Consider the following 135,592-nt stretch of genomic DNA (forward strand, 5'->3'; position numbering starts at 1 on the left):
GGCACAAACTGCACTAAGTACCTTTACCTTCTTGTCATTACTGCAATATCATTGAGATCTTTGCATCTTGCCTTGGAGGATGGTGCTTTGAAAGTTAAGGGTCATGCATATTTTTGGTTTCTGACTTGATGATTCAACCCTCTGCTTGCTTTGATTACTTTATAAATCCTGCCAAGTGCTAACTTCACCATGCTAATAAACAACTGGAAGATACTGGGTTGCATGCTTGTTTCTTTTCTTCAGAATGTCTCTTTTTCATTGGTCAACACAAGCATGTGATGCAAAATCTTCCAGTTGCTTGTTAGCAAGAAGGGATGGCAAAGTTAGCTAATTCCTGCACTTTAGGAAACAGATTATAGCTGGGATTGTCAGCACTGAAATGTGAATGATGTCATAAGTGAGCATGGGATGTGGGGAGCTAAGAGTAAATTATCTCACAAAGAATAGAATGATCTTATGTAGTAATAAGTCCCCTTTCTTTATCTTTTGCCAAGATATTGTCCCAATTTGAAATGAGATCCAAGTGCATTTTCCCTCTAACAAAGGCTTTCTTTTACTGGAGCAAAAGATAAGGTGCTTATGTCATTTCTGAAGTTCATAAAAGTAGAAACCAAGTTTCTGTGTGTGTGTGTGTGTGTGTGTGTGTGCATGTGTGTGTGTGTGTGTGTGTGTGTATGCTTGCCAAACACTGAGCATTTAAAGCAAACATTGACTACTATGGCCACTATATTACTTATGGATCTTGGATGCCATTGAAAGATTGCATGCCCTCATATATTGTTATATATAGGATATATAAATGTATGCCCTCATATATTATATACAGGATATATAACTGCGTACCCTCATATATTGTTATATATAAGATATATAACTGTGTACCCTCATATATTGCTGGTGGGAATGTAATATGTCACCTGCCACCATTTTGGAAAATGCAATTCTTCATAAAGTTAAAGATAGAGTTACCATATGATCCAGAAATTTCATTCTGGGGTGTATCCCCAAAGAATTGAAAATATGTCCACACAAAAACTTGTACATACATGTTCATAGCAGCATTGCTCCTAATAGCAAAAAAAGTAGAAACAACCCAAATATACATCTATTGATGAGTATATAAGCAAAATGTAGTATATTGATGTAATGAATATCATCCAGCCATAAAAAAGAATAAAGCCCTGATACCTGAAGGTGCTTATTACCTACAACAATATGGTTGAATTTTGAAAACATTATGCCAAGTGGAAGAAGCCAGACACAAAAGGCTGCATAATGTATGATTCTATTTATACGAAATGTTCAGAATAGGCAAATCCATAAAGATAGGAAGTGGATTAGTGGTTGCAGGGACTGAGGAGAGGAGAATAGGGAGTGACCATGAATGAGTGATGGCTTTCTTTTGGAATGATGGAAATGTTCTGGAAATAGTGGTGATGGTTGCAAAACTCTGTGAATATACTAAAAACCATTGAATTGTATACTTTGCAAGGGTGAATGTCATGGCATGTGAGTTATATTTCATTACAAAAGTAACACACTTTAGCTAGCTTAAGAACAAAACTGAATCTTGAAAGATATTGGTGACTCACTGAAACTCCAGGAGGGCTAGAGTGTCAGGTTTGTAGGCTATGTGGCTAGGTACACCAGCCTGATTACCTTGTGGGAGGTTCCACTGCCATGGCCCTTAGCACATGTCTGGCAGCTTGTACTCTCATTACTGAGCATAGGTTGCTGCTAGGTCCCCAGTCCCTGCTGCCTCCGAAACAGTGCCTCTTTACCATCCTGGATTCCACAGGCACATCTCATTGGCTGAGCACAGACCACCGGCCTCTACCTTGGCTGAAAGGGAGATTGTAAAAGAGAATTTCTAACCTCTTACTTAGGGGAGGGGTGTGGGGAGGCAGAATTCCCAGGGTGGAAAGTTCCTTAAATATTAGAAGTTTTTTAAAGGTGCCAAAAAGTCAAAGAGCATGACAAAATTCCAGTAGAGGTGTCTTCCCACTTTAAGATTGTATAACATCGAGTTTGATGGTACTTATTTTATTGAGAATAATTGGTGGGAATGCTTACTTAAATTAATGGAAAGCTGAGTTACTCAAGAGAACTTTGGGAAACAAAATGGAAAAAGGAACAATGTGGGTGAACCAAGCAAGAGCTATTCCTTTTTTCATTTACTTATTCAACAAATAGCTGTATGTTTATGTTGGGCAGAGTGCTAAGCACAGGAGCTGTAGGTACAACTGAAGAGGGCCAGCTCCCTGAACACTTTAGGCTACGTGGACAGACAAGTATAATGTAGTGTGACAAGCAAAGTAATTGGATATGAACAGGAATACAGAAGAAGCATAACTATTAGAATAAAACCCCACCTTCCTCTTTTATTAACAAATGGAGCTTTCTCTAAGTCACAGGGAAAGCAAGGGCCCTTTATGGTTAGCTGGAAAATGCACTCCTGTCCTCCAATCATCATCAGATTTACAGGGCAATAAATCAATCCTGGCAGAAGCTGGCTACATCAACCTTGTCACCTTTGCTCAGTGTTCCTCAAGGACTACTGAGGGATAGACAGCAAATAAAGGGACACGGCTATGAGGTGAGTACTTTTCTCCATGCACATGGTGGCTTTAAATAAGTAGTGTTCTTTTTTTCTTTTAAATGTCCCTGTCTTTGCTAAATGATCTGGACAACTCACACTTTTCTTCTGGACCTTATATTTTCTTCCTTTTCCAGAGACTATGAGGAGTGGGGATGAGATAGTGCATGGAGTAACAGGCTGACTGGGCAGGAGAAGTGTGTATGTATGTGTGTGTAACAGATGCGGAGGGTCGAATGCAAGACGTTCCTTTCTCACTGGGAGAAAACAAGGAAAGAATTAACAGATAGGATACTTCTGGAAGCTAGCTGAAAGTGATGGATTGGGAAGACAGTAGAGGCATCTCTTTGTGGAGAGGGAAATGGTAGATGATCATTAAGGTCTTTAATAATAGCCTGGATTTTAATTATCCTAAAATTGTGTTTGATAAAGAAAAGTGGCTGAGTAGGCAGGGTTTCTAAGTAGGAGAGACTTTCTACCTTTATGAATCCCCATCTACCTGCTCTCTGCCAGAATGCCAATAGTTCCTGTGGCAGGAAAATGCCTGGGGCTGTCCGCAGAGTCTTCTGAACTTCCTGAGCCACGGGTGTTGAGCCTGCTTCCCCCTCCTTGCTCCCCCCAGGAGGATTCAGGAGCTTTGGAAGAAGTAGCTGCTTTGGGTTTGTAGAGGCTGGGAAGGAAAATCTCATGGAGAGACACAATGCTTGGAGAAGGGAAACTGAGTGACAGATAGCATGTTTGCTGTGGTAGTGAGTCCTGGGCTGTATGTATAAGTAACGAAGTCAGGTATGGCAAGCATATGGGGTTGGTCCCTCAGACTTCTTTCACTGCCTGAAATTCTACATTAGAGATCCAGCCTCTAGATATGTAAGCTCTGAGGTCTAGGAGACATTGTGGAGAGAGCGTGAATACTCAAAGACTAGTTTAAGAAGCAGAGCCTCAGTGTTTGCCTCAGTCATACCACTAACCATGGTTAGGCAAAATCCCTTAACATTGACATAAAATGTGAATCATAATGCCTGCCTGGTCAACTTTGATGTAGGGGTGTCATAGGAATATAATATTATATATTATCTATCTATCTATCTATCATCTATCTATCTATCTATCTTACGGGGATTAGAGTAAACCTTTGACTAATTTAGAGGAGAGACACCTGATAGATTTAGGCTAATAGGAAAGAATAGTGAATATACTCCAACTTCAATTCCAAACCCCAATCATAACTCTGCCCTCCCTTGGCAAATTATCTGTAGATCCTTGCTCTTTACCCCTATTTCAAAATTAAGGTGCGTTTTTACTCGGCTTATTACACATTAAACAAAAGCCTGCCTCAATTAAAAAGTGAAACTATACGCATATGGAAATGCTTATAGAAATGGTCATGGCATTGGGCCAGGGCTGAGAAGAGCAGGAGTGCAGGGAAATGCAAAGTTAAAGGAGAGGCAAAGTAAGAAAAAAAGAAAATTCTTTATTTACATGGGTTTACAGATTATTACTACACAGTTGTTTGCTTGGTACAGCTGGAACATAAGGGAGAGAAGAGGCAGGCCACACAGGCATAGGAGATGATAACAAAGCTGAAGAGTTTGCATTTTATTTGGAGAACCACTGAGGACCTGAGTATAGGAAAACCAAATAACCTTGTTCGTGCAGTAGAAAGATTAATCCATCTGCCAATTGGAAGCAGGGAGCCAGTGGGGAAGTTGTGGTCACAGTTCAGGCCAAAAATAATGGCCTGACTAAAGCATTTCCAGTAGGGATGGAGAAGAAGATACAGATCTGAAATATATTGGGGAAGGAGTCTGACTGAACTGGTGACTGGCTGTGAGAAATGCAAAGAAGAGAGAAGTCAAAAAAGTTATGTAGATTTTTTTAAAAATTGTGATTCTCTTCCTCAAGATATTAATTATTGAGGAGAGGCCAATTGGGCAGAATTGGTGGAAGTTAGGACTGGGGTGTGGGGAGCGGTGAACACATGTTCAAATGTGTTAAATTTGGTTAAGTGTGTGGGACATCCAGGTGAGATTATCTAATAGGCAGTTGCACATATAAATCTGAATCTCTGGGCTAGAAATAAAGATTGCATTGTCCTCGGGTGTTATATGAAGTCATATGAGTGGTGGAGTTTGCTAAAAGAGAGAGGATGGTGGACCTATGTTGAAAATATAGGGAATATCAATATCTTAATGAAATGGAACTAAAAGAAAATTGGAGGAGCCAGAAAAGTAGGTGAAAACCAAGATTAAATGATAATCAAGGAATCCAAACATGGAGAAATTTAAAGAGGAAGGAGTGGTTGATAGTGCTGGGTGATTAAGAGAGTGCCCATTGTATTCAGCAGCTAAATCACTGGTGACCTTGGCAGGGGGAGTTTCAGTGGAATGCAAGAAAACAGAAGCCATGCCAGTAATAAGAAGGAAGGTAATGCAGACAGTGTGCCATTCTCTTTTTGGAAAGCTGGCTGTAAGAGGAAAAAGAAAGTTATAATGGTACCTAGAGAAAGACCCAGAATAATCACCAGAGTTTAGGGTGACTTGGGATATTACTTTTGAGGGGAAAGAGCACATTCAGAGGGAAAGGTTGATAATGCAAGGAAGAGGAAGGATAATTGGTGGAAGAAGGTTTTTGAGAAATTCAAAGTGTGTGAGATCTACAGAATAGATACAAGGGCTATCCTTAGACAAGAGGAGGGAAAACTCTTCAGTTGAGAAGGGGGGAAAAAAGTAAGAGTTTACCCAGATACAGATAAATTTCATAGAAATGCTTGGGTTGAGAAGCAGGTATATGGAATAGTTTCTGCAAAATAGTTGTTTCATTTGTGACGTTGGAGATGGTATTGGCTGAGAGTAACAGCATAGGTGACAAAGGTTGGGGCTTGAAAACAAGGATCAATGTTTGAAATTTCTCCTGTGAAAAATGAGAGAAGGTGGCAAGGTTGTCAGTCAGCTTTAAGGCCCAGTATATTTGTCAGATTATGAACCCAGTGGCATCTACGTTGGGCTGAGTGCATAAACTCAGAAGGCAGAAGTTTGGATCAATGGTTTCATTATATAGATTCAGTTAGCAGATGAGGGAGCAAGGAAGATGAGAGTAATAATAGCTGCCGCAGACTACATCAGGGAATGATAACAGCCAGGAGGCCAGGAGGGGCTGAGAGATTAAGAGGGAGTGGAACAGAACAGAAGCCTCAGTGTGGTCCAAGAATAAACAATGCAATAAGAGGGTAAAAGAGGATGGGCTTCTGCCCAGTAAGTAGGAAGTAGAGGCTTAGAGTTCAGAAATGGAACAATTCTGGAGGGTGATAAGTTCCAGGAAGTAGCCAATGTGCAGCCATGGTGGGAAGAGTGCTGAAGATGGTGGAAAGTTGGTCAAGGAATGACATGGTGAGGGCCGTCATGGGGTTGTGAGACATATGTATAATGTGAGATTTGCTATAATTAGAGCATAAGCTTGGGAGTACCTCCAGAATCTGACTTCTGGAGATAAAGAAATACACCTCCAAATAGCCAAAATGCCCACCTATTGGTAGGCAAGCCAGGACAAGAATGAATGTCCTTTGGTTCCCAGTTCACTACACACTCCAGTACACCAAATATTTTAAAACTTGGGTCTATGTATGCATGACTGGCAAGGTTACAGTGAGCCACCAAATTTATATGGGTTTGTGTGCTGTGACCACGCAAGCAAGCATTGTGCTGGAGATCAGGATTGGGTTCATTTTTGTTATCAGAGACTTAACAGGATTAGTCATTTCTAAATAATTAAACATCTTGCCATCATGGCATGAGAATTGGAATAAGAAGATAGGATTCAGGTTTTGTTACTTTTTCCCTCCCTGAGTGTACCCTCCACTCTACTGCCCAGGGTGGGTATGAGGATCAAAGTGGCATCTAAAAGGGCTTTGTGAGGCACCTCAACACCTTATCTCTCTCCTGTACTCTATTCCACTCCTCCCTCTCTACTTTCAGTTCTTTGTGTCCGAAATATTCTTTCCTTGGACAATACTCAACCCTCTGCAGACAAAAAAGGCAAAGGCTCTAGAGGTGTTAGATGCACAGACTAGAGTTAATTGTAAACACTGTGATGAGTGGAAACCAATATTCTCTGGATTATGTAAGGAGGAATGCTTGTAATCAAGTCATCTTGCACATGAATTCAAATTATAATCATGATGCCTGTCCTTTTGGATGGATGGAGCTTTGTGGTTTGCTTAAATCCCATTATCTGTGTCCATCTAGATGGCAAGGAAACTCAGTATATTGGAAGTCCTTCTGATCATCTTCTTCCTGACTGTACTGGCCTTAGACATCTTCTTGATGTTTTTTGTGTTGGAGAAAACTGAAGGTAAGGAGGATGCTTGTGGTTTTGGGTTTGGAAGGATTACATTCCTTCGCTCTTCAGCATGGCACCACATTGCATCACTCAAAATCCACATCCACCAATTTCAATCTTCAAAAGACATGTTTTCTTTTTCTACAACAAAACCTTGAATGCCAGTGACATTCAGGGTCTCCCAAGTCCCATTTGATGAAGTATTAACAAGAAGCAAAATTAGGCTTATCGGATGTCTGCCCTTCAATCCAGTCATGAAGTAGTAGAGCCTTCAAGGAGAAAGAACAGTTGAGGTAACAGTGCCCAATCCCACTACATTATGAAAAAGGAAATTAGGTTGCAGCAAGTTGATTAACTTGGCTCAAATATATCAATTACAATTAGCCTCCAGCCCATATTCTGATTGAAATAGCTATGATTTCTTCATCAATATCTTCGAAACTGTTCTCTTTCACACAGAAGCATCCAATAGAATGCTTTCTCCTCCATGCACATGAAACTCTAAATAATAAAATAATAGTGTGTAATATAAAAATCTATCCCCAATTTAAACAGAATTTGAGGTTTATTTTGCTTGCTAAAGCTCACGTTATACATGCAGATTAAGTGTGCATTGAAAAGAAATTGTGCTGATAGCAGAACCCTACCTACTCAATCTCTCTTCACCATTCTCCACAGTAAACATTAGGGTGCTTTCTAGGAACAATTATGTCTTTGAAAGAGGATCTGAAAACCATTGATATAAGCTATTTTCAGCCTATTACTATTTTTTCCCTATTAAACTTTGGGTAACAAGTCCCATGAGAGTATTGTCCAACATACATGAATAAGTAGTTTCTTTTAGTCAACATAAAACTAGATCTTCACGGGGCGCCTGGGTGGCTCAGTTGGTTAAGCATCTGCCTTGGGCTCAGGTCATGATCTCAGGGTCCTTGGACTGAGCCCCGCATCAGGCTCTCTGCTCAGCCGGGAGCCTGCTTCTCCCTCTCCCTCTGCCCCGCCCCCTTCTTGTGATCTCTCTCTCTCTCTCTCTCTGTGTCAAATAAATAAATAAAATCTTTAAGAAAAAAACCTAGATCTTCACACCTACATTTAGCTGAAACCACACTCTAATTCATGCAGAGTAGTCAATTCCACTTATACCTGTTCTACATATTGCGCTTCTTTCAAGATGCTTTTTGAAGATATGCTTCCATGAGTTGAAAAGGAGGGTTTATTTATTTATTTATTTATTTATTTATTTATTTATTTATTTTTATTGTGGTAAGAACAGTTAACATGAGGTCTACTCTCTTAATAGATTCTGAAGTGTACATCAGGCATGATTATTCATAGGCACAATGTTGTACATCAGATCTGTAGAACTTACTCATCTTGCATAACTGAAATTTTACATGCTGATTAGCAACACCCCATTTCCCCTCCCCCCCGGCCCTGGCAACTATCATTCTAGTCTTTTCATCTGTGAATTTGACTATTTTAAATACTTCATATAAATGGAATCATGCAGCATCCACCCTTCTGTAACCAGCTTATTTCACTTAGCAGGTTCATCCATGTTGTTGTAAATGACCAGATTTCCTTCCTTATCTTACACAGCTGAATAATATTCTGTTATATGTATACATACCACATTTTCTTTATCCATTCATTGGTTGATGGACGCCTGGGTCGTTTTCACATCTTGGTTATTTGTGGATAGCACTGAAATCAACATGAGAATGCTAGTATCTCTTTGAGGTTTTGATTTCAATTCTTTGAATTCTTTGAATACATATCCAGCAGTGGGATTGTTGGATCATATGATGGTTCTATTTTTAATTTTTTGAGGAAATAATATTTCCTCTGTACTGTTTTCCATAGTGGCTGCACCAATTTGCATCATTCCCACCATTAGTATACAAAGGTTCTAATTGTTCCACATTCTCACTAACACTTATCTTTTTTTTTTTTTTTAATAATAGCCATCCTAAGATGTGAGGTGATATCTAGTTGGGGTTTTGATTTAAACTTCCCTGATGATTAGTGACATTGAGCTTCTTTTCTGTCGGCCATTTGTGTGTCTCTAGAGAAAAGCTTATGGAAGTCTTTTGCCCATTTTTTAATCAGATTCTTTTTGTTTGTTTTTACTATTGTGTTGTAGGCATTCCTTATATATTTTAGAATTTTGCCCATTTTCAGATAAATGGTTTGCAAATATTTTCTCCCGTCCTTTATGTTACCTTTTCATTCTGTTGATGGTTTCCTTTGCTGTGCAGAAGCTTTTTAGTCTGATGTAGTCCCGTTTGCCCATTTTTGCTTTTGTTGTGTGTGGTTTTGGTATCATATCCATGAAGTCCTTGCCAAGACCAATTTCATGAAGTGTTTCTCACATGTCTTTTTCTAGGAGTTTCATGGTTTCTTTCTCTTTTTTTTAAGATTTTATTTATTTATTTGACAGAGAGAGAGAAAGAGCACAAGCAGGGGGAGAAGAAGGCAGAGGGGGAAGCAGGCTCCCCACAGAGCTAGGAGCCCAATGCGGGACTCGATCCCAGGACCCCAGGATCATGACCCGAGCCAAAGGCAGACGCTTAGCCGACTGAGCCACCCAGGCGTCCCAAGGAGTTTCACAGTTTCAAGGGTCTTACATTTAAGTCTTTGATCCAATTTTAAAATAAATTTTTATTTAAGTATATATACAAACAAGTATAGAGCCATAAAGGTAGGAGAGTTGTTTTGAGGTCTTTTTTGAACAGAAACAAAGGTACTAAAGGGCACCTATTAGGCCCACAGTAACTGTTGACTCAAGCTTCAAATGGAATTCTGGGTGTTGACTGGCTCAGGGAACCTGCTAAACCAGATCCTACTTCTGATGTTACATTGGAGGGTGGCAGGGGTGGGGTTGGGGTTCACAAAGGTGACAAAAGCTAAAGTAAAAATAGCCAATGTTGAATGAAGGTCTTTATTCAAATGGGGACAATAATATTGTCCCAGTTTACCTCATAGATGGCTGAAAATGAGTGGGGGAAAAAGAAAAAACAAACAAAAAACAAATGTGTGGGGTACAGGATAACCACATGTAAAAAAATAATTCTGGATCCCTACCTGATATTACATATGACAGTTAGCTCAAAATGGATCAAAACTTGAAATGTAAGAGTCAAACCTATAAAATTCTAAGAAGAAAACATAGTTATAAATATTTTGACCTTGGGTTAGGCAACAGTGTCTTAGATATAACACTGAAACCATAACAACCAAGGAAAAGATAGGCAAATTTTACTTAAAAAAATTATGCTTTAAAGGACACCGTCAAGGAAGTGAAAAGACAGTCCACTGGATGGGAAAACATATTTGCGGGTGATATCTGATTCTTGTATCCAGCATATATAAAGAAATCTTACAATTCAAAACAAAAAAGAAAAATAATCCAGTTTTTAAAGTGAGCAAAGGATTTGAACAGACATTTCTTCATAGAAGATCTACAAATGGCCAATATGTCATGAAAAGGTGTTCAGTATCAGTTTTGGGGAAATGCAAAGCAAAATCATATGCCTTCACACCCACTAAAATGTCTATCTTGAAAAAGACAGACAAAAACAGTTGTTGAGGATGTGGAGAAATTGGAACCCTCACACACTGCTGGTGGGTATGTAAAATTGTGCAGTCCCTTTGGGAAAGAGTTTGGCAGTTCCCCAAAAACTTAAAGATAGAATTAACTGTATTACTTAGCAATTCTATTGCCAGATACATAACCAAGAGAATTCACAACATATGTTCACACAAAAACCTGTATGTGAATGTTCATTGTAGAATTCTGTGCAATAGTCAAAAAGTGGGAACAACCCAAATGTACATCAACTTTGGAACGGATTTTTTAAAGGGTTATATATGCATAATGTGGTTATGATTCACCCATAAAAAGGAATGAAGTACTTGTTACATGCTGCAACATGGATGAGCCTTGAGAACATTATGCCGAGTGAAAGAAGCCAGACACCAAAGACCACATAGTTTATGATTCCATTTATATGAAATATTCAGGATAGGCAAATCCACGGAGACAGAAAGCAGATTAGCATTTGCCAGAGACTGGGAGAAGAGGGGGATGGGGAGTGACCACTAATGGGTACATGCTTTCTTTTCGGGGGCACGAAAATGTTCTGGAATTAGAGAGTGGTGATTGGTTGCACAACTTTGTAAAATACTGAAAGCCATTGAATTGTACACTTTAAAAAGGTGAATTTTATGGCATGGCATGTGAATTATATCTCAATAAAAACCAACACCGAACAAAAGGCAGATGTATTTAGCATTTGTATGTACATGTAGATATTGGCTGCTAGTAATCATTGACTGGAGAATTGGCTGAAAGTCTATAACTTTCCCTGCATCCTTTCTGGAATTGTGATTGCGCTACAAATGTCCAACTTTTCCCTTTAATTCCTATGCAGAGACTGCATTTGTTCCAGAGTGCCCAGAGATCCCCGAATCAGAGAGGATAGACTGTGCTCCAGGCCAGGTGGTGACAGAGGTCAGAGAAGTGGGCTCCCTGCTATCGGTCTGCTGGGTTTCATTTAAAAGAAAGGAGTATATGAAGTGGCACGAGGGTGGTGGTGGCGGGGATTGGGGGCCTCTGATTCGTTTGGAGTCATTTCTTTCTTGCCTTATTAAAATAATCAGCAACCCTTTGGAAGTGGGGGAAGCAGGATGGGGTAAAGGGAAGAGGAGGAGGGACTCCGCGAGTGTTGGCTCATGGGGTCTCAAGTCCAAAGTCGAGGGGGGGAATTCCCAGCATTGCTAAATGTGTCATAAATGTGATTCCAAGGCTCGCCATGGGAAGGTGAAATGTTTGTGGGCTAGGCCATTTATTCCTCAAGAACAGAGGCCATCAAGCACATATGGAGGACTAGATCAGTCACTTGTAGAACTCCAGTGACTTGTTATAACAAGAGCCTTCTAAAATCAGTGTCAAACAGATCACTAAATTCCATTCCTGAAAGCACTCTTACCCTACATGTTAACTAACTAGAGTTTAAATAAAAACTTGCAACAAACAAACAAAAAACCAAGAAACCAAAAATAAAATCATGTATCGGCAACGGATTCTCCGAAATGAACGTGTGCTAAAGAGCGTAGATTTTCCCCCTGAGTAGCCATCACAAGAATATCAACTATTTGAACACTGCTTAATTTTAACTTATGACTTTATCAGAAAGGAGGTATGTATTTGGATTTTATTCCTTTCTCCCATATTCTACATTCTATATCCCATAATATCTTATTGGGATATTAATTAGGACTGCATTGAATTTTAGATTATATTTAAGAAATACTGATATCTCAATAATTTTGAATCTTCCAACTCTAAAAACATAGGAGGTCTCTCCATTTCAACTCTTTTTCATGTATGTATATTTCTCAACTGGGTTTTATGTTTCTCTTTCTCTTTACACATATATAATATGCATTTTATTACCTATGCATTATGAGGGTTTTTTTTCTCTAGATCTTTCATATACTTGGTTTCTATTGTATATACAATCCATTATATTTTCTAACTGATGCTTCTTTTATTACTGATTATTCTATATTTATTTATTTTATATTATATTTATATATTTATGTTATATTACATCATAACATATTAATTATATAATTGGCCAACTGAAATTTCCTATTGTTTCTAAATGGTTTCTGTAGTTCTTCTTGAGTTATTAAGTACACAGTTCTATTCTAGGCAAATAATGATACATAAGAATGGAATTTCCAGTTCATAGGATATATACATGTTTATCTTTCAGTGATATTGCAAAATAGTTTTTCAAAGTGTTTGTACCAATTTACACTCCCTGTAGCAATATATAAGAGCAATTACTCAGCATCCTAACCTACTTGTGGTGTTTTCTCCTTTTTCTTTGTTTTTTTTTCATGTAATTTTAACTTAAAAATTTTTAATATTGAAGCATACTTGACACTATGTTATATTAGTTTCAGTTGTACAACTTAGTGATTCAACATTTCTGTACATTACGCAATACTCACCATGATAAGTATAGCTACCATCTGTTACCATACAACATTATTACAATATTATTGACTGTATTCCCTATGCTGTGTACATCTCACATGACTAATGAAGTTAAACACCTTTTCATATTACTTCTTGGCTACATGGTTAATCATATTTGTGAAGTGCCTTTTCAATTTTTTAACCGTTTTTTTTCTGTTGGGCTGTTCATATTTTTCTTACTGCTTTGTAATAAACATTTATATATTCTGCATACAGATCTTTTATCAGATATATAAATTTTAAGTATCTTCTCTTACTCTGTGATTTCACTTTTAACCCAATAGTGACTTTTGATGAAAAGTAGTTCTTAATTTTAATAAAATCCACTTTAAGAGTTTTAATATCGTTTTTGTATTCTATTTAAAAATTCTTGCTTACTCCAAGGTTAGAAAAGTATATTCCTATATATTCCTCTAAAAGCATTGTTTTATTTTTCAGATTTAGATTTTTAATCAAGTTAGATTTGATTTTTGTGTATGGTATCAGGTAGAAGTCCAGAACATTTTTTTTTCCTTGAATCTTTAGTAGATCCATCACCACTTATTGAAATTACCATCTTTTTCCCTCTTCATTGTAGTGGCACCTTTACTGTAAATTATATGTCTTTGTATGTGAGGACCTATTTCCGGAATATCTATTTTGTTCCACTGTTAGTCTGTTCTTTTGTCAAGACCACACTGCCTTAATTAGTATAGCTTTATAAAAGGTCATGATATGTGGTTGTGTAAGTCCTCCATATCATTCTTCTTTCTCTTCAAGTTTGCCTAGCTTATTCTTGACCGTTTAGGTTTCTAAATACATATTAGAATCAGTCTCTCAGTTTCCCCAAAAAAATCTACCAGAAATTTTACTCTGTTCACCTAAAATGTACAGATTAATTTTGGAAGAATTTCCATATTTACAAGAGTGAATATTCTAATCCATGATCATGATATATTTCTTTATTTATTGAGACTTAATTTTGAAGTTTTTGGTGTAGAGGTCTGAAATTTTCCCAAATTTTTTCTATTTGGTATTTGATTTTATTTAAATATTTTTAAATTTTAATTTTCTGTTTAAGCTGTTGTTGGCATATTGATTTAAAATTGATGTTTTGAATATTGATCTTGGAACCGGAAATGTTCTTAAATTTATTTATTAATTATTCTAGTTTGTTTATAGGCACTTTTGGATTTTCCTTAGACCTGCAACTAATGACCATTTAAATTTTTTTCCAATGTGCCTTTCTTCTTCTTTGTCTTGTAACACTAAGGATCGTTTTTCCTTCTAATTTTTTCAATATTGTTTGAGATATTTCATCTAAAAGGCAATATGCAACTATAGTAAGTTTCAGAGAATGGAACTTTCTGGAGACTGATTTTTAACTAAACACAAGAAATAACCTTGCAGTAAAATATTAACTATGAAGGTGGAATTTCAGATTTTGGAAGAAATTGGCTACACGTCATTCACAGAACTCTCAGAGGCACTACTGAAAAAATCTTTATATCAAATGGAAGTTTGGTTAGATAATTTCCAAGCAATTCTCAAATTCTATAAGTTAGTAATGTGAGTGGAAAATAGCATAAAATTCTATTTAAAAGGTAACTGGAGAATACTCGTTGGGAAAGTTTGGGGTTAGGGGGAAAATAGAGATAGGGAGACTTGTCATGAGTCAACCACTGTAGTCCAGGCAACAGTTTATGAGGGTCTCTGTTCTTGTCTTTGGTGGCAGTGGAAATGGAAAAGAAGAAGGAGATGTATCTACATCAAAGATTTGACCTTCGGTGTCTGTAACACTGGGAATGGCTTAAAATTGAAGTAGGCATGTTACGGCAGACTGCCTTCAAAAATACTATATTTACCTGAATGTATTAGATTTCTTGTCTTACTGCTTTTTATAGAGGTCTACAGACCTTGGAACAATTTATGGCAGTGAAACTAACCTTCTGGACTTTGCCAACCTCAGTTTCAGAGGTAGCAGAGCCACTGAATATCGGCTTCGGACTTAGGAGTATCAGTTATTGAGAGGTTATCCAGAACCTGCAAACTCTTTCTCCACTGATCCCTTCCAGCATTTTTTGTGGTTATCTGGAGAGGATGAAGCAGGAATATCAGCTGTATATATGGAGAATTAATAAGTACACTTAAGAATATTTTACGCCAGGGCGCCTGGGTGGCTCAGTTGGTTAAGCGACTGCCTTCGGCTCAGGTCAGGATCCTGGAGTCCCCGGATCGAGTCCTGCATCAGGCTCCCTGCTCAGCGGGGAGTCTGCTTCTCCCTCCGCCCCTCCCTCCTCTCATGTGCTCTCTCTCTCATTCTCTCTCTCTCAAATAAATAAAATCTTTTTTAAAAAAAGAATATTTTACGCCATACCTATAAAACAGGAAGTTCTAAAATGCATATTTTCGTGTCATATATGTGCACTGAAATTTAGCATGTTGGGAACATGGCATTTCAAGTCAATAGTGGAAACAATGTCTAACTAATGGTGGTGTCTGTCTCACCTACTAAGCTTGCCGGCAGCACTGTATCATGTGAACTTAGATGAATACTTGAAACAGAGGAGATGCTTATTTCATGTTTTAAACTGATAACTGTAGATACTTGATTCTTTTCTCTGTCATTAATTACTGGTAAATACTGCTTTTACTCATAAATCCTTCATGTGGTTTTTCTGGGTTTATTTCGGTCTTTTCTAATTACGTGGATTGTATATTGAGTTGTTCATCATGTATAACATTACTCTCTCTATTTGATTCCCCCTTCCCTCACTTGTGTCCTCTTTTCACCCCTTTTGGAATCTTCTAATTGAGTATTATTGTCTGGCCCCACTGGTCACTTTGCCTACCCTTTCTCCCATACTTTCCGTGTCTTTGTCCTTGTGTTCTGAGAAAATCCTAAATTTGATTTTTTAAAAAAATTCTTCTTGTCTTGACATTGTTCTCTTTCCTTTTTGTTACTCAGTCCAAATATTAAGGAGTATTAAATCTTGTTGTTCAATATCTTAACTTTCAATATACTTTGTTGCTTTTCTTCTAATGGAAGCAACAGTTATATGCCTCTCTCTAAAGATAATAATTATATTTATTTAAAAGGTTTGTAACTTTTTTTCTATTAATTGTTTCCTGCAATTTCCTTCTTCTGTTTATTAAGTCTGGTGCCTGTCATAGTGTTGGTTTCTCTCATGTTTGGTGGTTCTTGACTGTCATCTTTGTGTTTAATTATCTATGACTGCCTGTCCTATTTACCTTGGTTTGCACTGAGTATTTAGGAGGGAAGAAAAGGGCTGCTGAAGGGAATGTGGGTACTTGTCTGGGGGTGAGGGGCCTGGTTTATTAGCTGGTGCATTGCCATGTCTTCTGGTTCCCAGCATCTTTCCTAACTTCCTTAGCCTATGAACAAATACTTCAGGATGCCCACCAATTAGTCAGAGATTACCAATAGCTATAAGGAATGTCACATTGGGCAGCTAAATGTTCATACTGAAGCTTCCCAATTAATCATCCAAAACTATGCCCCAGGTGCTCTTCCAATTCTCCACATTGACTTGGCTTGGAGCAGTTCTTTTTTCCCTCTTGTGTTTTAGGTCATGAATATTTTTTTCCCTAGAGTTCATAAAGTCTATTTCTTGTGTTTCAGTCATTTCATACCATTTCTGCCATATTGCATTATAGTTGGCTGCTTTGTAATGGTTTTGTATTTTTTCTTTTTTTTTTTTAAAGATTTTATTTACTTATTTGACAGAGAAAGAGATAGCGAGAGCAGGAACACAAACAGGGGGAGTGGGTGAGGGAGAAGCAGGCTCCCCATGGATCAGGGATCCCGATGCGGGACTCAATCCCAGGACCCTGGGATCATGACCTGAGCCGAAGGCAGACGCTTAATGACTGAGCCACCCAGGCGCCCGGTTTTGTACTTTTTTCTTAATGATACTTCTGTCACTTCATGTAAATTTAGTTGGGTGGAGAGGTGGATGCCTATGTTTGTTTCAACAGTTTGATTCAATTTGCGATCTATTTTAGTTCTTTATTATAACAAAACAATTTTTATGTAAACGAATATTAAAGTTGTAGGAAAATACATCTCACCAAAAAATAATCATTATTTATTTATTTTTTTAAGAGTTTGTATTTATTTATTTATTTTTTAAAATTTTTTTATTCTTATGTTAATCACCATACATTACATCATTAGTTTTCGATGTAGTGTTCCATGATTCATTGTTTGTGCATAACACCCAGTGCTCCACGCAGAATGGGCCCTCTTTAATACCCATCACCAGGCTAACCCATTCCCCCACCCCCCTCCCCTCTAGAACCCTCAGTTTCTTTTTCAGAGTCCATCGTCTCTCATGGTTCGTCTCCCCCTCTGACTTACTCCCCTTCATTCTTCCCTTCCTGCTATCTTCTTCTTCTTCTTCTTTTTTTCTTAACATATATTGCATTATTTGTTTCAGAAGTACAGATCTGTGATTCAACAGTCTTGCACAATTCACAGCGCTCACCATAGCACATACCCTCCCCAATGTCTATCACCCAGCCACCCCATCCCTCCCACCCCCCACCACTCCAGCAACACTCAGTTTGTTTCCTGAGATTAAGAATTCCTCATATCAGTGAGGTCATATGATACATGTCTTTCTCTGATTGACTTACTTCACTCAGCATAACACCCTCTAGTTCCATCCACGTCATTGCAAATGGCAAGATCTCATTCCTTTTCATGGCTATCACACATATTCCATGGTGTATATATACCACATCTTCTTTATCCATTCATCTGTCGATGGACATCTTGGCTCTTTCCACAGTTTGGCTGTTGTGGACGTTGCTGCTATAAACATCGGGGTGCACCTACCCCTTCAGATCCCTACATTTGTATCTTTGGGGTAAATACCCAGTAGTGCAATTGCTGGATCCTATGGTAGCTCTATTTTCAACTGTTTGAGGAACCTCCATACTGTTTTCCAGAGTGGCTGCACCAGCTTGCATTCCCACCAACAGTGTAAGAGGGCTCCCCTTTCTCCACATCCCCGCCGACATCTGTCGTTTCCTGACTTGTTAATTTAAGCCATTCTGACGGGTGTGAGGTGGTATCTCATTGAGGTTTTGATTTGGATTTCCCTGATGCCGAGGGATGTTGAGCACATTTTCATGTGTCTGTTGGCCATTTGGATGTCTTCTTTGGAAAAATGTCTGTTCATGTCTTCTGCCCATTTCTTGATTGGATTATTTGTTCTTTGGGTGTTGAGTTTGATAAGTTCTTTATAGATTTTGGATACTAGCCCTTTATCTGATATGTCATTTGCAAATATCTTCTCCCATTCTGTCGGTTGTCTTTTGGTTTTGTGGACTGTTTCTTTTGCTGTGCAAAAGCTTTTTATCTTGATGAATCCCAATAGTTCATTTTTGCCCTGGCTTCCCTTGCCTTTGGCAATGTTTCTAGGAGAAGTTGCTGTGGCTGAGGTTGAAGAGGTTGCTACCTGTGTTCTCCTTTAGGATTTTGGTGGACTCCTGTCTCACGTTTAGGTCTTTCAACCATTTGGAGTCTATTTTTGTGTGTGGTGTAAGGAAATGGTCCAGTTTCATTCTTCTGCATGTGGCTGTCCAATTTTCCCAACAGCATTTGTTGAAGAGATGGTCTTTTTTCCATTGGACATTCATAGAGTTGAGGGTCCATTTCTGGGCTCTCTATTCTGTTCCATTGATCTATGTGTCTCTTTTTGTGCCGGTACCATACTGTCTTGATGATGACAGCTTTGTAATAGAGCTGGAAGTCCGGAATTGTGATGCCACCAGCTTTGCTTTTCTTTTTCAAGATTCCTCTGGCTATTCGGGGTCTCTTCTGGTTCCATACAAATTTTAGGATTATTTGTTCCATTTCTTTGAAAAAGGTGGATGGTATTTTGATGGGGATTGCACTGAATGTGTAGATTGCTCTAGGTAGCACTGACATCTTCACAATGTTTGTTCTTCCAATCCATGAGCATGGAACGTTTTTCCATTTCTTTGTGTCTTCTTCAATTTCTTTCCTGAGTATTTCATAGTTTTCTGAGTACAGATCCTTTGCCTCTTTGGTTAGATTGATTCCTAGGTATCTTATGGTTTTGGGTGCAATTGTAAATGGGATCGACTCTTTAATTTGTTTCTCTTCTGTCTTGTTGTTGGTGTATAGGAATGCCACTGATTTCTGTGCATTGATTTTATATCCTGCCACTTTACTGAATTCCTGTATGAGTTCTAGCAGTTTTGGGCTGAAGTCTTTTGGGTTTTCCACATACAGTATCATATCATCTGCAAAGAGTGAGAGTTTGACTTCCTCTTTGCCGATTTGGATGCCTTTGATTTCTTTTTGTTGTCTGATTGCTGTGTCTAGGACTTCTAATACTATGTTGAATAGCAGTGGTGACAGTGGACATCCCTGCCGCGTTCTTGACCTTAGGGGAAAAGCTCTCAGTTTTTCCCCATTGAGAATGATATTCGCTGTAGGTTTTTCATAGATGGCTTTTATGATATTGAGGTATGTACCCTCTATCCCTATACTCTGAAGAGTTTTGATCAAGAAAGGATGCTATACTTTGTCAAATGCTTTTTCTGCATCTATTGAGAGGATCATATGATTTTTGTTTTTCTTTTGTTAATGTATTGTATCACGTTGATTGATTTGCGGATGTTGAACCAGCCTTGCAGCCCAGGGATAAATCCCACTTGGTTATGGTGAATAATCCTTTTAATGTACTGTTGGATCTTATTGGGTAGTATTTTGGTGAGAATTTTTGCATCCATGTTCATCAAGGATATTGGTCTGTGATTCTCCTTTTTGATGCGGTCTTTGTCTGGTTTTGGGATCGAGGTAATGCTGGCCTCATAAAATGAATTTGGAAGTTTTCCTTCCATTTCTATTTTTTGGAACAGTTTCAGGAGAATAGGTATTAATTCTTCTTTAAATGTGTGATAGAATTCCCCTGGGAAGCCATCTGGCCCTGGGCTTTTGTTTGTTGGGAGATTTTTGATGACTGCTTCAATTTCCTTAGTGGTTATAGGACTGTTCAGGTTTTCTATTTCCTCCTGGTTCAGTTTTGGTAGTTGATACATCTCTAGGAATGCACCCATTTCCTCCAGGTTATCTAATTTGCTGGCATAGAGTTGCTCATAATATGTTCTTATAATTGTTTGTATTTCTTTGGTGTTGGTTGTGATCTCTCCTCTTTCATTCATGATTTTGTTGATTTGGGTCATTTCTCTTTTCTTTTGGATCAGTCTGGCCAGGGGTTTATCAATCTTTTAATTCTTTCAAAGAACCAGCTCCTAGTTTTGTTGATCTGTTCTACTGTTCTTTTGGTTTCTAGTTCATTGATCTCTGCTCTGATCTTTATTATTTCTCTTCTCCTGCTGGGTTTAGGCTTGATTTGCTGTTCTTTCTCCAGCTCCTTTAGGTGTAGGGTTAGGTTGTGTATTTGAGACCTTTCTTGTTGCTTGCGAAAGGCTTGTATTGCTATATACTTTCCTCTCAGGACTGCCTTTGCTGTATCCCAAAGATTTTGAACAGTTGTGTTTTCATTTTCATTGGTTTCCATGAATTTTTTTAATTCTTCTTTAATTTCCTTGTTGACCCATTCATTCTTTAGTAGGATGCTCTTTAGCCTCCATGTATTTGAGTGCTTTCCGACTTTCCTCTTGTGGTTGAGTTCTAGTTTCAAAGCATTGTTGTCTGAAATAGGCATGGAATAATCCCAGTCTTTTGGTGCTGGTTGAGACCTGATTTGTGACCTAGGATGTGATCTATTCTGGAGAATGTTCCATGGGCACTAGAGAAGAATGTGTATTCCGTTGCCTTGGGATGGAATGTTCTGAATATGTCTGTGAAGTCCATTTGGTCCAGTGTGTCATTTAAAGTCTTTATTTCCTTGTTGATCTTTTGCTTAGATGATCTGTCCATTTCAGTCAGGGGGGTGTTAAAGTCCCCCACTATTATTGTATTGTTGTCAATGTGTTTCTTTGCTTTTGTTATTAATTGCCTTATATAATTGGCTGCTCCCATTTAGGGGCATAGATATTTACAATTGTTAGATCTTCTTGTTGGATGGACCCTTTAATAGGATATAGTATCCTTCCTCATCTCTTATTACAGTCTTTGTTTTAAAATCTAATTTGTCTGATATAAGGATTGCCAGCCCAGCTTTCTTTTGGTGTCCATTAGCATGGTAAATGGTTTTCCACCCCCTTACTTTCAATCTGAGGGTGTCTTTGGGTCTAAAATGAGTCTCTTACAGACAGCATATTGATGGGTCTTGTTTTTTAATCCAATCTATAGCCTATGTCTTTTGATTGGGGCATTGAGCCCATTTACATTCAGGGTAAGTATTGAAAGGTATGAATTTAGTGCCATTGTATTGCCTGTAAGGTGACTGTTACTGTATATTGTCTGTGTTCCTTTCTGATCTCTGCTGCTTTTAGGCTCTCTGTTTGCTTAGAGGACCCCTTTCAATATTTCTTGGAGGGCTGGTTTCGTGTTTACAAATTCCTTTAGTTTTTGTGTGTCCTGGAAGGTTTTTATTTTCCTTCTATTTTCAATGACAGCCTAGCTGGATCTGGTGTTCTTGGCTGCATATTTTTCTCGTTTAGTGCTCTGAAGTTATCATGCCAGTCCTTTCTGGCCTGCCAGGTCTCTGTGGATAGGTCTGTTCCCAATCTAATGTTTCTACCATTGTAGGTTACATATCTCTTCTCCCGAGCTGCTTTCAGGATTTTCTCTTTGTCTCTGAGACTCGTAAGTTTTACTATTAGATGTCGGGGTGTTGACCTATTTTTATTGATTTTGGGAGGGGTTCTCTGTGCCTCCTGGATTTTGATGCCTGTTTCCTTCCCCACATTAGGGAAGTTCTCTGCTAGTATTTGCTCCAATATACCTTCTGCCCCTGTCTCTCTTCTTCTTCTTCTTCTGGGATCCCAATTATTCTAATGTTGTTTTGTCTTATCGTATCGCTTATCTCTCGAATTCTGCCTTCATGATCCTGTAGTTGTTTCTCTTTTTCTCAGCCTCTTTATTTTCCATCATGGGTCTTCTATATCGCTGATTCTCTCTTCTGCCTCATTTATCCTAGCAGTTAGTGCCCCCATTTTTTATTGTACCTCATTAATAGCCTTTTTGATTTTGACTTGGTTAGATTTTAGTTCTTTTATTTCTCCAGAAAGGGTTTCTCTAAGAACTTCCACGCTTTTTTCAAGCCCAGCTAGTATCTTTAAAGTCATGATTCTGAAATCTAGGTCCGACATCATACTAATGTCCATACTGAGTAGGTCCCTGGCAGATGGTACTACCTCTTGTTCTTTTTGATGAGGTTATTTTTATCGTCTTGTCATATTGTCCAGAGGAGAATAGATGAATGAGAGAACAAAATGCTAACAGGTTAACAACGTCCCCAGCAAATATACTTTATACAAATCAGAAAAGACCTGAAACCAGGGGAAAAGAAAGGGAAAGAAAGAAAAAAGAAAGAGAAAAAAAAAGAAAGAAAAAGTAAAAGATAAAAACAAACAAAAACAGAACAAAACAAACAAAAACAGTATATGATCAAATATGATCAGGCTAGTGCATAGGTCAGTGCCACACACTAGATTTTGGGCATTTTTTGGTCTGTTAGAAAAAAGTGCCTCCTACAGTTTTAAAGGAAGAAAGACATATATGTACAAAATAAGGGTTGATACAATGAAGGGATGGCAGATGACTGTAAAGATGAAAATTATAAAAGATTTTATATAAGGAATTGATAAGAGAAGAAGTTGTTTGAAAAAAGAAAGAAGATGATTTAAACAAAAGATAGAAAAGTAAAAAAAAGGAGAGAATGTGATCAGGCAGGAGACTAGAACAAAGCCATACACTAGTGATTTAGGGTATACTTTGATCTGTTAGAAGAAACTGTATCTCAAAATTTTAAAGAGAGAACAACTTATATATATATATATATATATATATATATATATATATATATATATATATGCCAAAAATAAGGGTATCTACTATGAAGGTATAAAATATGACTCTCAAAATGAAAAATAAAAAATGTTTTTTTAAAAAAGGGATTGATAAGATGTTGGTTGAAAAGGGAAAAAGAAAAATTAAAAAAAACAGTTAAAAAATTAACTTTGAAAAACTAATGAATCATGGTAAAAAAGCCATGGATTCTATGTGCAGTATTCCCCTAGTGCTGGAGTTCTCTCGTTCTCCTTGATCGGTAAACTTGGTCTTGGCTTGCTGGCTGTTCGTGCTGATCTTCTGGGGGAGGGGCCTATTGCCGTGGTTCCCAAATGTCTTTGCCGGAGGCGGAATTGCCCCGCCCTTGTCGTCGGGCTAAGCAATCTGCTCGGGTTTGCTCTCGGGAGCTTTTGTTCCCTGAAAGCTCTCGGTACAGCTTTGGAGGACCAGGGTGAAAATGGTGGCCTCCCAATCTCCGCCCAGAGGAGCTGAGAACTCACGGCCCCACTCCTCAGTGCGCCCCCAGAGAAAAGCAGTCACTCCCGTCTCCCCGGTCTCCGGCCGGACTCCGTGCTCACCCGGCCTGTGACCGAGCGTTTCTATGTCTGGTACCCGACCCCGTGTGGAGTCTCCAAACCCAGCAGATCCCCGAGATGCGTTCCCGCGCCTCTCCTTCCGGGGGAGGAAGGGGAGTCTCCCCGGCTCTGCCGCTTGTTGGGTCCCTGCTGGAGGAGCAGTGGCCCGACTGGGCCGCGGATCACGGTTTATGGCCACCCTGAGCTGAGAGCCCGCGCCTTGGCTCCGTCTCTCCAACCAGCTTCCCTGCTCTGATACCTGGGAGCTCTGCTGCACTCAGGCACCCCCGGTCTTTCTGTGACCCCGAGGGTCCTGAGACCACTGTCCCGCGAGGGCCCACCCCCCGCTTGGCCACTGGAGCGACGTCCCTCCGCGGAGCCGACTTCTAAAAGTTCCGATTTTGTGCTCCGCGGCTCTAGCACTTGCCAGAAGTGGCAGAGGCCCCCTCCCCCGCCGTCTATCCTCCCGAATATCGCCTCAGATTCATTTCTCCGCACGTCCTACCTTCCAGTAAGTGGTCGCTTTTCTGTTCAGAGAGTTGTTGCTACTCTCTTCTTTGATCTCCTGTTGAGTTCGTAGGTGTTCAGAATGGTTTGATCCCTATTCAGTGGAATTCCTGAGACCAGACGAAATCCAGGTCTCCTACTCCTGCACCATCTTGGTCTGACCCCCAAAATAATCATTTTTTAAAGCTTTTATTTATTTATTTGTCAGAGAGAGAGAGCACAAGCAGGGGGAGTGGCAAAGGGAGAGGGAGAAGCCAGCTCCCCATTGAGCAGGGAGTGTGGATGGGGCTTGATCCCAGGACCTCGGAATCACAACCTGAGCTGAAGGCAGATGCTTAACTGACTGAGTCACCCAGGCACCCCAAATAATAATCATTGAAAAAATCCATAATCAAACCACTCTGAGAAGCCACATGTGGTCTATTTTTACCTTATAGACAGTGTGAATTTGTTTATGTCACCCTCTGTCCCATTTCTATCTTAATTTTTTCCCATTTCCTTTCTTTTCTTTTCTTACATTTTAGAAATGCATTTCTTTATGCCATATTGTTAGTCATTTCCATGACTGTTCCTCATGAGAAAGTCTAAATTGGTTGGCCCGACATCTAGCTTACTCATGGTATGAATATTGTGTCCCTCCCGTGTGTTTCTGTCAGTGTTCTTGGCACAATGAACTTGTGGTTTTTATGAATCTACCATGTATTGCTGCTTTCTCTGCTCTCCTGTTCCCCTACCTAACCCCTGCCGGTGCACTAGGAATGGGCTTACCTTTCACCTACCTGGAAGTGCTCCCCGCCCTGCTTGCAGCCTTCTAGACTGCATGCCATGGCTTGCGTGTGCGTTCCTTTAGCCCCTGGGCACTCTCTGCGTGAGCACTCCTCTCATACTGAAATTGCATGTACTACTAGACTGTAACGAAAGTTTGCTAAAGGCAAGAACTGTGTCTTATTTATCTATATCATTAGTTTCTTGTCGGGGAGATAATAAATGCATTTTGGATAGCTATATAAATGTGAGAATAAAAGAAGAATAAGTGACTGCATGTAAATAGGACCTATCTTAAAATCTTCTTGGAATAAAATTGGTTATAAATACATAGACAGAACTTTCTTTCCTTCATTTCATATCATGTCACTCTGTGCCATTGTTACAGGATGTCTGCAGCCAGCAACATAAGTGCTGCTGGAAACCGGCACCCGATACTAATGTCCCTTGGTGCTTCTTCCCCAGGAACTGGGGCTATGAAGTCCCCAGTGGCAAGAATCATACAAGGACAGGTGAGCATTATCCTGATGAGCACCCAGGGAATCACTCTTTACGACTCAGATAAGCTAACTGCAAAATAAAATCTAAAAGCTTCCTTCCCCTTCCCCCATTTTCCTCCCACCACCTCTAGGGTTTACAGCCCAGTTGAAAAAGTTGCCGTTCCCATCTCTGTTTGGATACGATGTCAAGAATGCCCTCTTCACAGCTGAATATCAGACATCCAATCGTTTTCATTTTAAGGTTGGTTTGGTAGTTACCACTGAATACATCTCTGGGGAAAGCAGTGCCCCCACACTGGATTCGGATCATTCACTTTTAAGGCACTGCATAGAGGTGTGGAGGCAGAAGGTGCCTCTCTGTTCCTCTCTGCAGGAATCTCCCAAGGGGATGTGTGGGCTGTGTTGTGTTTTGGGGCATACACGTGATTGGGTGATTTTTTTCCTCACAACTCAGGAAACACAGGATTAAGAATTAGAAGCTATTTTCTTTGGGGGCTGAGAGTGAAGCTTCTTTGTAGCTCTACAAGGAAGTGGTTTCATCTGGAGTTGGTCTTTCTCTTTCTCTTCTGACAGATCAATGATAGTGAAAACAAACGCTATGAAGTCCCCTCTGAAATTATTAACCTGTCTAATAGGACTACTAGAACCTCCAATTTGAACTATCACATAGAGGTCATTGATAAGCCCTTCAGCATCAAGATAATGAGGACAAGCAACAGAAGAGTCTTGTGAGCTTTTCAACACCCTTTGTGTATCTTTGAATATACAGTCTCAATATCATTCAGTCTGCCTTACTGGGGGTGGACGATGAGATAAGTATGACCTGGGAAAATGTTTGGACCTTAGAAAATGTCAAAGTTTTTACTGTAAATCATTAACACTTGCTAACCTGTCATGACTGCAGAGCACAGCATGCTAAAATATAATGTGCTGGTGTGCTAAGTTAGAGAAATGCACTTGTAGTTAATGTCTTTCATGAGAGAGGAAATTTTATTATTTTGGATGACCATTCACTTTGGAACTCAACTTCACTGTTTATCATTCCAAATTTTAATGTCCCGAGAAACTTGCCGTGAAGAACCTAACAATGGCCTGAGCTTAAACATAAATTGTATGGGAGGAAGTACAGGGATTAATGTCGGTAAAACCTATTTTCAAGTTCTGGCACCAGCAAGTCACCGGTCGGCTTTGGGATGTTAGGCAAAGCATCTCACATCCACCTCAGTTCCCACACCTATAGAAAGGGAATCAGAATATCCACTGTCGCTCTGTGAATGGAGCTATATTCATGAAGCATCCAGAGCAGGTCCCGGCATGAAGCAGATGCCCAGCAAGTGTAAGGTCCCATCTGCTCTCTTCCCCCAGTCATCCAACTTGAGTTTCTGGTGTCATGTCTCCTCTAGAATGAAAGCATCAGAGACACCCTAGAAGGGTGTCTCCTCCTTCCAAGGTAGTACGAACGTGGATGAGAACACCCGAAAAAACTGTTCTCAAAGTGAACAGGGAGAGTAGCGGACAGGGTCCTGGCAGAGAGAGCTGTTTGGTGACTCTCACTCTTACCCCACGGCCCAGACTGGACACGAGCATCGGGCCCCTGCAGTTTGCCCAGCAGTACCTGCAGCTGTCCTTCCGACTTCCCAGCACTGCTGTGTACGGGCTGGGGGAGCACGTGCACCAGCAGTACCGCCACAACATGAGCTGGAAGACCTGGCCCATCTTCACGCGCGATGCCGCCCCCACCAAGGTGAGTTTCCCTCCCCCCTACCTAGGGCTCACGGTAAGGAAACCCTTCTCTCCTTTAGGGAAGTGACCTAGAGTCAAGCAACCTACAGATTTATAGCCATATCTTATTTTGCCCAAGTTAGATCCATCTGTGCTGGAGGATACTTGTTCTTGAGGTTTATCAACTCACAGTAATATATCCACTTTTTTGGTTTTGTTTTATTATTTTTTTTATTGAGGTATTGCTGACATACATTATATTAGTTTCAGGTGTACAACATCATGATTCTATACTTGTCTGTATTGTGAAACAATCACCACAATAAGTCAAATTAACATTTGTCACCACACTAGGTACAGGATTATTTTTTTCCTTGTGATGAGAACTTTTTTTTAAATTCAGTTAATTAACATATTATTAGTTTCAGAGGTAACGGTCAGTGATTCGTCAGTAACATATCAATTTTTTTTTAATTTTTTTATTGTTATGTTAATCACCATATATTACATCATTAGTTTTTGGTGCAGTGTTCCATGATTCATTGTTTGTTCATAACACCCAGTGCTCCATGCAGAACGTGCCCTCCTCAATACCCATCACCAGGCTAACCCATCCCCCTACCCCCCTCCCCTCTAGAACCCTCAGTTTGTTTTTCAGAGTCCATCATCTCTCATGGTTCGTCTCCCCCTCTGACATACTCCCCTTTTCTTCCTCTCCTGTTATCTTCTTCTTTTTCTTTTTTCTTAAAATATGTTGCGTTATTTGTTTCAGAAGTACAGAACTGTGATTCAACAGTCTTGCACAATTCACAGCGCTCACCGTAGCACATACCCTCCCCAATGTCTATCACCCAGCCACCCCATCCCTCCCACCCCCAACCACTCCAGTAACACTCAGTTTCTTTCCTGAGATTAAGAATTCCTCATATCAGTGAGGTCATGTGATACATGTCTTTCTCTGATTGACTTATTTCACTCAGCATAACACCCTCCAGTTCCATCCACGTCGTTGCAAATGGCAAGATCTCATTCCTTTTGATGGCTGCATAATATTCCATTGTGTATATATACCACATCTTCTTTATCCATTCATCTGTCGATGGGCATCTTGGCTCTTTCCACAGTTTGGCTATGGTGGACATTGCTGCTATAAACATTGGGGTACACGTACCCCTTCGGGTCCCTACATTTGTATCTTTGTGGTAAATACCCAGTAGTGCAATTGCTGGATCAAACGGTAGCTCTAATTTCAACTGTTTGAGGAACCTCCATACTGTTTTCCAGAGGGGTTGCACCAGCTTGCATTCCCACCAACAGTGTAGGAGGGTTCCCCTTTCTCCACATCCCCGCCAACATCTGTCATTCCCTGACTTGTTAATTTTAGCCATTCTGACGGGTGTGAGGTGGTATCTCATGGAGGTTTTGATTTGGATTTCCCTGATGCCGAGCGATGTTGAGCACTTTTTCATGTGCCTGTTGGCCATTTGGATGTCTTCTTTGGAGAAATGTCTGTTCATGTCTTCTGCCCATTTCTTGATTGGATTATTTGTTCTTTGGGTGTTGAGTTTGATAAGTTCTTTATAGATTTTGGATACTAGCCCTTTATCTGATATGTCATTTGCAAATATTTTCTCCCATTCTGTCGGTTGTCTTTTGGTTTTGTGGACTGTTTCTTTTGCTGTGCAGAAGCTTTTTATCTTGATGAAATCCCAATAGTTCATTTTTGCCCTGGCTTCCCGTGCCTTTGGCGATGTTTCTAGGAAGAAGTTGCTGCGGCTAAGGTCGAAAAGGTTGCTACCTGTGTTCTCCTTTAGGATTTGAATGGACTCCTGTCTCACGTGTAGGTCTTTCAACCATTTGGAGTCTATTTTTGTGTGTGGTGTAAGGAAATGGTCCAGTTTCATTCTTCTGCATGTGGCTGTCCAATTTTCCCAACACCATTTGTTGAAGAGACTGTCTCTTTTCCATTGGACATTCTTTCCTGCTTTGTCAAAGATAAGTTGACCATAGAGTTGAGGGTCCATTTCTGGGCTCTCGATTCTGTTCCATTGATCGATCTGTCTGTTTTTGTGCCAGTACCATACTGTCTTGATGATGACAGCTTTGTAATAGAGCTGGAAGTCCGGAATTGTGATGCCGCCAGCTTTGCTTTTCTTTTTCAGTATTCCTCTGGCTATTCTGGGTCTCTTCTGGTTCCATACAAATTTTAGGATTATTTGTTCCATTTCTTTGAAAAAAGTGGATGGTATTTTGATGGGGATTGCATTGAATGTGTAGATTGCTCTAGGTAGCATTGACATCTTCACAATGTTGATTCTCCCAATCCATGAGCATGGAACGTTTTTCCATTTCTTTGTGTCTTCTTCAATTTCTTTCATGAGTATTTTATAGTTTTCTGAGTACAGATCCTTTGCCTCTTTGGTTAGATTGATTCCTAGGTATCTAATGGTTTTGGGTGCAATTGTAAATGGGATCGACTCCTTGATTTGTCTCTCTTCTGTCTTGTTGTTGGTGTATAGGAATGCCACTGATTTCTGTGCATTGATTTTATATCCTGCTACTTTACTGAATTCCTGTATGAGTTCTAGCAGTTTTGGGGTGGAGTCTTTTGGGTTTTCCACATACAGTATCATATCATCTGCAAAGAGTGAGAGTTTGACTTCCTCTTTGCCGATTTGGATGCCTTTGATTTCTTTTTGTTGTCTGATTGCTGTGGCTAGGACTTCTAATACTATGTTGAATAGCAGTGGTGAGAGTGGACATCCCTGCCGCGTTCCTGACCTTAGGGGAAAAGCTCTCAGCCTTTCCCCATTGAGAATGATATTCGCTGTAGGTTTTTCATAGATGGCTTTTATGATATTGAGGTATGTACCCTCTATCCCTATACTCTGAAGAGTTTTGATCAAGAAAGGATGCTGTACTTTGTCAAATGCTTTTTCTGCATCTATTGAGAGGATCATATGATTCTTGTTCTTTCTTTTGTTAATGTATTGTATCACGTTGATTGATTTGCGGATGTTGAACCAGCCTTGCAGCCCAGGGATAAACCCCACTTGGTCGTGGTGAATAATCCTTTTAATGTACTGTTGGATCCTATTGGCTAGTATTTTGGTGAGAATTTTTGCATCCATGTTCATCAAGGATATTGGTCTGTAATTCTCTTTTTTGATGGGGTCTTTGTCTGGATTTGGGATCAAGGTAATGCTGGCCTCATAAAATGAGTTTGGAAGTTTCCCTTCCATTTCTATTTTTTGGAACAGTTTCAGGAGAATAGGTATTAATTCTTCTTGAAATGTCTGATAGAATTCCCCTGGGAAGCCATCTGGCCCTGGGCTTTTGTTTCTTGGGAGATTTTTGATGACTGTTTCAATTTCCTTAGTGGTTATAGGTCTGTTCAGGTTTTCTATTTCTTCCTGGTTCAATTTTGGTAGTTGATACATCTCTAGGAATGCACCCATTTCTTCCAGGTTATCTAATTTGCTGGCATAGAGTTGCTCATAATATGTTCTTATAATTGTTTGTATTTCTTTGGTGTTGGTTGTGATCTCTCCTCTGTCATTCATGATTTTGTTGATTTGGGTCATTTCTCTTTTCTTTTGGATCAGTCTGGCCAGGGGTTTATCAATCTTGTTAATTCTTTCAAAGAACCAGCTCCTAGTTTCGTTGATCTGTTCTACTGTTCTTTTGGTTTCTAGTTCATTGATTTCTGCTCTGATCTTTATGATTTCTCTTCTCCTGCTGGGTTTAGGCTTTATTTGCTGTTCTTTCTCCAGCTCCTTTAGGTGTAGGGTTAGGTTGTGTATTGGAGACCTTTCTTGTTTCTTGAGAAAGGCTTGTATTGCTATATACTTTCCTCTCAGGACTGCCTTTGCTGTATCCCAAAGATTTTGAACAGTTGTGTTTTCATTTTCATTGGTTTCCATGAATTTTTTTAATTCTTCTTTAATTTCTTGGTTGACCCATTCATTCTTTAGTAGGATGCTCTTTAGCCTCCATGTATTTGAGTTCTTTCCGACTTTCCTCTTGTGGTTGAGTTCTAGTTTCAAAGCATTGTGGTCTGAAAATATGCAGGGAATGATCCCAATCTTTTGGTACCGATTGAGACCTGATTTGTGACCTAGGATGTGATCAATTCTGGAGAATGTTCCATGGGCACTAGAGAAGAATGTGTATTCCTTTGCTTTGGGATGGAATGTTCTGAATATGTCTGTGAAGTCCATTTGGTCCAGTGTGTCATTTAAAGTCTTTATTTCCTTGTTGATCTTTTGCTTAGATGATCTGTCCATTTCAGTCAGAGGGGTGTTAAAGTCCCCCACTATTATTGTATTGTTGTCAATGTGTTTCTTTGCTTTTGTTATTAATTGCCTTATATAATTGGCTGCTCCCATGTTCGGGCATAGATATTTACAATTGTTAGATCTTCTTGTTGGATAGACCCTTTAAGTAGGATATAGTGTCCTTCCTCATCTCTTATTACAGTCTTTGTTTTAAAATCTAGTTTGTCTGATATAAGGATTGCCACCCCAGCTTTCTTTTGGTGTCCATTAGCATGGTAAATGGTTTTCCACCCCCTCACTTTCAATGTGGGGGTGTCTTTGGGTCTAAAATGAGTCTCTTGCAGACAGCATATTGATGGGTCTTGTTTTTTAATCCAATCTGATAGCCTGTGTCTTTTGATTGGGGCATTTAGCCCATTTACATTCAGGGTAACTATTGAAAGGTATGAATTTAGTGCCATTGTATTACCTGTAAGGTGACTGTTAACTGTCTGTTGCCTGTGTTCGTTTCTGCTCTTTGCTGCTTTTAGGTTCTCTCTTTGCTTAGAGGACCCCTCTCAATATTTTTTGGAGGGCTGGTTTCGTGTTTGCAAATTCCTTTAGTTTTTGTTTGTTCTGGAAGCTTTTTATCTCTCCTTCTATTTTCAATGATAGCCTAGCTGGATATAGTATTCTTGGCTGCATATTTTTCTCGTTTAGTGCTCTGAAGATATCTTGCCAGTCCTTTCTGGCCTGCCAGGTCTCTGTGGATAGGTCTGTTGCCAATCTAATGTTTCTACCATTGTAGGTTACATATCTCTTCTCCCAAGCTGCTTTCAGGATTTTCTCTTTGTCTCTGAGACTCGTAAGTTTTACTATTAGATGTCGGGGTGTTGACCTATTATTATTGATTTTGAGAGGGGTTCTCTGTGCCTCCTGGATTTTAATGCCTGTTTCCTTCCTCACATTAGGGAAGTTCTCTGCTATAATTTGTTCCAATATACCTTCTGCCCCTCTCTCTCTCTCTTCTTCTTCTGGGATCCCAATTATTCTAATGTTGTTTCGTCTTATCATATCACTTATCTCTCGAATTCTGCCCTCGTGATCCTGTAGTTGTTTCTCTCTCTTTTTCTCAGCCTCTTTATTTTCCATCATTTGGTCTTCTATATCGCTGATTCTCTCTTCTGCCTCATTTATCCTAGCATTTAGTGCCCCCATTTTTGATTGCACCTCATCAATAGCCTTTTTGATTTCGATTTGGTTAGATTTTAGTTCTTTTATTTCTCCAGAAAGGGTTTCTCTAATAACTTCCACGCTTTTTTCAAGCCCAGCTAGTATCTTTAAAGTCATGATTCTGAACTCTAGGTCCGACATCGTACTAATGTCCGTATTGAGTAGGTCCCTGGCTGACGGTACTACCTCTTGTTCTTTTGCTGAGGTGATTTCTTTCGTCTTGTCATTTTGTCCAGAGGAGAATAGATGAATGAGAGAACAAAATGCTAACAGGTTTACAACGTCCCCAGCTAATATACTGTATACAAATCAGAAAAGACCTGAAACCAGGGGAAAAGAAAGGGAAAGAAAGAAAAAAGAAAGAGAAAAAGAAAAAAAAAGATAAAAACAAAAACAAAACAATACAAAAAAGGCAGAATATGATCAAATATGATCAGGCTAGTGCATAGATCAGTGCCACACACTAGATTTTGGGCGTATTTTGGTCTGTTAGAAAAAAGTGCCTCCTAAAATTTTAAAGGAAGAAAGACATATATGTACAAAATAAGGGTTGATACAATGAAGGGATGGAAGATGACTGTAAAGATGAAAATTATAAAAGATTTTATAAAAGGACTTGGTAAGATAAGTTGTTTGAAAAAAGAAGGAAGATTTAAGAAAAAAAAAAAAGGAAAAAGGGAGAGAATGTGATCAGGCAGGAGACTAGAACAAAACCATACACTAGTGATTTAGGGTATATTTTGATCTGTTAGAAGAAACTGTACCTCAAAATTTTAAAGAGAGAACAACTTACATATATATGCCAGAAATAAGGGTAACTACTATGAAGGGATAAAATATGACTCTAAAAATGAAAAATAAATTTTTTTTTTTAAAAAGGGATTTATAAGATGTTGGTTGAAAAATGGAAAAAGAAAAATAAAAAAAAACAGTCAACAAAAATTAACTTTGATGAAATAATGAATCATGGTAAAAAAAAAAAAAAATAAAGCCATGAATCTATGTGCAGTATTCCCCTAGCGCTGGAGTTCTCCTATTCTCCTTGATCGATCAACTTGGTCTTGGCTTGCTGGCTGTTTGTGTTGATCTTCTGGGGGAGGGGCCTGTTGCTGTGGTTTCCAATTGTCTTTGCCGGAGGCGGAATTGCCCCGCCCTTGTCGGTCCGGGCTAAGGAAGCTGCTCCGGTTTGCTCTCAGGAGCTTTTGTTCCCTGCAAGCTCTCGGTACAGTTTGGAGGACCAGGGCAGAAATGGTGGCCTCCCAATCTCCACTCGGAGGAGCTGAGAACTCGGGGCCCCGCTCCTCAGTGTGCCCCCAGAGAAAAGCAGTCACTCCCGTGTCCCCGGTCTCCGGCCGCACTCCGTGCTCACCCGGCCTGTGACCGAGCGTTTCTATCTCTGGCACCCGACCCCGCGCGGAGTCTCCAAACCCAGCAGATCCCTGCAGTGCGTTCCTGCACCGCTCCTCCCCGGGAAGGAAGGGGAGTCTCCCTGGATCTGCTGCTTGTTGGGTCCCTGCTGGAGGAGCAGTGGCCCGACTGGGCCTCAGATCACAGTTTATGGCAACCCCGAGCTGAGAGCCCGCGCCTCGGCTCCGTCTCTGCAGCCGGCTTCCCTGCTCTGATTCCTGGGAGCTCTGGCGCATTCAGGCACCCCCGGTCTTCCTGTGACCCCGAGGGTCCTGAGACCACACTGTCCCAGGAGGATTCCACCCCCCGCTTAGCCACTGCAGCGACGTCCCTCAGCGGAGCCAACTTCTAAAAGGTCCGATTTTGTGCTCCGCGGCTCTAGCACTTGCCAGAAGCGGCCGGCGGAGGCCCCCTCCCCCGCCGTCCATCCTCCCGAATATCGCCTCGGATTCACTTCTCCGCACGCCCTACCTTCCAGTAAGTGGTCGCTTCTCTGTTCAGAGAGTTGTTGCTACTCTCCTGTTCGATCTCCTGTTGAGTTCGTAGGTGTTCAGAATGGTTTGATCCCTATTCAGCTGAATTCCTGAGACCAGACGAAATCTAGGTCTCCTACTCCTCCGCCATCTTGCTCCGCCTCCAGTAACATATCAATTTTTAAAAACATCCCACTTTGAAAGGAAAACATAATTTAATGACTGTATGATAGTCTAATATATATTAGAAAATCCTTCTGCAAAATATGTTTGTCTTTAATAATTGGGTAGTATCTAGGGGAGAGCTTCAGCAGGAGCTACCCCCAGTAGAACTCTGAAGACTAAAAAAAAATTCCTCTTTTGGCAGTTTTAGTATTATTCTAGGGCTCTGCTACTTGAAGTATGTTCTGGAGAAAGCAGTGTTGGCATCACTTGGGAGGTTGTTAGAAATGCAGGATCTCAAGTCAGAGCCCAGACCTATGGAACCATATCTGCATTTTAATAAGATCTACAAGTGAACCACACGCATATTCAAGTGGGCAAAGAGCTGGTCTAGAGCAGTGCCTCTCAACTTACCCGTAGTGAAGGATCAGTTCCTTTCTTTCTCTCTGTTATTTTTTTTTTTAATCCTGGGGAAATGAAATAAAATTACTCAAAGACATAAATTATAAGCTCAAATTTTAAATTGAACAGCTTTAAAATTACTCTTTTAGATTGCTATAAAGTTTCTAAACTCTTTCTCTTGTTTTTTGTACTTTCCTTGCTGATTTACAGCAAAGGATGGTGGGGAGGTACCAGTCCACGGACAATACTTTGAGTAGCATTGCTTTGTAGAGCAGGTCTTGAAGCCTCCAGTGTGCTGATGATGTTTCCCAAATCTGTGATGTATGTTGCAAGGGAAGGATGGGACTGAAGTTTTGCAATTCGTATTCCACAGGAGATGAACAAATCAAGTAGCACATTAACTGGCCCACCCACCAATGTCTGATGCAATGAAGGGGACACACTTACTGAACCAGAGTAAAGCAATAGCCAGCACATTCACTAGAGTGCTTGCTCAAGGCCCTTGACAAACATGGAACATAAGCATCATACTAAGCTTGGCTCTCTAGAGCTGAAAAAGCCTTAAGTTATGTAGTCACAGATTAGATAAAGGTCTTATCTATCTTCCTTCTTTCCTTCCTTCCTTTCTCCCCACTCCTTTCTTCCTGTCTTCTGACCCTCTCTTTCTCTCACTTTTTCACTCACAGTAATACACATTATCTCTTTTTATGTCAGGGCTCATCACAGCCCTGTGGCAGGTTCAGTATCTTTTTTTAAATTTTAAAGTTATTTACTATCTAAGTATTATATATTAATTATAGAAAAATTAGAAAATACAGCTAGGCGTAAAGAAGAAATACAAAATTTCTCATAATAACGTTATCTTCTGCTAACATTTTGTCATATGTCTTTGCAGGTATTTTCCAAATTTTAAAAAACAACTTGACTGGGATATAATTTATATACTATACAATTCATCTGTTTTAAATGTACAATTCAGTGATTGCTTAGCACATTACTGAGTTGTGCAGCTATTATCATAATCCAGTTTTAGAAGATTTTCAACTAGGATCCCTCATACTTTTATAGACATAATCCCCATTCCCACCCCGGTGCCCACCTTAGCCCTGGGCAATCACCATTCTGCTTTCTGTCTATATAGATTTGACTTTTCTGGGTACTTCATATAAATAGAATCATGCAATATTTGGTTTCTTTTGTAGCCGTTTCTTTCACTTAGTATCATATTTATGAGGTTTATTCCTGTTGTAGCATGGATCAGTTTTTCATTTCTTATTATTACTAATAGTATTCCATTGTATGTATTTTGTTTATCCATTTATCAGTTGATATTACCAATTCAATACCTTTTTGATATAATACTAAACCACGTCAGGTGTTGACCAAGTACATGTTGTATGTGGCGTTTGACTTTATTCTAGGGTAAATAAAAACATTTTCAACATGTACTACTATAATTTGTTATCATTTTTCTTGACAGGACATGATTAATCTGTATGGAGCTCATACATTCTTCCTGTGCCTTGAAGACACCAGCGGCTCCTCTTTTGGTGTTTTTCTGTTGAACAGTAATGCCATGGGTAGGAAACATCTTTTTATCTCAACAGGAATATGTTTGGGGATGTGGCTTTTATAAAACCAACTTTCATGGCGAGATCACTATTTAACAGAATGTGTATTTAACCTACAACGCTTCTATATGGGAACCCAAAAGTAGGGTGACCTGTTACAAATCTAGTTCATGCTGAAAGCTATTTCCATTGAAAACTTCTTTCGGGTTCTCTTTTGATGCAGTGTTTTCCATAATATTCTGTAGGTAATAAGATGCATTGACAGAGAGGTCCCAAAGATACCTGTAGATTTCAACATGTAAACCAGACTGTCTGTAGGCAACAAGGCTGTGTTCTGTGTTTCTCATAGCTCATTCCTTCCCTACTCCAGAATCTTCTCCCTCAAGCTTCTGGACTAACAGTGCTTTAATAAGAGCTTGTTTTTATTTTTATTTGTAAATTGTAATTAAACTCATCTAATAAAGGTTTTTAAAACTTTTCCGTTACTTTAAATCATTCACAAATTCCAGACATTTGTATTGTTATATAGCCAGATTAAAATAGAACTGGTTCTCAGGGGCGCCTGGGTGGCTCAGTCGTTAAGCGTCTGCCTTCGGCTCGGGTCATGATCCCGGGGTCCTGGGATCGAGCCCCGCGTCGGGCTCCCTGCTCCGCGGGAAGCCTGCTTCTCCCTCTCCCGCTCCCCCTGCTTGTGTTCCCTCTCTCACTGTCTCTCTCTGTCAAATAAATAAAATAAAATCTTGAAAAAAATAGAATTGGTTCTTAATTGAATTAAAATAAAAAATAAAATTATAATAAGAAAAAAATAGAATTGGTTCTGCTTTCTCTTAAAAAATCAATTCTTCCTTAGTGTTTTACTCATTTATTATTATAAATGTCAGCAATCTAAAGAAAAGAATGTTTTGTGTGGTTTTCATCTCTTGCAAAATGAGACTGAGATTGTTTTGGATAGCTCAGGTATTCATATTCTAGAGAAAAGTATATTTGCAACCACAAAATTCTAATTCTAATTCTAATCCTTTCAGAGGTCACCCTGCAGCCTGCTCCTGCCATCACTTACCGCACGATTGGGGGCATCCTTGACTTTTATGTATTCCTGGGAAATACTCCAGAACAAGTGATTCAGGAATACCTGGAGGTATGGGCTTTGCTTGAACAGAGTTATAAATGGAAATGGAAACAGTGTTTTCTGTATCAGACACGGTGCTCAAAACAGTAGTTTTTAAATGCTTAGACATGTCTATATTTATTTTTTCAGCTCATTGGACGACCATTGCTTCCTCCCTACTGGAGTCTTGGGTTCCAGCTTAGTCGCAGGAACTATGGTGGCATCAATGGATTGAAGGAGGTTGTGAACCGAAATCTTGTAGCTGGGATCCCTTATGTAAGTTGGAACTTCTCTTAACCTGTGTAAGGCACCATGTCCTATCTTTTAGTTTTTGCATCTAATTCAACGTATTAGGAAGAAATACAGAGAGAGATAGGTGGATAGATGATAGATACGTACATACATATGTAGACAAACAGGCACACCTAGTGTCAGAAATTTGCATATGCTAAATTACCCGTGTCGTCATGGAAACAGCAGTTTGTGGAGTTGGATGGATATGGTTTTGAATTTTAGCTTCACTTGTTCCTGGCTCTCTCAGTGTTGGGCTGGTTAATTAGCACCTCTGAGTCTTCGTTTCTCCCTTTATAAAATGAGAATGTAAGGCTTCCCTTGGTGGACTGGTAGTGAGGAATGCCTTACACCACGCACGAACAGCAGGCAGCCCATTGGATGAGCTCCATCAAAGTTAGCTGTCATGTTATGAAAGAAAGCAGCACGTGCGGTGATATGGTTAACAAGAGCTGATGATTGTAAAAATGACTCACAGTAAGTGAATTTCTCCTAGCGACCTTGAACCCTCCTTCCAGACCTAGCACACTCTAATTTTGAAAGTTCAGTGGCTGCCAAGTATTTATGATGTTCAATGTCCACTGGTAAATAGATAATTATTAAGTGTAGACTACTTGATTAAGTTCCTCCAGGAGATGTAGAATGCCTTTAATGAAGTTACCAAACAGTTTATTTGGGGCTAGATCTTTGGAACTGTGTCGCAAGCATATATTTGGTTGGCATGCGAAGGAAGAATGTGCAAGTGGAAAGGACTGTGGCCTGATCTCAGGACTTAACAATGCCCTCCCAGGGCAGCAAGGAGAGCAGGCAGGGAGATGAATTTTTCCTGTGAGAAAACATGCCTGCTGTGGTGTTTTGGTGTCTAGAGGAAACTGATCATGTGTTTCATTAAAATGCTCCCTATTCTGATACCTGCAAGCTCTCAATTCCAGGAGGAATCAGGCCACATCTTGCCACATGGTTATTATTTTATAAGGTGCTTTCACAACCATGGTTAAACGTCATTTATTGGTATTTTGTAAATGCGATAATGGAAACACACTGCATAGTTAATAACTTTTCTAAGGTCACTACAGCTAGCTAAATGGCAGGACCAGGATTCAAAAATAGCTCTTTTGACTCCATGTGGTATTGGTTAAATCTATGCCCGTACCTCTGATGCAAAGGGCTTTTCTGAGGTGTTGCTGATTCAGGAACAAATGAGCTTTCCCTCCACGGATTGGATCTTTCCCACCATGTGCAAGTGGAGGCACTGGGTATTGACTGACTGCCCAGTGTTAGAACAGATGTGCTGCATTGGCACCAGGCCACCAGCCACATTTTCCTGCAGGCCTGGAAGCTAGAACTTTCTACGACACATGAGGAACACTAACTATGCGAGGAACACATTCTTAGAAGATCTTCAGATGTCCTTGAAGTTGTGGCAGTTTGGGAAAAAAAAGCAGCTGGATTCAAAGGGCCTATCACAAAAGCTGCAGTCAGCCCCACCCACCCCTGCGTATGACCTTGGGAAATGTCACTCAAACCCTTCACGTTTCAACCTTCTCACTAAGAATAACACCTGCTCCTCACAGATTGGTATGCAAACACTAAAATAAACTATGTATGAGACTTTGGTGAATTAAAGCTCTGCCCCTTTGTTGTTTATCTTTGTGAGTTATTATTCTAGAAGTTTTATAGAGCAAGAAGACTGTTTTCTCCTCTTATGATATAGTCTACCTTAATGTTTAGGGTCCAAGTTAGCACATGGTTACAACATTACTAATATACTCACCCAAACAGACATTTAAAGAGCACCTGTTTTATGTCAAGCATCCAGGCTCTCAAGTTGCAGGGATGGGGACATCTGGGTGGCTCCGTTGGTTAAGCATCTGCCTTCGGCTCAGGTCATGATCCCAGAGTTCAAGGACCGAGTCTCGCATCAGGCTCCTTGCTCAGTGGGGAGCCTGTTTCTCCTGCTGCCTGCCGCTCTCCCTGCTTGTGCTCTCTCTCTCTCTCTCTCTCTGACAAATAAATAAATAAAATATTTAAAAACTAGTTGCAGGGATGAACAAGGCACAGTCCCTACCCTCAAGTTCCTCCCAAAGCCTCATGACATGCATCGGTCAGGACAAAGACATAAAACTGCAACCTGAGAGAGCCTGCATCTTTCAGAAGGGCCTTATTTATTTCTAGGAGGTAGCCAAGCCCTGGAAGTTCAAGAATCATTAAGAAATATGGCTTCAGGGGCGTCTGGTTGGCTCAGTCAGTTAAGCATCTGCCTTCAGCTCAGGTCCTGATCTCAGGGTCCTGGGGTCAAGTCCCACATCCGGCTCCCTGCTCAGTGGGGAGTCTGCTTTTCCTTCTCCCTCTGCCTCTCCCCTCTGCTCGCACTCTCTCTCTCTCTCTCAAATAAATGAATAGAATCTTGAAAGAAAGAAAGAAAGAGAAAGAAAGGAAAGAAAGAAAGAAAGAAAGAAAGAAAGAAAGAAAGAAAGAAAGAAAGAAGAAAGAAAGAAAGAAAGAAAGAAAGAAAGAAAGAAAGAAAGAAAGAAAGAAAGAAAGAAAGAAGAAAGAGAGAAAGAGAGAAAAAGAAAGAAAGAAAGAAAGAAAGAAAGAAAGAAAGGAAGGAAGGAAGGAAGGAAGGAAGGAAGGAAGGAAGGAAGGAAGGAAGGAAGGAAGGAAGGAAGAAAGAAAGAAAGAAAGAAAGAAAGAAAGAAAGAAAGAAAGGAAGGAAGGAAGGAAGGAAGGAAGGAAGGAAGGAAGGAAGAAAGAAAGAAAAATATGGCTTCAGTTTTAGTGAGCAAGAACCAGAGCTATGATACTTTCTGTCAGCACGGTGATATTTCCTAGGTTCCAGAGCTATGATACTTTCTGTCAGCACGGTGATATTTCCTAGGTTCTAACTGGCTGGCACTATCTTTCAGGATGTCCAGTACTCTGACATAGACTACATGGATGGAAATAAGGATTTCACCATTGATCAACAAGCCTTCCCTGATCTCTCAAATTTTACCAACGACTTACATAAGCAAGGACTGAAATATGTAATCATTATGGTATGTTCAAACAAGTCTGGTGCCTCGTTTTCCCTTTCAATGTGCAAAAGAAATTGACAAAAATAATATTTGTTATATTTTTTTATTAGAATCCTGGCATCTTAAATGACTCTGACTATCAGCCCTATATGAATGGAAGGAAAAAGAGAGTATGGATCTTGAGGGACAATGGCTTTGCCGTTGGGCAGGTAATTTTGCAAGGAAATCAATAAATTACAGTAATTTGGGGAAGTTTGTACTTTTATTATGAAAGTGAGTAGAAGCACGTTGTAGTATCATCACTGTTTTCATGCTTTAGAGGCTTCCTTTATTATTATTTTTAAAACAGTAGATATAATAGTAAAATGATTAAAATTCTGAAGGATTTTTAAAATTGAAATATATTTGACATATGACATTGTGTAAATTTAAGGTTTACAGCATGTTGATTTGATACATTTATATATTGCAAATTGTGGGGAGAGCACTTCTACCGTATCACATAATTATCATTTCTTTTTTTGTGGTGGGAAAAATTAATACCTAGTCTCTAAAAAGCTAGCCCCTGACCTTCTACAGGTACTACAGATATTTGAGAGGCAATGTATTATAAGAAGAAAATTCATTTATTCTTAAAGGCCCCCTGCCTCTCAATTTCTTTCTCTTTTCCAAGACAATACATTCAGCTACAATAATGTAGTAGGATGATCACAGTCTAATGTGAAACCTGTCTCAGCTAATGCACTTTTATTTTACATGAGACTTAACAGAGCCCAGCCTTTTTTCAGGCATTGGAGTAGGCTGATTAGAAGCCTATTTCCGGAGTACTTTACGTCAAATCATGGAGGCAACTTTCTATTCCAGTTACATATAGGGCCAGCCCTAGCTGACTAGATTATGTGAGGTTTACTAAAACTGATACTTAATCTGAGAGTTTATGTGGCTGCAAGTTGTGTTGCTCCTAGGCGGTTTACTTTTCCAAACCTGTCTTTTCAGGGTTATCAATGCCCCCTTAATCTCCCTTTAACTGCTCACTTAATTCCTATCATTGACTTTGTTTACAATACTTAATTCTATTTACTTTCTTTTTCATTGAGTCTAAACTTCTATGAAATAGTAGTTTCCTTCCTTCCCCAAACCAATGCTTTGGTTTTATTGTTTTGTTTGAAGTGAATTTCTATAATATCAGACCGATATTCATATGTAAGTACAAAATCAGAGCCCGTGGTCACATATACATGATTTTGATTATCTAAAAAGTAGGTTATCCAGACCTGTGAGTCATTTCAGTAGTACCCATGTTTGAGTGGTGTACAACTGGTAATTTGCATATAATTACAAGAATTTAATTAGTTGCCTCCATTGACCAAGAAATACCTTGACCAATCACAAACATTTGATCTGAGATGTTGGCAGAGGTAGTAGTTTTGGAGGTGGGTGGAGGTTTATTATAAAGGTATTTGGGTGGTGCCTGGGTGGCTCAGGTGTTCAAGCGTTCGACTTAGGTCATGATCTCAGGGTTGTGAGATTGAGGCCTATGTCGGAGTCTGCGCTTAAGATTCTCTCCCTCTCCTCTCCCTCTGCCTCTCCTCCCACCCCCACTCAGACTCTCTCTCTTTCTAAAATAAACAAACAAATAAATTAATAAAAATAAAGATATTTGGTTGGAATGAAGTTTGCGGGGCCTACTCTAGGTAGAGTGTTGCTACAGGTGACTTCTTTACCACATTGCCTATTTCCCGAGTCCAAAATTACCTCTAGTTATTATTTGGTGCCCTGTCACCTAACACAGGAGACCGGGAGTTCAACCCATTTAAACTGAGAATTTTCAGCTCCCATCTTGAGTTTTAAGAAGTCTCTGCATATTCATATTATATGTATCTTATAATATATAAATAAATATTAACATAAAATATATGAAATATATAACACATAATATATCTTAACATATGTAAGATATACATTAATTATACTGCCTGAGCATAAGGTCCTAAATGACAACCTATGAGTTTGTTGGGAAAATGAACAAGAATGTAAGCACAAAAGCTTGTATCCTATCAACTCAGAGTTTTCAATAATTTGGCTGTAATTTCTATCTTTGCACTATTTCTGGAAAATGTTAAAAGCTACATCGGTAGGAAGAGATTAGGAAGAGAAGAGAGGATAAGAAATACTGGACCTGAGTAAGAAGCACAAAATTCATCTCACCATTTAAAACAGGTTGTTTCTCTACCAAACCAAATGTATCATTTATAAACATCATTCTTCAAAGCAGGTTTAAATGACCTTTAATTAACACATTAAGTGAATCCAGTCATTCTCTCCTAAAATCTTACCCAGTTAGAGGGATGAGTGTTTTTAGACTGTTCTCCCAGCTGGTCTGACATCATAAAATTTTGTTATTGTGTTTTCATAGAAAGAAGACATCTGATGGCTTCTCATGTATTTATGGCTGTTTTTCCTTTCCTTTTTTCTTCTTTTGGTTCCTTGCATCTAGTTTACTATTTAGTTTGATGGGAAGTTTTGATTCTGAAATGGTAAGATGTCTGGGGCTCCTGGTGGCAGAAGCAATAGCGGCAATGAGCGTGTCTGTGGTCCCCAGGCACACCCACTGCCACCGCCTTCTTCTTTGTTCCCTAGGGATATCCCGGATGGACGGTCTTTCCTGATTATAGTAATCCAACTTGCACTCAGTGGTGGACAGAGCAGTTCAGTGAATTTCATAAAACTCTCGAGTTTGATGGAGTGTGGATTGTAAGTTGTTATGCCAGAATCAAACTTCTTTTGGAAATGGATAGTCCAAGATTTGAGAATGAGCTTTGACCCTGATCTGTAACAAAATAGTTTTCTTGACATAGTGGTATTTAGTATCCTTTTACTTAATGCGGAGCTTATATGCAGGAAAATAGACCCCCTCAAGACCCCAGATTTTAATTCTGGATCTGCTACCAACTGATTATTTCTTTTTTGAGAAAGTCCTTTAGTTTCCCATGGCCTCAGCTTCTTCTTCCCTTAACTGTCTTTCAACTTAAAAACACTGTTTTATGAGAGGTTGTTGCACCGATCCATTAAAATTTAAAGTTAATCAGAGAATGATTTAATGAACCCCTTTCATTTTTTAGGTGGGGATAGCAGGTGGAGATATTTCTTTGAAATTTGGAAAATTATCTGTTAGCAAGATTAGGCATCACCTATTTTTAATCCATTTTAAAGAGACAGATTTGGTCTCCATTATATCTTCTTGTCCCTCACTGAGTGGAATAAAAAACAGGAGGAAAGTATAAAACAGAAATATCCCTCTGTCTTAGGTTCTTTCGAACAGCACTGAAACATTAACAGCAAAAATAAAACTCACATTATTCATAAGGTAAGAATTAGCTTTTGGAACGGTATCGTTTAATTAGCTAATGGAAATCAATGTATAAAAGGTAAAATGTGCTTGATACCATTTTGGGTTGGAGGGCACCTTAGACACAACCCAATCCGAAAGATGAAACAGAGATCAAGAAAATTTAGGAAGATTACTCAAGATCCCAAAGTCAGTTAGTAAGAGGCCCCAAATGTGGGGCTTCCAGTTGAGTAAACCTTGCCAGAAGACTAACCCTGCATCGGTAACACTTCCCTTTGTGCGTCTTGTGTCTTTGAAGGAAATGGATGAAGTATCCAGCTTTCTCCAAGGTTCTGATTGCGGGTGTGAATGGAACACGTTCAACTTTCCTCCTTTCACTCCCCGTAAGTTGTCTGGAGATACACTTAGAGCAAGCTCAACAGCACTCCGCGTGGCTGAGAACAGTCTCAGTGCAAGGGGCCTGCGGGCACCCTGGCCGCTCCCCTACCCGAGGCCTTGCTGTGCCCACGGGCTCTGGCCACCTTCTGGCCGCCGGAACCCGAGGGCAAGTGTGTGGTGGACGCACGCCTCCCTCAAGGGGCTCTGCGTCCTCCCATTCTCTTCGTGGTCTCCAAACCCCTCAGACAAATGGTTCAGTTTTCAACTTTGTGAGAATACCATAATATTTTAAGGTAGAAACTACCTTCCATTGAAGGAACTCTGTAATTTTGTGAACTTTTTTTTTTTAGCTCATCAGCCACAATTTAAAGCATCCGTGGTTCCTTTTAGATCCTTCTTATTTTTAAATCTCATTCTTAGTCAGATTTTCCAGTCCTGATTTTGAAAGTATGTATGTGTGTGAAACAGTATCAAATAGATTATGCTGTGGATTAACACAATAAAAATTTATTTTTTGCTCGTATACTGCAGCATGAGATGTGTGGCTCTCATCCAAGCAGTGGCTCAGGGATCTAGTTACTTCCATTGCTTGGTTCTCCCATCTCAGAATCCTTTGTTTCCAGCTTCCTGGGTGAAGGAGAGGGACAGTAGAGAAGTTTTATTGGCAGGCCTAGAAGTGGGGCGTATACAATTTGCTCGCATTTCTTTGCTCAGAGTCCAGTCAGTTATTCTCAGTTCAACCTCCAGCGGAAGTGTGAAATATAATCTTAACTCTCCCAGGAAGAGAACACAGCCTTGGTGAGGATCTGACTAGTCTCTGCCAGTTGATTCTGGTTTGTCCACTTCACTTGCACCCTGGACTATGGATGACCTGTTTCTTTAGCTCCTTTTGGTCACTGAAGGAGTGGAGAACTTTTTTAGGAGGAATCTTGGCTTCAAACCATTTAACCTCTTGCAAAATCTGCTGTTTGCTTGTCTGCTTATTCCTCATTCTTCTCTGCTCAGTCTATGACCTCCCCCCATTTTTTTTTCCACTGCAGATCAGTTTATTATGTTTCTCTTTTAATCTCTTAATCTTCTTAGCGAGAACTAAGTTTTTGTTTTTTGTTTTTTCTATAGAAAACTGCAATCTCATCCCCTTCTGCCTGCTTCTGGCAAGCACCTCACTCCCCAGCTCCCAACATTTTTGTCGGCCTACCTGTGACAAGCCACTACCTCATAGCTGCTCTGCTTCTCACCTTTTCAGGATTGGACAGTACACATTAGTGTGATAAAGACTTACATAAATTACCTTTGACCCTGGGACAATTTTAGTGTTTTTTTTTCTTATCATTGAGGTGGTTGTGAGTCTCATTCCACAAACCGAGCTGTGCCAAAAATATAAATTTCATGTTTTATCATTCAACTTAATTTCTGATTAAGTTGGGCTGGTGAGATTCTTTTTTTTTTTTAAATATTTTATTTATTTATTTGACATAGAGAGAGAGAGAAAGAGTGAGCACAAGCAGGGGGAGTGGCAGGCAGAGGCAGAGGGAGAAGCAGGATCCCCACAGAGAAGGGGGAGCCCGATGCGGGACTCGATCCCAGGACCCCGGGATCATGACCTGAGCCGAAGGCAGTCGCTTAACCAACTGAGCCACCCAGGCGCCCTGGGCTGGTGAGATTCTGTTGGGCTAGTGGGAAAAAGTCAATGTCAGGGTTTCCTGGTTCCATTACTTTCTGGAACTGTGCTTCATACTGAGGCCCTATGTCCGTGGCAAGGCCTCATGAAGGAGAGCTGATATGGCGCCCCGCCCCATTATTGGTTCATAAGAAGAAAAGGAAAGAACGAGATTCTAGGCTACAAAGCAGAAAATGTTGAGCATTTTTGGCATGAAAAGGGAAAATAACAGTCAGACAATGGTGATTCTAGAAGCAGGATCTGAGTTCTTCTTCATGAAACCACCCAAATGTCATATCTCATTTCTTAAAAAAAAGCATAACGGGTTGAATGCTTATAATGGAAGAATGAAAGTACATCTTTTCCACTGCCCCTCATCTCTGTTCCTTACACACTCAATTCTTCTTGATCAGATATGTGTAGAGAAATGTGGTGCTTTATTTACATTTCATCTCAGGCCAACTTCCCATTGCTCTCCACTCATTTTCCAGTTGTCTCCACTCAGCGCCATGTTTTATGAGCTCTGAGGGAATACACCTTAATTTTAATGATCTATCTCAGAGAGGGGCTTAGTGTGGGTCCCAGGTAGGATGTAGCATTTAGGATAGAGTTTAAAACTGGAAAGGATTTTGTCAGGTGGAGATTGGGTAGGAAGGTGCAGTCACCGGGAAGGGAATAACTGGGTGGTTATTTTGTTAGAGCTGATTGATTGGGAAGTGCGTCACTAATGGCTATTTCCCCACAGGAATTCTGGACCGCTTGCTTTTTGCAAGAACCCTCTGCATGGATGTAGAATTTCAGTGGGGCTTTCACTATGATGTCCATAACTTGTATGGCTACTCCATGGCAAAAGCAACACACTTGTAAGCACTTGGTTTTTGCCCTAATTCCCTTCTGGGGGTGGTGGGAGGCGGAGGGTTTTCTGTATCTTCCATAAGTATGTTTTTCAAATATATTTTGTGGTTCTAAGGATGTACAACTCAGATCTTAGAGGATACTTAAGAGCTCTTCTCATAGAGCCCCTTGGTGCCTGTGTGAGATTAGTTTTGATTGGCTTGTGACTAAGGGACTTCATTAAATACTGGTAGGCAGTAATGTGTGAGGTATTTAGAGCCCTGAGTTGGAAGCCAGCCCTCGCTTAGGTCCTGTTACCAAACCACACTAGGGTTGCCTGATTTGGCAAATAAAAATATAGGACCCAGTTAAATTTGTAGTGTACACACTTATACTAAAAACGATCCATTGTTTAGATGAAGTTCAAGTTTGCCTGAGTATCCTTTGTCTACCTGGCAGGGCTACCCACACCACACCCTCCTGGCTTCTCTCCCCACTGCCTTCCCCAGGCTCCCTCTCAGTTCTCCTGTCTGCAAACATATGCTTATCTTTCAAGCCTCTTTTCAGATGTTTCTAGAAACCTTCCTGTCAGTTCTAGGAAAAGATTATTTCCCTTTTTTGTGTTACCTTTGTTTGTATTACAATATGCTCAATATGCAAAAATCTTGTATGATAACATTTAGATAATCCCCCCTTTTTTCTCTTGCTGGACTGCAAGTTTTTTGAGGGAAAAGTCACCCCTGTAACTTTAGCGTGAGGAATAGTGTATGTACCTGTGTTGAATAGCTGCCTGGCCTGAGGAAGAGACATCAGGAAGGGCCTGCAGGGGGCCTCGTGAATCAGAGGCAGCAACTGCCCCTGTTTTGTTCTCCAGGACCGTTTTGCCCTCCTGACTTTGTATTATGTGAGATTGCCCAGGTGAGAGAGAGAGTCCTCGTCCAATAAATGCAAAAGTTTTGATCTCCATAAAAGGAGCTTCAAGAAGAAGGACACACATTTCTGATTTTGTTGTCCTCTCTTTTATGACCTCTGTCTCTCTCACTCTTCCTTTCCTGGGAAATAAGCTAGAAGAATAAAGCTCAGTTACCTCATCTTTGAAATGAGAGGCTTGGATTAATGTTTCCCACAGTTCCTTCTTGTTCTGATCTATTTTGACTCTAAGATGCTTCTATCTAAGAACAGAAGGTGGGAGGGAGAGTGGCTACATGCCTGGGGTGAGAAAGGATGGGCAGGAAGAGGGAAAGAGAGTTGTAAATTGCTTCATTGCTAGTGTCACCGTGTAATAAAAGTGCTGTAAGATTGTGCGGGGGTGGTTAATATATTCTAATAGCTATGATTAATAGTTAAAAGATAACTATGAGGGAGAAGGTTAAGTGCCCTTCTGAGTTCTCTGGATCAGGCAGAATGACCTAAGTCCCCCGAGAACAGTGGGGATAAGTGGAAATTGGCTTTTGGATAGGAGGCAGAGTGGTGAAAAAACAATTAAGATGTTTTTTGTTCAGTGGGATCTGAGCATCAGCAGCATTTAAGCCATAGATCTGATGAGTATTTGGCTCAGCCTTCCTGGAAGTATCGTTTGGGGGCAGTGGTTACTGGTCTACCCCAAGAAGGAACTTCTCCCTCCAAGCTGAAAGTGGAAAGACCAGATCCCTTCAGAGATCGGGACAGATGATAAGCCTGCCAGAACTGAGGGACAGAAAAGAGAAACTTGAGGACCTCTGAATAAGATTGTTCCTCTGCTCTGGAAAACACAGACTTAACTAAGCTGTGGTATCATAAAGGTCTGCCTCTAGATAAACCTTTAACCTCAGATAACTTTATCCCCGTTTCAGTTTCACTCTGTACAACCTGAATGTGTTTCTTTCATGGTGGATGATTACAGAGTGCCATAAACCCTCTAGCCAGTGCTAACAAAGGCAAAGCACCTGCTTGTCAAGATCAAAGTAGACATGAGGGTAGGAGGTGAAGAGGGAGTGTTCTTCTCTATGGTACCTTTCTTTTTTGGTCATTAAATCGTCAAAATGGAGGACTTCACTCTTTTAAACCCATATTCTATTTCAGAATTTTCTCCCTTTTGCCATTATAAATCATTTTGCATTTATAGACTTGCCATAAGGTAGTACTCAGGAATATGAAGTTGGGGCGCATTGGTGGCTGGGACAGTGTCTGTGAGGAACTGCCCAGGGCCTGGTGATACACTTGTCTCAGACCCTGTACTGAAAGGGAAAATAGAAGGGTTCGCAGCGATTGTGGTTCAGGTATTACCATACCATAGTTGTGATTTTGTTCATTTTCAGATTGCTAAAGGAAGGTATGAACTGCTTAGCATGGAAGGAGGAGGGAGGGAGAGGCATTTCAGGAAAGTGCCTATGCAAAAGAGTATTCAGAATAAAAGCTAGGAAAATAACTTACATCTCACATCTCTTACATCTCATGTTGTTACCCCACCTCATGTTCCCCTCCATCCTGAAGTAATTATCTTTCTGAATTCCATGTTTTCAAAACCTTTTGCTTTCTCTTTTATAGAGTCTTATTTGATATATGATATTTTGTATGTAGTACAATGAAAATAATATTTTATATTTTAATTGCATTTGACTTTATAAAGAGCATCATAGGTCATCTTTTGAGACTTATTCATTAAAGTTAATATTATTTTGCATAAATTAAGATTTCCTAACATTGGGAATTGCTAATAATAAATTCTGAAGCTTTAGAGGAACCCAGCTGCCTAGAACCCAGCCGGTGTACCAACTGTTCTTATAGGGCCAGCAGAGGCTGAGTTCCAACCTGAGCTGGTGCTGTGTTAAACAGGATTGATTATAAAGGGGCAGCAAGACATGGAAACAAGGGACATTGGAAAAGCTTTGTCTAGAGGGAGAAGATGGGGTCAAGAACTCAAGACATGGCTCCAATGTATTGTTGGCCGAAAGGGCCGGAACACAACTGATCCAACAAGAGAAAGAGCATAATCAAGAGGACGGGAGTGTAGAGACATTTCTTGGGGGACTGGACTGTAGATGTTTGGACCGTCATATATGAAGTCTGAAGCCTTATTCAGAAATGGGAAAGAAGTTCTTAAAAATGCTAAACTGGGTGATGGGCATTGAGAACATGATGTAATGAGCACTGGGTGTTTTATGCAACTGATGAATAACTAAACTCTACAATCTGAAACTAATGATACACTATATATTAATTAATTGAGTTTAAATAAAATAATAAAAAAATGCTAAACTAGTTTGCTCACCTAGTTTATGAAGCCATGTTGTTTTTTTCTGTTTGGTTGGAACGCCCATTACCCCTCTTGGGTACAGGTGAGTCCTAGACATTCACAGCTCACTTCACGTTCAATTTATTGTATTCCTTTTCAGGGCCATGGAGAATATCTTCCCCAATAAAAGTAGCTTCATCTTATCCCGCTCTACTTTTGCTGGATCTGGCAAATATGCTGCACATTGGTTGGGGGAAAATTCGGCCACATGGGATGACCTCCGATGGTCCATCCCTAGTATCCTTGAGTTCAGCCTATTTGGTATCCCCATGGTGAGTTTTACTCTCAATCAAGGAACCTTAACCTTTTTCCTTTGGCATTATTTCCTTTGCTAGTCTTTGAGGTGTTAAAAACCAAGGGGCATTTATGTCTCCCTGTGGTATGTATTAGAAAATCCATTTTTATATGTGGCATGGACTGTCTTTTGAAGATAGAATGGTAAAATTTTATCATTGGGTAGTCATCCATGGAATCTTTGAAGTTAGCACAGCGACACCGTAAGTAAAATATGTTAGCATCACAGAAAATTCCATTAACAAAGCATCAGTGAATAGCAAAGTATGAAATTGGGAATTGAACATTGAAATGAGTTCTTGCCAGCTGATTCATCATGTACATTTGCTAATTTCTTACATTTGGCTGGGGGCTGACTCTGAAAGCCTGGGACCTCTGTAAGCATGGAATGGTGGAAGTAAGATTTTTTCCCCCTTACTACACAGGTATCCAGTCAATGCTTTCCCCACTATCACTGACCACTGTGTTTGTATTATGTGCTAATTCTCCAGGTAGGTGCCAACATCTGTGGTTACACAGAAAATGTCACAGAGGAGCTCTGCACTAGATGGATGCAGCTTGGAGCATTTTATCCACTATCAAGGAATCACAATGGGCCTGGATTCAGGGTAAGGTCCCCAAGAAAAGCAATAGAAACTTCTTGAATTCTCTAATCTACTTGTCCTCAAAAAGGATTGAAAAAAAAAATCCTACAAGTTGGCCATTAGAGCAGACGGAGAATAGATAAATTTTGGGCCATAGACCTAAAGAGCAGAGTATTGGGATAAGGGTGCATGGCAAGTATGTACATATTGAATGATTTTATTGTATTTTATATTGATTTATATTGATTTTCTTAATTCATCAATGAAGGTGAGAAGGGTTGTTAGACTTTCTATGGTGCTGCTGTCACTTACTTCTGTTACCGCCTGTATAAGATGGGACAGTTGGAGTCCACTGGTATTTTACCTCAAACAGTAAAGGGAAACCACCTCTGGATATGGAAGGGGCAAGGTGGGATGGTTTAGGGAGTGGCAGACCAGTGATCTGAAGATTTTTTTTTCCCCTATTGATAATCAGTGAGGCTCACAGGGAGAGGATCAAAAGCATTTAGCATTGGCCTGCTTCCTATCCTCTCTCCCTGTTCCTCTCCCCACTCCTGCGTTGAAAAGTGATTTAATCCAAACCCCCAGGTGCTAAGAATAGAATGCTTTTAAGGAGCTCGCTCAGCCAGTTTGCCCTGCCCTCTGTCACCTGTGACCTATGCCATCTGGCCCCAGCGGCTGGACCTCTCATGACCCCACCTCTGACTTCAGCAGCCAAGTATGAATGCAAAGAAAGAGCAAAGCCCAGAGAAGGGAGTCTCTGGCCTGACGCTGCCGCCGGGCTCCTTGCTGGGTTAGGATGGAGCTCCTAACTTTTCCCAGCTGAAGGGATGACCTTTCGTTATCTTTTCCCAATCCTGCTCATCCTGTAGCATAAAAGAAATGCACTATTAAACAGAATAGTGTTTTTAGAAGGAGAGATTGAGTGTGTTTTTGTGCAGGAGCCAAATTTATTTCAGTTAAAATAGGAAACCGTGTTTGTTACAACATTCTATCTTTCCATGAATGATTTGCGAGACCCTGCCCTCCTCACTACTTTTCACTCTTTTGTCCTTTCCTATCCAAAATCATGGTTTTGATGGGTGAGTATATAGAAGTGGGCTCAGAGCCCCTCTTAAGGAGATGTCTGGGACAATAGCAGGAGCAAGTAATAAGGAACGTCCTTTATTTTAATGAAGTAATCTGCACTTGAAGTGTTTCAAAATTGAGTAGGTTAGCTCTTAATGGGCTCAACAGGGTAACTTACTGATGATCATTTTAGCTGCCATTCTTGACTTTGTCTCTAACTTGGGAAAGATTCACAGCCAAATCATCAAAGTATTTTAGCCCCAGACCGTCCTAGCCATTTGCGATCTGGAGAGATTTATTTCTGAACTTCTAAGCAGGTGGCTGGGAGCGGGTTTGGCAGGTTGCCTTTCTCTTGAGATGGCCTGGAAGGAGTTAGCTAAGAGCACTCAGATCACTTAGGCTGCTCAGTTACAGTGCTTGTTTTCCGGTCCCTCCGCGAGGGCTATACAATAGAATGATAGTGAGAGCCACACATCAAATTTAAAGGTAAATTTAAAAAGTAAAAAAAACACAGAAACAATCATTTTAAATATATTTTGTGTAACTCAGTATGTCCATAACATCATCATTTCAACCTGTTTGATACAAAATATGATCAATGAGATATCTTGTATTTTTTTTTAAGTCTTCAAAATTCAAGTGCATTTTACGCTTACAGCAGATCTCAGTTTGGATGCTAAATTCTCAGCAGCTGGAGTGCAATAAACCAAAACAATAAAGTTATATTTAATGGAAAAATCTTTTATTTAAAAATATTTTATTTTTAGTTTTCATTTTATTTAAAAAATAGTTCTTTAAAAATATTCAGTTTTTAGGATTATATTGAAATTAACTAAAGTCAAGTAAAATTAAAAGTTCAGTTCCTCAGTCTTACTAACTACATCTCAAGCGTTCAAAAGCTCCCCGTGGTGTGTGGCCACCATAGTGGACAGTGCAGCTCTACACATTCTTGGCTGGAGACCCGAGTGATGAAGGATGTGGAGTGTTATTTTCATTGGTGTCTGGCCTCAGGGTTTTCATGAGCCCTACACTGGGGGCGTAGAGTGGTCTCCTGGAGTAGACCGCTCTACTTTCTATTCCTTTTGAAGGGAGGAAATGAGCATCTTTAGGAACAAAAGAAAGGAATAAGTTTAAGTAATTTTCTCTGAAATTCAGTCCCAGTAATAGAGTACAGGATGACAGATCTCAGTATGACATACATTATCTTTCACATCTTACAAATTACAAGGAAAATGAACAAAATGAGCCCCATCATTAATGGAAAAGTTCTGTTTCTGGGTCCTAAGAAAATTAGATTTCCCTTCTAAAGGGTTCTTTCTTTGCTCTTGGATAAAGTCATTATTTTTTTTTGCATGTTGTATATTGAAGAAAAAATAGAGGTCACTGTCTTTGGGGTAGAGAAAAGAAAACAAATACCGATGGTGAAAACATTACAGACAAAACTAGATGTAAATTTTAAAATTGCAAATTCATAAAATTGCATGGAAAGGAAAAGACGGAGTATAGATTATGGTGGTAGGCAATGCAGCCTAAGGCAGTGGGTTTCAAATTCAGAATCTTTTTACCGGTTGTACAACTTACTGCTATTATTATTATTAGCCAAATGAAGTATTATGAGAAGCCTCAATATATAACAAATTAGATCAGCTAAGAAGGGAGCCGGGGTCACTGTAGCCCCTTTATCTCCATGGCAACCTCCTGGGCTTTTTTTTTTTTTTAATTGATTTATTTATTTTTGAGAGAGGACAGGTGTGGGGAAGCGTGTGTGAGAGGGGCAGAGGAAGAAGGAGAGAGAATCCCAAGCAGTCTCTGCACTGAGTGCAGAGCCCAACTCGGGGCTTGATCTCATGACCCTGAGAGCATGACCAGAGCCCATACCAAAAGTCGGATGTTTAACCGACTGCACCGCCCAGGCGCCCCACTCTGTGGACTTCTCTATCACCCTTGAGGTTATCATAGACTGGGATCAGAAGACACATGTCAAATTTAAACTCTGTCACCTGCTTGCAGTTTACATTGGGAGAGTCATGTAATTTTTGATACTGTTTTTTCATCTATAAAATCAAGAAACCATACCAAGATCCTTTTAGTTTTGGAAATGCTTTGATATCTTCCAAGTTGGAGAACAAGCTACTTTCATCTGAGAAAGCTTCTTATCATAAGGGAACACACTTTTAAAACGCTATGGAAATATCTCATATTTGTTTCATTTTCTTCTAGGACCAGGATCCTGCCGCCTTTGGTAAACACTCTCTGTTGGTGAATTCTTCCAGATACTATCTGAACATCCGATACACCTTGCTGCCCTACCTCTACACCCTTTTCTACCGAGCTCACACACGGGGGGACACCGTAGCGAGACCCCTGGTCCATGAGTGAGTTTCCTGACCCACAAAGAATCCCTTTAGGTTGTTCATTTCACTTGCCTTGTTAGTAGTAACAAGGTTAGTGTGGATCTTGTTGCCACCTAATGTGCTTGCCTTGTACTGGAGGCTTCATCCGCCTTCTCTGTTTTTCAGGTTCTACCAGGACCCAGCTACTTGGGATGTGCACGAGCAGTTCTTATGGGGGCCTGGACTCCTCATCACACCTGTTTTATATGAGGTGTGTTTCTAATCTGGACAATGGGGTAGAATATCTCACTTGTTCTCGTGGCTCTATAGCTGAATAAGCTGAGTCTGGAGTATCTATGGCTGCATTTGAATATGAATATGAATATAAATATAAATATGGGGCGCCTGCGTGGCTCAGTCACTAAATGTCTGCCTTCAGCTCAGGTCATGATCCCAGGGTCCTGGGATCAAGCCCCACATCGGGCTCCCTACTCAGTGGGGAGCCTGCTTCTCCCTCTGCCCCTCACCCTGCTCATGCTTTCTATCTCTTTCTCTCTCTCTCTCTCTCTCTCTCTCAAATAAATAAATAAATAAATAAAATCTTTTAAAAAATATAAATATGAATGAGAGAGAGAGAGAGATCATGAAAGTTTGGAAATTAGAGAAGTAGTAATTTTTGGTCCCACTGCCCCACCAAGCAAAACAATTTCTGTTTTGCAAAATTACCTTAAAACTTGTTTTCTTAAGCATATGATCATAGACTGAGAGGCTTTAAATGCCTTGTGAGTTTGGGCTGGCTATCTCTCTGTGCTTCCTTTTGACCAGAGGACATGGGCTCTTGGGGTGGGGCTGGGAAAAGAGAAGAGGTAAGAGAGGAGTGGGGAGGGAGGTCTGGGCAAGGGGGAGGGCGTTACTCTGGAGACCAGATATGAAGGACCACATGTGCCCTCCCCAAGGGCGAGTGGAGAAGGGTGGAGAGGGATTGCGATGCGGCTGATCACTTCATCAACATGGGGCATCGCCAGTGTACTCACGTCGAAGTCCCATCTCTTGGCAGCTGCTGCGAGCAGCAGTGCGCCTGCTGCAAGGCTCTCCTTAGAGGCCTGGCTGTTTCAGTCTCCTCCCACCTGTCAGATTACACAAGTAGCCCGGTGAACGAACCTTCTCTGCTCTTAGAAAGTTCGGGAGCCTCGAAACTTAATTCCTAGGCACAGCTGTGCTTTGGGTAAACTGCCCAACTTTTCTGAGTATCTGTATTTATACCTGTAGAATGGGATGGTCCTAACCACCTCTCAGGATTGTTCAGCTGAGCACGTGCAACCACACAGGAGGTGCTGTGGAAACTGTAAGGGGCATGCTGATGTTGTTCAATATTGGTGTTTCCCTAGAGTGTGGACCGAGTGAAAGCATACATACCGGACGCCATCTGGTACGACTATGAGACAGTAAGTAAGGCAGCCCTGCTTGGGTCAGAGACCAGCCTCTAGCAGAGGGCAATTCTAAGGCAGGAGTCCTGGGAGCTTGGGGTAGGATAATAGCGCAACGTTTTATATTTGGTTGATAGAGGGTACTTTTCTGTAAGGAAGGCCTTTCTAGGTGTACTATGAAATAATTTGCATAACTGGGATAGGTTTAGGGGAATTTTCATTGTATCAGCCTGGCTACTGTGCAGCTATGAGGACTAGTTATTGGCCTTAGTCTGGGATACCCTAGTGAATGAAAGCCCAGTTGTGGAAGAATCACCACACGGTGTAATTCAAAGAAATAGGCAGGTTGGAGTCTCAGATCTGCTATCTATTTCGATTATGCCTTGGGCAACCCTTCGCTTTTGGGGGTCCCTGCTTTTCTTTCTTTCTTTTTTTTTTTCAAGTTTTTATTTAAATTCCAGTTAGTTACAATATAGTATGTTAGTTTCGGGAGTAGAATTTAGGGATTCATCACTTACGTACAACACCCGGTGCTCATCACAAGTGCCCTCCTTAATGCCCAACGCCCATTTAACCCATTCCCCCACCATCTCCCCTCCAGCAACTCTTAGTGTGTTCTCTGTGGTTAAGAGTCTGTTTTATGGTTTGCCTCTCTCTTTTTTACCCCTATGTTCATCTGTTTTGTTTCTTAAATTCCACATATGGGTGAAATCATACAGCATTTGTCTTGCTCTGACGGACATATTTTAAATGAGGCAACTGAACTAGAGTGATCTGCACGGTCGCTCCTAGTTCAGTGGTCCCTTATCTGCTCTGTCATCCTTGTGTTGGTTAGGGGGTAGCCATCCAGTGGAGGAAACAATCGGTGGAGATGCTGCTGCCACTCGATAGGATAGGACTTCACCTCCGAGGGGGCTTCATATTTCCCACCCAACAACCCAACATAACCACAGAGGCCAGGTAAACTCCTCACTCTTCTAAGGCGTGACTGCCCTGGGGCTCCAAGGGAGGGTGTTATGGGACAGGTAAATGGACACTAAAAGTGGTTAAGTCAAGGGAAAACATCTCCAGTCAGGAATCTCTCTCCCCTGCTTTCAAGGTCAGCCCCAAAGTGGTACCTTCGTGTTCATTTAGCATAAGGTGGCCTCAGCTCCTTCACGTTTCTAGAGTCTTTCACTTGGGAAGTGAATCAGATTTTAAGAACAGTCAAAATAATCATTTGTAAGGATTTCTCTATGACCAGAGACTGTCTTCAAGTAGATTTTCTTGGGCATGAGAGAATTCAAGTTAAATAAGAGGTAAGAGTTATCACAAGGAAGTGAACATAGCTTCCAAGGTCAAGAGCCAGAATGTTCAGGTAGACACCCCAGCTCTATCACTACCATGCGTTGCCATGGGCAACGTCCTCTCTGTGTTGCTGCTTAGCATGAGCAAACTGGGGATGACAATAGTTGGACTTTTTCATGTCATCAGGCAGGTTAAATGGAATAATAGACATGACTTACTGTATATAGGACGCTTAGAAGAATGGCTGGCCCATGGTAAGCGCCCAGTAAGTGCTGATTGTTACTAGTATCACAAACCCAGTCTTTGGCAGGAACTGCCTCCTTCTATCATTCTTCCTATGGTCATTCATTACCAACCTCTGCTGTCTATCCACACCCAATATCCATGTTTCCATAGGATGTCAATATCTACTCTATTTCTGGGGTCAACTCTGAGTTCATCTGTCCCTGAGGCATGAAAGGGGCTAGTTGAACAAAGTCCTAAGCTTTCTTCATTCTTGGAAACTGAGAGTTGCTCTTTTACAGTCGAAAGAATTCCCTGGGACTCATTGTTGCCTTGGACTACAAGAGAGAGGCAAAGGGCGAGCTGTACTGGGATGATGGTGTATCTAAAGGTAGGCTTCCCTGTGACCCCCCTCCCTAGGGTTCTCAGTGGGAACTAGTCATTGCAGGCTGTCCAGTATGGCACTAACCCTGTTATCATCGGTGCTGATTTCTGTAAGCTTAGAATCAATTTATTCCGGAAGTTTGGTTAGCCAAGCACAACGCATTAAAATAGACTTCAGATGAGCAACTCGTATGTTATTGACTACCAAAGCAACAGACATTATTGCGTTTAGTTTAATTACTCTCTTCTTTGGGTATCATTACCAATACCAAATAACACATTTTTGTTAATAGATTTGTAAAATACTGCTTTGGTTACTATTGAGGGGGAAGTATCTAATTTGTATAGTATGCTTTTCCACTGTAAGATTCCTGTAGAAGTAACTGACATAAGCTTATGGTCTGTGATTATAAAAAAAAACAAAAAACCCTGCCCTGCGTAGAATTAGCATTTATTGGATGTTTATTATTGCACTGTAGGCAGAGGATATGAAGATGAATAAGACATAGGTATTAGGCATTGCCCCTGAGGAACTCCTGGTCCAGCAGGATAGATAAAATATACATGTGGATGCCCTATAAGTGCAAGTCACAATGTTTTAAATGCCAGCAAAATGGTACCACAAAGTGCCATAGGAGTTTGGAGGGCGGAGCAGTTAGGGTTGGTTGAAGCGGCCCAGGAAACTTGGTGGAGGTTTGGCAAAAAGGGGCAGAATCTGGGTAAGCAGAGAAAAAGAAGAGAAGAGCATGACCGCACAGCTCCTCTGCTTCCTATAATAATGGGTACTCCTCTATCTTTCTCTTCTAGATGCTGAAAAGAAGTATATTCTGTATGATTTTTCTGTCACCTCTGTAAGTACTGTTTTTGAGGAACACACGGTGTATGCTCTTTTCTGTGGTGGTGTTTTGAGTTTTTGGTTTGCTATAATGCTTGGTCATGTGGAACAGGGGCCGTGCCTAATGGCCCCAGAAAGGACTAGAGTTAAAACGAGAGTTTTAAATCTATGTTAGATATATAAACCTCTCAAGTCAGTATGGCTTCAGTGAAGAACTTGTTTTTTTTTTTCTGGAAAAAAAAAAAATCATTGTCTCTGAGCTTGATATGAATCCTGGCTTCTGAGTTGTGTCCTTGGCAGGGGGCTGGGGAGGGGGGTACAGGTATGTGTGGGATGGGGGGGTGATGAGTGGTATGGGGCCTTTATGAGGTTCTTCCATAATGGCCTTCTTTTCCAGCCCCCAAAACTTTGCCTTGGACACAGGTATTAAGTGGTGGTTTTGAGATGTTGGAAGATACGGAAAGATACAGAACAACACTTGCCTCATCTCTCTCTCTGGGGCACCGAGGGGAAGGAAGGCAGTAATGCTAGCAGATGATGTGAGAATTCTAATTTGATTTTCTTAGAAGGCTCATTGTGCATGGGTGGAGATTTGTGGGGTATCTCTTTATTTCTCCTTTCTTTTGAGGAAGGAAGAATGAAGAATAAGAAAACATGTTGTTTTTTAATCTATTCTTTTTATTTTGAGATAATTATAGAGCCCCATGCAGTTGTAAGAAATAATACAGAGAGTTTCCCTTGTCCCCTTTACCCAGTTTCCCCTCATGGGAACATCTTGTCCTTTCAAGAATGTGATGTAGATGGAATCATACAGCATGTAAGCTTGGAATTGGCTTTTTTGCCCTCAGCAAAATTCTCTCAAAATTCATCAAGTTGTTGTATATTAAAAGTCTATTCATTTCTGTTGCTGACTAGCATTCCAAGATATAGATGTCGACCTTTTGTTTAACCATTCATTTAATAAAGAGTATCTGGGTTATTCCAGTCATAGCTATTACAAATAGAGCTGCTGTGAACGTTCATGGATAGGTTTCCATCTGTCGGGGATAGACGCCCAAGAGTGCAGTTGCTGTGTCTTACAGTATTTGCATGTTTAGTTTTGCGAGGAACTGCCAAGCTGGTTTTTAGAGTGGCCGTACCATTCTGCATTCCCACCAGCAATGTTTGAGTACCCCAGTTTCTCTGCATCATAACCAACATTTATGTTGTCACAATTTTTTTTTTTTTAAATTTAGCTCTTCTGATAAGGGTGTAATGACCCGTTATTGTGGTTTCAGTTTGTATTTCTTTGATGTTTAATGATGTTGACTATCTTTTCATTTGCCATCTGTGTATATTTATATTCTCTTAGGTGAAATGTCTGTCCAGGTCTGCCCATTTTCTCATTGACTGGCTGATTTTTCTGTTCGGTTTTGAGAGTTCTTTATACATTCTAGAGAGGACTTCTTTGTTGGATACATGGTGGGTAAATATTTGCTATTAGTCTGTAGGCATGTCTTTTCATTCATTTAACAGAGCCTTTCACAGAGCAAAAGTTTTAAATTTTGATGGGTCTAATTTATCATTTCTTTTCTTTTACAGATTATGTTTTTTGGTGTCCACTGTAAGGACTCTTTCTATTTCTAGGTCTTGAATATTTTTCTCCTATTTTTTCCCTAAAAATTTTAGTTTTTCCTTTTACATTTAAGTCTGTGATCTGCTTTGAGTTCACTTTTATACACGATGTGAGATTGAGGCGCAGGTTTTACTTTTGGCCTCCGGATGGCCAACTGTCCCAGCACCACTTGTTGAAGACTCTTTGTTCTCCACTACATAACTTTTGCACCTTTGCAAAAAATCACTTGGGCACGCTTGTGGGTCCCTTAATCTTTTTATTTTTTTATTATTTTATTTTATTTTATTATGTTATGTTAGTCACCATACAATATATCATTACTTTTTGATGTGGTGATCCGCGATCCATTGTTCTCGTATAACACCCAGTGCTCCATGCAGTACGTGCCCTCAATACCCATCACCAGGCTAACCCATCCCCCCTCCCCCTCCCCTCTAGAACCCTCAGTTTGCTTTCTCGGAGTCCGTAGTCTCTCATGGTTCGTCTCCCCCTCCGATTCCCCCCGCTTCATTTTCCCCTTCCTTCCCCTAATGTCCTCCGTACTATTCCTGATGTTCCACAAATAAGTGAAACCATATGATAATTGACTTTCTCTGCTTGGCTTATTTCACTTAGCATCATCTCCTCCAGTCCCACCCATGTTGAGGTAAAAGCTGGGTATTCATCCTTTCTGATGGCTGAGTAATATTCCATTGTCTATATGGACCACACTTTCTTTATCCATTCATCTGGTGAAGGGCATCTCGGCTCTTTCCATAGTTTGGCTATTGTGGACATTGCTGCTATGAACATTGGGGTGCATATGGCCTTCTTTTCACTACATCTGTGTCTTTGGGGTAAATACCCAGGAGTGCAATTGCTGGGTCATAAGGTAACTCTATTTTTAATTTTTTGAGGCATCTCCACACTGTTTTCCAAAGTGGCTGCACCAACTTGCATTCCCACCAACAGTGTAAGAGGGTTCCCCTTTCTCCACAACCGCTCCAACATTGTTGTTTCTTGCCTTGTCAGCTTTTGCCATTCTAACTGGTGTAAGGTGGTATCTCAATGTGGTTTTGATTTGAATTTCCCTGATGGCTGATGATGACCACTTTTTCATGTGTCTGTGAGCCATTTGTATGTCTTCTTCAGAGAAGTGTCTGTTCATGTCTTCTGCCCATTTGTTGACTGGATTATTTGTTTTTTGGGTGTTGAGTTTGAGAAGTTCTTTATTGATCTTGGATACCAGCCCTTTATCTGTTAGTGTCATTTGCAAATATCTTCTCCCATTCTGTCGGTTGCCTCTTTGTTTTGTTGACTGTTTCCTTTGATGTGCAGTTTTTATCTTGATGAAGTCCCAAAAGCTCATTTTTGCTTTTGTTTCACTAGCATTTGGAGATGTATCTTGAAAGAAGTTGCCGTGGCCAATGTCAAAGAGGTTACTGCCTATGTTCTCCTCTAGGATTTTGATGGATTCCTGTCTCACATTGAGGTCTTTCATCCATTTTGAGTTTATCTTTGTGTATGGTGTTAGAGAATGGTCGAGTTTCATTCTTCTGCATGTGGCTGTCTAATTTTCCCAGCACTGGGAAAAAAAATAAAAGAGAGAGAGACTGTCTTTTTAAACATCTTTTTTTTTTTTCTCTCCAGTCTTCAGTTCCACCTTGGTCAGAGCTACACTTCATCACTTTTGAACTGTGGTTCCCTGGGAAGGTTGTCTGCTTCCCTGGGGCTTCAGTCTTCTTGTCTCAAGAATGGGCTCATTGTAGCTTCAGCCTCACAACTTGCTGTCGGAATGGAACAAGATGCTTAGCACCATGCCTGGCACGGAGTAAACACTCATAAATTTTAGCTCCTATCCTCATTATCATTAAAAGAAAAAAAAATATTTAGGCACTCTGTGTGTGTGTCTTCATCTCTGTATGCCAGTGGGTCTGTGTGTGTGCTGGTGTCTTTTTGTTTGTTTTAAGAGTACCCATTTTGTCCACTTGGAAATCCTGTGATGTCGGGAATATATTTCCTGAGTGATGGAATCAATAAATAACCAGTGAACCAAAGCAAACGTGAAATATTACTGCAAGATTGAAGACCATGAAGAGTCTGGGTTAGCAAATTCCCTGGGGACGATCACCAGGCACCCGTTAGAACTTCAGAGATAAAAGACATACCTCAGATGTCAAAAAGCAAAATGTTGAGGGGTATTTGGTGATGTACCTGGTTTCTAAACAGATATTTTTGTGGTTTTGTTTTTCCAGAACCGTCTACAGGCAAATATTACAAATAATAACTATACGGACCCTAACAACCTCATGTTTACAGACATCATAATCTTGGGAATGGACAAGCAACCTACCAATTTTACCGTCTTACTTAGTAATTCTGCCACCTCCATTTCAAATGTTGCCTACGATGTTTCATCAAAGGTGGGAGACTGTTCCATCTTTGGGGTGCCCTTGTCAAAAGCCCTGGGCTAAGATTCTGACAGCCAGCTCTCCCTTGCTCTTTTGACTTTGGGCAGTTACAGAGACAGCTGGCTTGCTGAAAATCTACCATACCACAGGGCAGTTGCAGAAGGAGAAACATATGCATGCTAAATATGGACTCCTGAGCTTGGTTTGTATCAGAACACTGAAGAAGACAGTGGGAGCTGGGACCCTGAGGCAAGGCAGTTCTTCTCTGGGCAGATTTAAGACTAGACCTGCAGATTCCAGATGTGATACAGTGAAAATATAATTCAGTACATTGGCCTAGTTCTGGAGAGTATTTAAGTTACTCATTTAAGTTAAAGACTCTCTTTGTTTTAGACACAATTGACACACTACTTTTATACCATTACAGAAAAGGAGAGTTGGATAGAACATTAGGGGTAATTCAGTTCTGCCCTTACTGAATGAGTCCCTTACATGCTAATCTTCAACAAAAGGTTCCAATGGTTAGTTGACTATTTCAAGTGCTGGGAAATTCACTATCTCTTAGGGCAGCCCCGTTCCATTTTGACAATGCAGATAGCAAAAAATAAGAGCCTGGTTTCTGTACTAAGCAGAATGGGATTCCGGTCCTAGCTCTGTTGTTTCCTAGCTGCGAGATCTTGGGCAAAGCATTAAACCTCTCTAACCCTCAGTTTTCTATTTTGTGAAATGAAGATAGCCATATTATTTGCAGCATAGGATTACCTTCGAGGATTGATGGAGATAATGCATATAAAGTGGTTATCACAGTGCTTGGCCCATATAAATGCTCCATAAAGTTTAACTGTGGTTATTATTGCCATCATTATTACAATGTGTGAGCACCACACCCAGAGGGCTGTGAGTCTGACAAAGACAGCCCTGCTTGTCATCTGTACTCCTTCATATGATGAAAGCCCTTCCCATTCAATATTCCACAGTGACTCCATGAGGTGAGAAAGGTCAGGAATAAGCCAAGTGCATTTTCCCAACAGGGAGGTCAAAAGCTCCAGAGGATAAAAAAAGAATATTCCAAATATCCCATGACAACGTGGATGAAGGGCTAACTCCCTTCCAGATCATCAGCGAAGGACGTTAGCCGTGTGGCTCAGCCTCACCTTATTTGTCATGTGGCCTCTCCTTCCTCAGGTGGTGAAGATCAGTGATCTCAAGGGACTGGTACTCGGTCAAGAATTCTCCATTGAATGGAAACTTCCAGTCAGTGACCTGGAGAAATTCAAATGCTACCCTGAGGATGCTGCTGTCTCTGAGGAGAGTTGTAGGCTGCAGGGGTGCCTTTGGGAGGTAATAATCAGTGAACAGATTACCACAGTGAGCAGAAGTTGGAAAAACTGTCCCATGAATAATTAGGCACCTAGAAAACACTTCCCAAATGTTGCTGGGTTGAAGAGTAATCATCCTTCAGAAAGACAATGACACTATGTCAACTGATAAATTATTTTGCCAATTCTGTGTGAGAAGTGATCAGTGTTTTCCTCAGATATCCCGAATCAGAAGACACTCTCTCTTTCCTCCAACCACAGCATTTAAAGCCCCACTTTTATTTTTAACACAACAATAATACATTGGGTATGCATTGTGCATTGAGTATTTTAAGTGAGGTGTTTTTTGTTTTTTTTTTCCATCTATTAGAGAGTCCTTGTGGAAGGTAAGGTAAGACTGTCTTCATTTGGAAAAATAGAATGAAAGCCAGAGAGATTTCCTCAAGGTCACAATGGCAGCAATGAGAACACTGGAGCAGAAGCCCGTCTGAGGATTCCAGTCTCCAGATCAGGCTTACTGCTGACCCTTCCTTGTCCACCCAGTAGAGGAGGCCAATGGGCATGTGTTTTTTAAATGGATTTAAATCATTTGCTGGTGCTGTCATAACAAAGTACCACAAACTAGGTGACTTAGAACAACAGAAATTTGTTCTCTCAGAGTTCTGGGAGCTAGAAGTCTGCGATCAAGGTGTCAGCAGAGTTGGTTCCTTCTAAGAAAAGGGAGGGAGAATCTGTCTCATGCATTTCTCCCAGATTCTGGAGGTTCTCTGGCACTCATTGGTCTTGCTTGGTTTATAAAAACATCACCCCGATCTCTGCCTTCATCCTCACATGGCGACCTCACTGGGTGCAGGTTTGTCTCTGTGTCTAAATTTCCCCTTTTAATGAGGACACCGGTCATATTGGGTTAGGCTGATCTTAATGATCTCATTGAACCTGATCATCTGTAAAGACCCTATTTCCAAATGAGGTCACTTTCACAGATACCAGAGTAGGACTTCTCATCTTATGGTGGGGGGGATCATAATTCAAGCGGTAATAATGGTCACGGTGTAAGAGACTTAGTTTGTGTGAACCAACTTCTTCAGGAATCAGACCCTCGAAGTATGGTGTTAGAGGCTGATGGAGAATTTCTCCTCTTGTTCTAGTACACAGCTGTTCCTGGTGTGCCCACCTGTTACTATGACACCATCCCTAGGTATGCCGCCAGTAACATTCAGTACCTGCCTACGGGCATCACCACAGACCTTGCCCACCTGGGGGCCCCGGAATCAGCCCGAGCAGCCCCTGCCTCTGGCTCTCTCTCTGCAACAATCAGCTTCCTCCAGCTGAGCGTGATCTACCACACAGAAAACATGCTGCAGTTCAAGGTAATTTCCAAGGTGGTACAGGTTCTGACCCTCAACACAGAGTTCTTACAGCTTCATGTGGATGAAAGTCATTGAAACACCATTGGTCCAAATCCATCATTTTATGGACAAAGGCACCATGGCCCAGACAGGTAAAAATCAGAGACTTAGGAGCATGGTAGAACCAGGATGTGACCTTGGACCCTCCAGGGTCGTGAATGTCCTGCACTGCCAAGTGCTCAGTCATAAGTGTCCTCAAAGAACCCCTTCTTAGCCCTATGAAAAACTGTGTCTGCTCCATGGGAAACTCATACAACGCATTGACCCACTTCCAATGTTAGAGTTACTTCTCTAGCAGTGGTTCTTAAACTTCAGAGAGCACCAGAATCACCCACAGGTCTCCTTAAAGTTCAGATTGCTGGGCCTCTGCTCTGGAGTTTCCAGTCTGAGAGTCTGCATCCCTAACACGTTTCCAGGTGATGCCGATGCTGCTGTGGGTCAAGGGGCCACTCTTTGAGACCCACAGCTCTGCTCTGAGGGAAGTACAACGTGAACCACATGTATTTCCTAATAGCCACACTCCTAAAAATGTATTTGAAAATAATCAAATGCAATGCATTTTAATAGCATTTTATTTAACCAACATGCTGAAATATTATCTCACCACATAATCCAAATACAGTTATTGAGATATTTTAGAATCTTTTAGTCATACTAACTCTTCAAATTTTGGTGTGCAGTTTGCACTTATAAGAAGTCTCAATTCAGATTAGCACCTTTAGAGCATTTAATGGCCACAGGTATCTGGTGGGTCCACTGCTCGGTGAGTTAGAGACAGAGACTACAGTAGGTGGAGCTGCCTCACAAGGTCATTTTCATGTGTACCAATAAGGAGATTTCAGGGAATGATTTCCAAAGCCAGTGACTCCCCAACAGGGGTAAACAGACTCCTTTTGTTAGGGCTTGGGATGAATATCAGAAGGGGGTTTTAACATTATAATGAAGCTGAGGTAATTGTGCCTGCACTTTCTGATTCATCTACACAGACCTCTCCTCAAATGTTTCTTTTCCTGTTCCAGTAATTCCATAGTTAGTTTCTAAAAGAAAAAGAGTTACGCAGAAGCTTCTAGGAGTTTCCTGAGTTCAGGGGGTCAGCCTTGAATTCAGGGGGTCACGGGGGTCTCACCACTGACAATACCACCTCTACAACCCAGCTCTAAACGTTGTTTTTCACACTGTGTTGGAGGCATCACTCAGGAGATCTTGTGAAAATGAAAATTCAGATTCAGAAGGTGGAGGGGAGGGAGGCCTGAGATTTTGCATTCCTAACAAGCCTCCAGGTTATACTGCTGTTTTGGGTCTGAGAAACACAATTTTAAGAAGCAGGGCTACGGGCAAAACTTGTCTTAAGCATCTGAAAGCTCAGATCAGTAAGATCTGAGTCCATATAAAAACTTGGTTCTCTAATTTCTGACATATACATACATGCCCAAAACATAATCTTAACACAATTACGTGCATGTACATATTCACGTACTCATAAACACACACGCGCGCACACACACACATTCTATCCATGGAATTCTATACACTGAATTCATAAATTATTTAGAGGAAGTGTCCTCCCTGCTTCTGAATAGGTATTTCTGATGCATTTTGGAGTTCAGGATCCACACTGGACACTGTAGGTGGGGAGGCTTCACATCTATTTGCTTTGGGATATCTGATGCTTCCCAATGTGATTCAAACTGGCCAGAAAACATGGGGAACTGAATTATATCAGCTGGCAGGAGGGATTTTAGGTCTAAGATTATTCCATCAGAAAGGTTCCTCCTCTCTTCTTGTTAGATCTTTGATTCCACGAACAAAAGGTACGAGGTCCCAGTGCCTCTGAACACCCCTCCCTCTCCAGTTGGCTCGCCTGAAGACCGTCTGTATGACGTCAGGATTCAGAACAATCCTTTTGGGATCCAGATTCGGCGAAAAAGCTCCGGCACTGTGATGTAAGCACTATTTATTTAGTTCTCATTAAAGTGGTTCTAAGTATCATTATGGTGGTTCTGATTAATGCACATAAAATATTAATCTTAGAGACAATGTAAGTGTGTGTGTGTGTGTGTGTGTGTGTGTTAAACAGGGAGTAGATCTATTGCTCTATTTTCTACTAGTCACTAACTCAACAAGAAAAATTAATAAGAGGCTTAAAATAAGTGTTGCTTGATTTCAGAAAAAAGAAAAATGCATGTTCTACTCATTGTTCTTGTTAAGTAGAACAGAAAACTCTTTTTAATAAGCATGACAGATAACCTAGGATAGAAATCAGCTCTATATAGCCTCATTACAAAATAACAGAAGACTCAGGAGAGAGGGAATGTTTACTAACGAAAGAGAAACAGTTTCTTACAATCAGCGCTGTAGACTTAAAGCCTTTTCCCAATGTTAAACGTGAAAAGAGTTGTCATTTCTCATCCCTTGTCCTGCTGCTGAATGCAATGAAGTGAAGGTCTGGATTTTGCCTGGGGCTGAAGTTCCCCTTCCAAGTAAAACCATCACCTGTAGGCACACATGTAGACAGCCTTTGGCTCTCTTTTCCTGCATGTCTAACTTTGGTCAGTTGCCTTCTTTGCTAAGAAGTCCTTTGGCCAATTAAGAGAAGTCGTTCTAAGAGCTTCACCCTTTTCTTTTGGGTAATTTGCTTAGACCTTGCTTATTTATTCATACGTGCATTCAAACTGATACTCCAGACCATGATAACTAGAGATAAAGAGATGAGTGAGACATAGTTCTTGCCTTCAAGGAGCCCATGACCCAGAAAGAGAGTTCTCAGCCTTCCAGACCACAGAATAAAAATGTAAACGCAGAACGTTGGCAGTGAGATATGGCCATTGTTACGAGCTGTGTCTTCTCACAGTATTTGAACCTGGATCCAGCTGTGCATTCCTTTAGGAGGCTTCAGGATCAACTAGAATTCCCAAACGGGCCCCGTGCTTGCTCTGGCCTGTGATCAATACAATGTGGAGGTATGCCTTTGTGTTGCAGCTGGGATTCTCAGCTGCCTGGCTTCACCTTCAACGACATGTTCCTCTCCATTTCTACTCGCCTCCCCTCTCAGTACATCTATGGCTTTGGGGAGACAGAGCACACAGCTTTCAGAAGAAATATGAACTGGACCACGTGGGGAATGTTTGCTCGTGATGAGCCCCCAGCGGTAAGCACAAAAGAATAAGACAAGCACAGAAGAATAAGACTATCAATCAGTTTCTCTCCGAGTAAACTTATCTTAATCCATATGTACATGTATAGTGCCCTATTAATCAGCTTCACCTTATATTAATAAATTCTGCTCTCAGATGAAATAGGCCACAGGTTATGCTCCTTCTGTCCCTAACATATTTTTTCCTGTGGACTGTGGATTTTACTTCATAAACTTTTCTTTAGTATATTCTGTGTGTCATGTACATGTCTTATTTAATAAAACGCTGTCTATTCTCCAGGGGCTTATAGGCTAGTAAGAGAGAGAGATGCAGAATTAATGGTAATCCATTATAATCGGTGCTATAATAGAATTATGTAATAATAAATGAGGAACGCATGGAAGGGGAGGGCACCTGGTTTTTTATTTGGGGTGGAAAGGAAGGTTAAGGAAGGTTTTATAAAGGACGTGACATTATGCTGAATCTTCAATATTGAATAGGAGTTTGCTGTTTGCATTATGATGTAGAAACAACTTTTCAAGTATTTATTTATTTATTTTTTTGATTACTGCCCACTCTCCCCCATGGCTCTCCCAGTATAAGAAGAATTCCTACGGCGTCCACCCCTACTACATGGCACTGGAGGAGGATGGCAGTGCCCATGGGGTGCTCCTGCTAAACAGCAATGCCATGGGTAAGACAGAGGCACGTTCCCTGTGTACCACCATAACTAGCTGTGATCACTTTCCTGGGATCTGGAATATCCATAGAAATAGAGAAATTCAAGGGCAAAGGGAAATGGGATAGATAAACTGACTTTTGCTCACTCCCTCCCTCCCTTCTTCCTTCCTTCCTTCCTTCCTTCCTTCCTTCCAGATTAATAAAGAACTTTAGGCCAGGTACTAGCAGTAAAATTTTGACCAAATTGCATGACCTTCTTTTACTGTGACAGTTTAACTTCCTTTCGTAGAGTGATACAAGTTGTTGAGATTAAGATTATGCTTGGGGTACCTGTAAACCCATCTATTCCAGTACATGAAAGAAGGCTTTCCAGAGAAGGAGAGCTTTAAAGAAAGAGAGAGAGTGAAGAGTACATTTGAGGGCAGATTTCCTATCTGGGTGATGTATAGTTCCAAGGACTCCTTGTCTTCTATTTTTTTTTTTTTTTAACAGATGTGTCATTCCAGCCCACTCCTGCCCTAACATACCGCACCACAGGAGGGATTTTGGACTTTTATATGGTTTTGGGGCCAACCCCTGAGCTTGTAACTCAACAATACACTGAGGTTAGAATTCACTCTATGCATTGATAAACAATCAAATGTTTATTGGATATTACCATGTTCTTAGCACTGAGATAGGTCGATTTTTGTTTCTGTGTCCCTTGGGTATTCCTACTACATTATTGCTGTCTCTCCTGAAGTTAGGTTCTAATGTTACAGGTATAAAGGCATATATATATATGCCATGGGTCTCTTAATTATTTGCTGAGCATCCTAAGAATCTCAATCAGTAATAGCCCCTGAGTTCTCAGCCTTCCCAGAGTGGAAGCTCCAGAATACAGGAGATTTTCTGTCATTCTGCATGCCAATGGTCATTCCATATTTATTTGACTTTCTTGTTTTTCTTGAGTGAAGCCGCTTAGATTGGACACTGCTCAGTAGAAGTGCTCAAGTCGCTTCAAGTATAGGACTTTTATTCCCTTTCCCCAAAAGTTTTCCTGGATCCATTTTTCTTTTTTATTCTAGTTGATTGGTCGGCCAGCAATGACTCCATACTGGGCCTTGGGATTCCAGCTAAGTCGCTACGGATACCAGAATGATACTGAGATCTCTCAATTGTATGAGGCAATGATGGCGGCCCAGATTCCCTATGTATGAATTCCCCCACTCAGTCCATGGTTTAATTAGTTATGGGAATTTGTGCCTAATTATAGATTGAAAATGTCTTCAGGGAAATTATTGATGACTACTTCGGTATAGGAAAAGGTAGTTGTGGAGCTAGTCTTGTATGGAATACAATGCTTTTTAAATTTATTTCATGCCACCCTTTTAAATCAAGGGTTCAAAATTGAAATTTGCATTAATTCTTCAGTAATTGGCAGTGTGATTGAGGGATATTGTTACTCACTGCCTTTTGCCAGGAATATCCTACAGTAGGCATGGCTGGTCTTAAGCCATGACTTTGGGAACTTCTAAGTGAGAATCCGGTCACGAGGATGGCAATCCCAGATTATATTGTGATTGTTCTTAGAGAGGATGGATATAAAGTGACAGTACGAAAGAAAGCAGTTAAAATCGAGTCTTCACCCTCTCCAAAGCACACACACCCACATATGCATATCACACAATGACAATGTAGGCCCCTTCATAAGCCACAAGAAGTGTAGGCTATTGCTGTCAGCAAGCAGAAGTCCATAGATAGCATGTCCTTCCTCCTCTGTAATCACCAGTTTCTCATCACGTATGCTCTTTCTCTGCTTCAGTCCACTCCCTGAGAGTTTCGAGGACAATTAATGACTGGAAGATGAGAATAAAGTAAAGTGTTATGATGTTCTCATCAAAGATAATTTGAAACATTCATCCAGGCTTTAAGTATTTTATTTTTATATACTACTCTACCACATGCTTATTAAATGTAAGTTAGAAAAAGTTGGAAAATTAAAAGATGAAAATTCCAGAGATCTACCTCACCAAGGTGATCAGTGTTAATAATATGTTGGTTTATTCTTTTCCAAGCTTTGGCTTTTGCACAAATCTCTGCTCCCCAAACAAGTTTCACCTAGAATCTTAAGACAATATGGGTGAATATCCTCTTCAGGCTAAAAAGAAGCACCTCTTTTTTTCAACTGGATATTAACCACGTTAGCCATCACTCACCAATCCTGGATTGAGTGACTTTCACATGCAGAAGTCTGGGTTGGTACTGTTTAGAGAAAAAGGAAGACAAGGTTCTCATCTCATGGACCATCAAGTCAAATGGAATGGCAGAAATATACACATTCTAGAAAGCTATACAATAATATAGTTCTAAATGTGAATAAATCCAATCAGGTTTACTGGAGGGGGGAAAATAAAACTACACTTTTCTGTTTCTCAGGGAAGTCTTGCTTTCTACCCTTGAACATTCAACTAGCACTTGGTTTGATGGGCTCACCAGTTTGAAATTTGAGGAGTGCAAAAGAAATGAATCGAGGGAGGGAAAGGAGAGAGAATTCCAGTTGGGGGAACAGAAGGAAAAGATGGGGACAGGTGATCCGTATGTAGGAATCGGAAAGCAATTTCAATCAGCAGAATTGAAAAGTCAGCGTAGCAAGGTATGGGACAAATTAGGAGGGGCCTAGGCTGGGGTCGGCAGAGCCGTTTGTGGGCCCTGAGGGGTACTGCCATGGGATCCCCAGCATCTTGCTTGGTCCGTCTTGTAGGATGTCCAGCATGTAGACATCGATTACATGGACCGGAAGCTGGACTTCACTCTCAGCCCCAGCTTCCAAAACCTCGGCCTCCTGATTGAGCAAATGAAGAATGATGGCATGAGATTCATTCTCATTCTGGTAAGTATTTAGAAGATTAGCGCCCATTTTCTGTTTCTGTGTTCATGGCTGTAAAATAGTACCATTGGGAGAAACTAGATGGAGAGTACATGAGACTTCCCAAACATTTTTTGCAACTTCCTTGGAAACTATAATTATTTTTTAAAGTTTTAAAAAGTGAATAAAGGAGGACAGAGCAAATGAAAAATGGCTTTCCGATGGTGATACTTTGCAATATTTATTTTTCATAATTGTCACTGGGATGTAATTTATTATTACAATTCCCTTGGTTAGAGTTAGAACTGTGGACTGAAACACGGACTATAGCAACAACATCCAAAAATCCTCACTGTTTCAGGCTGTGCCTCGGAGGGAATAGCTATATTGTAGTCTCATCTATACCTTAGGGGGTTCAAAAGCCACTCCAGTTGTATCATTACCCGGCAATGGTGAGGCTCAGGGGACTTACTTCTTCTTAATTAAACTGACAAACCACTGAGCTAAGATTCAGAACACCAATTCATTATTTTGCACTGGAGGCTATATTTTGATAAACACAGAAGTAGTTACCTGCAAATGGTCCTCCCTTCTAGCTTCCAAGAAATAGAGCATTATTTGCTGACTTTCATTCATTCATTCACTCATTCATTCAGGTATTAATTAAATACTGGGTCTTTGAAAATCACTGTTCTAAAACGTACGTGTGTGTGTGTGTGTGTGTGTGTGCGCGCGTGCATGTACGTAATCTAAATTAATGAATAAGACATTGTCCTTTTCCTTATAGGGATTTTATTCTATCAGAGATAGCCAATAAGTAAACATTAAAAAAAGATAATTTCAGATAGTGATGATTTATATGACAATTGTGAAATAAGATACTATTATAGAATAATTGAGGCAGGTATGGGATGGGGTGAACAGGGAAGCCACTTTGGACACAGAACAGAAGAAAGAAGCTTCATGCTCTTAAGGAATATTGATATCACACTGTGGGAGCACAATAAATTGGCTTTATTCATGGGAGGGTAATGTCTTATTAACCTGGTTTATCTCTAGGAATGTTTTCAAACAGCATACTTTATTCCTCAAGAATTTTATAGACATAAGGCAAATTATCTACGGGTATTTCGTTTTTGTTTTTTGTCTTGGAGATGTTTTTCTCATGTTCGCTGTTTTAAACCCTTTCATTGCAGGACCCAGCCATTTCTGGCAATGAGACCCAGTATCGCCCATTCACCAGAGGGCAGGATAACAATGTATTCATCAAATGGCCCAACAGCAATGACATTGTCTGGGGAAAGGTGAGCCTTGGCAGAAGATGCCCATAATTAATCAGCACCAGAATGTCTTGATTAAAAGAGGCTGTCAAAAAAAAAAAAAAAAGAGGCTGTCAATAAATCTTGGCAAAATATATGGGTAATTAATAAATTATGAATGAGTAGAAATCTGCCTGATGCTGATTAATAAGACCAAGGTTACAGGTCTAATTCTCTAAAATATCAGTGAGCTTTGTTCTGTTATCTGGATCTATTCTGGTGTTCCACCCCTTATGCATTCCAGCGGGTCATGTATCAAACCTAAAGAAGTCCTTTGAGAATGGCTCTGAAGTCTCTGCCTGCCAGGCACCCATACTCAAAACTTGTGTTCATCTTTGACCTATGAGGCTTAGCATCCTCCATATCGAAATAAATCATTAAGCCCTGTAAATTCTCCTCCTCCTCGTGTCTCCTTTAGTTCCTTTTTGTGACCTCAGTCTTCATCTGTTTGATTTATAGCAACAGGATTGTAGGTAAACTTCCTGACCCCGGATGACAGAAGCTCCTAGGCACGATTCAGACCCTGCTCTGTAACTGTGCTGTGCTATTTCCTGTTCTAGGTGCATGCCATGCTCACTGTGCCTTTGAGTGTTGCCTTCTCAGCTTACCCAAATAATACCTGCACTTCAAGACCAACTCAAATGTACCCCCCTAGGAAGCATCCAATGACCAGTTTAACTCTCCCTATTTCTTCCTTTTCCTATATTAGTATCCTCAGAGAGGACAGCATGTCATTTAGCACGCACATTTTATCTGTGAACTCTTAGAAAACAAGGACTAGAGGGACTCCTGGGTGGCTCAGTGGGTTGAGAGTTCAACTCTTGGTTTCAGCTCAGGGTCCTGGGATCGAGTTCCGCATCGGGCTCCCTGCTCAATGAGGAGTCTGTTTGAGGATTCTTTCTCCCTCTGCCCCTCCTCTCGCTCATGCTCTCTCTTCCCTATCTCTCTCTCTCTCTCAAATAAATACATCTTTAGAAAAAAAAAAGAAAACAATGGCTATTTCTTACTTAAATCTCAGTAGGTACAGATTATAGTACAGGGCCTATCATATAGTGTCAGTAAGCGTTTGCTGAATGGATTAATTATTTAATGTATATAGTGAATGTCCTAGCTATAGATGAGATTGGTTGAAACTCTGGATTTTTTTAATGCTATGTGTATTTGGGGTCCCCAATAAGTGATAATGCTGCTTAAGAATATTGAGGCTAAGTTTATAGGTTGTGAATGAAATCAATCTTAGTTGTTTAGAGTCATGTTTTAAATTTGTTATTTTTGAAGAGAATTTTGTTATATGTCTATGACAGATCGCAGAGCAGACATTTGAAAGGTGATTGTTCAGAGGATGTATTTAAAACAGATTTAGCTCATTTTATTTTTGAACTTAATGATTTTGAAAGCTTATGAAATGAGTCAAGGGACCCTAGCCTATTTTCCCCTAACAGAATTTCGTATATTCAGATTTTACAATTTAATTAATGGCCAAGATCTCCAAGAATTTTATGGAGATGCATGTCATTAGAGTCTGACACGGGAATCATCTCATGGTCCATGTGCAATACCTTTTAGAGGTTTTTATTTTTCTTCTTCTTCTCTAGGTTTGGCCAGAACTGCCCAATGTGAATGTGGATACATCCCTTGACCATGAAACTCAGGTTAAGGTATAGTTATGTGCAGATTTCTGTCCACGTTGCCCTAAACATCTGGGTACTTATGAGTCTTATGCCAGCACTTGTTTAGGCAACTCTCTGAGCGTGCTTGTCAACTGGTAATTTCTTGGTAGAATGAGATTCTCAAACAGAAAACATAATAAGCAACTAAACTGGAAATGTATAGAGGGAAATCAAGTGAAATGTCTTCACATGTATGCCTTTAATAGATTGTATTTTTTTTTAAATCCAATGGTGCTTGAAAAATAATGAATTGAAGTCCAGAATATTTTCACTGGAGAGGTTATGAACAGACTGGGTTTTTGATGAATTGTCCCCAGATAAGAAAATAGGCCAGCCAGTTCCAAAGGGGTAATGTTTTTGAACTCAGCACTTGATGCCACATCAGCCTGGGTATCTAGCAGCCCCTTTAAACTCTGCAGCTCCCTTTTCCCTGGATGACTGGTCTCCTTTGTTTGACCAGTGTAGAAAAAACATTTGTATATCTAAAGTTTGATCGTTTAGACACAGATAGTTAATTTTCCAGTTCATAGGATTAAAGGCCCAGTCATTAAACAAATCTCATGTTAAAGGGGATTTAACACTATCTAACCTCCTTCTAGGAGAATAATGAATGCAGTCAGCCTTCTCTGATCTTCGTTGTTCACAGTAAACTCTGTAGAAGCAACAGCAGAGCTGAGGCTAGTTTCAGACCCTGAGAGGGGCAGTGCCTTGCACAAGTACCTGCTCCTCACCCCTTCCTGGTCCCAAGACTCCCCTTCCCAGACAGCTGGACAGGCAAAGACCCAATGTGAGAGTATGTGTTTACTCTTACAGTTGTACAGAGCCGACGTTGCTTTTCCTGACTTCTTACGTAACAGCACAGCCGCATGGTGGAAGATGGAAATAAAAGAGCTGTATGCGAATTCTGAAGAGTCAGAGAAGAGCTTAAAGTTTGATGGATTGTGGATTGTAAGTGCACCCTTAGTGGTTTTTCCTTGGAAATGTTAGGAGTCAAACCACGGAGAGGCAATTCAGAGACAAGCAAAGGAGGGAGTTAAGGCTGGAGGAGTGAGAGGAATACTCTTATACATTTGAGGTGCTGGACCCCCAGAGACACAGAGATGATTGTGGGTCTGCCCAGGAACATGCTCGCAGAAGCTGAAGCCCATGGAGGGTGTGTGCCGCTACTGGAGATGCTGCCAGAGAAAAGGGGAGGGGGACGAATACCCCAGCTTCTCTTATCTCTCACCCTCCAGTTGCTGGCCAGTGCCTCCCGTTGGCCAAACTACCCAGAAGCGAATGCTAGGGGAGCCTGAGGGCCCATCCTTTGATACAGGACAGAGCTGGGGCAGGCAAGGCATGAATCCAAGAGATAATAGGTGTTCACCATAGTGGTGGTACAGATTCATCTTCAAAGGCTGGTTCAGATGTTGCTTACACATGTCAGTTGGCTTCAGAGCAGGGCTTCCTGAAATGTCTGCAGGACATGGTCCAAACGCTCTTCTATTTGTGCTTTTCTAGGGATGGGCGGCATATCAGCATTCCCATTTTCTTCCTCACTGTCCAGTGACCTGAAGTGTTGAGCATATTCTAGGCCAGGTCTCCAGAGCTTCACAGGTCCGGGCTAGGCTGAAAGAAGCTCATAATTCACCCAGAGACAGACTTACAAGCCCACTGGCAGCCCTGGGGCTTCTCTGGCCACTGTTCTCAGGGTGGATCGGCCCAGAGCAGACATATGAAAGATTAGCCCAAATACAGGCAAAGCAAATAGTGAAGAGCTGTGGGTAGCTTTGAGGACTAGGGAGATGATTGCTCTGGGATTTTTGTTCTGCTGGCGAGCAGATTCGGCTGAAAAACTCAAAATAGTAAATAGTTCCCAAAATACTTGCCTTTGCCCTAGTATGTCCTGTTGAAGGTAGTCCAATTTACAAAATCTTAACTTTTCTGCTAACAAAGTAGGCAGTGAATTTTCACCTCAGGAACCGCCACTTCTTGCATTTAAGTAATAAATCCCCCAAGCATGATTTGATTTCCAGATTTGGTTCTGAGTTACCCACAACTCTTCAGGACTAGCATCTATTGCAGAAAGCGAGACACTCCTCCTGGTGTTTGGTCTCTGCTGATGTCAGAATTAGTCCAAGCTACTGGACTAAGAAAGAGTAGGGGAAGATAATAGCAACCATTGGCCACAGATAAAAAGTGAGTAATTCACACATAGGAAAACAAAGATGGGTTTCTTGTGTGGGGAGATGTATCAAGGAATCTCCTTAGGCCATGGATTCAGCATAATCTCCACGTTTTTGCTACTATGAAGTAATCCTCACAAGTTTAAAAATGCCAGGTAAACTAGGAGTTTCACACTCTACTTAGATGAACGTGGGTTCTTAGAGTCCATTTGGGTCAATGCCTTAGAGTAAACAGAGTCAGTGAAATGATTAGCTGAGGGCTTAAATAAGACGTGTTCATCTCCGTGAAGCGGTGTCCTCCAGAGCCAAGGCCACACTGCCTCTGACATCACAGAATCTTTCTTGTTAACTCATTGCAGGATATGAATGAGCCATCAAACTTTGTGGATGGATCTGTCAGGGGCTGCAGCGATGAAATTCTTAATAATCCACCCTATATGCCATGTATGTAAATGATTCCTTCATCAAATTACTCCCCTACTCAAAAACTCTGAAAGTTTCCCTCTTACTGTCAAAGCAAAGCCTAATTTTGGAGAAAGAAAATACTTGTACACATGTCATAAAATCCCAAATAGAATAACCTTGGACAAGTGTAAATTACTAATCAGACATAGCAATAATGACACGATGTATTATGAAAGAAACCAAGCAATGGATGATTACATTTGTAACTATGAACTGATTGCTCACACTTTACACAACCCCCCCCCAACACACAGAGTATTCTGATTGAAGAGTGAACATCTAGGCTCTGTACTCTCCCTGCCCGTGTCCACGGACACTTCATGAAAGACGTGCCCTAGTAGTCCTGTGCTACAAACAGAAATCGAGCATTAGAGGACCTTGCCATCAAAGGTACCTCAGAGAGCTGAATCCTCTCACCTTACAGTAACCCAGGGAAGGAAGCGACTCACCTTCTTAGGAGCATCAAGCAAGTAGTTTGTGGGACAGAATCTGCTAAGTTTCTTGACGTTTAGTCACGGTTATGCTGTCCATGTCCCACTAACTGTGCTCCTTTCCCTCCTCCTTCCCTCCCTCCCCTGCTTCCCTCTTTCCTTCCTCCCTTCCTACTCCTCCCTCCCTCAATATTTATGTATCAGACAAGCGCTAACAAATCAGAAAATTTAGAGACCTTAACACAGTTGTTTGAAACAAGATCTATTCCCTTGAGAATGTTACCATCTAGTGGAAAAAGCAGTCGTAACAACAAAGGAGTTTCTTGGGCTGGCCAGTGAGCTCTGATCGCACTCTATAAACGCCGGAGGACAATGAAGCATGCCTTTCCCAGCTCCACGCCCTGTCCTTACCCTTCATTAGTTATAAAGTCACAGCATGTTGATTTTGTAGACAAAATAATTCTTGACATTGGAACTGTTATGGGTAACAAAGTCGTTGAGTGCAATGGAGAAATAGCAAGCTAACGAGCATTTCTCGTGAATGCACAAAGCAAGTTGTTTGGGAAGTAACTCGCATTTCCGCTCAGATTTGGAGTCCAGGGACAAGGGCCTGAGCAGCAAGACCCTGTGCATGGAGAGCGAGCAGGTCCTGCCAGATGGCTCGCGGGTGCGGCACTACGACGTTCACAGCCTGTACGGATGGGCCCAGACCAGACCCACCTACGAGTGAGTGTGTTCCTAGAGTGGCTGGCTCAATCCCAAGAGCATGCAGCTCTTGATCTCGGGGTCATGAGTTTGAGTCCCATGTTGGGTGTAGAGATTACTTAAACAAATAAATAAATAAACTTAAAAAAAAAAAAAAAAAAAGGAAGAAGCCTGCCTAAAATTTAGTCAAACTGAAGGGAATGTTAAGGCCTTGCTGGTCCCCTGGATTCCTTGCCTCTATATCTTTGCCAAGGGGACAAGTAGAAGAAGCCATACCCTCACCTTGAGGCGGTTTGTAAGACCTTTCACTTCCTGCTGACTCAGGACCTCAGGTGCAGCCAGAACTGAGTCACCAGAACTTTCTCCTTTCATGGCTCTTTGCTGGGCTTGCCCAGAGCCTTGTGCATGTGCTGTCTTTTCGGTTCCCAGGAATACGTAGGAGCTTTACAAAGTTCTCCATGGTAATACTTCTCCAGGATTTACTCTAAGACCAGCCAAGCTTTGTTTTGTCCCAGCTGAACCCCAGTCTGAATACCTATGATGGTGCCAGAAAATTGTTATTGTTTTGGTAATTCCCTGGCTTGAGAATTTATTTTCCCCTGCTGAGCTGAGCTCTGAGTCCAGTCAAATGGCCACAACACCTTGGGAATAGAGATTTTCCAGGGGGCTGGAAGCTAGAACAAAACTATTAATTATGCCCCGGGGGGGCTGGTGCTTTCCACAGAGCCCCCAAAGAGGTCAGATCTCTGAGGCTGCTGCAGGGCTGCTGGCTTTTGGAGCCACTGAGCTAGGGATGGGGTCAGCTGAGAACAGCCCCAAGTTCAAGTCCCACACACCACGCTGTCCTGCCAAGATTTAGTGGTTTTTCTTGGATAGACATTAGTCATTTCTTTCTAGAGCTGGTTAATTTTTAGAGTTCTGCAATGGTCAGCGACAAAGCTCTTTGCATCACTCACATCTACCCTTCCTTCTCTACCCCTGCCTTATTTCAGGCCTTCATCATCTCTCAGACGTGTGTGTGTGGAAGGCAGGGGTATGTGGGGGGGGGTGTCCATCCACGTGGGGGTTTATGTTGGTGTGAAATATTGGAAGCGACCTAATGGATTAATCTTTACCCCAGTAGCTTTTCCTGACATCATTTACTGAATAATTCATCTGTGTCTATTGATTTGTAACGCTTCCTTCAGCAAATACGGGGATTGCATTATGGACTCGGATCTGTTAATAGCCTTTCCCTTTCTGTTCCATTGATTTTCCTCTCACACAATTGTTTTTATTTTCTTACTGAGACTGCAGGCAGAAGACCCACCTTCCGTAGCCAGATATTTGAACATCTTTTGTGTACATTTGTCCTTGTGTGCCAGATTTATCCCACTTTGTGAGGAGTAGCACAGAGAGAGAGTATTACCAAAGAGCTATAGTCATATATACTTTTATTTGGATCCTGGCTCTGCCTCCTTGCTCATTAAATGTCCTCTGGCAAATTGTCTAATTTCGCTGAGCCTCAGTTTTATAACAGTAAAAGGAGGCCAAAGAAACCTTCTCAGGAGGTTGAGAGGCAGCATACACGGGAGTGACCAAGCTGATACCTGGTTAGAGTAATTGTTCCGTAAACTCCCGTCTCACACCTCACCCCACTCCTTCCTGCCACCTCTATGTAGGCAACTAGTTAATTCAATGTTTTTTTTTTTTAAGAAAGGAAATCCACATTTAGGTGATGATGGATCTCCAGTTGTCCTGCTGTGACTCTTAGCATCACCTTTAAATAGCAGATGCTTCCAGGGAAGACGCTTTCTGGCTCCAAATGGAAAACCATTGCCACCTCATACTCCAGACTGGCGCGGCTCTCTGTAGTGAAGCCCCGCGACTGTCCATCCACGAATTCACCCCCAATTCACCTCCTTGTTCCCTTCCAACCAGAGCTGTGCAGGAGGTGACGGGACAGCGAGGGGTCATCATCACCCGCTCCACATTCCCCTCTTCTGGCCGCTGGGGAGGCCATTGGCTGGGCGACAACACGGCCGCGTGGGACCAGCTGAGGAAATCGATCATTGGTGTGTGGGCTTCCTCCCAGGGGCCTCTGCTGGCAGGGAGGGGACTGGGTTGTGTGCCGGCGGCCACATTGGTTATGTCTACGTATCATCCACATGGGCAGAGAAAGCAGCAGGCGCTGACTTCTCTGTGGGTATGAGTTGTAGTCTCGACCCATCTTTGGATATTTTCATCATGGGTGGCCCAGGGCTTCAAAATCGGGTATGGAAGAGACAGGGCAAACGTACCCTCTGAAAGGGCTCCTTTGTCCAACACAGCTGTGTCTTCTCATTGCAGGCATGATGGAGTTCAGTCTCTTTGGAATACCGTATGTAAGTTACATTGGGGCCATTATTAATTACTCAGTCGGATTCCAGCGTGTCTGCAACCTACAAAAGTCCCACCTCATGTTCTGATTTTGCATCTTCTCAGACAGGAGCAGATATTTGTGGCTTCTTTGGAAATGCTGAGTATGAGATGTGTGTTCGCTGGATGCAACTGGGGGCCTTTTACCCCTTTTCCAGAAACCACAACACCATCGGGACAAGGGTGAGGCGGCAGCTGGTGCTCAAATCACAACTTCTTTATCACCCTCAAAAGTAGCAGACTTCTTTGTTGAGGAAAAATCATAAAAATCAGAACCTCCATTTCATAGGAAACCCACAGAGTTCAAAACCCCAGAGTTATAAGCAATCCTCAGGAGTATCCGTTTGCTCATGTCTTGGGGAATGCGTGCCTATGAGGGCAGTAGGGGTTTGTAGCTCCCTGTGGGGCTAAACTAGAAGAAGCTCCTTTTCCTTAGAGAATTTTTATTTTACTCCAATCCATCCAAGCTCCATCAGTGCTGCAGAGAGACCCATCTCTCCAGCCCTGTGCAGGAGACTTAGGAGTCTGTGATAAAGAATGGGAAGCCAGTAGCACCGGTTTAGTTGGACAGCAGGGGCGAGGGAAAGGATGGGATAGAAACGGAGCGTGCGATTGTGTAAGTGGTGCATGGGACATGTGTCTGCTGACCTTCTTCTGATAGTGTTAGGATGGCATGGAGACGTATCGGCCACATGTTCCTTTATCTCTTTAGAGACAAGATCCTGTGGCCTGGAATTCCACCTTCGAGATGTTCTCCAGAAAAGTCCTTCAGACCAGATACACCCTGCTGCCCTACCTCTACACTTTGATGCATAAAGCTCACACTGAGGGCAGCACAGTCGTCCGACCCCTTCTCCATGAGTGAGTACAGCCCGTTCCCCCAAGCAGGGGTTCTGGCCGTGTCTGATGGAGAGCCCTCTGCAACAGTCCTAACACTTTGGTAGGGTTTTCATACCTTTTTTTTTTTTTTAAGGTTTACGAATGACAGCAAAACATGGGATATAGACCGTCAGTTCATGTTGGGTCCTGCCCTCTTAATCAGCCCCGTGCTGGAAAGTGTGAGTTTTCCATGATAGATCAGAAACCCTCAGTCACATAATCGCAAGTACAAGAAGAGCGTTTTAAAGATCATCTTGTGCTGCTCGCTGTTTTCCAGCAAACACCTTTCTAGAACACACAAGGGAGATCTTTTTCTTTTTTCAAAATCCCCATTAGTGAAAACTTCACAACCCCAGCTGAGTTCTCATTTTAGTGTCTTGTTACCCCACATCATTGTAAAGTTTACCTTTTTAAAACATTAAGTTTTCTTTATGTTTGAAGAATTTTATCAGAGCTTTTTCAATTAAACTTCCCAAACTCAGGGTGCCTGGGTGGCTCAGTGGGTTAAGCATCTGCCTTTGGCTTGGGTCATGATCTTAGGGTCCTGGGATCGAGCCCCACGTCTGGCTCCTGGCTCAGCGGGGAGCCTGCTTCTCCCTCTGCCTCTTCCTCTGTGCTCTCTCTCTTTCTCTCAAATAAATAAACAAAATCTTTTTAAAAATCTTTAAAAAAATTTTGAGAACTTCCCAAACTCTTAAAATCATTAACAAAATTCCCATTGTTATCTTAATTCTACAGAAAGAATTTTAATAATTAAGTTATTGGAATATACATAATGACGTGTCAATTTTATGTTTCAGAACACTTTTGAGACCCCTGCTTATTTTCCCCCAGGCCGTTGGTATGACTACAGCACGGTAAGAACTCACATATCTTGTGAAGAACCAAACTGGTCCATGCTGGCTAGAGGGGTGGCCAGCACTTTCTCTTGACCTTGAGGCACATAATTTCTAAGGCAATGATTTTCAGCCTGTCAGCCAAGCAAGGTTTGCTTAAATAAAAGTATCCACAAAAAGCACAATCAGGTAAAATCTAACAACCATATCACATTGACTTTTCTCCCACCCCTACCCCCACCTTTTCTGGAGAATACAGAGAAAAGACTAGATTTCCAGAGTTTTTAACAAAACTGAAATCAGAGATTTTTTTCTTCGTTTACTCGCTGTTTCTTGCTGACTTTCGAACATGCTTCCTTAGAAAGACTTGTGTTAAGGCGTGCATCTGTTCATCTCATCTCTTTATCTTCATCCTTCCTTGCTTATATTCTGTCTTCTAGGAATCTGGCAATGTGTCGACAGGTGAGTGGAAAATCCTGGACACTCCCCTTGACCACATCAACCTTCATATCAGAGGAGGCTACATCCTGCCCTGGCAAGAGCCTGCGATGAACACTCATGCCAGGTAAGGGGGAGCGATGCTACCGGTGGCCTCACTTTGTCCTAAGGAGGCGTCCTCACAGACACCGCCTGCCTTGACCAGGGCTCTGTGGATAACGAAGCCCAATTACAGACCCTCTCATTGATTCAGTTCCCTAAGTGCCTTCTGACTGGGATCTGGGGGAGAATGCATTCATGAAGTCAGTCTTGGGGAGATCTTTTATCTGTAGCTCTGTGTCCCCGGCCTGGGGCAAAATTTTTCTTTAATTTTAATTCAACGTGATTTTATTTTTTAGAGAGGGAGAGCATGTGTGGGGGTGGGGTGGGGGGAATGGGAGAGGATGCTCCATGCTGAGCACCGAGTAGGAGGGCTTGATCTGACCACCCTGAGGTCACCCTCATCTCACCACCCTGAGCCACAATCAAGAGTCCAGCGTTTAATCAACTGAGCCGCTCAGTCACCCCTGGTGCAAAAATTTTCTTGAGGGCAGTAGCATTTACCTCTTTCCACACTATTAAAAAGCCTGGGAATATTAATGAGCTCCTTGATTGGTGATGGCTATCCAAGGATGATTTATTGCCTATTTCCAGGTCTACGTTGGTCAACTCAGGATGGATTTTATATAAATGTAAAGGCTCATATATGTATTTTATATTTATATATTTATATTTGTATATATATACTAAATTAAAAGGAACATGTTATGTCAAGAGGGACACACATAAAAAGAACTAGAACCATTCAAAAGGAGAGAAGTTAACTCAGCCTTGTGGTGTAAAGCATGGTTTCACGTGAAAGAGAGCTCTGAACCGAGTCTTGAACAATAAACAGGATTTGAATATATGAAGACAGGGACAGAAATATTCTGGGAGTATTAAAGAGCTAGAGGTGAGAAGTGAGTTTGGTTTGGGGAATAGTAAACCAATCAGTTTAATTGGAGAGTAAATAGGAAGAGGGATGAAATAAATAAAATTCAAGCAGGCTAGGATCAGGTCATGGTGGGCGCAAATGCCAGACCAAGTACTTTGCATTTTATTCTATAGCAATCTGGAAGCTACTGGAGGGTTGTTTGGTGGTTTTCTTCCTAAGGAATTCATATCTTATCATATTACTTATAATACGTATGTAAGTAAAGTATGTTGATGTGATTTTTTAAGTGTCTGTATTTTTAATCCACAAGAAGATCATGCCTAACAAATTCGTATTAATTATTAAAAGTTAAATCTTTAAAAAATTAAATATTTTGAAATATATTCAAATCAAAGGACATTGATTATACATATTTGGTATTTATTTACCATAATTATTTTTAAGTCCCTACTATAAAGAAACCACCTCAAAATTCCAAGCATTTTCTTTCATTACATAAAATAATTTAAATATGACTGCACTTAATGAAAATTCGTTGGCACATACATCCTTTGAGATGGAATCCATCTCTCTTTGCAAAATATATTTTCATAGACAAATATCTAAGTACATCTCAGTTTAATGGTATTTATATGTTTTAATGTATTATATAGTAGACATTTTGGTGTATAATTTTTTAAAAATAAAATTCTGTTTTAAACCATCTAGGAAACCTTAATACTTGAGGGGTGTGCAATGAGCTCTTTTATAAAGAAGATAACGTTTAATTTACCTATTTTTGGAACTTTATGTGCATTTTTATGTACATTTTTAATGCATTATTTTTTTTGTTATAGATGAGTAATATTTTCAACAGAAACTGTCCTTCATTCTTACAACCTATAATCTAGAGAAAAAAATAACTCCTTTTTTTCCCCTAGTCGACAAAAATTTATGGGATTGATTGTTGCATTGGACGACAATGGGAAAGCTGAAGGCCAGGTATTCTGGGATGATGGACAAAGCATTGGTGAGTATAAGCATTCCAGGGTTTCCATACAGCAGGCAGAAAAACCATAGCTCAGGATATAATTGGCATAACCTGAAAATCTATTTCTACACCTGTTTCTGCTACTGTTATAAAGCGATGGTGTTGGGAGAATTTTTGCTATTTTTGCCTGCTCCTTATATTATATTGTAATTACTATAGAATAGTATATGGTCCCCAGCTTTGTAGGTTCGGCAACATGATGTTATGGGTTCAGCCAGGGGTGATCTATCTCTGTATAACTAACTGCCTTGCTCTGATAAAAGTGTGGATGCAAGTATCAGGCTGACAGTTCATTCATTCTCAGTGGTTCACAGACCTGGCTCTGTTATTTGGGCCAGCCATCTATTACCAGGCAGCCTGTTCCTCCTTAGTAGGCTCACTCAGGAGACAAATTGGAGCTCAGAAAATTTCTTAGTGTCTCAGAAGTAGGGAATTAAGCATTTTCAAAAAGATGCTGATACCAATGAAATACTACTTTGTATACTTTCCCCAATCTAGGGATATGACGGTGCTACCTGAGATAATTGGGTTTGTCACTATAGTCAGAACATCTTCTTCCTTAAACATCTTTATAGAAATACTGACATGTTGTTACCAACTGACGCCCATTTTCCAATACTTATTACTGACTAAAACATTCTAATCTTATAACGTGTCACAGTTTCTGAAATTATAGCTTGTTTATCACTAGTAATATCTTCCTTTTCATTTTCTTCATTATGGGGGTAATATATTGTCATTAAAGAAAATATTTTAAAGACAGAAAACTAGAAAAAAAGGAATAACTTAATATTATTGTTGTATTCTTTTGCTTTCACGTTACTTAAGAAAATGCTTAATTTTTTATATCACTTAAAACATACCGCACATTTAATTTCTGAGTGCTGTTTCTTTGCACTTAGCATAACGACAGAAATATGTCTAGATGTTATCATATGCTCCTTATAAACACCATTATGATTACTATATCCCACTGAGAGGATACGCCACAATTTATCTGACTTTCTGTAATTACTCTCTAGGGTACAGGATGTTTTCAGTTTTCATTGTTATAAACACCATCAAGTATTAAGCTTTGTTTGTGTTTCAGATTATTTCCATAGGGTAGATTCCTAGAAGTGAAATTATTGTTTTTTTTAGTCAACTTGCTTGAGTTGCATTTGTACAGATAAAATGTATCCATCCTAAGTATACAGTTCAATACATTTTGACAGATAGATACGTTTATATTGCCACCACCACAATCAAGATCTAGAATATTTTTTTTAAGATTTTATTTATTTATTTGACAGAGAGAGACAGCGAGAGAGGGAACCCAAGCAGGGGGAGTGGGAGAGGGAGAAGCAGGCTTCCTGCTGAGCAGGGAGCCCGATGCGGGGCTCGATCCCAGGACCCTGGGATCATGACCTGAGCCGAAGGCAGACGCTTAACAACTGAGCCACCCTAGAATATTTTTATGACCCCAAATTTCCCCTTCTATGTCTTTTCAGTGAACTACCCCCCACTCCCAACCCCGACTTCAGGCTCTTACAACCACTGATCTGCTTTCTGTCACTCTAGATGAGATTTGTCTTTTCTAGGCTTGATGTAAATAGAATCATATAGTGCGTATCCTTTTGTGCTTAGCTTCTGTCAGTTAGCAAAGTTATTTTTGTAGCAAAATGTGTTGCCATCTGGCGGCATATAAAAGTAGCTTATTACCTTTTTTTAAATTTTATTTTATTTTATTATGTGATGTTAGTCACCATACAATACATCATTAGTTTTTGATGTGGTGATCCATGATTCACTGTTACCTTTTGACTCCTGAATAACATTCCATTGTATGGATATACCATAATTTATTTATCCATTTACTTATTGATGAATATTTAAGTTGTTTTATGTTTTTTACCCTTATGCATAAACCTGCCATGATTATTTGAGTATAAGTCATTTTGTGATCATACGTTTTCATTTCCCTTGGGTAAAAACCTGGAAGTGAAATTGCCGGGCTGGGTCAGACGATAATTGTTTGTTTAACTTTTGAAGAAACTGCCCAAGTATTTTCTAAAATGGCTATGCTGTTTCTCCTTACTGACAGCAATAATTCAGAGTTCCAATTTCCCACATCTTCACTAACACTTGGTGTTAGTGTTGGTTTTTAAAATTTTAACTATTCTAGGGCACCTGGGTGGCTCAGTTGGTTAAGCGACTGCCTTCGGCTCAGGTCATGATCCTGGAGTCCCGGGATCGAGTCCCACATCGGACTCCCTGCTCAGCAGGGAGTCTGCTTCTCCCTCTGACCCTCTTCCCCTCTCGTGCTCTCTCTCTCTCACTCTCTCTCTCTCAAATAAACAAATAAAATCTTTAAAAAAATTTTTAACTATTCTAGTAGTACACAGTGCATCTCATTATGTTGCATTTCCTTGATGTTGAGCATCTTATGTTTATTGGCTATATGTATGTCTTCTTATTGAGGCATTGGTTCAAGTCCTTTGCCTATTTTTTATTATGTTGTCTTTTCCTTATTGACCTGTAGGAGTTATGTATACCAGTCTTTTATCAGATACAATTTGTATCTCCCTGTCTGTAATTTGCCTACATAATTCCTTTATAGTATCTTACAAAAAACAAACTCTAATTTTGATAAAAGTCCATTTTTTTCCATGCTTTTCTATTTGTGCTTTTTGTACCTTGGTCTAAAAAGCATTCTGGTACCAATTCTAACATGTGTGGGGGTGTTTCCCCATACCAACAAGCAATTCTGGGACACTAGGTGTCCTACAATTCAACTCAATTCTGACACTGTCTACCAGGAAATAGCACTGGATCCCACAGGTTAAGAGCTCAGTCCCACGGGATTGCCCCCTCCTCCCTTTCCCACTTCATACTAAGCTGGCTTGTCACCTATGCTTCTGAATGACCCACTGTAGATCGGAGGTTCCCGCCTTGGGATTCAGACACCAGTTCCAAGTCCAGGTTGTTACCTGTACCTCACACTAACTGGCTATAAATCAGAAGTTCCTACAACCGCCTGCTCAGGTTTGATTAATTTGCTAGAGCAGCTTCCCAGAACTCCGAGAAACATTTTACTTACTAGATTACCAGATTATTATAGAAGAATATAACCCAGGAACAGCCAGGTGGAAGAAATGCGTAGGGCAAGGTATGTGGGAAGGGGCTCAGAGCTTCCATGCCCTCTCCAGAGATACTACTTTTCCTGAATCTCCACCTGCTCACCAATCTGGAAGCTCTATGAGCCCCATCCTTTTGGGTTTTTATGGCAGCTTCATTACACTGGCATCATTGGCTACATTATTGGCCATTGGCCATTGATTCAACCTCCAGCCCCAATCCCCTTCCAAAGGTCTCTGGGTGGGGCTGAAAGTTCCAGCCTTCAAATCACAGGGTTGGTTCTCCTGGCAACCAGCCAGGAACCTGAGGTGCTTTCCATAAGTCACCTCATTAATACAGCGAAAGATACTTAGCTCTTAACACTTAGGAAATTCCAAGGGTTTTAAGAGCTCTGTGGCAGAAATGGGATGAAGACCAAATACGTATTATAAGTCACAACATCACATGGCCTAACCCAAGGTTACAGAGATTTTTCTCCTATATTTTTGGAAATTTTAGAGTTTTAGCTTTACATTTAGGACTGTCGCCTATTTTGTATTAAATTCTGTACGTATGTAATGGTCAAGGTTCATTTGTTCCCCAGCATGTTTATCCAACTGATCCAGCACCTTTCCTGAAAGCAGAATCTTTTCCCCTGTGATATTACCTTGACACCTTTATTAGCTATGAATAGGTCTTGTATAGCTGAGACTCTATTTTTGGATTATTTGTTCTGTTTCAGGGATCTCTATGTTTATACTTATAACAATACCACACTGTATTAACTAAGGTAGATTCAAAATTATTTTAACAAATAATAATTAACAAAAAAGTTGCTAGAATTTTGACTGCTATTGCATTGAGTCTATAAATCAGTTTGGGGACATCTGTCTATCATTTTCAATTACTTAGGTCTTCTTTATCTCAGAGCGTTTTATAATTTTCAGTGCATGGGCCTTACACATATTTTGTCAAGTACATCCTAAGTATTTCTAAGTTTTTGATAATATTGCAGATGGTACTTGAATTTTCTCTTCTCAGTGTATGGATAATGCATTATAACCCTGTACTCATTGAATATGGCATTTTAAAGAGCTGTTTTTCAAATGATTTGGTTGCTCATTTAGAGGTGGAACCAGGTTAAGGGTGGGGTATGAAAGAATTTGATTACTTTTTTCAAAGTTCAACTTAGTCTTCGATTATTTCTGTAAAGTTCAATCTGATAAGTAAAATTCACGGAGAATTGTGTGGCAAGTGGCGTCCTGGAGCTCTGGATTCAGATATCATTTCAGTCATTTCCTGGTTGTATGTCTTTTGGAAGGATGCTTAACGTCTCTTTGTCAGTACTTGGTCATCTTCAACATCTACAAAACTCTACTTACCGTGTAGATCTCTTTATGCAGACAAAATGATCTCATGTAGAGAGAGCATTCCTGGCACGTGGATGCTGAGTAGCATATGTCATTAATATGCAAGGTAAATAAAATTCCAGTATAAGCCTTTATCATAAGATTTATTAGGTAAGATATACTACATTTACATCAGTGTGGTTAATATGACAACAGAAAGTCCAGAAGAAAGGAGGTTAACCAGCCACCCAAACTAGGTTTTAAGAGATTTGCAGCCTTACACCTTGTAAGAAAACAATAAGCTACCGTGCCAATTTTTAAATTTAAGGACTATATTTATTAATGAGCTAGAATGTTCCCATCTACTAGGAAGGACATATTTTCCTTAAATTAAATCTAGGTGAAGGATGAGATTTTGATCAGGGATTTGTTTGGTGAGCAAGAAATTGCAGCAAAAGGGGTTAGTGGCTATGCCAAGGTATTCAACACTGTATTGCGTCAGTGACATTTTGCCAAGTTGACTGGAGACTACATTGTCAGATCATGCCAACTACATGCCTGGGTGATTGGTCAGGAAGCAATTCCATTATCATGGCATGGAACATGGACAATAGTAAAGTCAGGTTGGAGAACGATGAGAGATAAGGAGATTAATTTTGCACCCTTGAAATGTGAGATGCCTATGGAGTCTCCCGGTGGGGCTCACAATTTGCAAATATGGATGTGATGACAGAAAGTCTGATGAAGAGAGGAGTGAGAAGCCTGGAAGTGTTATGACAAGTAGAAATCACACTGGATTAATCTTTTAGATTAATCAGGTAGGAGTTTTTTTAACATATATTTTTATAAAAAATAAATGCCTTTTTGTTGTTGTTAGTTGTTGGGCCTGACTTTAACTTTTTTGATAACGGGTTTATTGAGATACAGTTCACACACCATGTAAGGTACCCATTTTAAGTGTACAATTCACTGGTTTTAGTATGTTTGCCAAGTTGTGCAACCGTTACACAGACAATTTTACAACAATTTCTTTATCCCCGAAATAAGCCCTCCACCTTTTAGATATCACCCCTCAATCCTCCCTTGCCCTGCCCCCATTCTCTCCAGCCCCAGGAGATGCAGCCCTAGGCGTTTACTACTCTGTCGCTACGCAACTATGTATGCTAAATATTTCATAGGAATGGAATTAGATGGAGTCACATAAATGGAATAAATGTGGCCTTTTATTACTGCCTTCTTTCACTTAGCGTAACATTTTTGAGGTTCTACTGAGTTGTAGCATGTATTTGTGCTTCCTTTCTTTAATATGGCTGACTAGTATGATATTGTATGAATATACCACATTTTATATATCCAATTCTCTGCTAGGAGATGTTTGGGTTGTTTCCACTTTTTCACCATTAGGAAAAATGCTGCTATGAACATTTGTGTACAAGTTTTTTGTATAAACATATTTGTTTAGTTCTCTGGGGTACACACCAGGGAGTGGAATTTCCCCTTTGTATAGTAACTCTATGTTTACTTTTTTTTTCTTCATTGTATTAGCATTCCTTTATTTTATAAGTTCACATAGATCATTTTATAACACCTATTAAAATGACATTCAGAACCAGATGTTCTGATGTCACATACCAGAAACCCAGGGTTAGAGGTGATAGCTGCAAACTTATCAACCTCAGCATTTGATCCTGCCTCGTTTTGACTGCACAGAATCAGTAAAATTGTGATTCAGACAGAAAATAACTTCGTATCTTAACCACTGCTCATATCTTCATAATAAATGTAGGGCAATACACACCTAAAAACCATCTATGATACATCATCACATCCGACAGGCTACCCTGGCACCTGTTATCACATAAGCTGACATTTCTCAGAGCACCATATGTGTGTAGCGATAGCCCCTCTGTACAATTTTGTGTGATAAATTCACAGCAGTAAATCTAAATATATAAATACTAGTGCAGAACTACAACCGTCCTAGTCTGTGACACATTTGGAAGACATTTAATAGCACAGAAATGACGAAGGATTTAGACAGAAAACTGTACAGAATGAGCTCCTCGGCAGCACAAGGAAGGGACTGATTAATGTCTATCACGAGTACACTGACTGTTCTACCTTCATGCTCTGCTTCCTGGTTGCCTAAGATTCAGGAGAAATGCCCTTCTAGTCCTGCCCAGAGAAGGGCCACCTCCCCCTCCTCAGCTGCCTCTTCGTCCTTTATCAGCGCCCCGTAGCCAGTAGCTGCAATAAGCCAGCGGATGGGCCATCCTGTGGCTGAGCAAGCTTCCTGCGAAGCGCTCTGTGGACTGCTCCAGCCAAGATTTGGTGTAGGGGGGCCTGATTCACAACATCTTTCTCAACTGCTCCTCTCTCTACCAGTTTCTGTAATAAAGGCTCCAACCTCAGCACATAAGCAGACAATTTCTCTCCATCCTTCTGATAACTGGTCAGATACTTGATCTGCAATTCCCTAGGATTATCAATAACCCCAAATACCTGCTCAAGAGCCTGCAGGCATTCAGCGACTGTAATGAAGGGACTGTTTATCTTGAGGACACGAATAACATCAAATGCCGGGCCTCTAAGGCTCTCTAGCAAGCCTCTTCTTTTCTCTGCATCTGGCACCCGCCAAGTCTTCATCATCTGAGTAGGATGAAACAGCCAGGATTCAAATTCTTCTGGTTCCGGAGGGTCACTGCCTGAGAACACTCTCAGCTTTTTGTATTTCGGGTACCGCAGGGCGGGCCGAAGAGCCTCCTCTAATGCCTGTGCCAACATAGGGCCTGTATTTCTGGGATCATGTCCTGGCCTAGGTCAAAAGGGTCGTTTCCATATCCAAGAGCTCCGGTCAACTCCCCCAACGTTGTGCCCTCTCCCTCTAAGAATTCATTTAATCTGCTTAAAAATTCATTATTCAGGTCTGGGGGCTTAAAGATCACTCTCCAGACACCCCCTTTTCCGGGGAGCTCCTCAGGGACTAGAGCAAGAGCCGTCTCCTCAGTCAGCCCTACTAAGGCTACATTCCTGTTCTCATCCCGCCGGAACACCTTCCGGAGCGGTCTGTACCCGCCCATCGGCGCCAAACCTGCCCGCGGAGCCTCCCCGATTTCTGCCACAGTGCAGGTCGCGGGGATGCCGGCAACCAACAGCGCTTTCCGAGGGTTCACCTCCATCCCCCTGCACCAGTCTTCTAAGAGCCTCAGCGTCAGGGTGCCCCAAACAACAGATTTAAATTCTAACGTGGCCGGGGCACCGATGCCGCCGCAACGCACGGCGTTTCTCCGCGGCACCCCGGGTGAGTGCCGTCAGCGTCCCGACCGGAGGCCTGCAGGGAACAAAGCAGTCGGGTTAGCGGCAGGTGTCTGGGACCCGGCCCCGAGAGGCCCCGAGACGCCCCGCGGCCCCGGGCGACCTTCCGGCCGGCCCCACTGCGACAAGCGGCCGTCTCACCCTCTCCGCGGCCCCGCGCGCCCCTCGCCGCGATCCAGTCGTCCGCGCCCGCGTCCCGCGCCGCCGCAGCCCCCGCCCCCGTCCCCACCCGAGCGGTGCCCACTCTATGTTTACTTTTATGGGAACTCCCAGATTCTTTTATAAGGAGGCTGCACCGTTTTACATTCCTTCAGCGGTGCATGTGGGGTCCAGTGTCCCCACATCCTTGTCAACACTATCATCTTTTTGAGTAGTCATCCTGGTGGGTGTGAAGTAATATACCATTGTAGCTTCGATTGATTTGTGTTTCCCTGATAACTAATTGCATTGAACATCTTTTCATGTACTTACTGGCCATTCATACATCTTCTTTGGAGAAACGTCTATTCACAAACTGTGTCAATTTTTACATTAGATTATCTTTTTATTATTGAATTGTAAGTGTTTTTATATCTTCTGGATACAAGTCCCTCATCAGACATATGATTGATAGTACTGACAATTTGGGCTAGATAATTCTTTGTTGCTGGTGGTGGTTGGACTGTTATTTACAAGATGTTTAGCCACACCCCCAAATGCCAAAAGCACTCTCCCCAGCCCCAAGAGGTAACGATCAAATGTGTTTCTAGATATTGCCAAAAGTCCCACCAGCAAAATCACTGCTGTTTGAGAACCAATGTTTTAAGGGAATCTAGAGTCCTTTTATATAGCCTGAGCTAATTAGAACTAGATGATTGATGTCATAGTGGGTTAATAACACCACAGTTAGTGTGGTGTTAAAAATCAGCTCCCTGTGAGCAATATATTTCAAAAATTTAAGGAGAAAACACTTTTCTATAAAATTTTAGTTTCCTTCAACAAATGTCTTAGTCTCAAGGTTAAAAATCAATAGTCCCTGAAAGTTTTAAAATTTTTATACTTTTTTTAAAACTTTTACACAAAGGAGCTCTTTGCTCCATTTCACCAACAGACTTAGAAATTCAAAATTTAAAACACCAGGACACAGTGAAAGTATAGCTTTAACTTAAATATTCTGTTAGTAAGTTTTTAACTATTTGTTAAATTTTTCCTTACATAAGGAGATTTAATAGCTAGCTCAAGGATAATCTTAGATCACCTTATTAACAAAATTCCATTCTTTAAAAATTCTTCATTCAAACTGCTAAAAGAGTCTATAAGCATTTGCTTAGGTCACATTTTCTAGCCAAGGCTAAATTTTAAAAAATATAGGTTTTATAATTATTTCTTCAAGAGTAGAGGTAATTTATAGAAAAGAAAGAAGAGGATTAATTGGCTCAAGGAGAGAATATGTTGGAATATTGGTAAGAGATGGAATGTTGATAAGGGCAAGAACAGAACATGAAATGGAACTGACTTTTAAGAAATAAGAATTATAGAAGCTACATGAGAAGAATGAGTAAAGTAGACATCTACTAAGGATTATTTCAAGGAAGAGATGTGTGGGGAAAGAGGCCTAAAACACCTGCATATAATGAAGAGATATTTAGATTTAATATATTGTGTCACTGGTGACTTTGAAAAGATCAGATTCAGTGAAAAAAGGAAACATAGGAACTGAAATATAGGAGATGTAGGATTGAATTATGAGTTGAGTCCACAGACATAAGAAGCAGAGGCTACCTTTTTTTGAGACAATATGGCACTAAAAAGATGTGATTGCTTGCTATAGAGAGAGCCAAGCAAAGGGTTTGTCAGAACGGAGTGTTCTGGAGCATAATTGGAGCCTAGAGGAGCAAAGAGGGTCTGGGGAAGAACTGATGGAGTAAGTTATGTAGAGGCAGGAGAGCTTGGGAACTAGATCACTGTGATAGGATGATCTAAGAGAATAATCACGAAGGTGAAGATGATGATGACTTTGCTTATGATAGTGAAGTATACATTTTGAGTACTTACTCTGCTCATGCAGCATACCATGAGCTCGGTGCTACTATCTCCATTTTACAGATGCTAAAATGTTAATTGCTGGAGTTTGCACAACTATTAATTGTAGGAGCAGGGATTTGAATCCATATCAATCTGACTTGAGCCTGAATTCCTAACCACTCTCCTCTGCTTTGAACCTTTATCATCATGGTCATGTCAACTCTCATGGTTATGTGCTTGTTAGGTTGGCACAGAAGAAACCAGTCAGTAGCCTCCACATTTCCTCATCTGGGGTATCTATCTTTAGTTCAACCAAGATCTTCTGGTTTTACAACCACTTGATCCTCACTTGAAATACCCTCTTCCATATGCACATCCCCATACTACCCTGGAGTGAGAGTCCCTTGGCTACTATCCTTAATGTTCCTCAGAGAGCTCATGATTATCCTGATCAGTAATTGTGACCCCTTTGACTATATACAAGATTATCTGCTATAGTTGAAGTAATGAGTAATTGCTTATTCTTTTTTTTTTTTTTTTTTTGCTTACAGATACCTATGAAAATGGAAACTATTTCTTGGCAAACTTTATAGCAACTCAGGTAAGAGTATTTTATTGAATTTTTATAAATCCATTCCCAGTTAGCTACAGATGAAACATTATCAGTTAACTGTATCAAAATAATATCCTACATCTTAATAGGAGGAACTTCCTTCCTTTACACTTATAAATTAGGTCTGTTGACATCAATATCAGGAAGAAACAGTCCTTATTTTGACAATTATCCAGTATACCATCAGTTTTATAAGAAGAAACTTTTAATTCATATAATGCTGGTGAAAAAATGAGTCTTTAAATGTATGACATGTTTTCTGGGGATGAGACATCATTTTCTGGCTGATAATATTTTGCAGGATAATGCTAGATCAGTTATCTTTTGCACAACAACGGTGTATAAGAAACAACCTCAAAACTTCAGCAGCTGTAACAATAAATAAATAATTTAAACACTAAATAAATTATTTAGCCTATGAGTTTGTAGTGTTCAGAGGGTCTGAGCTGGACTTGGCTGATCTTGGCTGGCTTGCAATCAGTCATGGGACTGTTTGGCTGCTTGGATGATCCTGGCTGTACTCACTCACACACCTGTCAGCTGGCTCCTCAACTATCTAAGAAAAAGAAATATGTTCAATTGGCAGTATGGAAAATTAACAAGATTTTGAGACTGATTGCAAGCAGAATCAAGGGAAAATGAACAAGAGGATATAACTTGAAGTAAATGGCTGTGCTGGAGCTAGCTCTTATTGATTTGGGAAAGCCTACTATTTTGGTTTTATTTTTTTAAAGACTTATTTATTAGAGAGAGAGAGTGAGAAGGCACACACACATAGAAGAAGAGGGAGAGGGAGAGGGAGAAGCAGGCTCCCTGCTGAGCAAGGAGACCAATGCAGGGCTCGATCCCAGGACCCTGGGATCATGACCTGAGCTGAAAGCAGACACTTAACGATTGAGCCACCCAGGCTCCCCTGGGAAAGCCTACTCTTAAGTTGCCTGGAATTTTGCAAGCCAGTCCTTATGTTAATATGATCTAAGATTGCTTTATGGACAGCTCTGGGCAGAACCTTTTTTATGACTGTTAGAGGGCAAAAACAGAAGTGGAAATGCTTGAGCACTTTTTTAAAATCTCCAGTTTGCAGCAAGTTGACTAACATCCTATTAGCAAGGGAAAGTCAAGTGGCCAAGCCCAAAGACAAAGGTGGGATAGAATGCCCCATCCAGAGAGGGAGGGCATTGCCAAAATCACATGGAAAAGGGCATGAATAGGGAGGAGTGAATAACTGGAGAAAATAAGACAACCAATCTACCAGGCATGTTAAATGACTCCAGAGATAACCTATATCATTCTCATTAGAGTAGGAGGATCATTCTATGTCAAACCTGGAATTTGCTTCTCTATAATTTTGCATTTAAGAAATAGCATAACAGAAATCTATTGTCTTCTCTACATAACAGTGCTTCAGTTATTTGAAGATGTCTGTTATATATACTTTCTGTCTTCTTTCGGAATTATACAACTGCCGGCTAACTTCACACTTCCTCTGTTTTGTGTTTAAACAGATCTGATTGTTCTGCTTGGAACACAGTTAGTCTAGATTCCTCTTAAAACATGGCACCCAGGATTTAAAGAATATCTTAGAGTTGCATTATGCAGTATGATAGCTACTAGCCACATGTGACATTTTTTTTTTTTGAGAGAGAGAGAGAGAGAGAGCGCATGCACGTTCAAGTGCAAGTGGAGTTGGGGGGAGGGCAGAGGGAGAGAATCTTAAGCAGGCTCCATACCCAGTGCAGTGTGGAGGCCTGTGTGGGGCTCTATCTCATGACTCTGAGATCATGACCTAAGCTGAAATTATGAGTTGGATGCTTAACTGACTGAGCCACCCAGGGACCCCGTGTGAATTCTGAGCACTGGAAATGTGACTAGCCTAATCTGAAATATTTGAAAGATTGTAAAATACCCCATTAATATTTATATATTGAATACATGTTAAAATAATATTTTGGATATGTTGGGTTAAATAGAATGTATTTTCAAATCAATTTCTCCTGTTTCCTTTTACTTTTAAAAAATGTGGCTATAAGAAGATTTAAAATCACATATGTGGCTTGCCATATACTTCTGTAGGATGGCATGAACTTTATACTGCAGAACAGGCAACCTCAAAACATCAGTGACATAAAACAATAAACAGTTCATTACCTAACTATGACCTCTTTTTGCTATAGTCTATTTTCTTACTGTTATTGCCTCACACTGTGTTAATTTTTTAAACATATGTATCACATATTATAAATCTCGTGGTCAATTAAAACTTTTAAATTATCCTCATAGATATGATTGTCAGATCATGCTCTCTCCATCCTGCAGCTGCCTTTTTGAAACTAAATGCAAGACTTTGTATACTAATTAAATGTGTAAATTCTCTGTTCTTAATTTAAGAAAAGTTGAATTGAAGACTACATATTTTTCCTCTCAAAATGTTTTTTTAATGAAACTGTTGATTTAGAAGTCCTGGATCTCAGTTCTGGTCATACTAACTAGTTATTTAACCTAGGGAATGCACTTCCCTTGTTTAAGCTGTGTTTATTTATTATAAAACATTACATTTCCCTTAAATACTTCCTAACTCTAAAATTTCATTCTTCTCTTATTCCAAAGAAGTGATAAGTGAATTCTTATTTCTATGCGATATTTGGTGGCATTTCTTTCTAAGGATCAGAGGCTTAACATGAAAGAAAGCTTCTAACTTTCCATGGGGCAATTATCAATGGTGTGCTGGCTGGTATGGGGTAATAGGAGTGTGGAGTTCATTTGTAGCATTTGCTAATTCCTGTGATGTAAGTACTTCCACCATTTTAGCTAATTTCAAGCTATCACCTGGCTTGCAGAATTTCAGGCAATTTAACAGTAGGCTCTCCCAAATCAATAAGCGCTAGCTTCGGCACACCTATTTACTTGAAGTTATATCCCTTTTTCTTCACTTTCCCTTGATTCTGCTTGTGCAGTCAGTCTCAAAGCTTATTAAATTCTCCATAAAGCCAGCTGAACAGATTTCTTTTTTCTTTCTCCTGTTGCCATGAGAGTCAAGGAGTTTATAGTGTCACTCTACTGCAACTATCTCTTTGATTCATTGCATAAAATCTTCCTCATCCTATTTTACATCTTAACCAGTCTTATTTCGTTTGCTCAGTGTGAGCTACCATAGCTTTTGCACTCAATGAGGATGATTTTCTTCCACGCGACCCTGCCTCCAGCCCCTTCCTCTTTCATTTCACCTTTCTAAATCCATCCACCTTCCAGGCTTCCTAAAGTTCCATGGCCTTCCTAAGTCCTTTTTTGAGCCCCCCCATTCCGTGGTGATTTCTCCTTTCTCTTACCATCCATAACAAATATTCCCTGTGATTTTCATTTAGGCCTTAATCACGTACTACTTCATGACTTAACCTCACATTAGTTTAACCCTTGTGTTGATACTTAAACAGTTCATGATTTAATCCAGTCCTATATTTATTGCAGACTATCCTTAGTCTTGGGGCCGTTTGCCGGGATTCTTTGTTCATGCTGTGTTAACCCATACAGAGCTATGCACATAGCACATCATGATTCCACCCATATCTGTGTCATTTAGCTACTCCCTTTACTCCCAGAGCCTCAATTTCCTCATCTGTAAAACTAAGATAATGATACTTACTTTTCAAAATCCTTGTAAGAATTAGTAACAATATAGATAAAATAACTTTCATTATGTTGGCATTATCAAGTTTATCATAGCAGGGACTCAGGAAGTGTATCTTCATGAAGTGTTTAAGAATAAAACAGCAAACCAGCACAACAATAGTAATTTGAGGTTTCTTAGTACTTTAATGTGAAATACAGTCTCTCAACAGATGTATTATGTATTTTTTCTCTTTAAATGTTCTTTATAGAATCTACTGCAAATCCAGGTCAAACACAATAAGTATTTGAGTGACTTGAATCCACTGAAAGTTGGATATATTAAAATCTGGGGAATAAGCTCTACTTTTGTGACACAAGTCACTTTCACCTATGACAACCAGCAAATCATGGAGATGAATTTCAAGAGTGATCCTTATAATCAGGTATGTCTCAAAGGAATGTTATATCATAAATTAATTTTATTATTCTGCAAAGTTATCACCACTTTTATTTTCATTCTTTTACTTGCTTATATTTGAAAGGTTATAAAGATACATGCAATAGTATGTTCCTGAAAAGTTGGGAGTGTTGAATCCTATTGTAAAATGTGTAGCTTCAGTGGTCTTCCCAATGTAGTCCAGGGATCAATGATCAATGGTCTGGGGAAATCTTTTCCCTGTGTTTCCCAGAAGTGGTTCAGTGTGTTAAGTGAGGTTAGTCTCTCAGGCTAGCATAACAAAACTTATTTGCTTCTGCGGCGGAGGCTAAAATGAAAGTGTGATCCCCTAAACTTGTTGAAGATTTTCTCCCTCCTCCCTGAAATTACTCATGTCCCTGGTCAAACTGATAGATCTTATAGGTTGGTGAAAATTGGCAGTCAACTGTAGTAATCATCAAAATGAATATGTCCCACCTGTGATGCGAGATAAAATTATTTGGTTAACAAAACAGAGTGATAAATAGCAGACCCTACTAGACCTTCTGGCAGGGTCTGCATTTGGAGCCACCTACGTGGAAGACAAATTACCAGTAGAGTTACCAAGAGTAACCACAGAGGGAAAAATATCCCACTTTAGAACACTAGACCTGTCCTAAGTATGATCCAGTGACCTGTAGGGGGTCATTTAGCAAAGTGAAAATGGGCAAGTATAGTTCCTGTCTTCCAAGCAGTGAAAGAGTGCCTGCTCTGCTGATATTTGGATTTTGGAAAATGACCCTCTGAACAATCAGATAGCTTTTCTCTCTCTAGTCCTTTCTAGTTCTCTACTTGAACACATTTTTCCTGGACTATTGAGCTCAAGACCACCCTCTGCAAGTAATTACTTCCAGTTAAGACTGATGCAGAACTTCTTTGTAGGAAACTTTGTAGCATATCAGATGCCTATTATATGCCCCGCACTATACTACACGTTGGGGTTGTTAAAAACATGAAACCACATCGCCCTGAGGACGGTTAAAATCTAGTGGCAAGGCAAAGAGATTTTTATAGGTGTTGGTTATCAATGCTTAATCAAAGCTGCAAATACTTGCAAGCAATGTGGTATGACCTAATGAAGTGGAAAGACAGATTTCCAGCACAGGGGTCATGCACACAACATATCCCCCTATTTATCTGCCTGGAGTCAGTGACCTGAAAAGGAATCTTTATATCCTTTTACTACTCTCTGGAAAAGAATGAATACAGTGGTTTTCGTTAAATTGTAATTTGAAAATGACTTAAATGTGATGTTTAAGAAGTTCTCAAATACCAACTTTATCTCTTCTTTTCTGGCAGACGCTGACTATTCAACTGACTGACAAGATTATTAGCCTAGAAAAGCTAACTGAGGTTACTTGGATATACGGTGGCCCTATAGTTTCTACTACACCTATGACAAGTACCTTCCCAACAAGTTCTCTACATCCTTCTACAGTTCCTACTAAGGCTACCACTTTTGAGACTGTTATCACTATTTCTGCTTATACTAGTACCACTCTTCCTATTCCAACCACTGCTTTCTCAACAAGCGCTACTGAAGTTACAACTAGTACTACAGGCCGTAATACCACTACACCTTTCCCAACAAGTACTATTGACATTACAACTAGTACTGCTGTTCCTAATACCACGACACCTACCCCCACAAGTACCATTGTTAGTAGTAGTACCCTTCCTATCACAAGTACTCCTTTCCCAACAAGTACTGTTGACGTTACCACTAGTACTACTGTTCCTAATACCACTACACCTACCCCCACAAGTACTATTGTTAGCAGTAGTACTCTTCCTATCACAAGTACTCCTTTCCCAACAGGTACTACTGGAGTTACCTCTACTACTACTGTTCCTAATACCACTACACCTACCCCCACAAGTACTATTGTTAGCAGTAGTACTCTTCCTATCACAAGTACTCCTTTCCCAACAGGTACTACTGGAGTTACCTCTAGTACTACTGTTCCTAATACCACGACACCTACCCCCACAAGTACCATTGTTAGTAGTAGTACCCTTCCTATCACAAGTACTCCTTTCCCAACAAGTACTGTTGACGTTACCACTAGTACTACTGTTCCTAATACCACTACACCTACCCCCACAAGTACTATTGTTAGCAGTAGTACTCTTCCTATCACAAGTACTCCTTTCCCAACAGGTACTACTGGAGTTACCTCTACTACTACTGTTCCTAATACCACTACACCTACCCCCACAAGTACTATTGTTAGCAGTAGTACTCTTCCTATCACAAGTACTCCTTTCCCAACAGGTACTACTGGAGTTACCTCTAGTACTACTGTTCCTAATACCACGACACCTACCCCCACAAGTACCATTGTTAGTAGTAGTACCCTTCCTATCACAAGTACTCCTTTCCCAACAGGTACTACTGGAGTTACCTCTACTACTACTGTTCCTAATACCACTACACCTACCCCCACAAGTACTATTGTTAGCAGTAGTACTCTTCCTATCACAAGTACTCCTTTCCCAACAGGTACTACTGGAGTTACCTCTACTACTACTGTTCCTAATACCACTACACCTACCCCCACAAGTACTATTGTTAGCAGTAGTACTCTTCCTATCACAAGTACTCCTTTCCCAACAGGTACTACTGGAGTTACAAGTAGCACTACTGTTCCTGATACCACTACGCCTTCCCCCACAGGCACTACTGCTAGTGCTAGTACTCTTCTTATCACAGGCACTCCTTTCCCAACAAGTGCTACTGAAGTTACAAGTAGTGCTACTGTTCCTAGTACCACTACACCATCCCATATAAGTACCCCTACTGCTAGCACTAGTACTACCCTTCCTATCACAAGCACTCCTTTCCCAACAAGTGCTACTGAAGTTACAAGTAGTGCTACTGTTCGTAGTACCACTACACCATCCCATATAAGTACCCCTACTGCTAGCACTAGTACTACCCTTCCTATCACAAGCACTCCCTTCCCAGCAAGCACTATTGAAGTTACAACTAGTACTGCTGTTACTAATACCACTGTGCTTTCCCCTATAAGTACTGCTAGCACTAGTACTACTCTTCCTATCATAACCACTCCTTTCCCAACAAGTAATACTGATGCTAGCACCAATACTACTGTTCGAACTGCCGCTACTCTTTCTCCAACAAGCACTGATAGTACTAGCACCAATAATGCTGTTCCAATTACAACTACTCCTTCTACAAATAGTAGTGCTGATAGTACTAGCAATAGTTTTCCTATTATGACTACTTTTTCTGTAAGTACTCATGCTATGAACACTACTGTTGCTATGGTAACCACTTCTATAAGTGCTGATGTTGTTAGCACTGGCAACCATACTCCTATTACCGGCTCTCCTTTCCCTACAATATCTGGTGGTAATAGTACTAGTAATACTATTCCTACAACGTCTACTCCTTCTACAGATATTTACACTACTAGCACGAATACCACAGCTGTCCCCATCACCAATACCGGAAATAGTACAGGGAATGCAGTAAATATTACCAATGCAGATAACTCTAGCACTGTTCCAGGTAACACCACACATGTTTCTATTCCAAATACCACAATAGCATTAGTTACTACTTTAATGACCTCTCTTTTAGACACAGCAACTCACTATCAGGTAACAACAAACTCTACAGTCAGTCATTTACCTCTTATTGCAACTAATGCTACCACCGATATTATAAATACTACCACATATGCTCTAAATACTACCATTCTTGAGAGAACAACAATGAATGCTTCTGCTACCATATCAACTTATATTGCAAATGTCAAAAATGCTACTCTAGTTCCATGATTACTACTCAAAGCAGGATAATTACTACAGACATCTCTTTAAAACAACTATTAAAGATATAAAAAATCAATTAAAGATACATAATCTTAAGCCACATAAGTTTTCATAGATATTAACACTAGTTTATATAGATATGGCTACTCGAAACACTGTAGACATGGCAGATATGTTTAAAGATGCATCCATGACTACTTTTATAAGTGTAATTAAAGAAGCTGTGGATACTTCTTCAGCATCCAGAATATATACTGCTATTTTAAAAATTATAACCCCTACAGCCCTATCGATTAAACTGTAGATATTTTATATATCCTTGCTAGAGACTTCACAGATGATTTTGGTATCTCAGATAATATATTAGGCTCTGTAAATACTATTGCTTTAGATGTAGTTATTGAAGTAACCTGACTTGTTCTTGGGTTACAGGACATGAAACCATAACTGAGAACACTGGTGCTATGTGGCACTCACATGGCCACTATAGCAACAGTTGTTAATATCATAGTAATTATTTAATTAGTAATGTTAACAATCATGCCTTATTTTCCTATGGACTTTTCCACATACCATGGCTACCAATATAGCAATTCACTATTACACATCCTGAAAGTATTATCACTTCTAAAGCAATCCTAGCTGTAACCATAGATACGGAAAGTGCTACCATTGTAGATCTTGTACATACTTGGACTCCAGGAACTAAAATCATTAAATTAAAGATATTAGATGTTACTTTTACTATCATAGGAAATAAAAATGTGATTATAGATGTTAAAAACATAACTTCCTAAACTTTGCAACCACTACTACTAATACTCTTACTGTAAATTTGATAAGTACTTTTATTTACAGACATTAAATGCACTCCCAGGAAATTACAGTTAATTTTACTTAGGAGATAATCTTAGGCCCTTGCTGTTACCCTGAATGACTGGATTCACTTACAAAGCTCCAACTCTTCTGTGGACCAGAAATCACCCAGATGGAGAGGAATATTTAAAGATATGGCTTAGGGGAGATAGTCTCTGCTCCAGGATCAGGGTTCTTGTTTACTTTTAAATGATTGTAATCTTGTTTACTTTTTCTCTTATCTACCAGCTTTTCCATTATTACTTCACTGTGAACTTCCCTTCTGTGTTAGGACTTTCAGCATGTTCTTGGTCTTTCATATCCAAATTTACTATTTATCCTTGGTCTGTTACTTTCTTAGATCAGCCAGACCCCATAAATAGGCTCATGGTCATAATGAAATATAGCCACTTGAATGCTATTGAAGGCTTAATCCTAGGACAGTATTCTCAAAATGTAGTTTGGAGACCCATGGGAGGCCACAGAACTCTTTCTGGGGTTCACAAGGTCAAATCTGTTTTCATAATGCTATGCTTTTCTTTTCCTTTTTTACTCTCGTTCTCTATTAGTAGACAGTGGCATTTTCCAGAGACAGTATGCTGTGTAGTGTCACAATAGATGAATATAGAAACAGATACAAGGATCGAGCTGTTTCTATTAAGATAGGCATTAAACAGATTTACAAAATATAAAATATCATTCTTTTCACTATTGTATGCTTTGAGAATACATTTGTTTTTTTATAAAAATGTATTATTTATGTGAACATGCAGTTGATATGTTGTTATTTTTAATGAATAGAAAAAAATAAATATTTTACAAGGTATTTTACAAATGACTCAAGTTTAAGTTTGAAAGCACATATTAGCAGATATAAGCCACCTAAACAAAGCACAGGATCTTCACTAAATTTGAATGCGAAGGGCTTTTTAAAAAAATATTTTATTTATTTATTTGAGAGAGAGAGAGAGAGAGAAAACATGAACAGGGGGAGGAAGGAAGAGTGGGAGAGGGACAAGCAGACTCCAAACTGAGCACGGAGCCCAACTCATGGCTCGATCCCATGATGCTGAGATCATGACCTGAGCCGAAATCAAGAGCTGGAACACTCGACTGAGACACCGAGGCACCCATGTAAAGAAAGTGTTTTTGAAACCACAAAGAGTTTGAGGATCACTTCCATAGTCAAATACATTATGAACTTTCCCAGCACTTGGGAACTCCAGCATCTGTGCCCTATGGTTCTAACTACACACACCCTCTCCTGTGAACACATCTGCACAGCCTTCTGACCTACCGCCACACCTGCACTATTGTGTGGCTGGCCCGACGGGGCTTCCACATGAGGGGCAAAGATTCTTTAGTTAGTGGCATTTTCCTTTTGGAATCTTCCCACAAGCTGCACTCTTCTGAATAAAGTTGATAGACCTTATACCAGAGCATATATGCCTCTCAACTTGACCTTCCAACTCAAAACAAAACAAAGCTCATAATACCAAACTGTACCACTGGCCTTGGTTATAGACTCCCTCAGTTGTGTCTTTACCGAGGGAGCTCCAGTGCCCTTCTCTTGTTGACACCACAAACCCTGATACGAGACAAAGTGTTCTGTGTCCTAAGGCACATGGTGTTCTCCTGCCAGCCCACTATACCAAGGCAGATTAGTTGGCCAAAGGCTTTGCTTAAAGCACTTGGGATTTGGAAAACTGAGGATGAATTTGTTCAAACAACCATAGTTCTGTAGTTACTGAAATTCATTCCCTTTGTGTATATAAATCAACCATAATTGAAAATTTGGGATCTTAAAAAGGTAAGTACTCCTGGAAAAAAAAAAAAAAAAGAACAGCAACAACAACAACAAAAACCAACCAAACAAAACAGAAAAAAGGAAACCTGGACTTCAGATGTTTGAAGAAACTTGAGGTTTGAAACTTGAGAGTCTAGACACAAGAGATAGGATCCTGGACCATTTAGAAAACCTGGAAAGGGAAGAGGTAAAAGCAAATATCAGCTTGCTCCTTCTGAGCCTTGAGCTCTGTGCTTCTGTTAGACCCTGACACGGTTAATAGACTCCATTGGACCAGCTCTACAAATACCACCTGCTGTGAGGTTGGTACAGGGACTACGGCTTTAGGTGGACATGCCACTCCTTGCCTCAGTTTCTCATCTGTAAGAGGGAGTAAACATCAGAACTGCAATGTACATGGAAATGCATTTTCAGTCTGTAAAATGCTATACAAAATTTTATTATTTTTATTATTATTACATAATCCATTGAGTGTCCTTAATGTCTATTTAAACTTTTCCCTTCTTCTTCCCCTTGGATTTCCTGATAGCAGAGCAGTTTATCCTTAGAGCTGTTACTTTGTAATAAGGCTACCCCGTGTCTCTTTTTTCAAAGGTTTTCAAATGTTTCACTGCTAAGTTAAATAATGCCCATCTTTCCTCACTTTATAAAGTGAATGGATATAACTATCCCAATTTTAGGTTTAGGTTATTTTTCTATAATTTTTCTTAAGCTTTTTATACTTGCTGCTATTCATATGTTGCCTTCTAGAGAATAAAATGTATAAACAAAACACAGACAAGAAAAATTTTGAAGTAGCCAGTAGAGTTCAGTGGACAGTGTGTGTGGATTTGTGTATGTGTCTGTGTGTGTTTTCATGCACATTGTTTTACATAGCGAACATCATATTTTCTGCCAGTAACATTTTCTTTGGTTTGTATAATGAAATTAAAGGTATAAGTGTTTCTTTATGTTCTTCAAAGAGCCCTGTTACTTGATGGTGGTTCACTGAATAGATGTGAGCACGATTGCTTAGAGAGGCCTTCGCCTATCTCCTGTTCTGGCAGTGAGATATTGAGTTGCACGATGCTTTCCCAAAAGTGACTTATGTTCAGGCTCTGCACTGAGAGGTGGACAGGATAATAGTTGTCCCTCAACCTATCTGCATGTGGTCATACTTCTGTTCACTTAGGTTTTGTCTAAATAGGATATAAATGTAGGGCTATTTGTTGAAATATAGTATACACACTTTATAATCACACCACAGTGAATGGGATGTGAGGTGAAATGGTGTTGGAACTGTACTGGAAGGAGCAAGAAGAAGCCTTCCATGTTGGAGGTCTTCTGAAGGCACCAGATGATGGAAAATCCTCAGAGAAGGTGATCTCAAACCAGGCAGAGGCTGATTCACTTGGGAATAAGATGTTGTTGTTGTTGTTTTTAATATTTTATTTATTGGAGAGAGAGCATGAGTGGGGGGCAGAGGGTGAGGGAGAGAGAGAGAAGCAGACTCCCTGCTGAGCAGGGAGCCCAACGTGGGGCTCGATCTCTGGACTCTAAGATCATGACCTTAGCCACAGGCAGACGTTTAACCAACTGAGCCATCCAAGTGCCCCTAGGCACAAGACGTTTAGAGATATTTGGGAAACTGCTTTCACCCAAGGCTAGAAGTTTTATCGCATGTTACTTTTAAGAATAATATGAGATACTCTAATTTCAAATTAGACAAGATTTTATTTTTCTTCCTGGAAAGCTATAATTTATGATTGTAACATATCCTATGAACTTTGTGAAGATATATATTTATAATTCCAGCTTGAGAAAAATTTAGTCTTTTATTGAATTATTTAAAAAGATGATTAGTCAGACACAAGATTGGTAATATAGATGACAGGTTGTGTTATGGATATAACACAAGCTTATTTCCCAATATGTGCCCAAATAAAGGCACACCTGAGTGGAAACAGACTTTAGGGATTATGTAGTTTAAAATTGCTACCTCATAAAACTTTCCTCTAAACCGTATCTTTCCAATCCTCATCAGCATCTGATTAAATATTTTCTTGAAAGGTTGATCATTCATTTGTTGGGCAGTATTAATTTTAAAACATTTTTTTTGTGTGTGTGGGTGGTACAAAGATGAATTTTGGCTCCTCAGAGGTGATTTCCTGAGCTTTAATTTCACAGCTTAAGTCATCTCTGTAATAGCTTTCTACCTTTTCGATGGTGGCTACTATTTTCTACTAATCACCTAGATCAAAGCTCCTTATTTCTCAAACAACACTCCCATGAGTGTTTTAAGAAAAGGCCTGTTTAGGCAAGATGGCGGAGGAGTAGGAGACCTGGATTTTGTCTGGTCTCAGGAATTCAGCTGAATAGGGATCAAACCATTCTGAACACCTACGAACTCAACAGGAGATCGAAGATAAGAAGAGTAACAACACTCTGAACAGAAAAGCGACCACTTACTGGAAGGTAGGACGTGCGGAGAAGTGAATCCGAGGCGATATTCGGGAGGATAGACGGCGGGGGAGGGGGCCTCCGTCGGCCACTTCTGGCAAGTGATAGAGCCGCGGAGCACAAAATTGGAACTTTTAGAAGCCGGCTCTGCTGAGGGACGTCGCTCCAGTGGCTAAGCTGGGGGTGGAAACCTTGCGGGACAGTGTGGTCTCAGGACCCTTGGGGTCACAGAAAGACCGGGGGTGCCTGAGTGCGACAGAGCTCCCAGGTGTCGGAGGGGGGAAGCCAGCTGCAGAGACAGAGCTGAGGAGTGGGCTCTCAGCTTGGGGTTGCCATAAACTGTGATCCACGGCACAGTAGGGCCACTGCTCCTCCAGCAGGGACCCAATAAGCGGCAGAGCCGGGGAGACTCCCCTCCATCCCCCGGGAGGAGCGGCGCGGGAGCACGCTGCAGGGATCTGCTGGGTTTGGAGACTCCGCATGGGGTCGGGTGCCAGAGATAGAAACGCTCGGTCATAGGCCGGGTGAGCACGGAGTGCTGCCGGAGACTGGGGAGATGGGAGTGACTGCTTCTCTCTGGGGGCGCATCTGAGGAGCGGGAGGCCCCGAGTTCTCGGCTCCTCTGGGTGAGAGATTGGGAGGCCGCCATTTTCGCTCTCATCTCCAAAGCTGTACAAGAGCTTGCAGGGAACAAAGGCTCCCAAGAGCAAACCCGAGCAGCTTGCTTAGCCGGACCGACAAGGGCGGGGCAATTTCCGCCTCCGGCAAAGACATTTGGGGAACCACGGCAACAGGCCCTTCCCCCAGAAGATCAGCACAAACAGCCCCCCAAGACCAAGTTTACCGATAAAGGAGAATGGCAGAACTCCAGCGCTAGGGGAATACTGCACGTAGAATTCATGGCTTTTTTTTACCATGATTCATTAGTTTTTGAAAGTTAATTTTTTTAACGGTTTTTTTTTTAATTTTTCTTTTTCCCTTTTCAACCAACACCTTATCAATCCCTTTTTGAAAAAAAACATTTATTTTTCATTTTTAGAGTCATATTCTATCCCTTCAGAGTAGATACTCTTATTTTTGGCATATATATATATAAGTTGCTCTCTCTAAAATTTTGAGATACAGTTTCTTCTAACAGACCAAAATACACCCAAAATCTAGTGTGTGGCACTGATCTATGCACTAGCCTGATCATATTTGATCATATTCTGTCTTTTTTTGTTTTGTTCTGTTTTTGTTTGTTTTTATCTTTTTCTTATTTTTTCCCTCTCTTTCTTTTTTCTTTCTTTCCCTTTCTTTTCCCCTGGTTTCAGGTCTTTTCTGATTTGTTTAAAGGATATTTGCTGGGGACGTTGTTAACCTGTTAGCATTTTGTTCTCTCATTCATCTATTCTTCTCTGGACAATATGACAAGACAAAAAAATCACCCCAGCAAAAAGAACAAGAGGTAGTACCATCTGCCAGGGACCTACTCAATGCGGACAGTAGTACGATGTCGGAACTAGAGTTCAGAATCATGATTTTAAAGATACTAGCGGGGCTTGAAAAAAGCATGGAAGTTATTAGAGACACACTTCCTAGAGAAATAAAAGAACTAAAATCTAACCAAATCGAAATCAAAAAGGCTATTAATGAGGTGCAATAAAAAATGGCGGCACTAACTGCTAGGATAAATGAGGCAGAAGAGAGAATCAGCGATATAGAAGACCAAATGATGGAAAATAAAGAAGCTGAGAAAAAGATAAACAACTACTGGATCACGAGGGCAGAATTCGAGAGATAAGCGATACAATAAGATGAAACAACATTAGAATAATTGGGATCCCAGAAGAAGAAAGAGAGAGGGGGGCAGAAGGTATATTGGAGCAAATTATAGCAGAGAACTTCCCTAATGTGGGGAAGGAAACAGGCATCAAAATCCAGGAGACACAGAGAACCCCTCTCAAAATCAATAAATATAGGTCAACACCCCGACATCTAATAGTAAAACTTACCGATCTCAGAGAGAAGAGAAAATCTTGAAAGCAGCTCAGGAGAAGAGATATGTAACCTATAATGGTGGAAACATTAGATTGTCAACAGACCTATCCACAGAGACCTGGCAGGCCAGAAAGGACTGGCATGATATCTGCAGAGCACTAAACGAGAAAAATACGCAGCCAAGAATACTATATCCAGCTAGGCTGTCATTGAAATTGAAGGAGAGATAAAAAGCTTCCAGGACAAACAAAAACTAAAGGAATTTGCAAACACGAAACCAGCCCTCCAAGAAATATTGAAAGGGGTCCTCTAAGCAAACAGAGAGCCTAAAAGCAGCATAGACCAGAAAGGAACACACACAATATACAGTCACATTCACCTTACAGGCAATACAATGGCACTAAATTCATATCTTTCAATAGTTACCCTGAATGTAAATGGGCTCAATGCCCCAATCAAAAGACACAGGCTATCAGATTGGATTAAAAAACAAGACCCATCAATATGCTGTCTGCAAGAGACTCATTTTAGACCCAAAGTCCACACCCAGATTGAAAAGTGAGGGGGTGGAAAACCTTTACCATGCTAATGGACACCAAAAGAAAGCTGGGGTGACAATCCTTATATCAGACAAATTAGATTTTAAAACAAAGACTAATAAGAGATGAGGAAGGACACTATATCCAATTAAAGGGTCTATCCAACAAGAAGATCTAACAATTGTAAATATCTATGCCCCCTAACATGGAGCAGCCAATTATGTAAGCCAATTAATAACAAAAAGAAAGAAACACATTGACAACAATACAGTAATAGTGGAGGACTTTAACACCCCCCTGACTGAAATGGACAGATCATCTAAGCAAAAGATCAACAAGGAAATAAAGACTTTAAATGACACACTGGACCAAATGGACTTCACAGACATATTCAGAACATTCCATCCCAAAGCAATGGAATACACATTCTTCTCTAGTGCCCATGGAACATTCTCCAGAATTGATCACACCCTAGGTCACAAATCAGGTCTCAACTGCTACCAAAAGATTGGGATCATTCCCTGCATATTTTCAGACCACAGTGCTTTGAAACTAGAACTCAATCACAAGAGGAAAGTCAGAAAGAACTCAAATACATGGAGGCTAAAGAGCATCCTACTAAAGAATGAATGAGTCAACCAGGAAATTAAAGAAGAATTAAAAAAATTCGTGGACACCAATGAAAATGAAAACACAACTGTTCAAAATCTTTGGAATACAGCAAAGGCAATCCTAAGAGGAAAGTATATAGCAATATAAGCCTTTCTCAAGAAACAAGAAAGGTCTCAAATACACAACCTAACCCTACACCTAAAGGAGCTAGAGAAAAAACAGCAAATCAGGCCTAAACCCAGCAGGAGAAGAGAAATAATAAAGATCAGAGCAGAAATCAATGAACTAGAAACCAAAAGAACAGTAGAACAGATCAACGAAACCAGGAGCTGGTTCTTTGAAAGAATTAACAGGATTGATAAACCCCTGGCCAGACTTATCAAAAAGAAAAGAAAAATGAACCAAATCAACAAAATCATGAATGAAAGAGGAGAGAGCACAACCGACACCAAAGAAATACAAACAATTATTAGAACATATTATGAGCCACTCTATGCCAGCAAATTAGATAACGTGGAAGAAATGGGTGCATTCCTAGAGATGTGTCAACTACGAAAATTGAACCAGGAAGAAATAGAACACCTGAACAGACCTATAACCACTAAGGAAATTGAAGCAGTCATCCAAAATCTCCCAACAAACAAAAGCCCAGGGCCAGATGGCTTCCCAGGGGAATTCTACCAAACATTTAAAGAAGAATTAATACCTATTCTCCTGAAACTGTTCCAAAAAATAGAAATGGAAGGAAAACTTCCAAACTCATTTTATGAGGCCAGCATTACCTTGATCCCCAAACCAGAGAAAGACCCCATCAAAAAGGAGAATTACAGACCAGTAACCTTGATGAACATGGATGCAAAAATTCTCACCAAAATCCTAGCCAATAGGATCGAACAGTATATTAAAAGGATATTCACCATGACCAAGTGAGATTTATCCCTGAGCTGCAAGGTTGGTTCAACATCTGCTAATCAATCAACGTGATACAATATATTAACAAAAGAAAACAAGGATCATATGATCCTCTCAATAATTGCAGAAAAAGCATTTGACAAAGTACAGCATCCTTTCTTGATCAAAACTCTGATTCAGAATATAGGGATAGAGGGTACATACCTCAATATCATAAAAGCCATCTATGAAAAACCTACAGCGAATATCATTCTCAATGGGGAAAAGCTGAGAGCTTTACCCCTAAGGTCAGGAACGCGGCAGGGATGTCCACTCTCACCACTGCTATTCAACATAGTACTAGAAGTCCTAGCCACAGCAATCAGACAAGAAAAAGAAATCAAAGGCATCCGAATCAGCAAAGAGGAAGTCAAACTCTCACTCTTTGCCGATGATATGATACTGTATGTGGAAAACCGAAAAGACTCCACCCCAAAACTGCTAGAACTCATACAGGAATTCAGTAAAGTAGCAGGATATAAAATCAATGCACAGAATCAGTGGCATTCCTATACACCAACAACAAGACAGAAGAGAGACAAATTAAGGAGTCAATCCCATTTACAATTGCACCCAAAACCATAAGATACCTAGGAATCAATCTAACCAAAGAGGCAAAGGATCTGTACTCAGAAAACTATAAAATACTCATGAAAGAAATTGAAGAAGACACAAAGAAATGGAAAATCTTCCATGCTCGTGGATTGGAAGAACAAACATTGTGAAGATGTCAATGCTACCTAGAGCAATCTACACATTCAGTGCAATCCCCATCAAAATACCATCCACTTTTTTCAAAGAAATGGAACAAATAATCCTAAAATTTGTATGGAACAAGAAGAGACCCCGAATAGCCAGAGGAATCTTGAAAAAGAAAAGCAAAGCTGGCAGCATCACAATTCCGGACTTCCAGCTCTATTACAAAGCTGTCATCATCACGACAGTGTGGTACTGGCACAAAAACAGATACACAAATCAATGAACAGAATTGAGAGCCCAGAAATGGACCCTCAACTCTATGGTCAACTCATCTTTGACAAAGCAGGAAAGAATGTGCAATGGGAAAAAGACAGTCTCTTCAACAAATGGTGTTGGGAAAATTGGACAGCCACATGCAGAAGAATGAAACTGGACCATTTCCTTACACCACACACAAAAATAGACTCCAAATTGCTGAAAGACCTAAACGTGAGATAGGAGTCCATCAACATCCTAAAGGAAAACACAGTCAGCAACCTCTTTGACCTCAGCCACAGCAACTTCTTCCTAGAAACATGGCCAAAGGCAAGGGAAGCCAGGGCAAAAATGAACTCTTGGGATTTCATCAAGATAAAAAGCTTTTGCACAGCAAAAGAAACAGTGCACAAAACCAAAAGACAACGAACACAATGGGAGAAAATATTTGCAAATGACATATCAGATAAAGGGCTAGTATCCAAAATCTATAAAGAACTTATCAAACTCAACACCCAAAGAACAAATAATCCAATCAAGAAATGGGCAGAAGACAGGAACAGACATTTTTCCAAAGAAGACATCCAAATGGCCAACAGACACATGAAAAAGTGCTCAACATCACTTGACATTAGGGAAATCCAAATCAAAACCTCAATGAGATACCACCTCACACCAGTCAGAATGGCTAAAATTAACAAGTCAGGAAACGACAGATGTTGGCGGGGATGCGGAGAAAGGGGAACCCTCCTACAGTGTTGGTGGGACTGTAAGCTGGTGCAACCACTCTGGAAAACAGTATGGAGGTTCCTCAAACACTTGAAAATAGAGCTTCCATATGATCCAGCAATTGCACTACTGAGTATTTACCGCAAAGATACAAATGTAGGGATCTGAAGGGGTAGGTGCACCCCGATGTTTATAGCAGCAACGTCCACAACAGCCAAACTGTGGAAAGAGCCAAGATGTCCATCGACAGATGAATGGATAAAGAAGATATGGTATATATACACAATGGAATATTATGCAGCCATCAAAAAGAATGAGATCTTGCCATTTGCAATGACATGGATGGCACCCGAGGGTGTATACTGAGTGAAATAAGTCAGTCAGAGAAAGACATGTATCATATGACCTCACTGATATGAGGAATTCTTAATCTCAGGAAACAAACTGAGGGTTGCTGGAGTGGTGGGGGGTGGGAAAGATGGGGTGGCTGGGTGATAGACACTGGGGAGGGTATGTGCTATGGTGAGCGCTGTGAATTGTGCAAGACTGTTGAATCGCAGATCTGTGCCTCTGAAACAAATAATGCAATATATGTTAAGAAAAAAGAAGAAGAAGAAGATAGCAGGAGGGGAAGAATGAAGGGGAGTAAATCGGAGGGGGGAGACGAACCATGGGAGAAGATGGACTCTGAAAAACAAACTGAGGGTTCTAGAGGGGAGGGGGGTGGGTGGGGATGGGTTAGCCTGGTGATGGGTATTAAAGAGGGCACGTTCTGTGTGGAGCACTGGGTGTTATGCACAAACAATGAATCATGGACTACACCAAAAACTAATGAAGTAATGTACGATTATTAACATAACAATAAAAAATTAAAAAAAAAAGAAAAGGCTTGTTTACTTCTATTTAAATGTTGCCATTTTCTGGCTATTTAAATAATTGTCTATAAAATTATAGTGATTTGCAACTCTAAGAAATACATGTTAGGGGCACCTGGATGGTTCAGTCGGTTAAGGGACTGACTTGATTTTGGCTCATGATTTCAGGGTTGTGAGATCAAGACCCATGTAGGGCTGTGCACTGAGCATAGAACCTGCTTAAGATTCTATCTCTCCCTCTCTCTTTGCATCTCCCCTGCCCACCTTCACTCTCTATCTCTCCAAAAGAAAGAAAGAAAAGAAAGAGAGAGAGAAAGAAAGAGAAAGAGAAAAAGAAAAGAAAGAAAGAAAGAAGAAAGAAAGAAAGAAAGAAAGAGAGAAAGGAGGGAGGGAGGGAGAAAGAAGAAAGAAAGAAAAAGAAAGAAAGAAAGAAAGAGAAAAGAGAGAGAGAGAAAGAAAGAGACAGAGAGAAAGGAGGGAGGGAGGGAGGGAGAAAGAAGAAAGAAAGAAAAAGAAAGAAAGAAAAGAAAGAAAGAAAGAAAGAAAGAAAGAAAGAAAGAAAGAAAGAAAGAAAGAAAGAAAGAAAGAAAGAAAGAAAGAAAGAAAGAGAAAGGAGGGAGGGAGGGAGAAAGAAGAAAGAAAGAAAGAGAAAGAAAGAAAAAGAAAGAAAGAAAGAAAAGAAAGAAAGAAAGAAAGAGAAGAGAGAGAGAGAGAGAAAGAAAGAAAGAGAAAGAAAGAAAGAAAGAAAAAGAGAGAGAGAGAAAGAAAGAAAGAAAGAAAAAGAAAGAAAGAAAGAGAAAGGAGGGAGGGAGAAAGAAGAAAGAAAGACAGAGAAAGAAAGAAAGAAAAGAAAAAAAAGAAGAAAGAAAGAGAAAAGAGAGAGAGAGAAAGAAAGAGAGACAGAGAGAAAGGAGGGAGGGAGGGAGGGAGAAAGAAGAAAGAAAGAAAAAAAGAAAGAAAGAAAGAGAGAGAGAAAGGAAGGAAGGAAGAAAGAAAAGAAAAGAAAGAAAGAAAGAGAAAGGAGGGAGGGAGGGAGGAAGAAGAAGAAAAGAAGAAGAAAGAAAAGAAAGAAAGAAAGAAAGAAGAAGAAAGAAAGAAAGAAAGAAAGAAAGGAAATGAAAGAAGAAAGAAAGAAAGAAAGAAGAAAGAAAGAAAGAAAGAAAGAAAGAAAGAAGAAAGAGAAGGAGGAGAGAAGAAGAAGAAAGAGAAAGAAAGAAAGAAAAGAAAAAAGAAAGAAAGAAAGAGAAAAGAGAGAGAGAGAAAGAAAGAGAGACAGAGAGAAAGGAGGGAGGGAGGGAGAAAGAAAGAAAAAGAAAGAAAGAGAGACAGAGAGAAAGGAGGGAGGGAGGGAGAAAGAAGAAAGAAAGAAAAAAAGAAAGAAAGAAAGAGAGAGAGAGAGAAAGAAAGAAAGAAAAAGAAAGAAAGAGTGAGAGAAAGGAAGGAAGGAAGGAAGACATGCTATTACTCACTTGTTATTACTTGTATTATGCACAACAGCTGAAATTAACCCACGAGAATACCACAGCTTTTAGGCTGGAAGTTCTCTGCTCAGAGTAGTCAAAAACTCTTGCTTGGAAAAACTTGACACTTTTCTAAATGGATCTTTTTTTTCCAGGTTACTCTTTATTGTGCCTTGTTTTTTGTTTTTGTTTCTAACGTTCCCTCCATTTTTCATGCTGTCTTTGTACAGTGTTTGGACTCTTTTCTTGTTTTAAATTGACTCCTTAATTTTGAAATGAGCTTGCATAAAAGTTGCTAGAATAGTATGAAGAACTCCAGTATATTCTTTACCCAGATTTCCCAAACATTATCCATAGATTATAAATTATTTACCATATCTGCTTTCTCTTTCTCTCTTCCTTCCCTCTTCCTCACACGCAGGTATGTAACTTGAGAGTTTGTAAACAAAATGTCTCATCATCACAAAATGCTTTAGTATGCATTTCTTAAACACAATAACATACTTTTACAAGACCACAATATAACCAGCCAAATCAGTAAATTAGAATTCATACAATACTAGCGCCTAATGCACAGACACCAGTCAAATTTGACCAATCAAGCCAGTAATGTTCTTTATGGAAAACACAAAACAACAGCCTGAAACCCAGCCATGACAGCAACAATAAAGAATTTGACCCAGGTCGCATGTTGCACTGAACTGTTTAATTGGGTTATTTGCTACTCAGTTGCCTCTATGCTGAAACTATTCCTTAGTTCCACTTTTTCATTCACAATTTTGACATTTTAAAGATTACAAGCCAGCTATTTGTAGAATATTCCTCATTTTTGGTTTGTCTAATATTTCCTCATGATTGCATTGATGTTGTGCATTCTGGGCAGAAATACCACAGAAGTGATGCTGTGTCCCTCTTGGAGAGCCACAGCAGGACGTCATGGCATCTATTTGTCCATTTTTGGTGATGTTACTTTGGTTGAGGTGGTGTGTGCCAAGTTTCTCCACAGGAAAGTTACTATTTTTTCTCATAGTAAGTAATAAATGCACCATGAGGAGATACTCTGAGGCTAGGTAGCTATCTGATTCCCCTCCTATTTGTTTTGTCATCCATCGATGAGTCTTGCCTGAATCAATTATTACTATGAAAATGGTGATTTTCCAACTTCACGTTCCTCCTGCATTCATTACTCAGCATTATAAAGGTTCTTTGTTCTTTACTATTTATTTTTTGAGTAATTCTTGGTAAATAGTCACTTCCCTAAGCCCCCTAAATATGCCTCTTTTCTGAGGTCCCCACATAGCCTCACAATCCAGCAACTAAAATTCTAACTCCTAGCAATTAGGCTTTTCTTTACTGGGGCCAGTCTGGCTGATGAGTGCCTGTGTAAAGCCTTCAATGTGTGAAGCTGGAAAGTGATTCCTGTCTGTGTAGGAAATGGACTAGTCAAGAGCAATTGAACTTCTAGCTCAGGGGTCCTCAGTCTTGGGTACATATTGGAAGTTCCCGGAGACTTCCATAATTCACTAATGCCTGGAATCTATGCCCATCACCCAGGTAATTCCAAAATGGAGTCAAGGTTGGGAGCCACTGTGTTGGTGGAATAGTGAGGCAGGGAGCTTTTCTGCTCAGTCTCTGCTGACTCAGTGGTAGCAGGAATTTAGGCATTGCTGGAAATTCTAGCCAACAGGGAAAAGAAACTAAGTTATCAGCTTCCTGAAAGAGTGAGAGAGACAGAGAGGGAGAAAGAGAAGGAGGAAGGAGGAAGGGGAAGGAGGAGAGAAGAGAAAGCTAGATAAAGGATATGTGAGAATTCTTGCAATTTTTCCATAAATTAGAAAGTGTATCAAAATATTCAACAAGAGGGGTGCCTGCGTGGCTCAGTCATTTAAGCATCCAACCCTTGATTTCAGCTCAGGTCATGATCTCAGGATAGTGAGATCAAACCCCATGTCAGGCTCCTCACTCAGCAGGGAGTCTGCTGGAGACTCTCTCCCTCTCCCCTTCTCCCTACCTGTGTGTTCTCTCTCTAAAATAAATAAATAAAATAAAATCGTAAAAAAAATATTCAACAAGAAAGACCAGGGTCATTGTAAACATGAGCCCACGGTTCCTCTTGTCCTCACAAAACCACAGAAAAAAATAATGAGGGAATAAATCCTTTATTTACCCTCTCCCTTTAATATGGGGTTTTGAGTAGAGGAGGTGAGGTGGAGAAGGAACTGTAGTCTCAGTCACTCAGAGCCAAGCTGACTTTAGAGACCCCTCAGGGATGAGGGATGCCAGGCCCAAGGGGCAGAATGTTGTGGAAGTTGGGGGTCATGTCTCCACCTCAGCGCTGAGCCCCTTCCTCCTGCAGTGTCATTAGGCCATCAGGAAACTGTAGTGACAAAGCTCATGAGCTGGGAAAAGCCTCAAGGCATCAAGTCTCCCACCCTAAGTATGAATGTTTTAAAACACTTTCCCTGAAGTATTGGTCTGAGCTCTCTGTCTAGTATATGTATAATGTAAATGCATCCCTTTTAACTACAGAAACATCATTCTCTATAGGTTGATATAGAGTTCCTCTTGGCGCTTGGGGAGGAAACACTCACTGGCACTGGGAAAAGCTCAGAGGTGGATAGTGTGAGCCCAAGGAGAAAATGGCCATTGAAGGGTTCGTAGAAACTTGACCACAGCCTCACAAGGGCAGAGCAGGTGTTTGTCCCAGTTTTTGTTCATTTCAGCGGCTCCTGTTCTAACCCGATGTCAAACACACAGATTGTGCTCAGTGAGTATGTGCATCATCACTAAATTCTGAAGTCAGGAAATGGAAAGAAAAATAAGACAAAAGAAGGAACGCTAAATAGGAACAGGAGGGGCGCCTGGGTGGCTCAGTCGTTGGGCGTCTGCCTTCGGCTCAGGTCATGATCCCAGGTCCTGGGTTCGAGCCCCGCATCGGGCTCCCTGCTCCGCGGGAAGCCTGCTTCTCCCTCTCCCACTCCCCCTGCTTGTGTTCCTGCTCTTGCTGTGTCTCTGTCAAATGAATAAATAAAATCTTAAAAAAAAATAAGAATAGGAAATTCAAGGGAGCACAAAGGAAAGCAGAGGTGCTTGGGACCCGCACTGGGCCATGATCTTGGGCAAAGGGAGCCACAGGGAGATTCTGGTGCAGAGCCTGGGAGTAGTAGCCCAGCTGGCTTAAAGCTGTCAGGGTAGACCTGAGACTAAGGCTGCAGTGAAAACTGAGGATTGGCTTCTGAAACCCAGCCATAAATGGCGTTTGGTTTTCGTTTTAACCTGGGAGGTTGGGGTTGAAAGAATTTGCTTGGGGGCCTTGGAGTAATACAGAATATTGGAATAGAAATGTCAGACTTGACAAAGCAAAGAGAAAAGTGGTCTGTGCTTGTTGTTTCACGTTTCTATCTACATCTCATCTTCATCTGAGTGTTTCCTCATGCTGTAGAAAGTAATTTGTGTACTTCACTCAGCTGCCAAATGGCATCAACCATATTTTAGGATCAAGAGGAAATCCTCCATTTCCCTTGAATGGTGGGACCACAGAGATACTCAACAGTGAGCACACACAGTCCTCTGGCTTCAGGTGAGCCTAATGTTTTCCACAATCATAAACTAAAAAAACCTCTTTGATTAAGGACAGCAAGTCCCTCTGCTCACACATTACAAGGCCCAGAAGTCACCCCAAGCACTGAAAATATCCAGGACTGAGACTGCAGGAGCTGAATGTGAACACTGAAGATGTTGCATAATTTTAGAATGGAGCCTCCAGAATTCTCCAGAGGAAGTGACAGTAAAGATAAAGTGCTCATTATCTGGCATATACCTCTTCAGTCCCAGAGCTTGCTCTGCCAGGAAGCAGGGTTATGATGTTCAATCAACGTTTGGCCCCTCAAGCACTGGTAAACAATTTACTGAGGCCAGATCCCTGGTTTCTAAGAGATTAAGATTCCTCTAAATACCTCGGTATAGCCAGAGAGGGGTCCCATTCCAGAGCACATGAACAATGAGCAAGGCAATTCATAAAGTAGCATGGTGACTTTAAATCTCAAAGGACAGGGTGCTACACCGATTCTCAAGCTTAGAAAACAGAAATGCCCCCCAGAAACCCAGAACAGCCACTGCCAATGCACCTTTCCTTTCAACTGCGGTTGCAAATTGCAGCCTGACTGCACAAATGATTTGTGTCTATTCCCTGCTCTGTCCATGTGAACCTTCTTGACATGCCCTGGGCTCCAGAGCTAAGGACTACCCCGCTCCACCTTGGCCTTGACCCATTTTCAGAGCCCAATTCACCCTGCCTGGCCAGTTAGGCTCTTGACCCCTAGTGACCTGAGTGTTAAGAATATGACACTTGGTGGGATAAATAAAGATCATCTGACTGAGGCACAGGTGAGAAGAGCAAGGACTGCAATTGATGTTGCCTTTTGGGCAACTGGATCCTCAAATACCCTCTGGATGCCTTATACTGAGCCATTCAAGAGACTTCCCGGCTTCCTCTCCTGGACCAAAGGCTCAAAGGAAGGAGATGGCAACAGGAAGCGAGTTAAGTGCTATTTAATCTGATGTCTTGAGCTTTGTCACGTATAACCACAGCCTTTCCCTTTACTACAAATCACACATGTGGCTTGCTGCCTCTGCCTCACAGGGAGGGTTGGGCAAAAAATGCCAAAAGAAAAGAACCAGGAGCCCCCTTTAGGGTCAGCATGGGCAAGGGAGGGTTTGGAGGGCTCTCCCTCTGCATGCAAGCCCCCACTTCCTCAGCTGGCATCCCCTTAGGTAAGCCGGAGCATCAGACTTCTCAGAGAGTGGTCCAGCCTTGAATCCAGATTTTGTCAGAAAATATGTTGTGTTAGTGTTTCTAAAGCTTTAAAAGCTGAATTGCATCCCTCAGCATGGAAGAGCCTCATGGAAGAGTTGCAATCCCCAGGCCTGCAATGGCATGGCCTGGGTCATGGGAAGGGGGACTTTGGGGAGCCGAAGAAGAAGGGAGTTTCTATATTTGATAATAAGGGGAAGGCTGAGCAGAAAGGAACCTGAGTATTTGAAATGAGGAGACAGTATCAGACTCCAACCTGCAGGGTGGCAAGAAGCCAAGAAAGAGCCCCCTGCCCAAACAAGAGGGCAACCAGAGGGAGGTGCCTCAGGCTAGCAGTGCTGGAGCCTGAGAGGGCCACTGGTGCAGCCCTGAATCCTGCAGGGGTTTTGTCCTGGGGCTCCACTTTGCCTCCAGAGGACTCCAAGCAGGGACCCCGAGCAGTTGGGATGATTTCCGGAATCCAGCCTGTCGTGTTTTCCACCAATTCCTATAGCACAAGGAAAATGGGAGAAAATGGGTAAAGGCAGAAGCCTCTGCCACTCATTTCCTTTACTTATTTTCAGCCCTTACTTGCTGATCCCCAGTTCTTGCAGCCTCACAAACTAGCTGGGAGACCCCCACCACTCCATAGTCCAGAGCAGCACCAGCCCATCTTTCTGCTCCCCAGACCCTCTTTCCCTGACCCAATGTTTCCGCCTTTGTCATTCACCTGCTTCCTCCTTTCTTTTCCAAGCTTGGCCCAAGACCATCCCATACCTTGCCATCCCCAACCCTGAGAAGATGCTGTCTCCTGGGACACTCACATCAATGGTCTTTATTATCACCATCTGCTGGGCCTCCTTGCAGGCTTTCTCAGCCTTTTTAATGTTCTCTGGGGTCCACTCAACATTGTTCATGGCCATCATGCCCTCCATGGGGCTGCCGTAGGCAGGGGCAACATACGATAGGTTAGGGTCAACTCAAAGCTTTGACAAAATGCCTTCACATTTGTTAGCATCATTTCCATGTCAGCATAAGCCAAAAGGAGTGCCTCACAACTCAATAAGACAATCATGAATTTGGTAGAAGGAGAAATTGCAAGACTCAGACGAGAATTTTTTAAATTGAAAAAGAGAAATTCCTGGCTCTTTAAAGAAGTAGTTCTTAATCTGGGAGCCATGAAGTCCAAGAAGGTGGATGGAGTGACTTCAGGGAAGTCACTCAGTAAAGGCCCTGAAATTGTATGTGGAATTGGTGTGTCTGCACAGATGTGCATTTTCCTTGGAAACCCTCACCCCTAAATAATTAAGGGTCATTACTTAAAAGTAAACAGTCTTTGAATGAGTCAGGTAGCACATGAGAAAAAGGCAGACAGAGAATTTGTACATAAGTGATCTAACTTTTAGAGGTCAGTTCTTATCTGCTTTTCTGAATGGCCTCATTGATATGGGGGGGAAAAAAACCCTATTTGGTCTTATGTCAGAGCTTTGAGAGTCAGCCACTGATAGAAGCAGGTGTTAGGAGGGCAGGAGCCAACCAGGCAGCCCACTGAGGAATCCTGATCACTAATGTAGGAGGTAGTAGGTGGTCTTCCTTTTTCTCCTTCTCCAGTCCTACCCAAGACCCCCTCCCCCGCACATACTTGAAGGTCTTATCTTCCAGGATGACTCACTCTGATACCTCCTCCCCAAGCTCATGGGCCACGTAGATGATGTCAGGGTACCCCATGCAGCTGGAGATGTTGTTTCGGGGATAGTAGAAGAGGAAGATGAGGCACATCTCATTAATGGTGCTGGGACCCCCCTGGGGAAGAAGAGAGAGACCGGGATGGAACACAAAGTCACAAAGGCAAACAGAGTGAGGGGAACAAGGCAGACGAAAATAGTGTAAGTGGTCATTCTACCAATGATGCTGTTTTCCTTTTCCCTTAACCTACAACCAGCTGACTGAATGCTCATCTACTTCTTACCCTCCCTTTCCTTTCACCTCCTCTCCTTCCAATTTGTGGACAATCATTGATATTATTTCCAAAGAAATAATACCTGCCCTGTCCTCTACATTTCCCTGGCCTCTGCTCTGGTTTGAGAAGACAAGATTGTTGAGAAGATGAGAGAAGATATTGAGCTTCCTGAAAAAGTCACTCCCTTTTGAGCTTCTCCAGGATTCCTCATCTCTACATGTCTAAGGCTGGACCTACTCAAATATGTCACATGTTCAGTTCACCATAGTAGGGCCTTATGTTTTTTTCCCTGTGAATCCCCTTTTGCACTATTCCCATTTGTCTCTTAACGTATGTATCACTTTCTACCTCACATAATAATAACATACATGGCTGTAGTTTCTTCCTCAATAGCACGCAACCCCTTTGGAATCCTATGAGCACTGAACCACTCTTGACATACAAAAGGGGTGGGGTTCCTTGTGACCATAACAACAACAGCTAACTCTAATTGAGCATCTACTATAAGCAAGGCAATGATCTAGATGTTTTACATAGGTTAATCAATTCTTACAACAATTTTATGAGGTACTATTATTAGTTCCTATATGAATTAGGAAACTGAGGTGCAAAGAGATTGAATAACTTGTCTTAAGGTTAGAAAGCTAATGACTGTGTTGATATTAGAAACCAGGCATGGAGAACAAGAGTCCATGCTCTGGGTTACTATAACGTGCTTTCTGCCCATGGTCTTAGTGGGTCAACGACAGAGAAAGTAGGGAATCCTTGTACCCATCTTAAAATCACAGGGATGTAGGGGCATGAAAAGCCCCAGGTGAGTGGATAACACCATTGGAGGGAGAAAAGGGCTTCAGCTGGAATAATCAGAGTCACTCTATATCCAAGGCCAGGGATGGGCTCTATTCTGAGGTCACTGTGCTTGACCACAGTGGGAAGGGAGGTACTTACAAAAGTCAAGGAGTCCCGGTCCAGCGTCTGGTAGTGACATTCCACCAGCAACTCATCTCCCTATTCAGAGTGAAACATGAAGGCTGAAAGTAAGACACAGAAGGACTGGTACAGCCTTAGAACTCTCTTGGCTGACAGTGAAGACCTCTGATCCTGCCTCCCCGCCCCAACTCCAGTCATGCCTCCCCGCAGGCTCCCACCAGTTTGATCTCTGCTCGATAAGGTAAATCTCGAGTCTCCTGCAGATTGAAGTCATAGGAATCGTCTTTGCAGATTGTTCGGAGTTGTGCTCCATTTCTAGAGGGAACGAAGCAGTGTATGGGCTCATGCTGGGGGGACAGGTTGCCCATAAAGCAGAAAAGCTCCTCCTTCCATATAGTCTTATTCCGACCACCTCTACTCTAGGGGTAGTTCCAGCTCCTCCTACTCCCAGCCAAGCATAACCTTAGGCTGCAGAATAAATAACTATCCTCAAATTTGTTCCCACATGCAGATGGGAAAGCTTCAAGTCCATGCCTTCCCTTACCTGTATTGCACAGCCTGCAGAGCACGGCCAGCCAGGTGGGTGTGGAGCAGGTAGCCATAGACCTGTATGTCAGGCACTGGGGCCCCATTCATCTGTGATGGGGAGGAGACACATCTGGTTTGCTTAGAACTCTCATCTTGCCCTATTCCTTGATTTGCCTCCCTTAATATTTGACACCTTCTTCATACGACGGACAGGAGCCCCTTTCATTCTTACTGGGCCCTCATGGACTCTCTTCCTGCCCCACCCCCCAGTCCCCAAAGCCCCAACTCCTTCCTTCCCTTGCATGATCCAGGTTAGCAGTTTTCCTGAGCACCGGGTGTAGTTATTCTCCAAGTCCCGGGCTCAGGGTGTGTGTGCTTATGAACCAGCCCAGATCTGTGATGGGAAACAAGGAACCTCAGGGAGGATGTGCCTCCCAGCTTCACCTCTTCAAACTTCTCTGTCTTACACAGCCCATAGGACAGGAAGGACTCCGCGCCTGGGGGTATGAAGTGGATGGGGAAAGTGAAGAAGCCCAGCTGGAGGACCCCCATGTCATATTTGCGCAGCTGTGCAGTGTAGTATAATCGGATGCCTGAGGAGTCATACACACCTGGGGCAGAATGGAAGAGTGACAGAAGACAAAAGAGCTCGTCACGATGTGAGATCAAGAGGCCCAGGAAAGCTGGGACAGGTGACCTGTGACCAAAACAAGCCAGCGTGCATCCCACAGCAGCTTCCCAACTCCTAAAAGAATCAGCAAGCTGCACCAGCTCTTCCTCCATAAATGCTCTAGATGCTCACCAGGAAGGTTGTGAAAATTGCTGTAATGAATCTCCAGCCGTATCCACTGGGGGTCTAAGGGGGTCCCAATAGAGACCCCCACATCATCTGGAAACTGGTAACTCTGTTGGATGGAGGAAGATTTGGCAGCAAGAAGGGCTGGGTGCTAGGTGCAGGGACTGGGACCTGCCCGTGTTTTTTAGCCTTCATCCCAGACCTCCCCTGTCTGCTGGTCTGCCATCAGTCAGTCCAGCAATCCCAGTTGCCTGACACCATGCACCCTACCCCCCCTTAGCCGCCTAGTTCCCTCATCACAGGACTCACTGTGCCCCCGACAGCCCAGCCCACGATGACCTGTGAGCAGAGGGAGAAGGCAGGGTCAGCCCCATAGCAGTCACTGATGCCCGTGGGGAGAACACTGGCATTGCCACAGGCATACACCAGGATGTGATGCACCATTGTCTCATTGTGCTCGAGCAGCTTGGGCTCAAACTGGGTGAGAGATGGAGGCAGAGCACGGTCAAGATCTTCTATGTCAAGTCCTATCCCCGCCCATCCCTTTTACCCCAATAAATCTATACTTATTCCCCACTTCTGTGTCTCTTTCTTTTCTGCTTGTTCTGTTTTTCTTCCCCAACCCATCACTTACCCCCACTTTGTCTGACTTCTCTCTGCGCCCCCACCCTTTTAAACTCCTCCCCTGAGTGCACAACATATTAAATCTAGCCACGAATACCCCCAAGACTCCTGGTTTCCCCTTAATAACATCACCAGTCCACTATGTCTGAGCACATGCCTCACTGGATTCTCCTCTAGAGAAAAAAAATGGCTCCCACATATTTGTTAGTTTTTGTAAGATCAAAATTTGAAATAACTCAACTGTGAAAAATCAGGTGGCCACATTGGAGTTCCCTTTAGCCAGACTTCACTGAGCTGACAGCCCTTGGCCCTGTCCCTGCAGTCTGAATTTCCTCCTAGGCCACGAGCACGACCAAGGTGGGGCTTATACTTTGCTCTTTGGAAACACTTACTAATTGATGACCCTCATCAAAATCTTTGCTGCATTGTGGGGCTCCGAACAGTGCTGGGAGTTACAGTTCTGGGCTCAGGAAAGCATGAAACTACCACCCCCACCAAATCTGACCGGGCCCCCATGTTCTCCCAGCTACTTCTCTCCGGCTTCCTCTCAGCAGTTAGCCAAACACCATCCCTTCAGAGTTGACTGTGCCCACTGCATTGCTCAACTGCCTTAGCAGTGTCCGGTTCACTGTACCTTGAAGATGTGATGCTTCTTGCTAACGACGGGGAGAGGGAGGAAGGTGCAGGCATATGTGGTATCATCCTCTGGAATGAGGAACTGGAGAAGGACACACAGAGGATGAGCTGGGTTGGAAATGAGGCTCTCAGAGAAGACAGGGAAGGGACAGACCAGCTTGGTGGTCCTCGGGCAATTACAGGAAGTCATAGTAACATCAATTCAAGGAACGTACTGAGTATTAGGTGCAAGAGGAGGGTCTAGATTGAGTGGGAAGATGGGAAGGAGGCTTGGAGGTTGCTGGGTGGGGTGGAGGACTCTTACATCAGTGATCTCCAAGTCATGGATGATGGTATCCTCAGGGACATCAAGGTCGTCAGGATGGACTATTTGTAGCAGGAAGATGGACTTGATAAAAGTACGGTCCCGATCCAGCTTCAGAGTGTCATCCAGGCCGTAGGTGGCCAGCACCTTTATGGTGTCACTCTGGGGGGTGTCATGGGCATTGAGGTGCTACTGCCCGCGAGCAGCACTTTGCACACACCCACACACAAGGACTGACACAAGCCACTTGCTCATGGCTACACAGTGGAATGGAAAGAGCTTCCGACTCGGGGGTTGGAACTAGTTGGGTTCTAGTTGTACTTCAGGGGCCAACTTGCTGAAAATATTGAGCAAGTCACATTCCCTCTCAATGCCTGTGTCCACTCTAAAGTTCAGTGAAATCATGCAAGGTTCTTGGAGAGGGGAATGAGAGGAGGGTGGGGTGGGTGCTTAATCTGTAGGGAATCACCCTGTGGAGGGCTTGTGGATTTGGAGAGGGGGCATAACTGGGGCAGTGCCCGGAAAGGTAGTGAGGGAGAGAACCCCTGAGAACTGTGACCGCTGCCTGAGACACATACACGTTCTAGATCGGGGGGTGACTCCACATCCCCAAAAGGAAAAGCTGCTTACGATCGAATGCTTTTCTTCCCTTACTGTTTTACCGTAATGTCTTGGTCGTGAGGGTCACAGGAGCGGAAGGGCCTGGAGAAGCGCATGGTGGTGTAGAGAGCATCTTCAGTCAGCCCCTGCAGCTCAGCATCCTGGCTCCCGTCCTCCTCCAGGGTGTCTTCATCCACCAGGTGCTGATCCTGGGGTCCAGTGAAGTCCAAAGAGTAAGAATAGGAAACCCCAGTGGTCATGACTTTGGAGAAGCTGGCGTCCCTTTAGCAACCCCAAGGTACTGAATTAGCAGAATCCAGGTCCTTTATTTTGTAGTTTGCTCTTGGGACAGAGCATGACATCAGCGTGGATCCCCAGGACAGAGGGATGGACAGCGTCTGCACCACTTGACCTTAATTTACTGCTCCCGTTCCAAATCCCAAGTCCATAAATCCTAGTGTTCCTGCATCTCCAGCCCTTGAAAGCTCACTGACTCTCCGAACTCTACGCTGTTTGTCCTCTCTTGTGGCTCATAACACTGACACCCCGCCATATAAATGCAGTTCCTATGGGTGAGATTCGGAGAGGTGGCTGAGCCGCTTTTCATCTGAGGTAGTAATCATCCACCTCATAGTGAGGCTGTGAGGTTTAACATGGAAGGATTTTGGAACAATGCCTGGTTGATCAAAAGTACATAACAATTTTAAGGTATTATTATTGTAGCTGCTGTGTGGTTATTAGACCACTTTATGTTGCGGTCAACCTGACTGAGCTTAACAGAAATTAGGGCTAAAGACTGGGTCTCAAATAGCATTGACTCTCTCCCATTGTCCTGCATTTGGTGGTTCAGGACTCTTTCAGTCCAGTGGTACCATTCTTTAGCACCTTAGGGCCACGCAGCCCAGAAGACCTATTTTGAAACCCTCCAGTGGACCATTTCTGTAGGGAGAGGTCAGTAGTCAACTGGTGTTCTGGGCATGTTCCTGGATAAGTTTGGAAAATGTGGATCCTTCCTGGACTCAGAGCCATCCTCAACCAGCAAGAGACCTTCATCCTTGAAAGGGAGACACCCTCAGACTTACCGAGAAATAGACGTTGCCATCAGGCAGGACTCCTCCAACAACCAGATCACTCCCCACTCTGGTGTAGCGATTTGTGACACCCAAGCCCACCCAGCCAGTTGTCCGGACCTGCAGCTCAAAAGTGATGATCTCAGCCTCAAGGTCAAAGTCCCAGCGCAGGAAAATGACATTGGAAGGATCTAGGAACCTGGAATAACGCAGGCGAGATGTGGGGCCAAGGTGTTTGCCTTGGGAGGGGGCCGCCAGGGCCGTAAGTAGGAGAAGTCTGAAGAGAAGGGCACAGGTCATGGCATCCGGGGCCTGGAGTATCTCTCCTACAGATGGACACTCAAGAAGTATGGCTTTATATGTGCCTCTACCTGTGCCAGGCACCGTGCCATGGGGGAGGGACCGACTCGGGCTCTTCTCATCTGATTATCCTCTGGATTCAGAATGGTGCCACTTACATAACTCTGGAGGCGTGAGGTGCCCAGAGAGGGTGCAGAGCAGATTGCTCTTGCCCCGGAGCAGGGACCTGACATGAAATTCTCAGGAGTAGGTCACTTAGACTCTTCTACTCCAACCCCATGCCAGGGTCCTCCCTGGGGTTTGGGTTTTTCCCTGCTTTTCCTTCCTTGTCTCTTTCTCTCTCTCCCTTTCTGCACCACCCCCCACCCCCACCCCCACCGTATCCTTGATGTCCTTACTGAACACTCTGCTCTCTGGCACCTGCCCCCTGCCCCAGCTTTTATGGGCATTTTCTATATCTGGAACTGGGGCATAGCAGGGGGTAGGGGTGAGACTGAAGACATGCAGCAGAGGAAGGAGAGAAGTTTCTGAGGGGGTGTTCAGGGAAGGCTATGATTTCCGTCTCCCGGAAGAGTCTTTGCTACTAATCCCTGGAAGGACACAGAGGTGAAGGAGCCATAATCAGCTTTCCAGATGGGTGAGTCTGGGCTGGCCTTGAGTTTCTGCACATTCCTGGGGAGCAGCGAGGAGGAGGAGGAGGGGAGGGGAAGAAGAGGGAGACAATGGAGGTAAATGTAAACTGGCCCTTCGGATGCTTGGTGCTCTACCCTTCCTTCTGTGAATTGCCTGCCAGAGAAGTCACATTTAGTGGCTCTCACTCTACTGGGGGCTTGGCGCAGGGTCCCTACTGACAAGTGCTTCAGTATTCAAACTATAAAAGCACAGAAGGAATGTTAGAATATTAGAACGCCAGAGTGGAAAGGAATTTTAGATCCACTTAATTTTTAGAAGAGTAAAGGGAAATACCAAGAGGTAACAGGAGTAGTGCCTGATCCCCCATGTAGTCAGAGGCAGAGCTAACACTGGCACCCAGGGGCCCTGCCCCCAGGCCAGTGCTCTTTCCACTATTTGCCTAGGTTACAGACACCCACAGGGCACCCAGCCACCCACAGTGCCTTCCCACCATGGCTTGCCCTGGTGGAGGGAGTTGTCATCTGCAGACTGCTTCTTAGGGAGTATGCCTGGCTTTTTTTTCTGTCCAGGCTCTGACATAGCTGAGTGAAAGTTGGAAATCACCTCACTGACCCCCAGTGTTCTTTCACCATCAGACGACGGAGAGGCTCTGAAAAACTAAGAAGGACATGTGCCCAGTAGGCATCCCCTAGCACAGAAACTGGACCACACATCACATGGGAATTCAGCTCAAACCTCAGTGGACAGGAGCTGGAGCATCTGTTTATGCCTCCATTCAGGGCATGCATACTCTTTTCATTATCTGTTGAGTTCATCAAAGCTGGTAAGGACCCAGCTGAGGTTGTTGGCAGCTGCTGTGAGCACCTGAGTAGGAATTGGGGTGTGGTGGGAGAAAAAACCCATCTCCCAAGGCAGCAACCATAATGCCAGCTGTGGGCATGAGAGCAGGGAGGTTGCTATGCAGCCATCTGGAAGGAAGAGGCTTACCTTGGCCCAGGATGGGAGCAGGGCCAAAACCAGAGGAGGAGCCTGGGGAGGCACTGACCTTGAGGAGCAGGAATCCAGGGAGGAGATAACAGGAGTGTCAGAGACACTCCGATCCCAATCGTATTTGGGGATTAAGGCTAAGGGAAGGGGAGGCAGGGAGAAGGTCAGCCAGCCCTGTAAATCAAGATGGGGCCAGGATCCCTTATCCTGAAATCTGTCTACCTGCCAGAGTGCCCGCCTATGGGAGGGAGGTGGGAACCAGTGCCTGCAGCCTCAGGGTTTCTGCCCCTGGGCTGCCTCTGGCCACCCACTCGGCTTTTCTCTCCCTGTTCACCTTTTCCCCCAGTTCTGGTTTGCTCCCTGCTCCCAGCCCCCTTCCCTTTCATCATCTGATCCCCAGAGCCACTCTCTCCACAGTAACCTCAGAATGCAATGCACATGGCTTGGTAGGTGAGGATGCCTCTGTGTTGGCACGTACATATTTCTGGTGTTCAAGATGTGTGATCTGGGCAATGGTTCCCAGAGCATCATCACCCGCCCCCTCTGGAGAGAAGAGGTTGGGAATAGGTAAGAGCAAAAGCCAAAAGAGAAGCGACACATTTTACTTAGAATGCAGGGCGATGGACATTTTGTGCACGATTAGATTATGTACATTTGAAATCGTCTGATATAGAAAATATTAACAAAAAACCCACTTTATACACAAAATTGTACATAATGAAAATGAGCATTTTTTTTAAAATCCAGACCCACAGAGATTTCAAAGTTATCAAGCCAACTGAATTAGAAACTATATTATGTTGTCAGCCACACTGCATCAATAACTGTTACCCTTTGCCAGAATCACATGAACCATATTGTTGTAAATATTTATATGTCAGCTGATTAACAAAAATATCGAACCTAGGAGGTGCAAAGCCCCAGGATGCCAGGCCACCGCTGTTCCCTGATGTGTGGGCTCCCCGGGGTGATGGGTCTGTGGTCTCACCTTGCTAGAGTTCCCTTCTTCCTTCATCAAGGCTCAGACACCTCACTAGGAGCACCAACTTGAATGCAGCGCAATCCCAGGTCTTGAAATAGTAAAGTTTGGTTGCTAGACACCTATGTGTCCCCATGTTTTTGTCTGTAAAATGCTGAGGGTGAAGAGACGGTCTCTTTTTTAAAAGATTTATTTTTTATTTTCAAGAGAGAAAACATGAATGGGAGGGACAGAGGGAGAGGGAGCAAGAATCTCAAGCAGACTCCATGCTGAGTGAGGAGCCTGAGCTGGGTTCCATCCTAGGACCCTGAGATCATGACCTGAGCCAAGACCAGGAGTCAGACACTTAACTGACTGCACCACCCAGGTGCCCCAAGAGGGTCTTTTAAATCTAATTTCTCAGATCACTGGTTTCCAAACTTTCTGAAAAATGAGACCTCTTGCCAATGTTAGAAAGTTATGAGAACTTGTGTTTTCATCTCAGCTGATGATTAAGAGGGAGATAAAGGGAGGTAAATCCTGCCATAAATTCTGTCATATGTAAATTGAATTGGCAATTTACCATTGATGTGACAGAAGGCAACTCACTAAGTGCTCCGTCTGTGCCAAACTCTATTCCAAGAATTTTTCGTGTATGAGTCTATTTACTCTTATGAAATCACTCTCATTATTATCTTTATCTTTCAGATGGATAAACTGAGTCCGAAGGCCACAGTGCTAGGTAGTGCCAGCACTGGGCGTTGTCAGGAAAATGTAACCAAAAATCAAATCTCCTCCCAACTCGGGAAATCTCTCCCCAGAAGTAGAAGAGAAAGAAAGCAGTCTTATTATTGAATAAGCATTAAATCAGAATTTGATATACATCCTAGGCATTTTGTTAGGAAGACAGGCAGAAATCCTGGCCTTTTTATACAGGCCATCAGACACAACCCATTACATACGCGTTCTCGAGATAAGTGATAACCAGTCCTCAAATAAGAGGCTGGAGAGGCCATCCCGGGGTCACTTGTTAACTGGGGGGCCCATCCAGGTTTACCCAGAGGACGAGTAATCTTGCCATATATCTTTATGACAGGGCATCATTTTGCAACTTGTTATGAGGCATGCGCTCTAAAGTTAGGCTCATTTTGTTGTTTGTATTTCAAAGAGATTGATTGCAGGTCCTAGAGAAAAACATTTCTGGGTGATTTACATATATTTCAAAGAAAGAGAGAGAACTTAAAATTACAGGTTTTCTAAAGTAAATGCTCTAAGGAAATGGACAGGAGGTAAGTCTCGTCCCTTATTTTCAACAGGGGAAATTAAGTCTCTTGTGTTTGTTAGTTGACCTTATAGAGGAGAACACGGGAATTGGAAATGAGAACCCACTGTCTACTGCCCAGCTTGGCCTTGGAGCTGCCTCTGTGTGTGTGTGAAGCATTCAGGGGAGGGAGGTCTTTGTTTCATTGAGATGTTTGAATCCCTTGGGAAGATTTGAAGTGCACATTCAAAACCACTACTGTCTGTGTTCAGAATCTCTGGGGCACAGTTGAGAGGGTGCAGGCCATGTACCTTCACTAAGGCACTCAGTGAAGGAGGGGATTTTGTGCCTGCCTGCCTGAGGGCTGTTGGCATGCAGGAAACAGGAAACCCCATAGGGTTTGAACCTCAGTGAGACAATGAGACAAAATACTGAGCTTCCTGGAAAAGCCACTCCATTTTGAGTTTCAGGCCTAGAGCGTCTGTTACTTATTGCCACCTTATAGACCTGGATCCTGTTCTCCTGACCCTGACCCACTGCCTCACTGGAGAAAACCTGTGGGGCCAGGGGATGGGGCCATTTTCCATCCTGTGGGGCTGGGCACTCGTGGCTACCGTGAGTACAGGTAAGAGGCCAGGCAGAAAAAGCTCTCCATGGGTTGGGGGAGGGAAAGAGGGACCAGTAGGCACAGAAAGTTTTGCTCCCAGATCCCAGCCTTGTTAAGATCCTCACTGGCATAACACCCCCACGAGAAAGCATTCCTTCTGCTCCCAGGAGTCTCCTATTGGCATTGCTCATGAGTCCGCCTCTTCAGGATTTGGCTGCAGCTGATTATTTGGGGGAGTTACTGCTACCCTTGGGACCTTTAGCTTGACCTGACTGTGTATTTCAGATGCCATTGTGAGCTTGGTGGAGCAAAGGCCCAGGTGGGTCCTGGTAGCTCGCGGACAGGCTAAAACCCTGCACTGCATCCTGAGGAATTCCCAGTACCCCTGGATGAGCTGGTATCAACAGGACCTCCAGGGGCAACTACACCTGCTGGCCACTCTGCGGAGTCCTGGGGATGAGGAGGTCGTATCCCATCCTGGAGCACATTACCAAGCCACGAGGGTCGACAGCACGGAGCTGAGGCTGCGCGTGACCAATGTGACCCAGGGCAGAACTCTCTACTGCACCTGCAGTACCAGACACAGTGAGAAACCCCCCTTGGAGAAGTGAATACAAACCATCCCGGGTTGCCAACCACAGACCCAACCTCCTCCTCTGCCCCGACTCCTCCCACATTCCCCTATATCCTCCCTTGTTGCCTCTTCTCTACAAGCAGACTCTTCCTGCTGCTTTCCCATCAACCTTTTGGTGAATGCTAAGCCTGCCCAGCAGAGCGATTTAACCACCAATTTAGCTTCTGAGGGGCTCTGTTGTAGAACTTCCTCTGCCACTTGGGAGCCTTTGGGAAAGACTTCATCTCCCTGAATCCTGGTTTCTGTGCCTGTAAAGTGCAGACAGTAACTTTACCCAGCTCAGAGGCTTGCCATGAGGGTCAAATGGCACGATTCTCCACAGTATGCCTAGGTAACAAGCATATGCATTTTAATACCAGTATCAATGCCCAGAGGGGTGCTGGAAAGAAACCTGGAGAAATTCTGAGAGCTCAGAAAGGAGGAAGAATGAGCATCTCAGTGTGTAGCCCCTACTCACACCCCTAGAAAAAACACCCACTTTTTCAATTAGATCCCCATACTCAGTGCTCGCCACCACCTAAATGTCTCACCCCCCCAACCTCAAGTTGATCTTTTTAAAAGTTAGATCCTCAGAGAGAGCCTGACCTAGACATGACCAGGGTCTGGATCCACAGTGAGGGCTTGCCAAACATTAACTAAGCAGCCATGGCTCAGAACTGGATTGGCCACCTGAGCAAGGCCATACATGGAGTGAGGGTGGAACAGGGAGGCTCAGATCCCAGGCGAATGTCCCAGAAGCTGCAGGCAGGTGCACTGAGGGAGAGGGGCCCAGATCCTGGGAGCCCCGCAGAGATGGGAGACCCGAAGCTGGCTGTAGCGGCGCCACTTTGCTTCTAGCTAGGAGCAGCTCTATCCCAGAGGGCGTGGACCAGATGAGTAGGTAACTGGGGTGCAAGGTGGTGGTGAGCGAGAAGACATTTCAAAGCTCAGTCTCTGATGGGGGTCTGGG

At 41.5% G+C, this 135,592-nt stretch overlaps 2 protein-coding genes and 1 gene segment (V, D, J or C); 2 read left to right on the top strand and 1 right to left on the bottom strand.

Moving 5' to 3' along the window:
* Positions 1-2,563: 2,563 nt before the first annotated feature.
* MGAM2 (maltase-glucoamylase 2 (putative)) lies at positions 2,564-105,491 on the top strand. The gene is made up of 48 exons (XM_035723415.1): positions 2,564-2,596; positions 6,838-6,943; positions 11,365-11,444; positions 25,177-25,300; positions 25,420-25,529; positions 25,862-26,016; positions 26,861-27,032; positions 36,424-36,523; positions 37,540-37,652; positions 37,773-37,898; positions 40,820-40,951; positions 41,041-41,139; positions 43,571-43,684; positions 44,578-44,662; positions 47,063-47,180; positions 50,526-50,697; positions 51,211-51,327; positions 54,592-54,746; positions 54,891-54,975; positions 56,093-56,149; positions 56,967-57,091; positions 57,943-58,031; positions 58,832-58,875; positions 62,709-62,876; positions 64,050-64,205; positions 65,332-65,553; positions 67,381-67,535; positions 68,572-68,740; positions 69,324-69,420; positions 69,900-70,012; positions 70,475-70,600; positions 72,151-72,279; positions 73,452-73,559; positions 75,170-75,232; positions 76,058-76,192; positions 77,769-77,853; positions 78,893-79,031; positions 80,931-81,064; positions 81,339-81,373; positions 81,474-81,590; positions 82,120-82,268; positions 82,381-82,465; positions 83,087-83,143; positions 83,563-83,687; positions 85,454-85,542; positions 95,879-95,928; positions 99,816-99,989; positions 101,321-105,491. Exons 2-48 carry the CDS (start codon positions 6,838-6,840, stop codon positions 103,826-103,828), a joined length of 7,866 nt encoding a protein of 2,621 aa, XP_035579308.1. The 5' UTR covers positions 2,564-2,596; the 3' UTR covers positions 103,829-105,491.
* Positions 105,492-122,080: 16,589 nt separating this feature from the next.
* Positions 122,081-129,563, bottom strand: LOC113911842 (putative DBH-like monooxygenase protein 2). The gene is made up of 13 exons (XM_027574709.1): positions 129,276-129,563; positions 128,256-128,402; positions 127,594-127,755; positions 127,288-127,371; positions 126,339-126,506; positions 126,036-126,138; positions 125,678-125,844; positions 125,250-125,341; positions 124,924-125,020; positions 124,724-124,783; positions 123,488-123,618; positions 122,640-122,754; positions 122,081-122,323 (listed from the first exon to the last, which is right to left on the bottom strand). Exons 1-13 carry the CDS (start codon positions 129,561-129,563, stop codon positions 122,081-122,083), a joined length of 1,857 nt encoding a protein of 618 aa, XP_027430510.1.
* Positions 129,564-133,839: 4,276 nt separating this feature from the next.
* LOC113911841 lies at positions 133,840-134,620 on the top strand. The segment is given in 2 exon segments: positions 133,840-134,027; positions 134,295-134,620. Coding segments are annotated over 2 exon segments (381 nt in total).
* Positions 134,621-135,592: the final 972 nt, after the last annotated feature.

The sequence above is a fragment of the Zalophus californianus genome, chromosome 12 (assembly GCF_009762305.2).
Source record: "Zalophus californianus isolate mZalCal1 chromosome 12, mZalCal1.pri.v2, whole genome shotgun sequence".
In the NCBI taxonomy this organism is placed as follows: domain Eukaryota; kingdom Metazoa; phylum Chordata; class Mammalia; order Carnivora; family Otariidae; genus Zalophus; species Zalophus californianus.

What these genes read in the sequence shown, in the direction of transcription:
- MGAM2 (XM_035723415.1), top strand. Translation starts at nt 6,838, where the DNA reads ATGGCAAGGAAACTCAGTATATTGGAAGTCCTTCTGATCATCTTCTTC. An exon ending in TGAAATATGTAATCATTATG is followed by an intron (nt 40,952 to 41,040) that starts GTATGTTCAAAC and finishes TTTTTTTATTAG; the next exon opens with AATCCTGGCATCTTAAATGA. An exon ending in ATGGCAAAAGCAACACACTT is followed by an intron (nt 47,181 to 50,525) that starts GTAAGCACTTGG and finishes ATTCCTTTTCAG; the next exon opens with GGCCATGGAGAATATCTTCC.
- LOC113911842 (XM_027574709.1), bottom strand. Translation starts at nt 129,563, where the DNA reads ATGACCTGTGCCCTTCTCTTCAGACTTCTCCTACTTACGGCCCTGGCG. An exon ending in GCTGGGCTGTCGGGGGCACA is followed by an intron (nt 126,139 to 126,338) that starts GTGAGTCCTGTG and finishes TCCATCCAACAG; the next exon opens with AGTTACCAGTTTCCAGATGA. An exon ending in TGATAATAAAGACCATTGAT is followed by an intron (nt 122,324 to 122,639) that starts GTGAGTGTCCCA and finishes CTTGTGCTATAG; the next exon opens with GAATTGGTGGAAAACACGAC.